Consider the following 122226-nt stretch of genomic DNA (forward strand, 5'->3'; position numbering starts at 1 on the left):
TACAGAGAGAAGGAGATAGAAAGATCTTGTGTCCACTGGTTCACTCCCCAAATAGCCGCAAAGACCAGAGCTGAGCCAATCTGAAGCCAGGAGCCAGGAGATTCTTCTGGGTCTCCCACATGGGCACAGGGTCCCAAGGCTTTGGGCTATCCTCCACTGTTTTCCCAGGCCACAAGCAGGGAAGTAGAAGAGAAGTGGAGCAGCTGGGACATGAACTGGCACCTGTATATGATCCCAGTGGTTACAAGGTAAGAATTTAGCCACAAGGCTGTTGCACTGGGCCCTGCTTTTCAATGTTTAAAAGAAAAAGTTCATGAGAAAGTATATTATGAAAGAAAAAATGCGTGGATTTAAAAACATTTTTTTGCACTCGGATAAACATATCTTTTAGTTCCATTTTGTGCAACTTGTTTGAAATCTACTTGTGCATTCATTTCATAAATTTTACGTTAGTTCAATTCAGTGAGATCTCTCTGTTGCTATAAATAGCATCTTTGCGTGCTTTGTGTTCTATTTTTGGTGACATGGATTGTAAAACATCTCTTGCTGCTATTTAATTTGAAGACATTTTGTTCTTTGGAAGCATAGCAAAATTCTCAAAGCAGTATTTATTATGTCTTGTGCTTGCAGTTGGTGTAAAGTCACAGAAGATAAATGAGTTGCCATAGGCATATCTTTGGATTCCATCACATAATGGCTGTTGGTGTTCTGAAACACACTTGATGAGGTATAATTGCCAGACAAGGAATTGCAGATGTTTGGCGTGAACCCTTTAATATATTTGACCAATGGCTATGTCTACCCAGAAAAACCCCACTTTGAGACACACTCAGGGCTCGCTACCCTTCCTGTTCAGTCTTGGGTGCAAGTTTACCTTATGGGTCCCTGGGGAGGGAGAGTGACTGGAAAGAAGTGGAGGAACAATGCTCTTGGGCAACTGACAAAGTTTATTTCCAGGGTTCTGGTTTATATACATTCAGCAAAGCAACAGTTCAAGCATAGTTCAGCTCAGTTCAAACACGGGTCACAATGATTAGGTTTGATGCATAACTAGTGTCATGTGTAAGCAGGGAGTTCTAGGAAGCTAACGAGACACCAGGATCAAAGGGCCGTTGTTGTGAGATATTGATAAGGAGCACTACTTTGATCTGAGATAATTGGCTAACTATAGCACAGATGTTCACCATATATCAGGGAAGCACGCAGGCACACCAAGGTCTCACTGCGGGTAAGAATGTACTCTGTGGGTCTGGCGCGGTGGCGCAGTGGTGAAGTCCTCGCCTTGCACGCCCGGGATCCCATATGGGCGCTGGTTCTATCCCGGCAGCTCCGCTTCCCTTCCAGCTCCCTGCCTGTGGCCCGGGAAAGCAGTCGAGGATGGCCCAAGGCTTTGGGACCCTGCACCCATGTGGGAGACCCAGAAGAGGCTCCTGGCTTAGGATCAGCATAGCATAGGCCGTTGCGGCCACTTGGGGAGTGAATCATCGGACGGAAGATCTTCCTCTCTGTCTCTCCTCTCTGTATATCCGCCTTTCCAATAAACAAATAATAAAAATAAATCTTAAAAAAAAAAAAAAGAATGCACTCTGTGTGAGAGGCCCTCTGCCTCCTCTTTCCTGAAGCATCTTCTCAACAGAATCCCACAGGCCTCTGCCATCCCTGCTACACTGTTGGACATGATTCTACACTCGGGCCGTCAGTCAGCTATCTGGAGCTACAGCACTGTTCTGCCACCTCCTACTTTTTTTTTTTTTTTTTTTGTATTGGAAACTCAGATATACAGAGAGGACGACAGAGGAAGATCTTCCATCCGTTGATTCACTCCCCAAATGGCCACAATGGCCAGAGCTGTGCCAATCCAAAGCCAGGAGCCCAGAACATCTTCTGGGTTTCCCAAGCTGGTACCCAAGCCATAGACAGTATGCTGGATGGGAAACGGGGCAGCCAGGATTAGAACTGGTGTCCAAATGGGATCCCAGCACATGCAAGGCAAGGACTTTAGCCGCTAGGCACCAGGCCCGCTGCTCAGTACCCTTACACGGGTGCACACCCATAGGACCACCTTCTGGTTCAGATAAGATAGAAGATGCCCTTCTCCCTCCCAGAGCTGTCTTGCTTGCTCAGAGCTCTGTCACCAAAGATTGAGTTTGCCTGCTCTTACACCCCATATAAACGGGAATGCTTAGCAGCTGTGATCTTTCAGCCCTCTGCTGAGGATGCTGGTGTTGTAAGTAGCCGCCTAACCCACTGCCTCCCAATTCTGTCCCCAGCAAATTCACTTTGCATGAATATTTTTCATGTCCCCTCACCCACTGCAGAAACAGAAGAAGAAATTATTGAAAAGAAGCAAATTTGGATTCTCTGGGGCAGAGTCAGCGTTGGAGAAGCACAGGTGTCCAGGGAAGGCCAGGGAGCCCACTGGGCTGGAAAAAAAACAGAGTGCTCAGGCTACTGGAATCTCCCCTGAGTCACATTTTGCCCTCCAGCCATGCCACCATCTCCTCGTCCAAACCCTCACAACATGGGGCCCAGAGCTGAGCACTGTTTCTGCTGCTGGAGACTTCCCTGCAGTCTACCGTCAGCTCCTCCCCTAGGTGCTACAGGGACACACGGAGGGATATCTGTCCATGCCTTTCCCAGGTCCCCATGCAGTCCCTCTACCCTGCATGCCTCCCGGACTCCCACCTCCCAGGGCCCACAGCAAGGTCAGCCCTCAGTTCCCCTAAGCCAGGCCTGCAGCTGCACAGGATGAAGTTGCATCTTCTGGGGGCTTCCCTGTTCCCCCTACTTTGTTTCAGTGTGGATCAATCCATGATCAGGTTGCTCCGAAGAGTTCTGTGGCCTGGCCCCGGTAGGGGGATGAAGCAGGAATGGTGGAAGCTGCAGGGCAGTGAAGTGAGCAGGTGTTTTTCCCACCAACCCCACTTCATCCATGGGGAAACTGAGGCTCAGGCTCAGAGAGGTTAGGGAACTTTCCCTAACCAGTCCACACTTAGTGAACAGGGGACTCCTGCTGGGACTCCAACCCAAAGTCCTCTGTGTCCTTCCAGTCCAACTCACACCTGTCTCCATGGCCAAGGTCATAGGATGGGCCAAATTGTGCATGACTATTGGGACAAGGAGATAGGAAGACACCTGTTCCACCTGGGACTTGTGTTGTGTTCTTTCTTCTCTCTCCCCCTCCTGCCGTTCTCTTTCTTTCTTTCTTTCTTTCTTTCTTTCTTTCTTTCTTTCTTTCTTTCTTTCTTTCTTTCTTTCTTTCTTTCTTTCTTTCTTTCTTTCTTGTGTTGTGTTCTTTCTTCTCTCTCCCCCTCCTGCCGTTCTCTTTCTTTCTTTCTTTCTTTCTTTCTTTCTTTCTTTCTTTCTTTCTTTCTTTCTTTCTTTCTTTCTTTCTTTCTTTCTTTCTTTCTTTCTTTCTTTCTTTCTTCCTTTCCCTCCCTCCCTCCCTTCCTCCCTTCCTTCCTTCCTTCCTTCCTTCCTTCCTTCCTTCCTTCCTTCCTTCCTTCCTTGAAGTGCGATTAGCCACAGTTCCAGCCCTTTGCATTTCTATAGAAAGCATGTCATTCACACTTGCACACACTTCTCAGGTTAGTACTGAAGGACACTGAGGCACAAAGTGGGGCCAGAGCCTGGAGTTTAGTCCCAGCACCTGGGCTTTTTTAGTCCCAGAAGCCTTCAAAGCGAGCAGTGCTGCAGCTCCGAACCTCTTGAAGTCTGTGTCTGCAGCCACAGTGCTCACCCTCCTGCTGCTCTTTGGGAAGCTTATGAGGACCATGGGCCCACCTGGACAACCCAGATCACCCTGCCCAGCTCCAGATCCTTGACTCAGCCCACCTGCAGCTGAGCCAATCCAAAGCCAGGAGCCAGGAGCCAGGAGCCTCTTCCGAGTCTCCCACATGGGTGGTGCAGGTCCCAAAGCTTTGGGCCATCCTTCACTGCTTTCCCAGGCCACAAGCAGGGAGTTGGATGGGAAGCAGGGCTGCTGGAATTAGAACCGGCGCCCATATGGGATCCTGGGCGTGCAAGGCGAGGACCTTATCCACTATGCTATCGCTCCAGGCCCTTTGTTTGTTTTTTTAAGATTTATTTACAGGCCTGGCGTGATGGCCTAGCAGCTAAAGTCCTTGCCTTGAATGCACTGGATCCCATATGGGCGCCAATTCTAATCCCAGCTGCTCCACTTCCCATCCAGCTCTCTGCTTGTGGTCTGGGAAAGCAGTCGAGGATGGCCCAAAGCTTTGGGACCCTGCACCAGCATGGGAGACCTGGAGGAAGTTCTTGGCTCCAGGCTTCGGATCAGCGTAGCACCGGCTGTTGTGGTCACTTGGGGAGTGAATTATCGGATGGAAGATCTTCCTTTCTGTCTCCTCCTCTCTGTATATCTGACTTTGCGATAAAAATAAAGAAATCTTTTTTAAAATTATTTTATTTTATTTTTTATTATTGTTAATAACATTATATTATGTGATACAGTTTTATAGGTGCTTGGATTTCCCCTGCTCCTCGCACAACCCTCCCCCCATGGTGCATAACCACAGTTCAAGTTCAGTTGAGATTCCTTCCATTGCAAGCACATACCCAGCATTGAGTCCAGCATCTTATTGTCCGGATAACTTTAACGGCCTCTTGGGGAGGCCTTCCCTGGTCTGAAGGCAAAGCTAACAGAGTAAAATCCCGGTCAGTTAAAAGCCCCAACAAAACATCAGCAACAATATATAGTGTTATGGAATTGATTGACATAGTATTGAGTAAACAATATGTTAACAATAATGCAAGTTCAATTTTTCGAAACACATGTGTTGAGACAGTATCAATGACAGGATAAAAAAAATACAGATTAAATTAAGGCAAACATGTGGTATCTATGCTTTTGGGATCCGCTCATTTCCCTTAGCATTATAGTTTCCAGTTGTGCCCATTTAGCCACAAAGAACTGCATTTTGTTTTTTTTTTAATAGCTGAGTAGTATTCCATGGAGTAGATGAACCAAAGCTTTCTTATCCAATCTTCTGCTGATGGGCATTTAAGTTGCTTCCATGTTTTTGCAATTACTGATTGTGCTGCTATGAACATAAGGATGTATGTTGGTTTGTTGTGAAACAGGTGTTTTGGATATATTCCTAGGAGTGCTATTGCTGGGTCATATGGCATGCAGATTTTGAGTTGTTTGAGTCTTCTCCATACTGATTTCCATAAAGGCTGTACTAACCTGCAGCCCCACCAGCAGTGGAGTAGGGTTCCCTCTTCCCCACATCCTCGCCAACAAGTGTCGTTGGTGTTCTTGTTTATGTGGGCCAATCTTACTGGTGTTAGGTGGTACCTCATCGATGTCTTAATTTGGATTTCCCTTATTGCCAGGGAACTGGAGCATTTTTTCATATGTTTGTTTGCCATTTGGGCTTGTTCCTTTGTGAAATGTTTGCCCATTTCCCGTGCCCATTTCTTGAGTAGCTTGTTTGTTTTGGTGTTTTGGTTGTTTTGAAGTTCTTTGTATATCCTGGAGATTAGCCCCCTATCACCTATGTAGTGTGCAAAGATCTTCTCTGTGTGAGTTGCTTTTTTACTTTGCTGATTGTTTCCCTTGCTGTACAGAAGCTTCTTAGTTTGATGAGGTCTCATTTGTTTACTCTGTTCTCAACTGCTATTGCTTTTGGTGTCCTTCTTAGAAAGTCAGGGCCTACTCCTAGGTCTTGCAGGGTATTTCCTAAATTTTCTTGCAAGAGTTTGAAGGTTTCTGGATGTAGGTTTAGGTCTTTTATCCATGTAGATTGGATCTTAGTGTATGGTGATAGATGTGGGTCTATCTTTTTGTTTCTACAGACTATCAGCCAGTTGTCCCAACAACATTTACTGAAGAGGCCTTCCCATTTGCTTGGACTGTCGTTGGTCTTTTTGTCAAAGATTAATTGGCTGTATATCCTCTCTGTATATCTGACTTTGCGATAAAAATGAAGAAATATTTTTAAAAAAGATTTACTGGGGCCCGGCGCGGTGGCGCAGTGGTTAAGGTCCTCACCTTGCACGCCCAGGATCCCATATGGGCGCCGGTTCTAATCCCAGCAGCTCCGCTTCCCTTCCAGCTCCCTGCCTGTGGCCCGGGAAAGCAGTCGAGGACGGCCCAAAGCTTTGGGACCCTGCACCCGCGTGGGAGACCCGGAAGAGGTTCCTGGCTTCGGATTGGCATAGCATCGGCCGTTGCGGCTCACTTGGGAAGTGAATCATCAGACGGAAGATCTTCCTCTCTGTCTCTCCTCTCTGTATATCCGCCTTTCCAATGAAAAAAATAATAAAAATAAATCTTAAAAAAAAAAAAAGTTTACTGGGCCCAGTGTGATAGTGTAATGGTTAAGGTCCTTGCTTTGAACGCGCCGGAATTTCATATGGGCGCTGGTTCTGTTTTTCCAATCAAAAAAAAAATTTTATTTACTTATTTGAAAGAGTTTCAGAGAGAGAGATCTTCCATCTAATTTACTTTCCAAATGTTCACTTCAGTTGGGACTCGACCATGTCAAACTAGAAACCAAGAATTTCTCCTGGGTCTCCCATGTGGATTCAGGAGCCATCCTCTGTTGCTTCTCCTGGTTTAGTAGCAGAAAGCTGGGTCAGATGGGACTTGAACCAGCACCCATATGAGATGCTGGTGCTGCAAGCAGAAGCTTATCTCATTACCCCAAAGTGCCAATTCCTCTCCTTGGCACTCATCTGCCATGTTCTAGAACTCTCCCAGCCCCCATACCCTCTGGGCAACCTTGACTTGTAAGCCCTGGGTGCTGGGGCCTCTCTCCCCACTCTCACCTGCTGTACTAGGAGGTCAGGACACAGCCACCAACATCTGAGTCTGAACTAACCTGGCACTTTCCCCCCATTCAGCCAGAGGCCTGGACATGAGGAAGCAGGGGTGAAGAGAGAGGGCTCTGCTGGGCATCCTCCCTTTGCCCTGCCTTCCCTGCCCCCTCTTCAGAATTTGTCTTTAAGTAGTACTTGGTAGGTGAACAGCGCAGAAGTTCTTCATGCTTGACTGTGCCCTCCCCAGGAGACCAGCCAACACCTGTCTGCTCCCTTCTGCCTTGCCCTGCCTCCTGGGTGCCTAGGATGCCGACCAGGAATCTGGGCCTTGGTTCTCTGGTCCCGGCTTCACCCATCAACCCATGCAGGGGCTGGAGAGTTCCCCAAACTCAGAGCAAACACCCACTTCTGCGATACTGTGGAAGGTGAAGCTTGGGCAAGGACTCAGGCTCGGCAGGGGAGTGGAAGAGTGTGTGTGTCCCCTCCCCAGACATACACTGTGTCTGTGCTCTGGACTCACCTGGCTGGTTTCTGTCTTCTCTATGGACCTCATTTTCCCCATCTGTCAGTCCAAAGTGGAAGGCTGACGACCACAGAGCTCACCTGGTATGCATGCTCAACTGTTGCTTTTGTTGTTATTGCTGTTCCATCAATGGAACCATTTTATAAGAGAGATGCTGAGGTCTCCTTCCCTTACTTCAGGAGCAAGCAGCACTTGGCAGGTACAGCCTGGACTGCATAACACACCTTCAGCCCAATCCCAAGTTGTTGACCTGCCTCTGTTCCAGTATCCAGAACTTTCTCACACCCCAGGGTACTAAAAACAACAAAATGCAAATTCTTGTGGAAAGCATGCACCTGTTTACCCTCTGCCTCTTCCCCGCCCTCCTCCTGAGAACCCTAGTCTCTGGACCCCCAGGTCCAGGCAGGCCTCTGCATCTGCTCCTTCCCCCTAATTTCTTCTCTTAAAGGGTTTGATCCCGGCAGAGTTAGCATGCATTCCCCAGCTCCTCGAATCTTCTCTATAGCACTCCTTGGATGGCCCTGCTCTCTGAACGGGAGCCCAAGCCTAGCCTGAGAGCCCTGGCAAAGCACAGGAGCCTGGCCACTGAGCCCTGAGCCCCGAAGTCCAGGTACACACTGCGGGACCCACGGAGATATCCTGGGTAGCAGAGGAAGGAGGCGCCCTTCTGACAGTTGGTGATCAGACAGCAGCCCTGGCTGTTGGGGACCTTGGGCAGGTAGGAGGCGACCACGGCCAGCAGGGGTCAGCAGAAGCCCATTGTTCTCAAGTCTGGCAGCAGGTGCCGCATCAGAAAACATCAAAATCCTGGTAATTCTAGTAATCACAGCCAAGCTAACCAAAGGAAAAAAAAAAAAAAAAAAAGCCCAGAAGAGCTGATATTGAAAAAACAAAACAAAAATCCAAAAAGCCACAGCAAACAGCAGCCCTGCTCCTACCACTGACAGCAATTCCATCTTTGTTTATTTTTTATCTGAAAGGCAGTTAGAGAGAGATAAGAGAAATACATCATTCGTCCACTGGTTCACTCCCCAGATGTCCACAACGTTTAGAGCTGGGCCAGGGTTGAAGCTGGGAGCTGGGAATGTGATATAGGACTCCCGCGTAGGGGGCAAGAAATCAACGATCTGAGCCATCATTACTGCCTCTCCGGGTCTACATTAGCGTGAAGCCAGAGTTGGAGCTGCAAACTGAACCCAGGTACTTTGATGTAGGCCATGGGTATCTTAAATGCCTGCTCTGTACACATATTTTAAATACTAATTTTGTGTGAATATAAGCATGAATTAGGGGCATACAAGTATTAAATATATAATGAATGCTTAATTTTTTTTAAGGATTTATTAATTTTTATTGGAAAGTCAGATTTACAGAGAAAAGGAGAAACAGAAAAAAAGCTCTTCCACCCGCTGGTTCACTCTCCAAATAGCCACAATGGTCAGAGCTAATCTGAAGCCAGGAGTCACAAGCTTCTTCTAGGTTTCCCACATGGGTGCAGGGTCCCAAGGACCTGAGCCATTCTCCTCTGCTTTCCCAGTCCCTAAACAGAAAGCTGGGTCAAAACTGGAGTAGCTGGGACTTGAATCAATGACCATATGAGATCCTGATGTGCTAGCTGAGCCATTCTGCTGGACCTATAAGGATGCTTTTGTTTCTGAATTCTCACAAGAGGCCATTTCAGAGTCCATGAGGGGCAGATATTGTGGTGCACTGGATTAAACTGCTGCTGATGATGGCCACATTCCATATCAGGTGCCAGTTCGAGACCCTAATCTTCCAATCCAGCTCCCTGCCAATGGCTTAGGGAACATAATGAAAAATGGCCCAAGTGATTGGCATCTCATGTAGGATACTGGGATGGAGTCTCTGGACCTGACTCAGCCCCAGCTGATGTGAGCATTCGGTGGGGGGAGGGGTGCTGAACTAGCAGATGAAAGATCTCTTTGTCTCATTCTCCCCTTATCTTTGTCACTTTGCATTTCAAGGGTTTTTTTTAAAAACAGTATTTTTAAGTCCATGGGAAATGGAATTAAAAGGTAGATTTCTTCGGATACACAATTTTGAAATCCATGCATAGTTTTTCATAATTCACATTTTCTGTGAGCTCTCTTAGGAGGGCTCTGCTTAGGAGGAAGCTAGAGCCCATGTGTAAAATTTTTTTTTAAGGTTTATTTATTTATTGGAAAGTCAGATATACAGAGAGGAGAGACAGAGAGGAAGATCTTCCATCCAATGATTCACTCCCCAAGTGAGCCCGCAACGGCCAATGCTGTGCCGATCCGAAGCCAGGAACTTCTTCCAGATCTCCCACACGGGTGCAGGGTCCCAAAGCTTTGGGCTTGTCCTCGACTGCTTTCCCAGGCCACAGGCAGGGAGTTTGATGGGAAGTGGAGCTGCTGGGATTAGAACCGGTGCCCATATGGGATCCCGGGCGTGTTCAAGATGAGGACTTTAGCCACTAGGCCACACCGCTGGGCCCCTCACCTGTAACTTTTAAAAATGAGTTGTAGGGCCTGGTGTGGTAACTTAGTGGCTAAAGTCTTTGCCTTGCATGCTCTGGGATCCTATAAGAGTACCTGTTCACGTCCCGTCCCAGCTCCTCCACTTCCCTTCCAGCTCTCTGCTTGTGGCCTGGGAAAGTAGTGGAAGATGGCCCAAGGTCTTGGGACCCTGCACATTTGTGGGAGACTCCTGGATCCTGGCTTCAGATCAGCTCAGCTCAGGTTGTTGTGGCCACTGGGGAAGTGAACCAGCAGATAGAAGATCTTTCTCTTAGTCTTTCCTCTCTGTAAATCTGACTTACCAATATAAAAAAAAGTGAGTTGTGATGAAGAAAATAGGAAATAATGAACAAAACCTGAGTAGTGCAAATATGGCAAAACCCATGAAGGTGGCTAAGAAAGTGATTGGGGTGGGGTGCTGACCTTGTAGCGTGACGAGCTGCACCAATGCCTATAACACCAGCATCCCATTTGAGTGCTGGTCCAGTGCCAGTTGCTCTGTTGCCAGTCCAGCTTCCTGCTTGCTGCTAAAGCAGCTGGGAAGACTGTGGATCATGGCCCAAATACTCGGATCCCTGCAAACACGTGGAGTTTCAAGCTCCTGACTCCACACCACTGCTGGCATTATAGCCATTAGGGAGCGAACCGGAGGATAGAACTTTTTGTCTCTCCTTCTCTCTCTGTAATTCTGCTTTTCAAACAAATAAATCTTTTTGAAAGAGAGAGAAAGACTGCAAGCAGATGTTTCAATTCTCAAGGTTGAAAAGTGCTGAGTGGTCACAACCACGCCCACGCGGCCTTCTCTTTAGGACAAGGCAAAGTCAGACCTTGAGGGACACGGACACAATGTACCAGAACTGGGGATGTGTGTTCTCAATTTTCCCACAGTTGGGTGTTCATGAACACATTACATTCATATTTGTACCACGGCTTACCTTGCCATGTTGTCCTTCTTAAAATAAATTTGTCTTCAAGTTTTTCAAAATCAATTTTAAAAGCAGAGAAACATAGAGAGATCTCTCATCTCCCGGTTCACTCCCCACATGCCCACAGCAGGCCAGGCCAGGCTGAAACCAGGAGCCCCATGGGTGACATGGACCCAAGTACTCAAGCCATCGCTTGCTGTTTCCCAGAGTGGGTCTTAGCAAGAAGCTGGAATCGGAAGTGGAGCTGAGACTAGAATCCAGGCCTTTGGATGTGGGCAGCAGGTGCCTGTAGCAACCTGCAGGTGTCCCCTGAGCCCAGTACCTGTTACCTTTACTTCTTACTAATCAAACAGCAGATTCTCAAGCTGAGTGTGGTCTCGGTTGTGTCCCCAGTGACACAGCACTGTGGTTGGAGCAGGATAACTCCCAAGGGGTTCCCATGCTGGGCCTGGGTCCCTATCATGGTGAAGTGAGAGGTGGTGAGACTTTTAAGAGATGGGAGACCCATGTGGCATGGTGGTCATTGTGCATGGGACTGCTGAGTGGATGAGTTCCTACAGAAGCCTGCTGTGGAGCCCTCCTGCCTCTCTGGCTTCCTGTTCCCTGATGTGACCTCTCACTCACCCCACTGAAGGCCAGATCCTTGGGCTCCCTTGGCCTTGGATCTTCAGTCTCCAGAGCTGTGAGCTAAGCCAACCTTTCTAAACTAAACCTGCCTCAGACACTTCCTTATAGTCACAGGAAGTGGACTAGGACACACAGAGTCTCCCTTTTTGCTTGGAACTATTGCTCGAAGAGATTGCTTCTCACCCCACTGTGGGTAGGACCCACACCTCTGCATGCACACTCCCAGTCCACCAGCCATTGGGTTGGTAACTATTGGCTGTGCATCTGTTCTATGCCAGGCACTGTTATGGAGTCTGGTGGGAAGAGAAAGCAGAAAAGTCAGAAATCTCCACCTTCATTGAGCACTCACTGGATACTGGAGAGAAATGATAGCTAGAGACATGGGGAGCAGGTGGGGTGCTGGGGAGGGAGCTGGGCTTTCAGATGAAGCTGACAGGGTAGGCTTCCCTGGGAAGGGGAATTTGACCAGGGAAGGAGAAGATCTATAAAGAACATGTATTGGGAATAGCCAGTACCATCCCATGGCAGCGGGCCTTGGGATGTAGCCCCATTTTCATTTCCAGTCAGCAACCTGCTAATGTGCACCTGAGAGGTAGCAGAAGAAAGCTCACGTGCCTGCGCCCCTGCCCACCCTGACAGGAGAACCAGATGAGTTCCTGGTTCCTGGCCCTGGCCTGGCCCAGTCTGCTACAGCTGTTCCAAGAATAGACAATGTGGAGGTCAGAGCGGGGAGGGTGCCTGGTGTGTTTGGAAACCAGCATGGTGGTCAGGGAGGCTGGGAGAGGCCTTGAGTCCTGAGGGGGAGGTGATACCAGATGGATGGGGGAGGGAGAGGACAGATCACAGAGGGCCCAGGGCTTTTGTCAGTGAAAAGCAGTGTTTGAATGGTTACTGCTGGGGTAGCTGTGAGCTCACAGTTCTGACAAGTCCTTCAGGGTCTGATTCCTCGCCTTGGAGGTCCAGGAACCTGGTCTGCCCAGGGTGCCCAACCAGGGTCTGAGGCCCTCCCTGCCCAGTACACATAGTCCCCAGTTCCCAGTCCTCCCACCTCGGCCTTCACTATTTATGCTGACTGTGCTGGTTTTCAGTGTTCTGTGTCCTGGCACCTTCCCAGCATCCCCACCCGTGCCAACCCTGTCGTGCTATCTAATCTCTGTGAGAGAGGACCACCTCCCACCTTCAAGAAGACTTTGTGAAGGGACCCTGGTTACAAGCTCAGGCTCAGAGGTGGCATGGGGGCTGTCGCCCCAGCCTATCCAGCTTGTAAGCAGAAAGGCCAGAGTCAGACTCAGATTTGGGAGTGTTCCCCTGTTCCTGGGATCTCCCCATAGTGGGGATTGACATGCTGGGGGAATAGCTGCTGTGCTACAGGAACTGAGATGGGCTGGGAAGGGGTGGCTCCAACAGGAGCTCTGGCTAGAAGATCAAGGACACAGCTGTTACCAAAAACCAGCAGCTGCCAGGCTGGCAAGGATCAGACCCAGTCTCTCTCTTTAAGGTTTATTTATTTGAAAGGCAGAGTTACAGAGAAAGAGAAAGAGAGGAGAGAGAAAGAGAGAGAGAAAGAGAAAAATAGAAGCAATGGCCAGAGCTGGGTCAGTTTGAAGCCAGGAGCTTCAGACCATGTGGATGCAGAGGCCCAAGTGCCTGGACTATCTTCTGGTGCTTTCCCTGGCCCTAAGCAGAGAACTGGATCACACATGGAATGTCACCCACATGGAATGTCACCCACATGAATGCAGGTGCTGCAGGTGAAGGCTTCACCTACTACTCCATGCTGTTAGCCTCAGATCCAGCCTCTCTGAAAGGTTGCTCTTCTTTGTTCTCTTACTGCTGGCCCACTGCTGGCCCATGTCACCAACGTGGGAGATGTACGGAGGATCCAGATCTCGAAGCTGCCCCTCCTGCTCTCATACTGGCTGTCCACCGTACCTGCAGCAAGATGAGGCAGCCTGGGAAGGTGTGAGGCCCAAGCCCTGAGCTTGCCTCATCACCTGGGGCTTGGCTGGACCCACTGTCCTTTAGGGGACATCTGGCAGGATGCCCACCGATGGCTCCTGCGGACACTTTCTGCTGGCTTGAACTGTGTCCCCTCTTGCTGCCCCCTGCCTCTACCCTCCCCCCAAAAAAAAAAAAAAAAAAAAAAAAAAGAAAAAAAGAAAAGTCTATACAGGGCCTCAGAATGGGAGCTTCTTGGCAGTCTTTGCAGAGGTCAGCAGTTATGAGGACATTGCATGGGGTCACAGGGGGCTCTTATCCAATGTCTGGCAAGAACACAGGTGAGTATTGCAGTATAGCAGGCTAAGCCACTGTTAGGGATGACTGCACCCTCTATGAGTGGCAGAAACAGAGTCTGACATCTGCGTCTGATCCAGCTTCTTATTTTTTTTAATTATATTTTTATAATCTTTACATAGTTAATTAGGGTAAAAAGGTTCAAGGACTATAGGAAAGTGGATAAGACTATTATTTCCATATTGTTTCCTTCATGTTTAAAGGAGGGTAGTAGAGAAGGCCCACCCAGTTTCCCACCCTCCCCAGGTCCTGGTGTAGGGTATGCTCTGAGGTTCTTGCTCAAGTGGTTTTGATAGTTTACCAGTTATGAATCACTGCCAATCTTGCCACTCCAAGCACTATGAGATCTTTGAAGAATCCACTGATTGACATAGTCCATCATAGAGTCTCAGTTTGCCCTGTATTTCACTGCCAGCATATAGCTGAGATGGTTGATTGACTTGTTCTGTCTTTTCTCTTTTCTTGGTTAGGGTTCTGAGTCCAGCATTTCAGTTGGGGAGATCTCCAAAGAAACTTTGAGGTGTTCTCAGACCAGATTCTTGTACGAACTAGCAAGTACAGGGGCCGGCATAGTCCATCGCCCTGATCAGATCCGGCTTCTTATTAATGTGTGTTCTGGGAGGCGACAGAAGACAGCCCAAGAACTTGGGAGTCCCAGTGGAGTCCTGGCTTCTGGCTTTGGCTGGACCCAGCCTGGCTGTTGCCAGCATCTGGGGAGTGGACCAGCAGATGGGACCGTGTTGACAGGTGTCCTGGGGCGGGGGATTCCATGCTCTGGGCACTGCAAAGTGGTGGCCCTCAGGGTAGCCCAAATCTCCTTCCTTCTCCCAGCTTGGGGTTTCACACAGTAGTTGCTTAGGGTTCTACCTGGGATCTCCAACACCCAGCACACATACCCTGCCCACAGCTGGTTCAGCCTGGTGCTCCACAGTGACCTTTTAAAGCCAGGGAGGATGTTCTGGTGGGGAGCACCTAACAGCACCAGTGCCTATTGGCCCAGCCTCCTGGGAGTGTAGAGGCACATTTGCATCAAAAAGAACAGTGGCCTCATTGACATTCTCCTCTTCTCCCCAGGAAACAAAACCACAAAGAAAAGGAAAGTTTTAATTCTGAGCCACTTTGACACTGAGGAACATTTCGGAGCCGCTAAAAATAGAGAGGAAATGGGTCTCTCTAGGTCCAGTCCGTGCCTGCCTTCCTCCATGCCCCCCCTCCCTGTCCCTGCCCCACTCCGCCCCCGGCCCGCCCTCACGGCCCACTCAAGGCCAACCCTGGCCGTGGGAGAGCTGCCTATATTTGGTGGATGTCCCGGCTGATGCCACGCAGTTCTGGAGCTGGCTGTGGCTGCCCTGCTAGGGACCCCAGCATGCCGGACCGCAGGGATGCCCCCCAGGAGAACCGGCTGGATGCCAATGCAGGGACCACCCAGGACAGCCTGGGATCCAGGTAAGGAGGTGGTGGGGCCTGAGGCCCTCTGGGAACTCAACTCTGCTGTGTGAACCTGGGCAAGTTGCTGTCAACATCTGCGAAATGGACAGGGAGGGCTTCAGGAAGAGCCATGGGACAGAATCGGCCCCAGATGGGGGACACTGGTTGGTGCCCTGCAAGGGCACTCATGAGTTGCTGGTCTCCTCTTGGGCAAGGTCAACAGCAGTGCAACCCACTGCAGGCCCAGTGGTTCACATCTCAGAGTGTGGATCTCCTTCTTTGAGAACATACCTGTGTCTCTTTGGGGCTTTTGGCAGGGGGACAATGACAGATAAGGTCAAGGCAGCTGAAGGCTCTGGCACCCACCAGCTGGGTGACCTTGGCAAGTCCCTGTGGCCTCTCTGGACTGCAGCTTCCCATGCACGTCCATGAGCAGTAGCCAGGGTCGCCTTCCGGCTCCTTCACAGTGCAAATGTATAGCCATCCATCAGGCCTGTTTGGGCCCCAGCTTGTCTACCCAAGAAATTGGAGGAGGCAATGGTCTCAAGATGAAAGGGCTGGGAGGCAGATATGCAGGGGGACATGACTTTGAGGAGGCTTGGCTGAGGGCAAGAGGGGAGAAGCTTGTGACCAGAGCACTTGTGTAATTAGGAGGGCCAAGAAGAGGATGGGACCAAGATGGTGGATGTGGGGACACCACAACACTGGGAGCTATGAGCTCTGGGTGGGCACGGGACTGGGTAGGGGAAGGATAGAAGTGGAGATTAGCCGGCAGGTCAGAACCCTTTGTAGTTAGGGTGGATGGAATTGGCCACAGTGTACTTTGGCCACAGTCCCCACTGGGGGCTGGGAGGGAGGGAGATAGAGCAGGGTGGGAGGAAATGTACCATGCACCAGGCACCCCCCCCCCCAACACTTTTCAAAGTGCAGGACGACTGCCTGGCCCCAGACCACCCTGTAGAGGGAAGGAAGTCTTCCCAGGGGGCCAGGGGTGAACAGGGCCAGAACCCAGGCCCAGAGCCGCAGCATTCCTCTCTGGGTAAAGGAAGAGAAGACACCTGCCAGGCTGGTGCCATGGGAGAGTCATGTGCACCTGTGAATACGCTGGCCAAAGCAACCGGATCCCCGACACAGCCCCAGCAGCCCTGACCATGGCAGGACAGGCCCCTGCCACGGCAGGGGAGTGGGGCAGGCTAGTGCTGCTCCTGCCCTGCTCTGCAATGCTGGCTGAGACGTTCTCTTTCTCTGAGCTCTGTTTACCCCATCCACAAAATGGAGGAGGTAAATCTGCTGCGTCATGAGAACTTCTGCTGGTCCTTGGGCTGTGGCCTAAGGAGGGGCCATCTGTCAGGGCCAGAGGAGGAGGCCAAGGAGGAATCCTGGGAGGCAGGGACACAGCAGGTGCTGGGGAGAGCCTGTCTTGGGGGAGGTGGGTCTGGCCGTAGCCAGGGGGAAGCAGACCTTGGGGAGGCTGGAGGCTGGGGAACAGCAGAGAGCCTCCCCCAGGGCCCCATCTGGCCGTTTCTGTAGACTACATTCACCAGAGCTGCCTACTCTTCCAGCATAGCCTGTCTAAAGATCGGATACTGGTGGGACTCCCCTGAAGATCATCACAGGTTGCTCCCAAAGCTTCCAGGGACGGCAGGGAGTGAGCTCCCCACCTTTGGGGTGCAGTCACAATCAATGCAGAGTTACTTGGGTGTCCTGAAGGATCTAGAACATTCCAGGCCTCCTGGTCCCACCCTCCCTGACTTGCCCATGACCCAGAAACATGGTGATTGTTTTTTATCTTCAGGCCCTGGTGTCTCCATTGCTGTTGTGCCTTTACAGACTCAAAATTTCTTCTGGGTAAGCAGCCAGGCATTGTGATAAGCATGTAGATGTAGTACAGGAAAGCAAGTGCTTAAGCAGTCCACCTGCTCCTGAGAACGATGGGCCTTTAGCAGTAAAAATATGAGTCCTTGTTGAGTTGTAATTGTCACAGGCGTCAAAGGCATAAAACACAGAGGGAATGCATCCATGATGTGGATGTTCATGCCTAAATATGGCCAATCACTTATTTTATATTTTATCACAATTACACATGCTTTTGAAATGTTGTACTTTTTAAAGATTTATTTTATTTGTTTCAAAAGCAGAGTTACAAAGAGAAAGATTTAAGGAGGAAACATAATCTTCTATCTGCTGGTTTGTTCTCCCAAACGGCTCTAACAGCCACAGCTTGGGTCAAGTCAAAGCCAGGAGCTGGGAGCTCTATCCGGGTCTCACATGTGGGTTGCAGGGCCCAAGCTCTTAGGTTATCCTCCACTGCTTTCCCATGACCACTCGCAGGGAGCTGGATCAGAAGTGCAGCAGCTGGGACTAGAGCCAGCATCCATATGAGATGCTGGTGTCATAGGCAGCAGCTGCTGTGCCACACTCCTGACTGTGTTGTTGGTAATATTTTTGAATTTTATTTTGAAAGAGTTACAAAGAGAGAGACAGATGGACACACACAGAGAGATCCTCTTTCATTTCTGTTTCATTCTCTCACCGGGTCCTAAGGCCAGGAGCTTCTTCTGGGTCTCCCATGTGGGCCACCCTCTGCTCCTTTCCCAGGCTAGCTCCCCAGGGGGAGCTGGGTCAGAGGAGGAGCATCCAGGATTTGAACCAGCTCCCGTGTGAGGATGTCAGTTCCACAGGTGGCAGCTTTATCTGCTGTGCCATGGTGTCGGCCACAGAGATTTGTTTTTCCTTGGTACACTAAGTCCAACTCATTCTGTTACAACATTCGTACATTATAAATCTAATCTGACTTGGGTATCTCTGGGACAGGGAACTCACTCTTCATTCCTGCCAAAGCAGTTTCATCTTGGGTCAGTGGCTGTGGTACCAAGCGTTCAAGCGTCCTCTTGCACCCTGGATCCTGTAAGACACTCCCGCGCCCTGGCTCTTTGGTGAACCCTGGCTCCCTGCCAGGAATCCGTGAGGAACACTTGAGCTGGGAAAACGTTTTGGAAACTTTCAAGGTTGTGATCATGTGAAGGACAGTGAGGGCTTACTCTGATTCTGGCCCCAAGATGTTGGAGCCGGGGCTGTGGGTAGAGTGTAATGCTGCCACCTGCAACATCAGTGGTGTCCCATATGATCACCAGTTGGATTTATGGCTGCCCTTTTCTGATCCAGCTCCCTGATAATGGCCTGAGAAAGTAGGTGGCTCAAGTACTGGGACCCCTGCACCACATGCAAGAACCAGAAGAAGCTCCTGGCTCCTGTCTTTGGGGAGTGCACCAATAGATGAAATCCTTTCTCTCTGCCTTTTAAAACGAGGCAATCGCAGTCCTGCCTGGGTTTGAATGCCTGTGACAGGTGTTGCTGCCTCCCTCGCTGTATTGCATTGCCCTCTTCCACTCCAGAATACAGCTCATCTACAACTCGATCAACCATTATCCTTCCTGCAAGGCAGTGAAATTCCTGTATACATCTCCTGTCCTTGTTTTCCGGGATACAGCCCTGGGAATCGAAACTGATGAGTCTGAAGGTGTGTGTGTGTGTGTGTGTGTGTGTGAAGAAGCTGCCAGAAGCTTTCTGAGGTAGTTATGGTGGCATTTCCATGTCGGTCCATTCAAGTTCTTGCTGCTTATGCATATTTCAGCCATGCTAGAGGGAGAAGAGAGATGGTTTGGCACAAGTTTTTTTTTTTTATTTATTGCAAAGTCAGATATTACAGAGAGGAGGAGAGACAGAGAGGAATATCTTCTGTCTGATTATTTCATTCCCCAAGCGGTCACAATGGCTAGAGCAGAGCCAATCCGAAGCCAGAAGCCAGGAGTTCTTCCAGGTCTCCCACACAGGTGCAGCATACCAAGGCTCTGGGCCGTCCTGGACTGCTTTCCCAGGTCACAAGCAGAGAGCTGGAAAGGAAGCAGATTAGAACCAGCGCCCATATGGGATTCTGGCGCATGTAAGGCGAGGACTTAAGCTGCTATGGACCCTTGGCAGGATTTCTCTAATGATAAGAATGCCTGGAGTGTTTTGAAGTGATTATTGCTAATTTTAAAAATATCTAGGGCCTGGCACCATGGCCTAGCAGCTAAAGTCCTCACCTTGAACGCGCTGCTTGTGGCCTGGGAAAGCAGTTGAGGACAGCCCAAAGTCTTGGGACCCTGCACCTGTGTGAGACCCGGAAGAACTCCTGGCTCCTGGTTTGGATCAGCGCAGCACTGGCCTTTGCAGTCACTTGGGGAGTGAATCATTGGATGGAAGATCTTCCTCTCTGTCTCTCCTCCTCTCTGTATATCTGACCTTGCAATAAAAATAAATCTTTTTTTTAAAATCTATTTATTTACTTATTTGAGAGGCAGAGAGAGAGAGAGAGAGAGAGAGATCTCATCCATGGTTTACATCCCCAGTGCCCACAACAGTCAGAGCTAAGACAGGCCAAAGCTGGGAGCTGGGAACTCAATCCGGGTATCTCATGTGGGTGGCAGGGAATTAGGTTCCGGAGTTATCCCTGCCACCTCCCCAAGTCTGTGTGAGCAAGGAGCTTCAATCAGGATCCAGAGGTAAGACCAGAACTCAGGTATGCCGGCGTGGAATGTGGACATCTACAGTGGACCCTTTGTTCCAACATGTATTGACTTATTGATTTCATTGATTTCAGAGTCAGGGAACTGGCATCCACAGCTGGGACCAGACAGGAGCTGAGAGCCAGGGACTCAACCCAAGTCTTCCATGTGGATGGCAGAAACGCAATCCCATGAGGCATCACCTGCTGCCTTCCCAGGGTGCACTTCAACAGGAAGCTAGAATCAGGAGCAGAGTGGGGACTTGTGCAGTTCTGGCTCCTGACCCCAGCTTCCTGCTGATACAGACAGCCAGGGGCAGCACGTCCCTATCACCCACGTGGGATGTCTGCAGTGAGCTCCCAGCTGTGGCCTGGCTGTGGTGGGCTTTTGGGGAGGGAGTGAACTAGTAGGTAGAAGAGTTCTTCATCTAGCACTCTGTCTCTTTCTCCCTCTATCTTGCAATTTTTTTTTTTGTAAATTTTACAAATGTTCAGTATATAACTATTTGAGGGAACTTCAAAAACTTCCTGAAAGAATGGAATTAAAAGATAAGTTAGGGCCTGGTGCAGTAACCTATTGGCTAAAGTCCTCGTCTTGCATGCTCAGGACCCCATATCAGTGTTGGTTTGTATCCCAGCTGCTTCACTTCCCATCCAGCTCCCTGCTTGTGGATGGGTGCTTTTCCCTGGGAAAGCAGTCAAGGATGGCTCAAAGCCTTGGGACCCTGTACCCTTGTGGGGGACCCTGTACCCTTGTGGGAGACCCTGAAGAAGTTCCTGGCTTCTGGCTTCAGATCAGCTCAACTATGGCTGTTGCACTACAAGAGGAGTGAATCATTGGATGGAAGATCTTCCTTTCAATGTCTCCTCCTCTCTGAATAACTGATTTTTCAGGAAAAATAAACAAATCTTTTTGAAAAAATTAGTTTAGGAAAGGCCATAGTATCATGATAAAGCAAGCTAAACCACCCCATGTGGGGTTGGCATCCCATATGGGTTCTAGTTAATCCTGGCTGCTCTGTTTCATATCCAGCTCCCTGCTAATGCACCTGGGAAAGCAGCCAAAGATGGTCCAAGTGCTTGGGCCTCTGCACCCATCACGAAACCAGGATGGAGTTCCCGGCTCCTGGCTTCAGCTGGAGACCAGCAGCAAACTTCTTGACTCACCTCTGACCCCTGCAGGAAGACCCGCTAATCAGGGACCAGAGACAGTGGAGCGCTTCAGTGTCCCTGTTTCTAAGTGGCCTCTGTACATCATCTCCAACCTCGTGACCTGCAGGTGTCCCAAGAGAGTCAGGGGCCAATGCTTCCATTTCTGAAGCTTGTATTTGTTTATTTGTTCATTCTCCCTGAAAAGCTTAGAGACAGGGCAGAGGGGCGATTGTCCATCCACGGTTCACTACAAAAGTGTTGAGTGACCTTCTCCTGTCATTTCTAGGTTTTCAATTATGCTTTAAAGGTTGATTTTTTTTAAAACCAAATATGGTTTGAGGAGATTACACATGTTTTTCTATCCCATTGTCTCTTCCTTCTTCTCAAGGACTCAAATGAAATCTACACTAGATCGCTCAAATTGTTACTAGATAAGATATAAAGCAGTTTTACTGAATATAAAATGCACGTAAGGGTTAGTGTAATGGTGTAGCAGATTGAACCACTGTCTGTGACACCAGCATCCCATATGGCCACTGGTTCATGTCCCAGCTGCTCCACTTCCTAATCGGTTCTCTGCTAATGGCCTGGGATAGGTAGCAGAAGATGGCCCAAGTGCTTGGACCCCTGTCACCCACGTGGGAGACCCAGAAGAAGCTACTGGTTTTGGCCTGCCCTAGTTCTATCTGTCACAGCCAACTGAGGAGTTATCAGTGGATAAAAAAAGCTCTCTCTTTCTCTGTAAATCTGCCTTTCAAATAAATAAGAAAATATATTTCTTAAAGATTTATTTATTTCTATTACAACATCAGATATACAGAGAGGAGGAGAGACAGAGAGGAAAATTTCCATCTGATGATTTACTCCCCAAGTGGCCACAAGAGCCAGAGCTGAGCCGGAGCTGAGCCAATCCGAAGCCAGGAGCCAGGAAATTATTTCCGGGTCTCCCATGCAGGTGCAGGATCCCAAAGCCTTGGGTTGCCCTTGACTGCTTACCCAGGCCACAAGCAGGGAGCTGGATGGGAAATGGAGCTGCTAGGATTAGAAGCAGTGCCCATATGGGATCCTGGTACATCCAAGGTGAGGACCCCAGCCACTAGGCCCAATAAACAAATATTGCAAAAATAAAAAAAAAATAAAATGAGGACCTGGAGCAGTAACCTAGCAGTTAAAGTCCTCGCCTTGCACATGCCAGGATCCCATATGGGCACCAGTTATAATCCCAGTGACCTTGTTTCCCATCCAGCTCCCTGCTTGTGGTCTGGGAAAGCAGTCAAGGACAGCCCAAAGTCTTGGGATCCTGCACCCACGTGGGAGACCTGGAAGAAGCTCCTGGCTCCTGGCTTCGGATTGGCTCAGCTCCAGCCGTGGCGGCCGCTTGGGGAGTGAACCATCAGACAGAAGATATTCCTCTCTGTCTTTCCTCTGTGTATATCTGACTTTCCAATAAAAATAAATAAATCTTAAAAAAAAAGAATGGAGAGATAAACTTTTTTTAAAAACTAAAATGAAATGAAAAATACAAAATAAAAATGTAATAGCTTTACTTAGTTTAATTCACCTGTTGTATTAAAGTAAATTATGCCATACTAAAGTGCTTGGGTTTACACCCTGACCCTGCTTCCCATTCTGGTTGATGTTGCTTCTTTTTATTTTTAAAATACTTTTTTTTTAGTGGAAAGGTAGATTTACAGAGAAGAGAGACAGAGAGAGATCTTTCATCTGCTGATTCACTCCTCAAATGGCCTCAACAGCTGGAGCTGGGCACCTCGAAGCCAGAAGCTTCTTCCAGGTTTCCCACATGTGTGCATGGTCCCAAGGGCCAATCTGTACAACTTTCCCAGGCCACGAGCAGGGAGCTAGATGGGAAGTGGAGCAGCTGGGACACAAACCAGGGACACTGATGCTTTTAGTGGAGAGTTAGCCAGTTGAGCCATCACTCCAGCCCTTGATTCCAGCTTCTTGGTAATGTGCATCCTGGTAGTACACCCTGCCACCCACATGGGAGACCCAGATGGGGTCTGCCTGGCTGTTGCAGGCTTTTGGAGTATGAATTGGTTTTTAGAAAATATCTGTCTCTGCCACTGATTCTTGGTCCTAACAAATAACTTGTAAATAATATTTTTTAAAAATGAAGTTTAAAAATTTAGTGGTGTTTGAATTTTTAAACCATGAAAGCCATTTCCCATTTCTCTTCAATTTCCTCAGCTCTAGAAGAGATATTTTTTTTTAAGATTTATTTATTTTTATTGCAAGGTTAGATATTTACATATATATAGAGAGAGAAGGAGAGACAGAGAGAAATAACTTCTCTCCGATGATTCACTCCCCAAGTGACCACAACAGCCAGTGCTGCACCACTCTGAAGCCAGGAGTCAGGAGTTCTTCCGGATCTCCCACACAGGTGCAGGGTCCGAAGGCTTTGGGCCATCCTCGACTGCTTTCCCGGGCCACAAGCAGGGAGCTGGATGGGAAGCTGGGCTGCCGGGATTAGAAACAGTGCCCATATGGGATCCTGGTGTGTTCACAGCGAGGACTTTAGCCACTAGGCCACAGCACCAGGTCCAAAATCTGCTTTTTGACCCTATCTGTCTACTCTGGACATGTCATTTCCGTGGGCAGCCAGGATATCTGACCCACGGCAACTGGCTTCCTCCCCTAGGCTCGTCTTTGAGGTTCGTCTCCCTTGCTGCAACGCCTATCAGTACTGCAACATTTTTATGATCCCGTAGTATTGCGTTAAATGTCACACGCAGTAGACTTATCCATTGTTGGGTTGTTTTCACCTTTGGACTGTTACAGAAAAAGTCACGCACTGAACTGCTGTTTCTGGGGCTTTGTGTGGACACGTGTTTATTTCTCCTGGCTTTCCTGGGGGTAACTGCTGGGTTGCCTTGTAGCTCTACATATAACGTTCTGAGAAACTTCCAGAAAGGTTGCCAAAATAGGGAGCGTGTTCCCTACTCCACCTCACTCCTCAGCAGCATGGAAGCCTCTATCTCCCTGTGCACAGGATTATTGTTTTGGGTACTAAGTGGCTGTCCCACCAGATATGGAATATGACGTCACTGTGGTTTGGATGTGTACTTCCTCATGACTGACTATATTGAGCAACTTCCTTTTTTTTTTAAAGCATTTATTTATTTTTATTGCAAAGTCAGATATACAGAGCGGAGAGACACGGAGGAAGCTCTTCCATCTGATGATTCACTCCCCAAGCAGTTGCAACGACTGGAGCTGAGCCAATCTGATGCCAGGAGCCCGGATCCTCTTCCGGATCTCCCACACAGGTGCAGGGTCCCAAGGCTTTGGGCCGTCCGTAACTGCTTTCCCAGGCCACAGGCAGGGAGCTGGATGGGAAGTGGGGCTACCGGGATTAGAATGCTGCCCATATGGGATCCTGGCACATTCAAGGCGAAGACTTTAGCCACTAAGCCACCACACTGGGCCCTATATTGAGCAACTTCTAATGCACTAAATGTTTGTATCATTTTGTATGCCCACGGAAATTCTCAAGTCCTGTTTTGTTTGGATTAATTGTCCTTTTATTTTGATTGTAGCAGATCCTTGTGAGTTTTGGATATAATTCCCTTACCACTTACCCACTTGGTCCATGTTTTCTGTTACTCTGTGAGCTAACTTTTCATGTATTTGATAGCATCACTTAAAAGACACAAGATTTTAACTTTGGGAGCCTGGTGCGATAGCCTAACAGCTAAATTCCTCTCCTTGCATTTGCTGGAATCCCATTAGGGTGCTGCCAGGAGCCAGGAACATTTTCCAGGTCTGCCACACAGGTGCAGGGTCCCAAGGCTTTGGGACATCCTCTGCTGTGTTCCCCGGTTGTAAGCAGTGAGCTAGGTGGAAAGTGGAGCAGCCAGGACATGAACTGGTGCCCATATGGGATCCCAGCACAACAGTAGGAGACTTAACATGCTATACTGTGGCACTGGCCCAGATTTGCCAACAGTTTAATTGCTTTGCAATTTTAAGTCTTTCATAGAGACTGAGTGTGTGTGTGTGTGTGTGTGTGTGTGTGTGTGTGTGTGTTGTGAGGAAGGGGTCCAACTCCCAGTTTCTTGGTGTATAAATACACAATTGCTCTAGCATCACCAGCATGACAGTTCTTTACCCTTCTAGATTGACTTGGCATCCTGACTGAGAATCAGTTCACTGTAAATTTCTTCTGATTTTTCTGTTTTGTTCCATTCAATATTTGCTAATTGTACTCTGTCATGTCATTGCTTCGATGGATGGAGGTTTGTAGCCTACATCAGAAACTCCATGTCCTCCAACGCTGTTCTTTTTCAAGACTGTTTTGTGGGGCCAACATTTAGCTTACTAGTTAAATGTCAATTATGTGGGCATTGTGGCACAGTGGGTTAAGCCACTACCTGGGACACTGGCATCCCATATCAGAGTGCCAGTTCAAGTACTGCCTGCTCTGCTCCCAGTTTGGTTCTCTGCTAAAGCGGCAAAAGATGGCCCAGGTGCTTGGGCCTCACCAGCCGTGTGGGAGACCTGGATGGAATTCAGGCTCCTGAATCCACCCGGCCCTGCTGTGGCCATTTCAGCCATTTGTGCTGTAAATAAAAGAATTGAACACCTTTCTCTCTCTCTTTCTCAAATATAAATGTTAAGAGAAGAAAAAAAAGGGAGGGCAGCACAGTAGCCTAGTGGTTAAATTCCTTACCTTGAATGTGCCAGGATCCCATATGGGCAGCAGTTCTAATCCTGGCAGCCCCACTTCCTATCCAGCTTCCTGCTTGTGGCCTGGGAAAGCAGTTAAGGACGGCCCAAAGCCTAGGAATCCTGCACCTGCGTGGGAAACCTGGAAGAGGCTCCGGACTCCTGGCTTTGGATTGGCTCTGCTCCAGTCATTGCGACTGCTTGGGGTGTGAATCATCCGATGGAAGATCTTTCTCTGTGTCTCTCCTCCTCTCTGTATATCTGACTTTGCAATAAAAATTTTAAAAAGATCTTTAAAAAATATAGAAAAAGAAAACAGTGCTTTGTAAGGTCACCGCACGTCGGATCCTCTGGTTCAGTCCCCAGCTTCAACTCCCAATCTCGTCTATCCTTTCCTGCACACCCGTGGAGGCCATGGTGACAGCTGCGCGCAGGGGCTCCCTGCCACCCACCTAGGAGACTTGGATGGAGTTATGGCTCCTGGCTTCAGCACAGGCCCAGCTCTGGTCATGTGGGCCATTTGAGGATTCAATCAGCAGATAGAATCTTTCTCTTTCAAATAAACTATTAACTTTAAAAAGGCTGCTTTGGCTCCTCTGAGTCTCTTGAATTTTCACGTGGATTTTAGGAGCAGCTTGTCAGTCTGCAAAGGAGCCAGCTTTTGTTTGGACAGGCCTGCTGTTGACTCACACAACAGCTTGGGGATGTTACCATCCCAACAGTCCCACTCACTTCATTTCTTTGTTATTTCTTTTAAAAATCCTTTTCTTGGATTGGTGACTAGTTCTCCACCTCCAAGTGTTCTAATCCCATATAGGGACTAGTTCGTGTCATGACTGCTCCACTTCCCATCCAGCTCCCTGCTTATGGACTGGGAAAGCAGTAGAGGACGGCCCAAGTCCTTGGGACCCTGCACCCGCGTGGGAGACCTGGAAGAAGCTCCTGGCATCAAATCTGCTGGACTCTGACTGTTGCGACTATTTGGGGAATTAACCAGTAGATGAAAGATCTTTCTCTGTAAATCTGTCTTTCTAATAAAAATAAATATAGATATTTTGTTGTTGTTGTTATTGGAAAGGTAGATTTACAGAGAGAAGGAGAGACCGAGAGAAAGATCATCCATGTGGCTGGTTTGCTCCCCAAATGGCTACAATGGCCAGAGCTGAGCAGATCTGAAGCCAGGAGCCAGGAGCTTCTTCTGGGTCTCCGACAAGTGTATAGGGTCCCAAGGCTTTGGGCCATCCTGTACTACTTTCCCGGGCCAGAAGCAGGGAGCTGGGTAGGAAGTGTAGCAGCCGGGGCACAAACTGGCACCCATATGGAATCCCGGCGGATGCAAGGCAAGGATTTAGCTACCAGGCTACTGTGCTGGGCCCAATAAATCTTTTTTTTTTTAATCCTTTTCTCTCTATACTCTCTTACAGATTTTCTATTGTCTTTGTCCTGAATTTCACTCCTTCTCTGCTGCACTCCTATTGCCTTCTAGCTTGTTGTCTGCTCTTAGGCACATCTAGTGACTTTCCCATTTCGGAGATGGTGCTTGTCTTAAACGTGGCATTGGTCAGTCAAGAGTCCTACCTCTGTGCCCCAGTTATGTCGGTTTGTCCTTTGAATTTTTATGTGTTTCTTAAGAGCTGTTGTGAATCCACAACATCTGTGTCCTATGAGGATTTGTTTGGAATGATTACTTTTTTTTCTTTTGTTCCCATTTGCGACTGGTCCGGGTGTCCGGTCGCTCTGTGTTGTGTGCTGCATAGCACGGACTGAATGGGAATTGACGGGAATCAGCAGTATGTGAAGTTGAAGAGTTGTAAATGCGTATTCATTCAGGGCCGGCACTGAAATGCAGTGAGCCACGCTTCTGCCTGCGACGCTGGCATCCTGTAGTCTGGGTACCTCCCATATGGGCACTGGTTTGTGTCTGGCTGCTCTGATTCCAGTCCAGCTTCCTGCGAAAGCAGCAGAGGGTGCTTCAAGTCTGTAGGCGCTTGCACTCATGTGGGAGACTCAGAGGCAACTCCTGGCTCCTGGCTTCAGATTGGCTCAGCTCTGACTATTGCAGCCCTTTGGCAAGTGAGCCAGCAGACAGAAGACGTCTCTCTCTCTCTCTCTGTCTCTCCTCTCTGTAAATCTGCTTTTCCAAATAAAAACAAAATAATTCTTTTTAAAGAATACATGCACATTTAACTAACATCTTTAAGCCACCGTGCTCTGTCTTTGCCAGTGAGTTGTGGTTGGCAAAATCTTGTGTTAGGGAGGCATGTGGATGGAGCTGGGAGGAGTGTGTGAAGGGGTAAGCGCATGAAATCTGGACCTGGTCCACTGAACTTTGCGTCTTGACTCTCGCTTTCACCAGCGTGTAACCTTCAGCAAGTCCCTCCATCTCTGCCTCCAGCTTCTACTTCCTCATCAGATGGGATTACAATTCAGTGCCTATTTGATAAGATTATTGAGAAGGTTCAGTGAGCTAACATATATAAAATAATTGGAATACTGCCCAGCAGATATGATGTAAATGGTAGCTGTTGGCTAGAAAAATAAATAAATAAATAAAAGCAAGATAAAATTCCTTTAAGGGGTAGGAGATCCTCGGAAATCATTTGGTCTGGTGGCCCTGCCAAGGCAATGGGCAGGTGGGGACTCAAAATTCCAGAAAGCAACAACAGGCTCATCTCGAAGGCTACTGTTATAAATGAGGCTATAAATGTCCAAATGACCCTTGGGAGAAAAAAAGAAGTCCCACCCCTGCAAGAGAGCAGTCTCCTGCTGCTGTATAGCCTGACCCCTGCTCAGGGTCTTCCTGTCTTCATCGTCCTCTTCATCCAGGTTCTTGCCCAATCTCATACCCCTGAAGCCAATCCTGGGCTGGGGGAGAAGTCGGGTGTCCCAGGCTCCAGGGACCCTCCGGGACCAGCAGGCTGTTGGCTGCACGTATTCCATGGCCAGCTCCAGGCAGTGGGCTTCGGCTTCAGCCTCTGGGACACTCCAGGCCCTGGCAATTGGGTTAGAAGCGAACTGGCTGGCTAGACTGCTCCGCCCACCGCGGCAGGGGCCCAAGGAGAAGCTGCCATGGGTCCTGGGAGATGATGAGGCCTCCTAAAAACATGCTACCCTTGGGCCTGTGTCATCTTGGGAACCAGAGTACCTAGCATGAATGCATTCCTCAGGTGGATGCAGGTGGGGGAAGTAAAGGGGTGATGATCTGCTTTCACAGTTTTGAGGAGACCCTGGATCCCCAGCAGGTCACTGTCTCTGCCTGAGGCCCTAGGGCTGTGAGCCCAGGAATCAAGGTTTGGAGTGGCCCACAGCCCGGGTCTGTCGCCAAGGCCTTGCTGTACTAGCTCTTCCAGCCCCTCCCCAACCCCCCAGCTTCTCTATTGCCCAGGGCCCCTGCCCTCTGCCTCACATGGAAGATTCCAGCTCCTGCCCTTGGGCAAGATTCCTCCTCTAGGCTCACAGAGCTCCCTTGCCCCACACTCCACTCCAGTGCCCCACGGTGACCTTGACGGTGTCTTTGTCAGTCTCCCACGCGGGTACAGGGTCCCGAGGCTTTGGGCTGTCCTCGACTGCTTTCCCAGGCCACAAGCAGGGAGCTGGATGGGAAGTGTAGTTGCTGGGATTAGAACCGGCGCCCATATGGGGTCCTGGCACGTTCAAGACGAGGACCTTAACCATTACGCTATCACGCCGGGCCTGTGCCCATCATTCTTAGACCACATCCAGGCTTCTTCCCTCTACCGCCCCCAGCCCAGGCAGGCATGGGCACAGCGCTCCTGGCGCCAGGTTCTGGGAAAGGAGCAATCACAAAAGCGGCCCCCTGGTCCCTTAGTGCTGAGCTCTCTGGGAGGGCATGGGTTGGGGAAGCTCCAAGAGGAAGCTCCCAGAGGGCTTCCTGGAAGAGATGGTTCTGCAGAGAAAAGGAAAGGAAAAACGATACATGCCCAGGCCCACCTGACTCTGGAAAGATCCATGTGCTGGCTTTCTAACTATTGAAATTTTCAAACCACTTTGATTTTTTTTTTAAATATTTGCTTTACTTATTTGAAAGTCAGAATTACAAAGAGAGGGAGAGAGAGAGAGAAAACAATATTCTATCTGCTGTTTTGCCCTCCTAAATAACCACAAAAGCTGGGGGTGAGCCAGGTCAAAGACAGGAATATGGAGCTTCTTCCTGGTCTCCCATGTTGGTGGAGGGACCCAAGGACTCAGGCCATCCTCTACTGCTTTCCTAGGTCAAAAGCAGGGATCTGGATGGGAAGTGGAGCAGCCAAGACACGAACCAGTGCCCATATGGGATATGACACAGTGTTAGTCCCCAAGTGATTTTTTAAACATTTTTGTTTATTTGCAAGTGAGAGAGTGAGAGTGTACACTGGAGGGGGGGGAGGAGAGCTGTCACCCACTGATTTACTCCCCAAATGCCTTCAAGGAACTGTCTGGCCCACACCAAAGCCGATAGCCAGGAACTCAATCCAGACCTCCCGTGTGCATTCAGGGAAGAAGCACTTTACCCTTTACCTGCTGTCTCCCCAGAAGGTGCACCATAACAGGAAATTGGAGTGGAGAGCAGAGCCAGGACTTGAACCCCAGGCACTTGAGGCAGAATGGCAGCATCCTCAGGGTCATCTCTCATTGGCATCATGCCAAACCCCTGCACCAACTTCCTGGGTGAGGAAAGTCCACGAGGGGCAGAGGATGTGGGTACAGGTTTCCAGCTTGTGTGAGGTGAATAAGGCCATCCCTACCACCATCTCCAGCCCCGTGAGGCCCAGTGCCCGTGGCTCAGATGCCAGGAGAACAGGAGCAGAGGAGAGGGATAGGCCCACCTAGGGGGGATTCCTGGGGAACAAGGGGTGTGTTGAGGGTAGAGAGAGTTTCCAGCAGGTGCATAACCCACTGAAGGCTCAGGACCAGCACTCCAGAGGGTGAGGGTGGCTGGGAAAGGCAGCCATGGGGATTGGAATGTGGCGAGGGGCAGATCCATCTGGAACCAGGGCTCTGGCATTGATCTCCATGTGCAATATGGAGATCTGCCTCCCACCCCCCACGAGATTCAAGGCCTTTTAAAAACCCCTGTCCACAGCAACACCTTGCCTTAAAATAGGGACTTCAGAATCCACCCCCTCATCCCCGCCAGGGCTGCCTTGGTTTTTTCATTACATTCGAGTTCCTCCCACCAACCCTGCCCCAAGCTTGCAGGTGGTGATTGGAGAGGAAGCGGTGGGTGCACTTTCCAAAGAGGCCCAGCCGCACACCTCAGGGAACTGAGCGAGGTGGGTGGGAAGGAGACCAATTGCTGCTGACTACCTGCTGGCCAGGCCTGGGAGCAGAGGCGGCAGGGGGAGGGGGCACGGGGGCACGAGAAGGCCAAGTTCCAGGTGTGGGGACATCTGTTTTTGGGGAACAAGGAACCCTCTGGAGGCGGGTACCAGAATGAGGGCTGGCCTTTTTTTTTTTACGATGTTAACAAAGGGTAAAACGCAGCAGGCCAGGGTCCTTCTCCCGGCCTCCCCCACCACATCCGGAAAATGGGTCCTTTCAGGGAGAACAAACAAAAAAACCCTTGCCCAATGGGGGTCTGAAGAAGAGACAAGCTTGACATGGCACACGTGATTAACAAAGTAAAAGTGGTTAAACACACACACACACACACACGTCAGCTTCCCTCCCAGCCCCCGGGGGGACCCCATGCCACAGGGAGGAGCATCTTTTGAGGCTCCTCCCAGGATCGCTGCCAAAACACTGTCTCCCGACCCGCACCGGCAGGTACCTCACCTGCCTCACACCCCTGTTATGTAAGCGTCACGCAGGTGGGCAGCTGGGACCTGTGCCAGGTGGGTCAGAGGTATCTGGGGCCACACCTCACCTGCAGCCCGGGGGCGGGTTGGGGCGGGTCCCCACGCTATGCCCAGCCCCGCTGCCTCATCACCCAGAACCTGGGGCACAGCGGCAGCCGGCTCCCAGACGCACCATGCCTTAGCCGCATAGGAGTGGAGGGGGTGCGTGCCCGGCTACCTGCCAGTGCCCTGCCCAGGAGGAGGTGAGTGGTGTGGCCCCTCTGGGCAAGTCCCCGGGGTTGGCTGGATATCAGGTCAGGAGAGAGAGCTGGCCAGGTCCTGATCTTTGAGGGGTGACTTTAATAAGCGCTGTGTTGTCGCTTTGGGTGGTGGTGAAGGAGACGCTGGCTTCCCCTACTTAGGGTTTTTAAGCCTAGGGGAAAGGTTTAGGTAACTGTGCCTCTTCTCCAAGTTTTTATAAGGCACTTTCTTCTCCCCTCTGTGCCTCCTAGGTTGGGGAGAGGTGCCACCTGCCAGACCCTGGCAGGGGGCATAGAGCTGAGGCCAGAAGCCTCCAGAAAACAGGTATCTGCAAAGATGAGTCCCTGGGGGAACTGAGAGGCCACAGCCGGCCACCTCCTTCAGGGGAAGGAGTGTGCTGTTGTTCACCCTGCTGAATGTCCAACTCTCTGGGGAGTAAATTCCAGCCAGGTGCCTGGCCCCAGGAGTGGGAGAGGCACTCCCAGGAAGGACAACTGCCCCCGTCTGTGACTCACTCTGTGTGTCTCTGTTGCAGGGCGGTTCGGCCGAGCCGGGCCTCTCTCAGGTTCCCGTGCACTCCCGGGCCAGTACGCGGGGTGTGGCCGGCCCCCCACCCCAGCCCCGGGAACCATGCCAGAGGTACTTCTACTCAGGGCTGCTGCCTTCAGCCTAAGGTCCGTGTAAGGAACCAGGGTTCCACCTGCCACGCAGTCCCACCCTGCCCTACCTTGGCCTCCCAGCCTACCTCCCCCAAGGAGTGCCTCCACTCCTAACCACCCCAGATGGGACTTGGGGAGTCTCTCCCCCAACTCCGTCATCCTCTCTGTCTGGCTTCCTGTTACTCACAGGAGACCCTTGAGAGTCCACAGTGAGAGCCAACTCACTCCTAAGCACGTCCACCTCCCCACAAAGCCGAGGTTCAGAAAGGCACAGTGACCAGTCTGGGCCATAAAACTTATCCAATATTTTGAGCCTGGATGGGTGAACTTCAGTTCTACGCAGCTTCATGCCAACACTTCCAGAGTCCAGGCTTCGGGTCTTCCAGGCCTGCAGGCAGTCAGGAGTGACCCCCACACTCTTAAGCAATCTACAGAGCCTTGGCCAGCCTTCCAGGCTCAAACCTAGAGTGTCCCAGGCTACAAGGGCAAGAAGGAGTTGAGGAAAAATTTAGGAGAACTTCCTGAAAGAGGAGGGAAAGGAGCTTTGGCAAGCTCTGGGTTCAGACAGTCCCCATGGGACTCCTCTGGCAGAGGATGATAAACAGAGAGGTCACTCGGGGCTCTCCCAGTCTCCTCTGCCTCCCCCACACGGATTTGCTCAGACCCGCCCTTCTCTGGCCGACTTGTCTGGCTCGCTGGCTGGGTAGAAGCAAAACCAGTTGCTTTTGCTTTCCTCCCTACACTGGAGCCAAGGGTGTCCCAAGACCTCGTCCTCACCAAGCAGAAGGGCCATCCTTCCGGGTCCTCGCCATCTGCCTCAGAATTGCAAATTCCAGATGGACCCCTGGTGCCCACTCCTAACACCAGCTTTGTGCCAGTGCGGAGTGGGGGCCAAGGCAGTGGGTGCTGGTTTAACTAGTTAGGACTCTTGCCTATGTGTGGGGGATCTGAGTTGAGCCCCTGACTCCTGCTTTTGACCAGGACCTGTCTTAGCTGCTGTGGGCATTTGGGGATGAGAGGATGACCCAGTGAATGGCAAACACATGCTCCCTCTTTTACAGTTTCCATCTCTTTAAGTGTGTCTTTTTCTATCTCTCTCTCAAATAAATAAGTAAATTTCAAGGATTTATTTATTCAGAGGTATGAGAGAGAGAGAGATGGAGAAAGAAATATTCCATCCTCTGGTTCGCTCCCCAGATGGCTGCAACAGCCAGGGCTCGGCCAGGCTGAAGCCAGGAGCCTGGAGCACCATCCCATCATGGTCTTCCACGTGGGTGCAGGGATCTCAGGACCTTGGCCATCCTCGGCTACTTTCCCAGGTGCATTAGTGGAGAGCAGGATCACAAGTGGAGTAGCTGGGACTTGAACCTGCACTCCATTACGGGGTGGCAGTGTCACAGTTGTGACACAACTCCACAATGCCAGTCCCAAACAAACAGAACCCTCCCTCCAGTGTAATCCTTTTGTCAAGGCTGGGGACCTGCTCTGCGACTTCTGCCAGCTTTCGAGGACACTGCGTTCCAGCAGGGGAAATCTTCCGGAAAGACCGGAAGAAATCAGTCATCACTATGGGCAGAGGCACCGTCACCCCCCACCACCACCACCTGGGACAGATCCTCACCTAGGGAGGTCACCCGCCGGCCACCTGTCCCTCCCAGAGTAGCCACAAGCTCAGAAACTCTAGCTTTCTTCTGCCCTGCTCCCTGGGAGGCAAGGTGGCCCCAGCACTTGGGTTCCTGCCCCTAGTCTGAGAGACCCGGATGGAGTTGCCAGTTCCTGGCTGTGGTAGGGTATTTGAAGAGTGAAACAGCAGGTGGAAGATCTCTTTCTTGCTCTCCTTCTGGCTCTCGCTCTATCTCTCCCTCAAATCTCCAAGGTCCTAGCAAGGGGGCGGGGGGCGGGGGGGGCAAAGCAAGCTCAGCTCATTTGGAAATGGAGTGTCCACCGTCTCTCCATCTGCGCATCCCACAGAAGCAAGCATGAGCCCGAGGTTCTCCTGGTACCAATAGCAGGACCCAGGGCATCTTGGCACCCAGGGTGTCCTGGCACAGGACCAGGGTCCACTGCTGCTTGAAGAGACGGGAGAGAAACCCAGTGGGGCTGCTGGGCAGGAACGGGTGGAGCCCCGAGAGCTGGGACGCTGGCTGGCACCAGGGCTGCCCGCCCTCGTCCTCCTCCCCTTGTAAACAAGCAGGTCCCAGGCAGGTTTGGCGCGCGGCTGCCCTTGACTTCCCTGTGTCGCCTTTGTTCAGCTCTTGTAAAACCAGAGCCCCGTGACACACAAGTGTCATTAGCGCACTGGTGAAGGTTTTAAACACAGACTCTAGGGCCTCGTGTGGAGGCAGCTGTGATGGGGGCAGATTACAGCCCGGGGTTAATTGGCAGGTGGCCCTGCAGCTGGGATTCCCAAAAGGCTCCCAGCCCCGCTGTCAATCAAGGCCAGGATGGAGCCTGGTGGGTAAAGGTCACGGTGCTGCATGTGGGGATCTGCGCCCTGGGCACATGTTCCCTCAATCTTCCTGTTGGTTGTCTGAGTCTGGAGCTGTGAGTCACACCCCAGCCTTCTTTATCCCCAGATGACTCTAGTTCAGGTCCTGCAGCAACCAGAGAGAGCCCCCTAAATACAGCCTTTTCAGCTTTCCTCCACCTAGAGCAGGTTGCCATAGCGACCTCAAGGTTGTTCGGGCTTCCTTTTCCAAGTTCTGGACCAGGGGCCACCTCAGCACCCCTCCCCACCTCCTCACCTTTTGCCCTCTCCCAGTCCCCCACCCCACCCTTCATAACCACCTGGTGTCTGTCTCAGGTTCTTAAACAGACGGCTGCCAGGTGGGCCCAGGTGTGTTGGCAAACTTAGTTTGAATCTGCAGAACCACCAAGGAGTCAGGCCGAATGTGAGAAGCAGGTAATTGGCCCAGCTTCCTGGGTGCTGACACACACATGGGACTCCCCAGAGCCCCAGCGTGTCCCATCCTTGGGGCTGCTATGACCAGCTGCCCATGCTGTACACTGCACAACTGCAGTGGGCTCTGTGGAGTCAGCCAATGCCTGGGTTTGGGCAATCCAGCAGCGTTGTGCAGGCCTGAGGTGTGTACCCAAATGCATGTGCTTGCTCCCCCAACTTCGCAAGGAGGGTTGCAGCATGGCTGGGTGCACCCCAAAGAGGAACAATACTGAGGGCCGGTGGGGCTGAGCTGAGCTGAGAAGCCTAGAGACCCTTGGGGCTGTGAATGACCAAACCTGGAAGACCAATGGGGGGGGAGGATGGGGAAAGAGGATGAGGATGGGGCATGGAGCCCCAGAGAGCGACGTGACCTTGCCCAGAGTCACACAGCATGGTGGGCCCTGGGTTCTTTCTCCCAGCCATGGAAAGCCTGAGGGAGGGGGTGGGGCTAGGATTGAGGCAGGGTTTGTTAGCCCTGGACTCTGACCATCTAGGCCCCACTGGCCACCTTCCATGGAGGACCCCCCCCCCCAGGGGCTCTGGAAGGCCCCCAGTGGCGCCTGTGGCCACCTCTCCTCAGGGCACCCTGCAGTCCTGACCACTGCTTCCTGTCCCTGCCAGCTCCCCAGCAGACAGGCAGCCACTGTCCAAGGAGTCCCTGAGCCACACTCCAGAACCCTTGGCCCCAGAGAAGGTGAAGGATGACCGCCAGGTGGATGGCCCAGGTGAGTCGGCTAGGGGTGCAGGGTGGGTGGGAAGGGGCCATTTGTCCTGGAGGGGGCTGCTGCCAGGAGTTTGGGCAAGTTTCTCCTTCTGAAGGCTTAGGCCCAGAATAGGGGCCATGGAGGGGAGGCCTTGTCCCAGGCCGGGGAGGCCTGCACGGGTCCTGCTCACTGCCGCGGGGGGCAGTGGGCAGCACGAGGGCAGGTGCAGGCCGGTGCGTTTACTTTGGAGGCTTTGAAGGGTCATGTGCTGCTCTGATGACCTTCCCCCTGGCGTCCTCCCCACCCCCAACTCCTGAGCTGTTTACACCAACTGTTACTTGAGTTACCCACAGGATCACACCAACCCCGGCCAGGTTCAGGTGAGGCAATTCACTGTGCACTGCAGCCACCTCAGGCGCAGGTGGCAGCGGCTTACCAAAACAAACAAGTGACAGCAGGTATGTGGCACCAAAATCACTATCATCTCCCAGTTATCTGTGCTGGCAGGCTGGGGGGTGAGCACTGGCCTGGGTGGCATCTCCCAACTTTCATTAGCCTCCGGGTAGAAGCCGGCTGCGGGTGAGGTGGAGATGGCAGTTGAGGTGGCTGGGTGTGGCCCAGAAGTGTGTTTTAGGGTCACCTGAGGTCTCCTTGCTGTCACATGGGACTTCCAGGTGACAGGTGACAACAGGTGGCATGGGATCTGCATTGCCACTTTTTGGCCAAGGAGAGGGACGCTAGCTTTGACGCACTGATGGAGGCTGGACAGATAATGGCAGATGCAGGGGTTGAGGCCATTGTAGTCTAGCTAAGACATAGGACACAGACAGGCCCAGCCAGGCTGACTGTGCTGGGCTGTTAGGAACGCTGCTCTCAAACAGCTCCCTGTCTGAGGATAGACAGGGGCCTTGGGAAAAGAACACACATAGGCTGAGGAAGCGAGGCCTGCCCACCAGGAATGGAGGTGGGGGGATCAAGGCAGAGGTGGGGTGGGGAAGGAAATCAAGGTGGGTTTCCTGGAGAAAGAGGATCTGAAACCTCGTCTGGTCCTGGCTCCAGGGGTAGGTGATCTGCCTTTGGGAGCTGAGCATCAAATGTTGGCCTGAGGGGGACCCTCGGTGCTCAGAGAGGTGTAACCATGTTCTCTAAGCAGCTGGAAGACAGACTACTCATTTCTGGAACCTGGGAGGCCTCATGCCCAGGCCTGGCCAGGTCCTGCCTCCTTGTGAGGATCAACCAGCACCCTGGCAGCACTCTGGGGATCCTTGGAGCCGTTGGGCGCTTCCAGGTCTCTGTGCCTCCCCAGGGAACCTCTCGGGCCAGGCCCTGCTGATCCTGAACTCCAGCCAGAGAAGGGAAAGACTAGGGGTAGAGGGCTGGCCTGGGGCATTTCCATCTTCACCATTCCCTAGGAAGCCCCACCACCCACACCCCCTGGGGAGCTTTGGGCTGGATGCTAAGAGGCCCCCCTGAGGTGGGGCTGGCACAGCAGCATTCCAGGCTGCACCTGTGAGCTGGGGAGCCAGAAAGAGACCCCCAAAACCCCCAAAACCATGGCAAGGAGGCCTGACCCTGCCCTGCCACCCCAGCCAAGTCTCCCCAGAGGTTGAGGGTAGGTGCAGGTGCCTCTTTGCTTGTGAAATAGGTACAAGCAGTACCCCCCACCCTGCCAGCCCCGGACCTTGGAGGCCCTGGGGGCCCTGGAGGATGTCTTGTGTGCAGGGGTCAGAGCACTGTTCCACTGCCCTGCCCATTGTCCCCTCCCGCTTGTGCACTCTGTCCCAGTACCCATGGTTGGGTCTCCCATACTGCTACTGGGCTAGCCCCCTCCTCTCAAGGCCCAGAAAGTCCATCTCAGTGCTGAACTGGATGGCCCAGGCCTGGGCAGGTGGAAAGGTTTTTTGTTGTTGTTGTTTTAATTAATTAATTAATTAATTTTGGAAAGGCAGATTTATAGAAAGAAGGAGAAACAGATCTTCCACACACTAGTTCACTTCCCACTGGCCCCCACGGTCAGAGCTGAGCTTATCCGAAGCCAGGAGCCAGGAGCTTCTTCCACGCCTCCCTTGCAGGTACAGGGTCCCAAGGCTTAGGGCTGATCTCCTCTGCTTTCCCAGGACCATAAGCAGGAAGCTCAATAGGAAGTGGAACAGCCAGGACACCAAGGACCGCCCATATGATATGCTGATGTTTGCAAGTAGAGGATTAACCAGTTGAGCTATTACACTGGCCCCAGCAGGTAGCATCTTTTTTTTTTTTTTAAAGATTTATTTTATTATTTTTTTTATTGGAAAGGCAGATATACAGAGAGGAGAGACAGAGAGGAGAGACAGAGAGGAAGATCTTCCATCTGATGATTCACTCCCCAAGTGAGCGCAACGGCCGATGCTATGCCAATCCGAAGCCAGGAGCCTCTTCCTGGTCTCCCACGCGGGTGCAGGGTCCCAAAGCTTTGGGCCATCCTTGACTGCTTTCCCGGGCCACAGGCAGGGAGCTGGATGGGAAGCGGGGCTGCTGGGATAGAACCGGCGCCCATCTGGGATCCTGGGGCACTTGCACCACCGCGCTGGGCCCAGCAGGTAGCATCTTAAGGGTAGGACCCAAAGTGGAAAGCAGGGGCCAGGACATACCCACACACATACACACACCTCCCCGTACCTCCATGGTGAGGTAAATAGGGAGGCTAGGGAGTGCGACTGGACATGCCAGCCTGTGCCTGGGGTTTCCATCACAGCATGTGCAGGGTGGGGGGACCCTGAGTCCTTGAACCCTGTCACACAGGGTCCCCTGGAGCACACAGGAATCATAAGATCCTGGTGCCGGGGCCAATATATTCCATGCTTATTTGCCAGGATTCTGTCCTAGGACTAGCTGCTCCTTATCTCTAGCCACCTCGGAGCTGGGCCAGCAGTGCCACACTCACTGCCTCTCCTACTCACCCAGCCCCCACAGCCCCAGGGCCAGCTGCAAGCCAAGAGCCAGGAGCCCAAGCCAGATGCTCCGAAGCCCAGTTTGCCTCTGGCACCGCCTCCTTCTCCCACGGCCTCCTGCTTTGGCCTGACCTTGCCTGTGCTTCTCAACCCCTTTCTCCCCTGCCCCCATTATGCCAGGGTCGCCAGCATGCACAGTGGAGAAAGTCATTCGGACAGCAGCAGGGAGGACAGACATGTTGTGGGAACAGCCTGGGAAGGAAGCATGGGGTACAGAGTTGAGGGTGGGAAGGAAGGGTGGCCCGGTCCTGGGACAAGGCAGCTAGCTCTCAGGCTCCAGGGCACTGAGCTCTTTCCAGTAATCTCGCTGGGGGCCTTGACCCTGTGGGGCTCAGCTTCCGTAGGCCCTCTGTGTGCATGGAGCCCAGCGCTGAGACCGGCTGGCTTGTGCCAGGCTGCCTCCATGTGCCCGGATCTTCTGTTACTTGACAGATCTGGGGACTGGATATCAGTAGAGATGTCAGGTGTCTTGAGAGTGATGGAGACAGAGTCCTGAGACTGGGGCAGAACCGAGGGTTGTAAACCTGTTAGCCTGCAAGGTGGAGAGGTGGGGGATGACTTGATGAACTGGTAACTCAGGCTGGTTGCTCTAACGTCTTCCAGTAAACACGCAGGCTGAGACACCTTCTCGCGTGCCCTGAGCCTCCCACCACACACAAGAGCCCCCACTGCTGTCCCCCGCCGATTGACCTGGTCCCCTAGCACCAGACACTTGCAAGGCAGCTCCAGGACCAAAGGAGCCGCTAACTCAGGACTAAGTTTCCCCAACTCAGGACTCAGTTTCCCCATCTGGGACATCTCTCTGCCCCCTCCAAGGTGGTGCATCAGGCTGAGAACTGCCCACTCTGATTCCCAATGTGGCCCAGAGCTGCAGGAGTCTGGCTAGCAAGGACAGAGAGGGGCATCTAATGTTTGTTCAAGGGGCGCTCATTACTGTAGCTGCAGGCTCTCCAGCTGGGATCACACCCAGGGCCTTCCCTGCACAATCTCAAAAGGCTCTGTCAGAGTGGTTGCCTGGGACCCCAACATGTGACCCCCCTGCCACCAGTTGCCCAGGCTGCGTCTGGCACCACTGCAGAGGCCACCTTCACGGTCACGCTGGCCTACTCCCTTCTCTTACCCCTCACCCAGCTGCCTGCCAGGATAACTGCTGCCCCCTCCTGGGGTGTGCCCTTTATTCATGCAGGTCACCTACAGCCACCCCCACACACACACCCAGTCCCCTTTGTCCTCCCAGCGGCAGAAACTGTCTCTGCTCGGTGCGGACGTGCCTGCTTCAGGCTATTTCCTTTGGGAGAATTCCAGGTAGTGTGGCCGGTGGGCAGGTATATGAGCTCAGGAGATGATGAGGGTCAGTGTGAGGGCAGAAGAAAGGAGGGCCCACTTGGGGACACCCCGCTGGCTCGTGCTCAGGCCCTCCCTGCCCCACAGCAGCCCCCTGCTTCTCTCCAACCCCCACCCCTTCTCAGTCCATCCTGATTTCTGCACCATCTGTAGGACAGCCTCCTGCTTGGTCCATCCTTGGACAGCGTCCTCATGGGACCCTGACCAGGCCAGGGAGCAGCAGGGGTCAACAGCCAAGGCCATAGACCTGTCCCTCCGTTATTCCCAGAGCCTCTAACCCATTGTGGGAATTTCTCTTGTAGCATCTGAGATGGAGGCCAGCACAGGGAGTGATCTGAGAGGCTGCTGAGCTGGGGTGGGCCTCAGGACCTTGACAGTGAGCAGGACAGGGTCTCCTTGGCTCTGCCTGCTGCTCTCAGGAGCACAAGCTGGGCTCCAGCCCAGGCTGTCTCATCTGGACAGGCACTCACTCTGTGGGCCCAGCTCCTCCTCTGCACCTGCACAGCCACAGGCCCCAGCTGGTGTCCTGGTCATTGTCAAGGGCAAGGCCTAGGAGAAGAGAGCCAGTGATGCTCTACAGTCCTGCTGGGACTGAGATGGGACGGAACCCGCTGCTCCTGCTCCGTGTGGCTGCTGCTCAGGACCAGCTTGCTGCTGATCCAAGGTGGGAGGAGAGGTCACTACCCTCAGGAAGCTCTGGCTTGGTGGCAGAGGCAGCCTGATGAGACTCAACCCTCGGTTGGCCATGGAAGACTTTGGAGAGGGGGCGGCACATGGGTGGAGCCCCAGTTTGAACAAAGCCACTAGGCAGGAGGTGCGGGGGAGTTGGGTGCAGCGAGGTGGGCTATAAGGCAGGAAGGAGCTGTGTGTGAACGCTGGGGCAGTTTCATAGGCCCTCTGTGTAGAGCTTGCCAAAGAGGCTGTGATGTGGGCGGCACCCTATGGCTGGTGAGAATCGGTCAGATGTGGGCCAAGGCAGGTTGCTCGGGCCGCCCTGGGATTGTGGAGAAAACTCAAGGCTGCCCAAGGGCCCCTAGCCTGAACCCCAGCCCAGGACTTGGGCAGCAGTGGACCAGAGGAGGGGCTACTGCGGGGGTACCGCAGGCCCCAGGGTAGCAGGGAGAACCTGGGTGTCACAAGCAGCTTTGTGTTTATTTGAGAGGGAGTGGAAGTGGAAAGAGAATTCCCATATGCCCCACATGCCTGCAGTGACCGGGGCTGGGAACTGCATCTGAGTCTCCCCTGTGAGTGACAAGGACCCACTTCCTTGATCCAACAGAGCAACCCCAGGCTGTGTGTTCACAGGAAGTGGGAGGCAGGAGCCAAACCCAGGGACGCCAGGGTGGGATGCAGGCTGCATAAATGGGGCACTAGCCCCAGCACTTGCCTGCTTTTACAATATACTTCTTTATGTATTTGAGAGGCAGACAGACAGAGCGGCCACCCCTTTGGATAACCCCACATCCTGCCATTCCCCTGCAGTCATCCCGAGTCCTCACTCCTTTCTGTCACCTCCTTGAGATTGGAGTCACCGCCCTGGAACAGTCATTTTTTTCTTTCTTCCTTTAAATTTATTTCTTTTGACACCTCTCTTTATGATGCACAGCATGTTTGGAAATGGCAGCTGTTGTAGAATTGCTGGGCTGGATGCAATGGCTCAATTGGTTAATCTTTCCCTTGCAAGTGCTGGCACCCCATATGAGCACCAGTTCATGTCCTGGCTGCTCTACTTTCTATCTCCTTCCCTGTTTGTGGTCTGAAAAGGCAGCAGAGGATGGTCCAAGTCCTTGGGACCCTGCACCTGTGTGGGAAACCTGGAGGAAGTACTTGATACCTGGCTTCAGATTGGTTCATCTCCATCTGTCACGACCATCTGGGGAATAAACCAGCAGATGAAAGATCTTTCTCTCTGTCTCTACTTGTTTCCGTAAATCTGTTTTCCCAATAAAAATAAATAAATCTTTTTTTAAAGGTTTATTTATTTTTATTGCAAAGTCAGATATATAGAGAGGAGGAAAGACAGAGAGGAAGATCTTCCGTTTGATGATTCACTGGAGCTGCGCCAATCCGGAGCCAGAAGCCAGGATCTCTTCCAGGTCTCCCACGTGGGTGCAGGGTCCCAAGGTTTTGGGCCGTCCTCAACTGCTTTCCCAGGCCACAAGCAGGGAGCTGGATGAGAAGCAGGCTGCCGGGATTAGAACTGGTGCCCATATGGCGTCCTGGCACGTTCAAGACAAGGACTTTTAGCCGCTAGGCCATGGCACCGGGGCCCAAATAAATTTTTTAAAAAAGAAAAAAAGAAAGAAGCAAGTATTGGCTTAGCTGTTAGAGCCACAATACTGGCTTAAAAAAAAAAAAAAAGAACAGCTATGTAAGTTGAGCTAGTTAATGTAGGCAGGACTTTGCATGCCTTTTTTTTTTTAAAGATTTATTTTTATTATTTGTTTATTGGAAAGGCGGATATACAGAGAGGAGAGACAGAGAGGAAGATCTTCCGTCCGATGATTCACTCCCCAAGTGAGCGCAACGGCCGATACTATGCCGATCCGAAGCCAGGAGCCTCTTCCGGGTCTCCCACGTGGGTGCAGGGTCCCAAAGCTTTGGGCCGTCCTCAACTGCCTTCCCAGGCCACAGGCAGGGAGCTGGAAGGGAAGCGGGGCTGCCAGGATTAGAACTGGCGCCCATATAGGATCCCGGGCGTTCAAGGCGAGGACCTTAACCACTGCGCCACCGCGCCGGGCCCTTTTTTTTTTTTTTTGAGAGGAAGAAAAAGATCTTCCATCTGCTGGTTCACTCTCCAAAAGGACAACAGCCTGGGACTAGGCCAGGGTGAGGGCAAAAGCTAGGAGCTTCTTCCAGGTCCCCCCCATGGGTACATGGGCCCAAGCACTTGTGTTATCATCTGCTGCTTTCCCAGGAGCATGAGCAGGAGGAAACTGGACTGGAAGCGGAGCAGTGGGCACTCCAGGGGATGTCATAATGGATGCGGGCATGGCAGGTGGCAGCTTAACTCTCTGCACCACTGCTCCGCCCACCTTACCTTCTGTGCCACTTACAATCTCCCTTTAGTGAGCCTGCGGAGCCCAAATGCAGTTGCTTACCACAGTCACCAGGCGGCGCTGCAGCTCCCCTGAGCTTTGCAGGAACAGCAGGCTGTCTGGAATCCAAACCAAAGCCAGGAAACACACGGAGGCTAGAAAATCACACCTGTGCCTTGGTGGAAACCAAGATCCCTCCTGGTTTCCTTGTAGCTGCCACGACCCTTCATCCATTCATCTTTGACTGCTGCATATTAGTGACCATCATGCTGACTCATCCACAACCTTTCAGAATATTCCAGGGCTGGCGGCTAATGCTGCATCTTGAGCCCCACCCTCAACTATTTTTGGTAGCAAAGAAACCCAAAAAACAACCAAAAAAAACTACCCACAAACCCACCTCCTTCCATAACCCGAAGTGTATTTCTTAGACCACGATGCATAGTTTCAGCATGGTTTTGAATTGTTCACTATGTGAGAGATGGAAAGGCCCAGCGCCTGCCAAGGACCCGTGTCCAACTCCACACTGGAGGGAAGGTTCTACAAATAGAGCTCATGATTCAAACCTGCCTCTGCCCTACTTAGCGACCTGGCAGGAGATGGAGGTGCTGTCACCTAAGCTTCTAGGAGTGCCCATGGGAGAAAGCTACCTCTGTGGTCCAGGCCAAGGGAGCAGCCCCTTCCCAGGGAAGGGACCGTCTGCCAGTGGGCACTGTGCAAGGCAGCTCACAGACTTACACCAAGTTAGGGGGTTAATATGTCAATGCACAAACGGAATTCAAAGGTAATCTGATTTTGGTGCCCAAACAACCTCGGAATGTCTGTAAATACAGAGGTTTCTTGAAGCTCATGGAAAGCATATGCTATTTAAAAAAAAGTGGATTTCACTTTTTTATTGTTGTCGTTGTGCACCAAAATAAGCTGACCTGTTGATTCCACCTTTTCTGGAATGTTCGGAATTTGCTTTCTCCTGCTTCTTGTTACTCCAACCACCAGAATGGCCCAGGTGTTGGTTCGTTCCTTCACTCCAGAGAGACCCAGGTTGGCTGTCCGTTGTATGGTCACTACTCCTTGCCCAGAGCCCAGGCAGCCAGGGCTCTGGCTTTGGAGAAAGAGAGTCAGACCACACATGGCTTCTCGCTTTGCCACGCGGGTGCTGCTTTCTGGAAGCCCCGGGTCAGAGCTTGGGTCAAACTCCTCACGCAGATGAACACGTGTTGCTTCTCATTTCATCAGTTATGCTTTTGTTTCTAAAGACACAATTTATTAATATGAACAACGGGGAGGTGAAGGATGGTTCTCCCCATGGGCAGGTTCACTCCCAAACACCCCCAGCAACCAGGACTGGACCGGGCTGATGTCAAGAGACTCTAGCCTGGGTCTTGCACGTGCGTGGGTAGCAGGGACCCAATCGCCACCTGCAGTTAGGCAGGGTCCGCACTGACAGGAAGCTGGAGTCATGAGTGCTCTAAAACCCTGGGACACTCTGATGTGGGACTCGAGCTTCCCAACTGCTGGGCTTAGGGCCGCCTTCCTGGCTCCACCTTTGATATCTATATCCCTTGGTGGGAAGCTGCCATAACCTTTCTCTAGGGTGGTTGCCAAGGGCACCATGATAAACTTGTGGTCACCGGCCACCTCCCTGGAGGCAGGTGTGTGCAGTGGGACGCCACCTCCACATGTGTCCCAAACCTGACCCCACTTAAGTCACAGTCTGGCGGGAAGGGGAAGGGCCGGTCAAGGCCGCCTCACCCAGCAGGGAGTGTCTGGGTCAAGGTTTTGAACCTCCACAGCTCCGCCTCTTTTTAGGTCCCTGGCCTAGGCTGAGGTGCAGGTGCTGTGTCTCCCTGGGGGCTCACCAGCTTGGGGGTGCCAGAGCAGGAAAAGGCTTTGGGGAAGTCTTGAGGAATGAAGGGGGGAGTCTCTGGTCAGTGGACGCCAGGGAGCGTCCATTGCTCTGGCTGAGACAGTTGCTCAAGTGAGCCCTCCCTTGGCCTGCCTGAAAGGCCTGCAAGCTGCCCTGCCTTCTGCCTCAGAGCCCAGGGTTTTGCCCAGTTTGGTAAGTCCCCTGACCTTCCCAACGCGCAGGGAGGAACAAACTCTCCCACCCCTGCCCCAGCGCCTGACTGCCACCAGTGCCCCTCAGAGTCACAGGGCTGGAGCAAGAGGATTACCTGGGCCCAGCCAGCAGGTGGCAGTGCAGCCCCAGAGGCCCTGACCCTTAGCTCTCCTGTCCGTCCTCACAGGACCAGTACCCCGCCCCAGGGAAAAGAGACCTCCAGTGTCCAGCAGGGCCAGCCCCACCTCTTAAATAGCTTCCTTTGTTTAAAATAAAACAAAGCAGGGAACCTGGACAGGGGAAGCCGAGATTAAGTGTGCATTTCTGGAGCACCAGCTGTATGCTGTGACATCCATAATCGTCCCACCCTCGGGGGGGCCATTCCAGCAGGGAGAGACTAGGAGTCTCAATGCATCCAGGGTCCCTCCCCCCTCCCTTCAGCCTCTCTCTCGCCTCTTCTGCTTCTCTGAGCTTCCTTCATCCCGTGAAGCCAAGTCACACTTCCTCCAGGTAATCCTCCAACCTTCTCCAACCCCTGACTGTCTGCCAGCTCCCCACTGCCAGTGCCCGAGACATTGTCAGCATCACAGGACTGGACCAGAGCAGGGTCCACTTCTACCCCCATCTCCTCCAAGGATGGCCTGACTCAGGTCGTGGTCTCTGTTCCACAGAGGAAGCACTGTGGACCACGCGAGCCGATGGGCGGGTGCGCCTGCGCATGGACCCCAGCTGCTCGCAGATCCCCTACACCGTACATCGGATGTTCTACGAGGCCCTGGACAAGTACGGGGACCTCAGCGCCCTGGGATTCAAGCGCCAGGACAAGTGGGAGCACATCACATACTTACAGTACTACCTGATTGCTCGCAAAGCTGCCAAGAGCTTCCTGAAGGTGAGCGGGCGGGTGGGGTGGGGTGGCCTTGGAAGGACCACTGTCAAGGCTGCTCCTGGCCGCGTGCTGGGTCCTGCCCTGAGAAGGGTGGGTCTGTGCAAGGCGCTCCACGCTGGCCTTTGCTGGGGAGTCACTCTAGCGGGGGCAAGGCTGGGGCTGTTGGGTGACTGGTTCCTGAGATGAACCAGCAGGACACTTGGTGGGCAGCATGGGCAGGGCTCCTTCCCTGCCCTGGCTGACTTGACTTGTCTGCTTTGGCCTGAAGCTCGGACTGGAGCGAGCCCATAGCGTAGCCATCTTGGGCTTCAACTCCCCAGAGTGGTTCTTCTCGGCCGTGGGCACGGTGTTTGCAGGGTGAGTGGTGGGGACTCCAGTTGCTGGGAGGTGGGCCCCCACTCCATGCCTTCTCCTCGCAGCTCTCTCCTGGGCCCTGCTCCATGGGACTCTGCCTGGGTCGCAGGGGCCCTCGTGAGGGCTGGGGTAAGAGGGTGGGCCCAGGGTGCCTGCCGAGACCCCTAACCCTCGTGGGTCTCCCCGACAGTGGCATCGTCACTGGCCTCTACACCACCAGTTCCCCCGAGGCCTGTCAGTACATCGCCCGTGACAGCCGCGCCAACGTCATTGTGGTGGACACACAGAAGCAACTGGAGAAAATTCTGAAGGTCTGGGGACAGAACGGACTTGGGTCAGACCTGGGAAGCCCTCGTGGATACTCGCCCCCTGCAGTCCCCAGCCCCCTAGCCAGGGTCTCCCCTCACTCTCCCTTACACTCTGCCCAACACACACAGCCAGCAAGGTGGGCGGCATTGCCTCCCCATCTGACAAGTCAGAAAATTCAAGAAGTGAGTGACAGCCTTGAGCTAGGATTTCTGGTCAGTACTTCCTACCCCCACCATGGTTTTTCCATTAGGACAGGGGGTCTCCCCTAGATTTAGGGGCATGAGAGCTGAGGGTGCAGGGTCCCTTGTAGGTGTCAGAGTGCCATGGAGGCATGAGTGGGACTCTGGCATCTCAGATGGATGTATTAAGGGAGCTCTCTGCAAGCTGGGAAGTGAGTCCGCTCAGAGCAGGTGCCATGGGATCTTGGAGAGACAGCCAAGCATTGGCAAGAGCATGGATGCGTCCTGAGTCCCTCCCAGGCCCAGCACTGGGCTGCTTACCTGGAGCTGCCAACCAGGACGCAGCCTTCCCAGGCGTGCCTGGGGGCGGGAGGAGTCATCACTTCTGGGACTTTGGAACCCAGCTGGGCAGAGGAGCTGGAGCAGGTGCCAGCCATCATCTGTGACAGACACATTGTAAACCCTCCAGGAAGCAAACCTGGGCCATTGATTCCTATCCACACAGCACCGGATGCCCTGAGGCTGGGGTCAGGGCCCTGCCTGGGATACCCATGGCTGCTGACTACAGGGCCTGGGTTCCAATCCAACTTCTGGTTCTGATTCCAGCTTCCTGCAAGTGTGCACCCTGGAAGGTATCAGGTGATGGCTCAAGTTCTTGGGTCCCTGCCACCCACATGGGAGACCCAGACGGAGCTCCTGGCTCCCAGCGCCTGGCTCCTGGCTTCTGCCTGGCCCAGCTCCAGCTGTTGTAAGGAGTTTGGGAAGGATATCAACAGATGGAAGTACTCTCTCTTTCTCTCCCCAAATCTTTCTGCCTCTCAAAACAAATAGATATACATATACTTTTAAAAAATTGATTTATTTTACTTGGAAAATAAGAGTTACAGAGAGAGGAGAGAGAAAGAGAACTTCCATCCACTGGTTACTCCTCAAATGGCTACAATGGTCAGAGCTGTACCACTCCAAAGCTGGGAGCTAGGAGCTTCTTATGGATCTCCCATGTGGATGCAGGGGTCCAAGGATCTGAGTGATCAAATCAGCAGAGTGATCCTCTGCTGTTTTCCCAGTTGCATTGTCAGGGAGCTGGATCAGAAACGGAGCATCTAGAACATGTATTGCTGCCCATGTGGGATGCCAGTGACACAGGCAGAGAAATAGCCTGTTGAGCCACCACACCAGCCCCAAGTAAATAATTTTTTAAAAAACAAGAAATTCCTCCCGGTGGCAGGCGCAGGTCACAGTTAAACTCATTCCCTAAGACAAAATCCCCAGGTGGGAGGAAGCCATAGGAGACCTCCCTCCCTGGGCTGGAGCCGGGAGCAGCGGTGCAGGCCGAGGACAGCAGGGCCACAATTGAAGCCCAGGATGCCATAGGCATGGAGCAGGAAGGAGACTTCTCCGAGGAGCCTCATGAACACCCCAGGTTACTTAAAAGAATGCAGACTCTGCACCTAGTGTCTAGAACATTCTGTGACTCTCAGATCAGGATGGCTACTGCTGGTGATACAGTGTTCCTATGTCGCTGAAGCCCTGTCTGCCCCAGGGGCCTTCTGCCTCCTTGTCCCAGCAATTCTGTGATTTCCTTTTCCTTTCGGCTCTGTGGGTTCCTGCTTCATGTATTCGGAGCCCTGTTTTGGGTCTATACCTGCTTGGGTTATTCTTCTCCATTGAGAGCTTATCAAGAAATGGCCTTTTTGGTTCCCCCTCCTTTTTTTATTTTTATTTTTAATTTAAAAGGCAGAGTTACAGAGAGAAAACAAGAGAGATCTTCCATTCTATGCTTCACTCCTCAAATGGCCGCAATAGCTGGAGCTGAGTGGATCCAGAGCAAGGAGCCAGGAGCTTCTTTTGGGTCTCCATTGCAGATGCAGGGTCCCGAGGCTTTGGGCCATCCTCTGCTACTTTCATAGGCCACAGGCAGGGAGCTGGAAGGGAAGTGGAACAGCTGGGGCACGAACTGGTGCTCATATGGGATGCTGGAGCCACAGGCACAGGATTATCCTCTATGCCACTGTGTGCCCAGAACTGGTCCTCTTTATCCCTGCCCATACCTCTTGTTCCCAGCCTGCTTCCCTCTAGTGAATGCATGCTCTAGATTTATGATTAATATTTGCATGAATGTATTTTGGTGCTCTTTGATCTTTTGAAAAAAAAAAAAAAAAGATGTATTTGAAAGAGTGACAATGAAATCTTCCACCTGTTTCACTCCCCAAATGGCCACAACAGCCAAGCACATCGATCAACAGGGAGCTGGATCGGAAGTGGAGCAGCCAATATTAAAAGCCGGCACTCTGATATGGAATGCTAGCCCCACAAATGGCAGCTTACTCCACAATACCACAATGCCAACTCTGGATTCCCTGCCTTTTATCTCTTTCATTGCACTTCGAGCTTCTTGCAGCCAGCCTGTGGTTGGGTCCTACGCTTCCATCCAAACTGACAGAACGGTCTAGAAATCCACCTTGTGGGTGCTTGCTTGCTGTTTGTCCCATCTGGTTTGACCAAGGTCTCAGTCATCCTCCTCCACTCCCCCAATCTCATCTGACTTACTTTTTTACGTTGGTTTTCTGTTTAGTCCACATCGCTTAGTCAGCCAGCCTGTTAGCATATGGTCTCAACTAATACAGCCATGGCGGTGTGAAACCTGCCCTCCGTCTCCATAGAGACACAGCCGATTACAGATGGAGAACCATTGCTAAAACATGACGCCGGTCCTGAGCAGGCAGCTGTCCTGACTGCCCAGGCAGCAGAGCACAGCAGCTCTTCCCGCTGACACCACAGGAAGGCCTGTGAATCCTTAAGAGTCCCTCTAGGCGTTCTGTGAGCTGTGTGTAAGTTGCGTACAGGACTGGACTGTAGCAACCCCCAGGGGAGCCCAGGACCATCGCCTCCTTCCTGCTGCTGACTCCGTCTCACGTCCGCAAGGGCTGTAGCCCCATACACATTGCTATGTTGCTTAAACAGCCCACAATCACTCAGAGTGCACCGTGTGTGTGTGAAGATTTATTTAGTTCAGAACCTGGCACAATGGCTAAACAGCTAAATCCTCACCTTACGAGTGCCCACATTCCATATGGGCACTAGTTTGTGTCCTGGCTGCTGCACTTCCCATCCAACTCCCTGCTTGTGGCCTCGGAAAGCAGTCGAAGACGGCCCAAAGCCTTGGGACCCTGCACCCACGTGGAGAAATTCCTGGCTCCTGGCTTCAAATCAGCTCAGCTCCAGCTGTTGCGGTCACTTGGGGAGTGAACCAGTAGATAGATCTTTCTCTGTCTCTCCTCTTTGTTAGTCTGATTGCTTTTCCAATAAAAATGAACCTAACTCTTGAAAAAACCTAACTCTTTTTTTGAAAGGCAAAATTACATGAATAGTAAAAGAGAGAGAGAGAACTCTTCCATCTGCTGGTTCACTCCCTAAATGGCTGCAGTGGCTGGAATGGGGCCAGGCTGAAGCCAGGAGCCAAGAGCTTCATCCTGGTCTCCCATGCGGGTGGCAGGGACCATCTTCTGCTGCGTTCCCAGAGGTACTAGCAGGAAGCTGCATCAGAAGCAGAGCAGCCAGAACTTAAACTAGGGACTCTGTCCCCTCAGCTACCCGAGGCTCACGTGTGCTGGGTCCTGGCTGCGCTCACCCAGGCCTGCATCCCTGAGATTAGGCTATGATAGAAGGTCTTCCCTGTCCCTGCCTGTCCCTATCCCCACTGTTCCCAAGTTCTTTCGGTGGGGAACAGGTGGCAACTGTGCTGTGGGTCAAAGTTCAGAGGTAGGGCTTTCCCCTCACCCCAAATCGTTGACCTCTTCCCGCTTGTGCAGCAGGACAGCCCTGGTTGATGGGGGTTCCTTTCAGGGAGTGACCTTGGCCTTGCAATATGCATTTCCTGTCCACACAGATCTGGAAGAACCTGCCACATCTGAAGGCAGTGGTGATATACCGAGAGCTGCCTCCTAAGCCGATGGCCAACGTATACACGGTACTGGAGTGGGCCAGGCTGGGGATGGAGGTGGTGGTGGCAGGTGGGGGGCAGGGTGAAAGCTGTCCAGTTCCTTGTTGTTCATCCTCTCCTCCGTGCTGGCGGCCCACTGCAGATGGAGGAGTTCATGGAGCTGGGGAATGGTGTGCCCGAAGAGGCCCTGGACTCCATCATCGAGGCCCAGCAGCCCAACCAGTGCTGCGTGCTGATCTACACATCAGGCACCACGGGCAACCCCAAGGGCGTGATGCTGAGTCAGGACAATGTAGGACGAATACCCAGCTGGGCAGAGGGCTCACAGTGGGGTCAGGCTGGGTCCAGCGACAGGGATGGGGGTAGGGAGAGGAGAGGCGTGACCCTGGGCCAGAGTTGGGCACAGTTTCTGAACAAGTAGCCCCAAGTCCCCAAGGCAACTGTGAGCTCAGCCCATGCCTCCTGTGTCCCCTGCCCTGCTCCAGATCACGTGGACAGCACGCTATGGCAGCCAGGCGGGTGACATCCAACCGGCAGAGGTACAACAGGAGGTGGTGGTCAGCTACCTGCCCCTCAGCCACATCGCTGCCCAGATCTACGACCTGTGGACAGGCATCCAGTGGGGTGCCCAGGTCTGCTTTGCTGAGCCCGACGCCTTGAAGGTCAGCCTGCTCCCTTGCCAAGTAGGGGTGCGGACCCTGGGTGTGCATGGACTGGGGGCGGTCCTGAGAGAGGGCCATGGGAGGTCATCTGGTGGCCACGCCCCTCCTTGACTCGCAACCTTGCAGATTGCATCTGTCTTGGGACATCTGTCTGATTTCATTTTTAAAAAATGGTTTTTAAAAAAAGAGAGAATCTTGCATCTGCTGGTTTGCTCCCTCAAAGTCTCCCACCTACCCAAGAGCCATGCTAGGCCAGGCTGAGGCCCTAAGCCAGGAACTAACTCCATCCGGGTCTCTCCTGTGGCTGGCAGGGTCTCAACCCCTGCTGGCTCTGAGGGCGCATGCTGGCTGCAGCAGGAAACGGAAGTGATACGGGCTCCTGGGCACTCTCCCACTGCACCAAATGCACCCTCTGCACTCTCCTTTTAGCTTCCCTTGTGCATCTCAGGGACCCCCGAGTTTGGCTCGTTCTGCCGCTAAAGCCCATGCAGCTTGGGGAACCAGAGAGGTTGTGCTCTGTCAGAGAGAAAGCCTCAGCACAGGCAGGACTGAGGAGGGGCTGGGGTGCCCCGGCAAGTCCACGGGGATGATATCGGGGTGGAAAGGGGTGTGCATGGGCTGTACACAGCACACTCTCGGATGCAGCTGGCCCTGACCTTGCCTTGCTTCCCTCCTGGCTCTGAGTAGGGAAGTCTGGTGAACACCCTGCGGGAGGTGGAGCCCACGTCCCACATGGGGGTGCCCCGCGTGTGGGAGAAAATCATGGAGCGCATCCAAGAGGTGGCGGCTCAGTCCGGCTTCATCCGGCGCAAGATGCTGCTGTGGGCCATGTCAGTGACCCTGGAGCAGAACCTCAACTGCCCCCACAGGTGAGAAGGACCCGAGACTTGAGGTCTGGGGCAGCCACCAGGCTTGTTGTTCCCTGGGCCTCTCAGTTCAGGATACCCCATGCAAAGACTCCCATCCACAGACAAGCCTGGGCCTCACCCTCTTCCTGCTGCCCTCGTCCTGGGATGCTGCCTGGGAGGGCTCACTTGCTCCACTTGCTGAGAAGCACTCCTATCAGTTGTAAGTGGCTGGGAAGGGGACCACAGACCTGGGACCTTAGCTTTCCTAGGCACCCCTGAATCCCACAGGATCCATCAGCTGTCACCTGTGATTGCTTTTTGCAGGGTTCTTAAAGTTATTTATTTATTTGAAAGACAGAATTACGGAGAGATCTTCCATCTGCTGGTTCACGCCCCAAATAGCTGCAATAGCCAGGGCTGGGTTAGTCTAGAGAGCCAGGAGCCAGGAGCTTCTTCTGGGTCTCCCGTGCAGGTGCAGTGGCTCAAGCATTTGACCCATCTTCCACTGCTCTCCCAAGTGCATTAGCAGAGAGTTAGATCAGAAGTGGAACAGCTGGAACTCATATGAGTGCTCATATGGGATGCCCATGTTGCACGTGGACGCTTTGACTGATGTGCCACAAGGCCAGTCCCCCACTGATTGCTTTTTCAGACTCCATGTTACCCAGAGCTTGGCCTGGCTTCAGGGTAGAAGGGTTGCATTGTGGTGTGTGGTTCCTTGCACATGTGTGCTCTGCCACATGCAGTTGTCAGGGAAACATGCAGGAACACAGCACTTGCAGGCTTCCGATGGGGTCATCCGTGCATGTCCCTGTGTGCCCTAGTCACCTGCACACACATGTACACATGCCTCCATCAGCATGCATGTTCATGGGCACGACCAACATTGCACACACATAACAAGGGGCTGGGCATTGGTACCAGTGTCAGAGAAGATACCCAGATGGCTGTGTGGGAACCCTCTGCTGCCTTTCTCCCCTGAGCCTGGAACCGTCCCTGCCCCTCTTCTGCTAGCGAGCTGAGGCCTTTCACGAGCAGACTGGCAGATTACCTGGTGCTGGCCAAGGTGCGCCAGGCGCTGGGCTTCGCCAAGTGCCAGAAGAGTTTCTACGGGGCAGCACCCATGACAGCCGAGACACAGCACTTCTTCCTCGGCCTCAACATCCGCTTGTACGCCGGCTACGGCCTCAGCGAGAGCACAGGCCCCCACTTCATGTCCAGCCCTTACAACTACCGGCTCTATAGGTGAGGAAGCCCCAGGCTGCCATCTGCCTAAGGGACCCCCTTGTCTCCCAACCCTCTGTGAGAGCATCTCAAGTGCCTACTCTGCCCTCCTGGCTAAGTCTCTTGCCTATTGCAGGTGAGGCCGGGGGTGAAAGCTGTGGGGGGCAGTTCAGAGAGACCTGCTGAACAGGTGTCTCCTGTTGGAAGGAATTTACTCCATCATTCCCTCCCTTTTGCAAGGGTGCATTGGGATGACTGATGGTTCAGGCTCCAAGTGGACATGGGAATGGAGGGTGGGGGTGGAGGGCATCTCTGTGGCATTTCAATGCCTGCCCCCAATGGGCCTAGCCCAGAGCAGTCTCACCCACTAACTGGCATGGCAAACCTTTCCTCTACGAACTAAGTCTGTTATTCCACTGGGAAACACTGGGAGGGGGCAATAGGGGATGGCTGAGAGATTAGAGAGGCACCTCCCGGGGACCACAGCTCCCTGCCCCTCCCATGCCAGCTCGGGCAAGGTGGTGCCAGGCTGCCAGGTGAAGTTGGTGAGCGAGGATGCCGAGGGCGTGGGCGAGATCTGCCTGTGGGGCCGTACTATCTTCATGGGCTACCTGAACATGGAAGACAAGACGAGTGAGGCCATCGACGCCGAGGGCTGGCTACACACAGGTGACACTGGCCGCCTGGATGCCGACGGCTTCCTATACATCACCGGGCGCCTGAAGGGTGAGTGTCCCTGAGGTCAGCAGCGTAGGGTGGGGGGCCTCTGGGAATTCTTTCCCATCACTATATATTTTGGGTTTTTTTTTTAATCATTTATTTATTTGAAAGGGTAGAGAGAGATGGCTACAACAGCCAGGGTTAGGCCAGACACCTCAGGGAGGAGCAGGAGATATCCCTGCCGCCTTTGGGCCCCGGGCTGTGCACCTGCTTGGGCTGTGCAGGTCAGTGAACCCCCAGGGCCAGCCTGGCTGGTGGCAGTCTGGCTTGGGAGCTACAGGTGGCTGCTGGAGTGAGCCGCGGTCGCCACCTAGTGTTTGCCTTTGTAGTGGCAGGTGAGGACATTTGGCGTCCCTGCGCCGGATTGGTTAATAAGCAGCCAGAAAACCTAATTTGAGCTTTTAGAAACAGCGCAAAGAGAGGCCAGGGTCTTTTCTCTATATACGTGCAGCAGCCAGCCCACTCTCTCCTGACTTTCCTGAAATGCCTCCTTGGAAGTTTGCCAGGTCTGATTGGCTCCATGGGTCTGTGTGCCTGGTCTTCGCTGTTGGGGTTTTATCATGGAGATATCTGACTGTGCAGGAACTATTGATATGAAACGAAGGAAGGGAGAAGAAACGATGCCAGCTGTTCAAGGCGTGGGCTGGGAGGAGCTGGTGCTGGCAGAGGGAACAGTGGATGAGAAGGGTGGGCAGGCAAGAACTCTAGTGAGAGTTCAAGTGGGGGCTGGGTGAGCCTCCATCTCGGGTGGGAATAGGGGGCTGTGACTGTTCCCTGCAGGCATGAGGAGCTGCAGAGGATGCAGGGTAGGGGGATGCTACCACTGTCCATCTTTGAGGCTGTGGCTGTGTCCAGGGGCTGGGGCTCAGCAGCGGCCCCTGGACTATAGCCTGTGCCTGGGGCGTGGCCTCACCTCTCCAGAGCTGATCATCACGGCGGGCGGTGAGAACGTGCCCCCGGTGCCCATTGAGGAGGCGGTGAAAACCGAGGTGCCTATCATCAGCAACGCCATGCTCATCGGCGACCAGAAGAAGTTCCTGTCCATGCTGCTTACCTTGAAGGTGCGCCGGGGTGGGGAGAGGCGGGGTGGGCTCTGGTTGGGATGAGCAGCCGGTGTGTGTGAGTGTGTGTGGGGGGGTGGGCCATGGGCCTGGGTCAGCCGGAGCCATGTTCCACCTTGGCCTTGGGTCACTGCTGCCAGCCAGTGCTGCCTGCACTGCAGGGCGACCACAGCCCACACCACTCCCTCCCTCCCCAGCAGGCCGCAGTGATTACTCTGCTCATATCTCTATCTACCTCCATTCACACCTGCAGCTCGCACTCGCACGAGGCAGATCACACCTGTAGATCACACACTAGTAAGCACCTTCAGTTCACACCTGCACATTACACACTGACTTCTCCGGGACCACTGCGGGGCCATGCAGAGCCCCGTGCTGCTCTTTCTGGAACCATCTCTCTGGAACACTGTTCACATAGCACATACACACATACACGTACGCATGGCTTTGCTGCCGGCTCTCAGGCCACCCCAGCTCAACCTCCCATCCTCCTTTGTAGTGCACTCTGGACCCCGACACCTCGGACCCCACAGACAACCTCAGTGAGCAGGCCGTGGAGTTCTGCCAGCGCGTGGGCAGCAAGGCCACCACGGTGTCAGAGATCGTGGGGCGGAGGGACGAGGCCGTGTACCAGGCCATCGAGGAGGGGATCCGCAGAGTAAACAGCAATGCAGCAGCCCGGCCCTACCACATCCAGAAGTGGGCCATCCTGGAGAAGGACTTCTCCATCTCTGGCGGAGAGCTGGGTAGGTGGGATCTGGGGTGTGCACGGGAAGGCAGTGGTGGGAAAGGAAGGGGCGGCTGGGAGGCAGCAGCTAGGCCAGGCAGCAGGACCTGCTGGGTGCATGAGCTGGTGGCTGTGCGGCCTGCGGATGCTGGAGCCCCCAAATGGGAACCTACGACATTTCACTGTTTTTGCTCTGTGACTCTTCCCCTGCTGGATGATGGCGGATCCCCCAGGCAGACAGCACAACCCTGCCAGAAGGGGTTGGGACTGGGGTCTCCTGGCTCCAGTTGGGACTGGGGTCTCCAGGCTGCTGCGTACCTGCACAGAGCACGGATCTGGAGCAGGCTCTGGCGTGGCCTCAGCTGGCCGAAAGGGGGGCTCTCAGCGGCAGCACCATGGGGTGCTCGTGGCACGGGGTTGGTGGATGTGACTTCTCCAGTGATACCCCATGACCCCTTGAGGGCTGAGCTAACAGGAGCTGACTGCCCTGTGAGGTCACCCAGAGGGGAGATGGTGCACGCAGACCTGATGTACGGCTCTGGTGTTGAAGCTGTTCATTCTATGGTGCAGTGAGCAAGGCACTAAACGTGTGCGCCAACCACTCATGTCCAGAGAGAGGAAATCAAGGCTGAGGAGAGTGACTTGGGGAGGGCTCGTTTCAGCCACGTGGACGCCCCTGCTCCCCAAGCCAGAGGCAGCTTCTAGGGTCATGGGAGTGTCCAAAGGAGCCACATGTCCTGTCATTTGTTATCCCCCACATGGTACAGATTCCCACGGCGAGCAGCTCCATTCCTTTGGGAAGATCGGTCCCTGGAGTCAAAGGTTCCACTTCTGCACCCAGCACACAGAGCTTCTCCCAGGTCTCCCACAGGGGTACAGGCACCCAAGCAATTGGGCCATCTTCCACTAATTTCCCAGGCTCATTAGCAGGGAGTTGGATCAAAAGTGAAACAGCCAAGGACTCGATCCTGTACCCACAGGGGGATGTGGGCTCTACCAGCAGAGGCTTATTGCACTACACCAGTGTCATCAGGTTTGGGTTGCCAAACCCACCACTTCCGCTGCCACTGATGCAGCCCATTGCAGATAAAAAATTCACATATTGTGACAACTATTGATGTGGGACCTGCGTTGTGCTCCAAGGCAGCTGGGAGGATGTGAGGGTTATGTGTGAATACTAACTACAGTATTTCACATAAGGGACCTGAACATCACAGACTGGAGTGGGCGGTGGGGTGGGCCTGGAACCAGCGTCACTGTTCACTCAGGGAGCAGAACAGAACACAGGTGAGTCAGGACAAGGTGGGTGCGGCCAACAGCACTTCACCAGGTACCTATCCTCAAAAGTGACCTCCCAGCACCTGCATGTGCCCTGGCATGCCATAGCAGCAGAAGGTGGTTCCTCCAGGCCCCTTGGTCACATGCTTCCCACGTAGAGTCCGAGCCTCACTTGCTTCTTTCTTCTCCCCTTTTAGGTCCCACGATGAAGTTGAAGAGGCTCACAGTCCTGGAGAAGTACAAAGATGTCATTGATTCCTTTTACCAGGAGCAGAAGCAGTAACCAGGGCTCCTGGCTCCTGCTGCGGACAGACATGCAGGCCATTCTAGCAGTTTCCAGGCTCCATCTATCATCCATCTGGGCTCAGAAAGCTTCTGGCTAGTGTGCCTCATGTCATGGTTGGGGTGCAGTGCTGCTGGGTCGCACACCCACGGGAACTGACCAATCCCAAGCAGTTCTGGCACCGGGATAGTCCTGTGCTGGTACAACTTTTTTGTTCAGGTGACAGATGAGATCCGCTCCTCCTCAAGGAACCGGAGGGCTGGCCACACGGGACTTCGGTTCCAGGTAGACTTAACAAGCTGCTAGCTGCCCTAACAGGTGCATCCTGTGAGCGGCAGGCTGAAGGGAGGCTGGGGTAGAGGGCCACGGGAAGGCAGTCACGGCCCACTCGCCTGGACTCTGCCCATGTTCCAACTTGCTGACCTGGCACCCCTCCACCTTGCCAACTGACTGGATGCTTAACAAAGCTGCTGCTGCTGCTGCTTATGTGATTATATTTAATGTGCCATTTGAATATTAAACCTTTTAACACAACTGCCAAGGAGTCCCAGACTGTGCATGTCCACTGAGCAGGAAGGTGTCTAACCCATGCAACTCTATGGTAAAACGTGTTAGCCACAGGATTACTCTGAACATGGGGAACAGCCGTTCTCCAACCAAGCGACCCAAGGATGTGGGCGGGAAACACAGAGAGCAGACCAAGTGTCAGTCACTTTGGGAATTCTTTATTTTTGCCAACCCAAGAGCCGCTGAGAACCAGCACAAGCCGATACAATGGAAGCAGCCACTTAAACACATGAGCAGTGACACCTGATTAGGCTAACATTAAAACAGACCCAGGGGTGGGAGAAGGTTGTCCCCTGGGGCACAGCAGGGTGGACAAGAGCGGCCTCGGGTGCAGGGCCACAGGGTAACAGTTCATGCTGCGGGGGTCTAAAATAGCCGAGTTCAGCTCCCAGCATGCTGCAGTACTGGGCTTCAGCTCGGGCGGACAGGGCTCTGGCCTCTGCCAGGCCACGAGCGAGGTGCCCTGGTGCAGCCGCAGAGTACACTCTCAGAAGCTGCGCCAGCTCAGCAGGCTCAAGACAATGCCCGGGGGAAGAGGAGGCTCGCCTGGGACTCTAACCAAGACTAGCAAAACCTCCAGGTAACAAATTGGATCTTCCTGACAAAAAAATAAACATAGCCACCCCTGGGCTATCCCCTGGGTCTGCAGCTCTTAATTCCTGCGTGGAAATCCACGCAAAGCTCAATTCTGTATTTCTCTGTGTCACTGAAGCAAGCCAACTGCCTGGGGCGGGAACTTCGGCGGAGAGGCCTCAAGCGGGCCCACTTAGCTTTTTTTTTTTTTTCCTTTTTAAAAAAGAATGTCATTTTGTGCTATTAAGCCAATATTCCCTTTTATTTCCATTCTGGTTTTCACAAATCAAGGAAACCAGGGTTTTTCTTTAATAAAAAAGAGATGTTTGCTCTTGTTCATCCTGGATCCTGGGATGTACGGCTGAGAAGCTGTGCGGACAGAGTGTAAAATGGTCACCGACAGCACACGGTGCAGTCCTCCTAAGAGCTTTTCCCGAAAAATGGTCACCAGATGGACGTTGAATAAATAAGACAAGCGCCTGGAGAAGGGCCCTGGAGGGCGGGCCCAGTGGCATCACCTCCTGCCCGGGGGGTTAAAAGGACTGGGGCTGCACTGTCGCCAGGGAGGCGGACCCCATGCCCAGGGCCGGCGACCACTGCGAGGCCACAGCGGGCTAATCCAGATCCTTCACTCGGCGGCAGATCTCCTCCGTGAAGTCTGAGCATTTGGCGTTCCCGCCCAGGTCTTTTGTTAGGCTCTGAGGGAAGGAAAAAAGTGAAATTACATATGTAAACAAATGGAAAAGTATAAAGTTTTAAATATATATATATATATATATATGCCATTGGGGAAAAAAGAAAATACACACACATGGCAGATGAGGCCAAGGGCATTTTTGGTTAAGGCCTCCTGCAAGACGCCAGGTGACCGTGTGGAGATTAGTTCCTCGCTACAGAGGGAGACCTCACCCTGCCACTTGCCCCAGGAGCACTGGGGTACCCCGGCACACGGTCCCCAGAACTCCTCACAATAAGGCATTCTCACGATGAAGGGGAGTAGAGGGAGTTTCCAGAAGGTTCCCTCTTGCACAGCGCAGGCATTAAGTGTGTATTTACCAGTTATGGACACTGAGGCGAAAGCAAAGCTAGACCATGGCCTCATACAGCCCTCGGGGAACTTCCAAATCTTAGAAAGCTCCAGCTGTGTCCCTGTCTGGTGTTGGAGGCTGAGACATGAGCACTAATGGGAGGAGAATGAAGAAGTGCTAGGGATAGATGGAGCGGCCCAATGGCTGCAGGACACAGAACGTGTGACCTGGTTTACTACCCCAGCAGGGATGGGGGTGCACATCGCACCTTCTGCCCTTACCCCCACAGTCCTTGAAAACATTAAGGACCCAGGCTCGGAGTCAGCTCTCAGAGACCCTTCTCCGGAACCTATACCCCTTGTCTGTCCTCTAACTGAGAAACATACACAGTGCCCGTCAGTCTGTGGGTCCAACTGCTCACGGAAGTGGAGGAGGTGGCTGGGTCAAGCCAGACTCAGGGAGGCCCGGGTTGTGACAGTTGGGAGGTAAGGGACCTGGGACAGGGTCTGTAACTCCTCTCTCTGTGCCTACTGCAGGCTCTACTTGACAGAGCAGCAGGGATCCACCCAGCTCTACAGAAGGAACCTAAGACCATCGAGTAGCCTTCTGGTCTTAGCTGTGAACCTTCTGTAAAACTTCTGTGCTACTTTTGTTATCACAGATGTATATTTAGCACCAACATAGCACAGCGTGGCACACATGACAGGTGTCCGGTCCTGCTGTGAGGGACCCAGGAGCTCACCATCTTCACATCTTAGAACCAGGCGTAGGCATGCTACCAATGGTTATGTCACCAGCTGGGTTGCCAGCTTCCCACAGCAGAATGCCTGGACTGCGTCCTGGCCCCCCTGCTTCCTGCTAACACACACCCTGTTCGGGAGACAGGGTGCCTTCATGAGAGACTCGGATGGAATGCCTGGCTCACACCTTCAAGCCTGGTCCTGCCCTGGCTGACGCAGCCCTCTGGGAAGTGAAGCCTCTCTCTGTGTAACTCTGCCTCTAAATAAGTAAGTTTTGGTAAGACATCGCTGCAATGGCAGGTGCCTGGCGGCCTTGACTCTTGCTCCTACAGCTCTTCTTGCCACACCTGAATGTCAGATAACACACTTGGGTGTTTGCATCCCTGGAGTTCACTGAGGAAGCCCCTTAAGTGTGCCGAACCTCTGTTTGACACCCATCCCTGAAGTGCTGAGCAGCACACCACACCCCCTTCCCACAGATGGCGGATACCTTTCCATCCTTAATTGTGGCAAAGCAGGCGGCCTCAATCCTCGCAGCATGGTCAAAGAGCCCCATGTGGCGCAGCATCATCACGGCGCTCAGCAGCAGGGCCGTGGGGTTGGCCATGTCCTTGCCTGCAATGTCCGGGGCTGTCCCGTGAACCTAGAGCCAGGCAAAGTACATGAGTTGGAGGCAAGAGCAGGTGGCTCCCAACCAAGGGGGCCTGGGGCCAGCAGCATGTCCAGCCATGGCAAACAAGGACAGGGGATAATGCAGACGACCCAGTCAGACTTTAACTCAGAACTTGGCCTTTGGGGTGGGGAAGGGCCTTACCGACTCAAAGATGGCAACCCCATTGGCTCCGATGTTGCCGCTTGGCGTCACGCCAAGTCCGCCGATCAAGCCTGCACACAGGTCGCTGGAGACAGAAAAGCAATGCTCAGAACATTCTGCAAAAGGAGACCTTTCCCCCTGCCCCCCGATCCCTCTCTCCAAGGAACCAGGGCTCCTGGGACAAACAGCTGATCCCAGGTGGAGGTCAGGGAAAAGTGGCCAAGCATCAGCCCACAGCGTCTTCCAGAAGTCAGGTGGGCCTCATGGGAGGAGAAGGCATGGGGACATGGTTTGAGGGGACAGTGGGACATCAGGCAATAAGGGCAGTGATGCAGTCATGGCAGAATAATCAGAAAACCGTGAGCCACCCATGGCAATGCAAAGAAGTAAACACAAACAAGAAGGAAAAACTTCCTAGAGTGGAAAGGCAACTAACACATGCAGAAGGGGTGATGGGCTTAGCGAGCCACTCTGGCTGCCGTGGTAGGGGCTGGAAATCTGGCTGCTCAGTGTAAGAGGCTTCTTTATACAACCCTAAGATCACGTCAACAGTCACTAAGACATTCTAAAAACAACCACCTACCTAGCTGTATTTAACCAAAAATGCTGGACTCAGTCAACCAAATGTCTGGAAACTGGTCACAGTGATTGAATGATCAGGGAGCTACACTCTGAGCCCGTCAGGCATGGGGATAAGACGACAGCCCCCAGTGGCTCTGTCCCCAATGTAAGATAACCAAGAGATGGAGGCCTCTGGGAGATAGGGAACTCACACTTTCTTCAAGGGAGTGGACCTGCAAGAGTGGGCTAACAGAGGGAGCCTGTCCCTTCTCCCCTCTACCTTCCCACCCAGAGCTGAATCCCTCCAAAGCTCCCATGAGAAGCCACGCAGAAGCTGGAGCCGCCACACGCTCGAGCTCCCCCACTGCTAACAAGGAGCCAGGACAAGCTTCTCCTCTTGAGAAGCACACAGCCTGCATGCTCTGTACCACAACAGAACGCAGGCTCAGATGCTGCCTGGCCATCTTAAACCAGATGCTATGGGGCCCAGCACGTTGGCCTAAAGACTAAAGTCCTCGCCTTGCATGCGCTGGGATCCTATATGGTTGCCAGTTCTAATCCCAGTGGCCCCGCTTCCCATCCAGCTCCCTGCTTGTGGCCTGGGAAAGCAGCTGAAGACGACCCAAAGCCTTAAGACCCGCACCCACGCGGGAAACCCGGAAGAGGCTCCGGCCTCCTAGCTTTGGACTGGTGCAGCACCAGCTGAGTGAATCATCGGATAGAAGATCTTCTCTGTCTCTCCTCCTCTCTATATATCTGACTTTGCAATAAAAATAAATAAATATTAAAAAAGAAAAGATACTATGGTTTTATGCTGCCGCAGTGAAAATGTGAGGGCCTCGTTCATCTGACGCCAACTGTAAGTCAACTTGCAGTGAGGCTCACCTAAGGATATCTCCATACAAATTCGGCATGACCAGGACATCAAACTGGGACGGGTCTTGTACCATCTGTGAGAAACACAAGCTGTGCATGTAGTGATCCTGCAGAGGGTGCCCCACTCACCGGGGCGGCAGGTGCGGGTGAGCGAAGATACTCACGTTCAGACACACTGTGTCCAGGTACATCTCATTGAACTTAATGTCTTTACAGTTCTCGGCCACCTCCCTGCATTTTTGCAGGAAAAGGCCATCTGACATCCGCCTGTACGTAATCAGATAAAAACTGTTGAGAACAAAGACTTGTGGACAGAAAAAGATTGAATCAAACAGGCAAGCTCAAGGTAGTACAATGCCAGAAGCCACCATGTCCCATTTCAACTACACTAGCTATTTCCCAGGCAGCTGATAAGATGTAAGTGAGAAAATGTCTGGAGAACCTCCGGGAAGCACAAAAAGGTAAGGCTATGTAGCAGTTTGATGGCAATGGAGAAGGAAGGCTCTGCTTTTACATCGTTATCCAGCAACAAGTAAGAAACACCATAAACAGGATCCAAATGGCTTAAAAGTTATACGCCTCAATCATTCAACCCTATCCTTATTTTGCAGTCAATACCTGTGCTAGGCCAGGAAATGTTTTTCTTTACACAGTGAGAGCTAGCCCTTAATGGACAGGGTGCTGGCATCTCACACCCCTAGACTCAGCCCAAACGATTCCATGCCCCGAGCACACGGCCCGCAGGTGCATCCCCCTCTATTACATCTCCCATGTGGCCACCGCTTCCTTTTCTGGAACTCTTCATCTCTGGAACCTGAACCTCCTCATCTTGAAGACAGAACAGGAAAGCCGGCTGCCCCAGGGTCCTGGGCAGGGAGCTCGGCAGCTGTTCTGCATACTCACATGATGTTGGCCTTGTGCACGGCTGTGACGTTGCTGCGGTGATTATTGCGGGCATACTCAAAGGCGAACTCAGCGATGCGTTTGCTTGCCTCTTCGGTGATGAGTTTGATGCTCTGCACCACTCCATCCACAATCTAGAAGGGACAAGGCCTGCTCACTGGACAGGGCGAGGGGGCAGTATCAGCCCAGCCCTACGTCCTAGGCAGCACAAGGCCCACTGCACGGAGGGGGATAGCTGCCTGACAGCACCCCTGGGAAGTGGGGGGTCCAAAGGCAACATCAGGGTGTAGATGTCTGGCCGAGCCAGGAGGCGCCAGCAGGTCCTATTTCAGAATCCATGACTCCAGCTCTCCACTGGTGCAGGCCCTGGGAGCAGTGGTAAGAGTGCAAGTACGTAGGTTCCTGCCAAGCCCGTGCAAGACCTGGATTGTATTCCCAGCAACCTGCTTTGGCTCCGACCCACTCTTGGCCACTGAGAGTGACACCAATAAATGGATGCTCCCTGCTTCTCTCACTCTCTCAAATAAATAAACACCAACACTCAAAAAAAAAAATTAAATTCAGAGGGCAGCTCCCCTGGCACAGGACAACTCCTGCCAATGCTCACACAGCAGGAAAGACCTACAACCTGTAACGCAGACACCTGTCCCAGTCGCACAGGGAGTGACGCCACAAGGGCTCAAGGAGCACGGGAGGGGCCGTACCACATGCTCGATACCGCTATACTCTCCCTCGGTGTTCTCACGGATGGTGACAATGTTCACGTCGGTGTAAGGGGTCTTGTAGCCTTCGATGGAGACGCACGGCCGCACGTTGGCGTAAAGATCAAATGTCTTCCGGAGCAGCAGATTCATGGAGGGGTGACCAGCTGCTATTGGAGTCTTCAGAGGACCTGGAACAGGGGAGAGGACGCAGGTGGCCCTGGGACACACCTTCCTAGCCTACGTTCTGCCCGCTACCTTCTCCCAGCCCGTCAGCGTGCCAGCAGGGAGGAATGAGGCCTCAGCGTTACCTGATGCTCAAGCGCTGGGCACGACTTCCTCCTCACCATATGAGGTGGCAGCTCCATTCCCATCATTTAAAAATGAAGGGAAAAATTGGAAAGCAGAGGGTGAGAAAAAGAGCCAAGCCTCCAGCCAGTCAGGCCCAGGGAGCAGAGGCACAAAGTGGGCCCAGTCGACTTTTTTTTTAAAAGATGTATTTATTTTTATTAAAAAGCCAGCACCCTAATTAGTCACAGAATCACAAATGTCAATATGAAGTAAAATGATAAAAATGGATAAAACATACATGAGAGATACATCTAGGTGAAGATAAACAAATAACCACTACGTACTAGTCAGCAAGGCCTAAGGTTCATCACAACCACACCCAGCCCCATCTAAAACACCTGTCACGGGAATAACCACCACCTCAAGCCTTACCTCCTCAGCCCCACCATACACCTACCCCAGCACCACTGTCGCCCCCACCCCACAGCCCTACCATACACCTGTCACAGGAGGCATCTAGCACCCGCCCCCCACCATCCTCCCGTCACAGGAGGCACCCAGCACCCGCCCCTCGCTACCTTTCAAGCCCATCTTGTTCTTATCCATGGACTCCTTGGCCTCCGGAGGGATCATCCACTTTCCTCCTGGTCCTTGGATGGCAGTGACATTCCGCTCCTCCCACTGAATCGGGGCCTGGATGCCACACAGAGGACAAGGAACTGGAGACTGAACCAAGAGCAGTGCGCTACAAGGATGGGCAAACTACTTCACTAGAGATGCGATCATTGAGAGCAGGGATGACAGGGGTCCAGGAACGTCAGCCTGCAGTACCCAGCGGAGAGCATCCCCCTCGATGCCCTCATTCTGGGCCACTTCTGGCTGCTACTTGGTTGCCCTAGCCTTCTGCTCATGGACCCTTAGGGTGGCTTTCTTGGAACACCGTGAAAGGTGGTGACATGGGCTGACTGACACACTGCATGGCCCTGACAGGCAGCCCTGATACATGGCTAACTTTGAAAACACCATGTTGAGCCAAGGAAGCCAATTCCAAGAAAATGGACATGAAAGGTCCAGAATAGGGCCATCTATGGAGGCTAAAAGTGGATAGGTAGGAGCCGAGGGCTGGGGTTGGGAGAAAAGGGGAGATACAGAGTGACTGATGGGTACAGAATCTTTTGGGGTAAAGAAAACATTTTTAACTTGGTTGTGATGAGGGCTACAGAACTTTGGGAACATAATGAAAATCACTGGATCGTAAACTTTCAACAGGTGCATTGGGGCAGGCATCTGGCACAGCAGTTAAGACATCTGTGGAATGCTCACATCCCATATTGGGACTCTGAGTCTCGCCCGGGTTCTCCAGCTGGCTTCCTGTGAACACGCACAGGCAGACAGAAGTGATGGCTCAAGCTGCCAAGTTCCTGCCACGCACTTGGCGGCAAACCTGGATTGAATCCCTGGCTCCTGGCTTCTCTGGGGTGAACCACTGTGAACAAGCTCACAATCTCTCTCTCTTCCATAAGTGTATATATGTAATAAATATATATTTCTTTCTCTTCCCGTAAACATATAATACTTTTTAGAATTCACTTAAAGTCTCCTGTAAAGATTTCTCTTCTCTTTTGGCAAGAAGGCAGGTAAGGCAGACAGGTGACTTAGCAGGGCTTAGAGACCTTAAGCCCAGGCAAGGCTCCAAGTCGCCTCAATCCTACAGTGCCACTCTGATTACTTAATACCCAACAGATGGCACAGTGGTCTCCTGCATCAACACGGGCAGAAGCTGGCACCCATGAGGCATGAGCTGCGGAAGCGACCACCTCGGGAGAGAGCGGAAGACACCATCTTCATGGAAATGAGCACAGCTCACAGTGTGCAACAGCTGGGAACGTCTGTCTGCAAGTTTCAGACAGACTTTTTTTTTTTGGAAGCCCACTTACTTTGGCCGCGTCGAAAATCTTCATCACCGCGGCTGAGATTTCGGGGCCAATGCCATCTCCTGGAATTAGAGTCACTGTCTGAACCTGAAGGTGGGAGAGCATGAGGGAAGGAGGTAAGAAGTGGTTTCTGAGGATTGAAAACAGAGCTTTTAGAGAAAGGCCCTTGATGGGGCACTCTAGGATGACTCAAATGACTTAAAGGAAACAGGCACAGTGGAAGCAGAAATCAGACCTACAGTCCACGTGCTCTCTGAGCCTAGCACCATGGCTCAACAGGCTAATCCTATCCCTCCAAACACTGACATCCAATGGGATACCGGTTCATGTCCCGGCAGCTCCACTTCCCATCCTGCTCCCTGCTTGTGGCCTAAGAAAGCAGTAGAGGATGGCACAAAGCCTTGGGAACCTGCACCTCCATGGGAGACCTGGAAGCTCCTAGCTCCTGGCTTAGGATCGGTTTAGCTCCAGCCATTGCAGCCACTAGGGGAGTAAACCAGCAGACAGATCTTTCTCTGTCTTTCCTTCTCTTTGTAAATCTGCCTTTCCAGTAAAAAACAAATCTTTGAAAGAGTTCAGAGAATCTTCTGGATGTAAAGAGGGTCAACTGGACACTCCCACCCGGTACTCCTATTTCCTCTTAGAAGTGTTACAAAAGGCCCGGTGCAGTGGCCTAGAGGCTAAAGTTCTCGCCTTGAATGCGCCAGGATCCCATATGGGTGCTGGTTCTAATCCTGGCAGCTCTGTCTCTCCTCCTCTCTGTATATCTGACTTCATAATAAATAAATTAATTAATTTAAAAAACAAGAAGCCTTACAAAGATACCAATTAATTCAGCTCTGTAACACCAAAGACAGCTGTGTGGGCACGCACACTCCCCTTCTCACTGAGACCCTGGAAACATCACACAGCCTCAGCCTTCCAAACTCTTCCAGACTAACAGGGGGCTGCTTCAGCACTCGGATAAAACTGGACTGAAGTGCCCTGAGAGGGTCCCAGCTCCAGCTTCCTGCTAACGTACACTCTGGGGCAGCTGGTGACGGCTCAACTAACTGATTCCCTGCCACCCCAGTAGGAGGCCCAGACTGGGTTCCAGGTTCCTGATGTTGGCCTGGCCCAGCCCCAGGCACTTGGGAAGAAAACCAAGATCTATAGTTCTATCTCTTGGTCTTTCAAATACAAGGAAAAGAGAGGCATCTGTTTTCTACAGTCGGCCCTGCAGCTGGCTCCTTGGTGGTGAACGTAGCCTCCAGAAGGCTCCCAGAGCTGGGCAGTGAGCAGCAAGGACAGCACGTGTGGCCGCACCTGCCGAGGCTGAGGTGCACAGACAAGGGCGAAGGACAGAGCGAAGGCAGCATTTCTAACTTAGAAGCAACAACACGGAAGAGGCCGAGACCAGCGACTTAATATGCAGCCCCTCTCTCCAACAGGGACCTGCACACTTGACAAGTGGAACTTCACCCAGAGAGGAGTTTGGCTCCAGGCCTTTTTCCGCTTCAGCTGCCCGAGCGACAGCTCCTCCACAGTCAGGAATTCACGTTTGCCCCCTGAGCCTTGGCCTGGAAGGGCTCCTTGGGATTTTTCACACACAAGTGAAGAAATTGTTTCAAAAATTCGTAACTCCTCTTACTTCTTTCAAAAGCAATCTCCCCCATCAGGCTAGTATTTTAAAAACAAAACAGAACAAAATGAATACAGCGTGAAAAGCAGTAGCAACAGAGAGCTGGGGCCATCCCGGCGGCTTCCAGAACACGTCTCAAATGCTGTCTTAGCTGCCTTGACTGTGCAGGGCGAGCCGCGTCCTGCATTTCCGGCATAAGTAGAGCCAACAGATCCTTCTGGCCTCATCCTCTTGTCCTTCCAATGGGCAATGACAAATGCCAGCAGGGCCACCGGCAGAGCTACTTTCCCCCGGCAGGACAGGAGGCGAGTGAGGGGGAAAAAAATGCACCATGGTCACGTAAATCCCAAAAGGTTATACAGGACTACAGGACATCCGAATCAGCTTTTGTAAAACAAATGGGGTAACATAAAAGTGAACAGGAAGCCACTGAGCCCACAGTCTGAGTGTTCCAAACCTGTGGCATCAGCCAGAAAAGCGCAGGCACTAATGCTGAGGGCTGGGAAGGCAGGTAAGGAGCAGAGGGTGACACCGCCCCCCCCACTCCAGTGACAGGTGCAAGGAAGGCGCGGCCTACAGGGTTCGCACAGGGTCGAGACATTCATGACGGGCAATCTAGTCTGTAGAGGAACTCCCCAACTGAAAAAGCAAAGCAGCTTCTGAAGCTTCTCAACAATTTTCCTCTCTACTTGCACTGGTTTTAAAAGGAACCATCTTGCTGAAAGGAGTTCAGGAGCGAAGGTAACGGGTTCCAGGGTGGTGATTTCTGTCTATTTTTAACAAGGCTCCTTCATGCTAGGACTGTGATTGGTGTCTGAGGCCAGCTGTAATAGAATATTCCTTCTGATGTGCAAATGGCCTCGGAGTTTTGCAAGCAACAGTAACTGATAATTTCAATATATGTTATAAATATACGTGGCCAATTTCCCCTAACATGGAGACAAAATGCTATACAATATACATGTCAGAGCATCTTTCTTGAGAAACTTCTAGAACAGAAGGGAAAAAAAAAATAAGACATAGTTATACTCACACCACCAGCAAAACCTCGGGTCACCTGTTTTGGGTTGTGGAACGCCCCCAGCAGCCGAGAGACCTATGTCAATATCAACAGAGACATGTCATGCGCAGAAGGAAGGATATAGTCGCCTGGCGGGGGACAATGCCACCTGCTCGCGCAGAGGCGATCTTCCTACAAACACTCCACACGCATCAGAAAAGGGAGGGATATGAGCACAGAGGCGGAAACCCGAATGTCGTGCCACATTTCCAAGACTGACCCTGAGGATAATATCGAACTGCTGTGGCTCACACACCGTGTTGTCTGGAGATCTAGAAGGTTTGATGTCACTATTCCTGCCTACCAGCTCAATCCGGGGGTGACACACACTCTGAAACAATCACCACCAGCCTTATAGCCAGGGTGTCTCTAGGACACCAGAGTGCAGCTCGCTGACTGCACCGGCAGTGACACTGAGACCAAAGAGATGGTGTACCAGCTTCCCATGCGGGTGCTGGTTCATGTCCCGGCTGCTCTACTTCCCATCCAGCTTCCTGTCTGTGGCCTGGGACAGCAGCAGAGGACAACCTAATACCTTGGGACCCTGCATCTGCAGGGGAGACCTGGAAGAGGTTCCAGGCTCCTGGCTTCGGATCAGTGCAACTCTGGCTGTTGTGGCCACTTGGGGAGTGAATCAGTGGACAGAAGATCTTCCTCTCTGTCTCTCCTTCTCTACTCACCTTCCTCTCTCTGTATATATGACTTTCCAATAAATAATAATAATAATAATAATAATAAATCTTTAAAACAAACAAACTACCAGTGCAGTGTGGGGCACATGGCAGGACAATCAACATTGGTGCTAGAACAACTTCCACAAAGCCAGGGTTTGCTCTGGGTGAAAAGCTTTAACAGCTTCAGCCACTTTATTCCAACTCAAATCTCACATGTATACTGGCATCGGGCGGGGCAGCACCATGACCCTGCGGCCCCTTCAGGTGAAATCCTTAAAGACAGCAACAGATGCAGAAGTCACCTGCCTCAGCCGAGAGGTCCCAGGAGGCATCCCTGGGGAGAACTCCGGGTTGGGAGGGTTTGCCATGTGGACCACACCAGACACGGCGCCAGAGTCCCTCGTTCTGCTGGCTCCAGCCATGCCCCACGGATGGACTAGGCCAGAAGTGTAAGCTCCTGGGTGAAGGCATCAATCTGTTTGCACCCTGCTCTGCTCGGCCGTAAGCCGTGGCCATGGGTCTAAGGGAGGGAACTTTATTTATTTACTGAAGCGCAAAACCACAGTCCGCTGAGTGGCCTGGATGAGCCACGTCGAGGCTCCTGCTGCACGTGTCAGGTACTTTCTCCTACATGATCTAACCTCAAGCAACTCTGGGGTGCAAGGACAGGACTCAAGGCTCGGGGACTGGAGTGACTGGCTGAGTCGCACCCAGCACTCCTAGGGGAAGGTTTTCTGTTTGCTTATTTGCTACTGAACAACAGTGCAGAGGGCAAGCTTTAGGCCTGGCACTTCAAAGTGCCAGGAAGATATCCATGTCTCTTGGAGTACCTGGGTTCCACACCCAGCCCCCGGCCCGGGGAAAGCAGCAATGGCAGTTAAGCTTCTTGCGACCCTACTTCCCATTTGGAGAGGGAACCAGTGGGGTTCTTTCTCTGTCTCTTAAATAAATACAACTTTTAAAGTAAATAAGTAAACAACAGTACCTTTCTCTGGACCAATCTTTGAAAGCAAAATAAAGGAAAAATAGTATGGGGACTGTGGTGTAGCCAGTTAAGCTTCCATCTATGGTGCCAGCATCCCCTGTGGGTGCTGGTTCAGGGCCTGGTCACTCCACTTCTGATCCAGCTCCCTGCTATGGCTCTGGGAAAACAGAGGACAGTTCAAGTTTTGAGGTCCTTGCCCTCATGTGGGAAGACCCAAAAGAGACTTTTGGATCCTGGCTTCAGATCAGCTCAGCTCCCGCCACTGCAGCCATCTGGGAAGTGAACCAGTCAGTGGAAGACCTGGCTCTCTGTCTCTCCTCTCTGTAAACTCTGTTTTTCCAATAAAAACTAAAATTGAATCTTCTTTTTAAGTTTTTGTTTTTAAGTAGTAGGTTTCAAAGTTTATAGGCAAAAAAATTAATTGCTTATGGTAAATTTCGGGAGAACCACTCACTCATGGTTACTGGAACCGTGAGGCCTACTTTTTCCTTGGACCTGACCTTGGCCAGAGCAGACCCAGCCACTGGGGTCCTAGTCTCAGCTCCTACACGGGCTCCGTGCGACCTTGAGCAAGGCATCTGCACCCAGAACCCCAGCAATCCCACACGCGGCGGGACACCTGTTCAGCTCCTGCCCCCCAGGCTGTCATGGGAAGCTCAGGCTCTCCGGGGCACACCCGGGAGAGGTCCCAGGAAGGCGCCTCCGTCTGCCTGTCCCAGGGGTCACATGGTCATTCCAAGGCTTAGGATGCCCCGTGTCCTCTGAAAGGGACACGGCCACAGGCGCGCCAGAGGTCACACCGGGACACGCTCCAAGACAGGGGGAAAAAAGCCTGGCAGCGAGAACGGCGCCGGGATTCCCTCACCTGGAAAAGCCTCCCCAGACCGAAGGCAGAGACGCGGCCGAGCGCTCCCGGAGGGGCGGCCAGCGCCGGGCCATAGGCGCCCACGTCGGCGCGGTCAGCTCCGCAGCAGGGGCGCGGTCAGCACCGCCCTTAGCTCGGGGCCCCGATCCCGCGAGGAGCCGGGACCTCCCGGCCTGACCTTGACGCCGTCCCCCACAAGAGGCTCGGCCGCCCGGCGCGAGGCTTCCCGCACACGGCGTGCCGGACACGGGGCGCGGCGCCCGGCCTGCCGGCCCAGCGGCCGTCCACGCACCGCCGCCGCCGTGCCCCCCGTCGGAGCCCCGCCAACACGCGGCCGCCCACCAGTCCGTTCGTGAAGTCGGCCGCCCGTGCTCACCTTGGAGATCCACGCGGGCCCCGCCATCGCGTCCCCTCCGCTCACCGCAGCGACAGCAGCGACAGCAGGGCGCATGCGCGCCGCCCGCGCCCGAGGCCCCGCCTCCTGGACGCCCCGCCCCCACGGCCAGTCAAGCCCCGCCCCGGGACCAGTGACTGCCCCCAAGGGCCAATCGTCGGGCTCGTCTCGCGGTGACGCGCCGCGCCGGGCGGCGACCCGGAAGCGGCCTGATAGGGATCTCCGGGCGATCTCCTCCTTCTTCCTCTTCATTCATTCTTTGCTTAGGTGACCCGTTTGTCCTGAAGCTGTGAGATGTGGGAGCCTGTATCGCGTCTTATAGTCCCACTGAGGAAGACATATCATGTATTGACGTGTACATCATTAAGTTCGCTCGCGGTTCGTGCAGGTGAATTAAAGGTAAAAACTAGCGCAGCATCACTAATGTCTATTTTTTTTAAATACAGGAGTGTCCCTCATCCTATTTGCAGTTAGTCCTTGATCCCATCCTTCGGCCCTGCTACTCTAAGTTACAGAGAGGAGAGACAGAGGGAGCGAGATCTTCCATCCATTGGTTCGCTCCCCAGATGGCCTTGATGACCAGAGCTAAGCAGTAACCAGGAGCCAACAGCTTCTTCCGTTTCTCCCACATGTGTGCAAAAAGCCTATGAACTTGAGCCATCCTCTGCTGCTTTCCCAAGCAGAGAGTTGGTTGGGAAGTGGAGCATCCAGGACACCAACCAACACCTGGATGGGATGCTAGCACCACAGGCAGGTGCTATGTCATGGTTCCTTAATGCTGGAGTTTAGAGTCTGCCAAATCAAGTGTTACACAGATATGCCATTGAAACCATGGTAAGAGGCAAGAAGCAAAAGTACAAGGAGCTTGGTAAGGCAAACTCAGACCCGTACTTGGAGACCCAGGACAGTTTCCCTGAGTCGACCAATTCCACCAAATAAAGTTGGCTTTGTTTTGCAAAGCACAGAGCAAGTCGGCATGAGTAACTGTCACTCAACTCTCAGGGCTCCTGAGGAGCTATGGTGGTGGGAGAGCTTGTGTGGGGCTCTGTGGTTTGCCCACAGTGCCCCTGACCTTCCTGGTGAACTGGTCAGGGGCAGGAGGCCAGTGTGTTTCTGAGTGCTGCGATGGCCAGCAAGGTGGGCTTCTGCTTGCCTGCAGGCTATAGGTGCAGCAGTTTTAATCTGATCAGTGTCAGAGGTCCTGTGACGTGTCTCAAAATGGGAGCTAGGGGCTGCCAGTGTGCGTAGCCGGCCAGCATCCTAAATGGGAGCAGGTTTGAGTTCCTAACTGCTCCATTTCTGGATCTAGCTACCTCCTAATGCACCTGAAAAAGCAATGGAGGATGTCCCAAGTCTTTGTGCCACTGCACCCACATGGGAGATCTGGAAGAAACTATTGGCTCTGGCCCAGCTACAGCCATTGCAGCCTTTGGGGGAACCAGCAGATGGAAGACTCTCTCTCTGTTCCTATTTCTCCCTCTCTGTAACTGCCTTTTGAATAAATAAATCTTTTGGTCTTTTTTGAAGACATATTTATTTTTATTGGAAAGTCAGATTTACAGAAAGGAGAGACTGAGGAAAGATATTCTGTCTCCTGACTCACTCCCCAAGTGGCCATAATGGCTGGAGTTGAGCTGATACAAAGCCTGGATCCAGGAGCCTCTTCCGGCTCTCCCATGTGGGTGCAGGGTCCCAAGGCTTTGGGCCGTCCTCTGCTGCTTTCCCAGGCCACAAGCAGGAAGCTGGATAGGAAGTAACCTTGGAAGGCATGTAAAGCTAGGACTTTAGCCACTAGACTATTGCACAGGTCCAATAATTTTTTTTTTTAAACGAGAGTCTGACATTAGACTCTTAACTATAGAGGAGATCATTACATTCATAGTTTTGTGGAGCCGGCCCAACCTGGACACTACTGTCTCAATTCAGTTAATCTCCAGTAAGGCAAGGAAGGAGTTGATTTTCACCCGTCCAAGTGGAGGGAGAGGAACTTCAAGCTGCAGGAGAAAGCCTCACCGAAAGTTCCCCACCCACCCAGAAAGGGGATGTGACACCAGAAAGCTTTCAGGAGCTAAGGGAAATGGCAGCTGAGACAGGGGCTTTATCAGCAAGGAGGGCTCTCCTGCACCCTGCCCTGCAGGGCACCTTCCTCTTCCACAAGCGCTGCCCTCTGTCCCCGCTGGCACCTCTGCCTGCCTTCGTGTCCCTCCATCTCATGCTCAGTATGTTACAAAAGTCTCCTCACCCCCTGATCTGCCCCTTCCAGCTCACATTGTCTCTAAAATCTCCTGACATGGCCTCCCTTGTGTGTTCCCATCATCTGTCTTTTGTCAGCTTTATCCCCAAGGATTAGAGTGCTGGCCAAGTAGAACTGCTGGCCAGCTCCCAAATGTTTCCCATAGCTCACCCCTCTGCACTTCAGTGCCTGCCATTCTCTCTGCCCAGATGCCCTTTTGCCTCATTTCCACCTGCTGAAATCCCAGCCATTTGTCAAGACCCGAGTCAGATGTTGATTCCTTTGAGAAGTCCTCACCGCCCCTGCCCTCCTGTCCCCTGTGTCCACTCCTTGGCTCCCTCCTCACTGGGAAGCTTAGCACATCTTCTGCTGCCAGCACCACTGAGAAAACATTGCTCAAACCCAGTAGCCACCACTATGTCTTTGTTTCTGGAACATTCATTAAACATTGCTCTAGGCCCATAACAACTTGTCCAATCTCTGTTTGATTTTTTTCAGTAATCTTGTGGGGAAGCTGAGGAAGGATTGGCAAGCCGGGATGGTGCTAGCAGGTTCAGCAGAAACACCCAGTGCTAAGACAGTTAGTTCACTTCTCTAGACTGGCCAGGTCAGGTCAGCAAAGCTTTCTCACGCTGAGTCCCTACCAGCGCAATATGAGCACCAGGAGGTGAGTGAGACCCACGCCCAGGGCTCCATCCTGCTCTCTGTTTCCATGGGCAACTGAAGGGCTCTGGAGAGCAGACACTGACCTCAGGGTGGGAGGCTGAGATGTGCCCCTTGAAGCAGCTCACAGGCACCAGATGCCCCAGCCATAATCCTCCAGAAGTCAGTTCACTCTTCCCCAGGATGTCCTGTAGGCAGTGACAAACTACCATCAGCAAAACATGTTTGGACCCGATCGGAGGAAGAAGATCTAGAAGATGGACTGTTACCCATGACTATTGCAGTACCCCATCCAGATGTGCTTTACTCTAAGAAGAAAAAAAAAAATTTAAGCCAAGATCACAATTTGTAAGGAAGGAGAACAGAAGAACAGATCAAAGTAGAATGGGATTATCTGCACACCAGATGCTTCTTTGTATTTATTAGTATTTATTTATTTATTTATTTTACAGAAGGCACACAAGTTTCCAAAGAGTTTTCCCAATTTATTTGAAGTATTTTTATTCAGAAATTGGCATTGTAGTACAGAGAAATAAGCCACCATCTGTGATGCCACCATTTTATATCAGAGTGCAGGTTTAAGTCCCAGCTGCTCCACTTCCAACCTAGCTCCCTGCTAATGCACCTTGAAAGACAGCAGACGGTGTCCCAGTTCCTTGGGTCCCTGCACACACATGGGAGACCTGGATAGGGTTCTTGACCCCTGACTTTGGCCAGCCCAGCCCTGGCTGTTGTGGCCATTTAGAAAGTGAGGCTGCAGATGGAAGATCTCTCTCTCCCTCCCTCTCTCACTCAACTTCTCAAATAAGTAAATAAATATTTTAAAGAGGAATCAATAAAAATTTTTAAATTATTTTATTTCTATTTTAAATATAGTTATCTAAGTGTTTAGCCCTTTATCTGTTTTAGGAAAAGATCCAACAAATTTATAAAGAAGATATATAGGATTTTTAAATAAATGAGCAAAGGACATGAACAACCAATTCATAGCCCAAGACATATGAAGAACCTTCAAATATATTCAAATTGCCTTTTGCGCCATTGTGCCCAGGTGTTGCTGACCGTGGGCCCATGGCAGCCTGGGGGTGCGGGCTTGCAGGGGACCTAGGGGATGGCATTGGCAGGGATATTTAGGGACCTGGAGGCTCACATCCAGGCAGGCAGAGCAAGCCTGGGGATTTCTCCTCATGCTTGGTCCCAGGCGGGGTTGGGGAGGGCAGGAAGAGCCCTAGCTTATCACGCTGGCCTGGTGTGCTGGTGAACCGTATCTGGGAAACTTTGAATGGGCCTGGGTCTTGGGTGTTTGGAGGAGTAAAGTGTCACACCAGCATGTGTGTCAGAGGCTTGGGACCTTAGTGGGTGGCAGAGCTCCAGGCCAGCATACCACCTCACCAGAAGACTGGGCTCTATAAGGCTGGGCTGGGAAACCCATGTGCTTCTGGGTACAGGGACTGGGGATTGATCAGGGAAAAGGGGCAAGGGAATGTAGGGGAGGGAGGACCAATGAGGAAGAGTGTAACAGGTGAGGAATGACTTCTGAGGGACACCATCAACAAGGCCACTGTACTAGCAGGTAAGTGAGGAGGCTGAGACTGAGCAGTTTGGAGGGGGAAAGCTGGAGGACTTTTATAGGTCAGACCAATGCACCAGCCCACGTGACAGACCGCTAACACTCACCAGTACATGCTAAAGCTAGGGTTGGGGATCTACCTGGCAGGGCTGAATCACAGTACCTGCCAGTGAGAGTTGGAACAGGAAATAGGAGATGTTAGGTTGGACCACAACACTAACCAGCACGTAAGAGAACCAGGTCCAGAGGCAAATTCTATGGAGATATGTGGCCCTACCTCTGTGGAACTGCAGTTCTCCCTGGTTTACTTAAGAGCTGGGGGTAGTGACAGGCTGAGCTAGGCATGACCATGGAAGCCTCTAACACAGGTACTGAGGTTGAAAACAGTCTAGACTGATCCAGGCTGCAGTACCCAGAGATGTACCCAAGAAGAGGTTGTGGGGAGGACCAGGCTGCAACATTCACCAGCTCATACAAAGGCTGGGACAGATGGGAACATGCAAGATCTGGGTCTGGGAGTGAGCCTGGTGGGGGAACTTGGGGAAACTCCCCTCGTAGGCTATAGCTCCTGCTGGTGAGCATGTGACTCAGGCCTGAATGTTGATCAGGCCAGGCAAGGTAGCGCCACCCATTGGTAAATGTGTGAATTGGTTCTGGAGGGAGTGGACCAGGCAAAGCCAAGCCAACCTTTGTCCACTGGCATGTGAAAGAACCAGGCTGGAGTGTGGGTCATGCCAGGCTAGACTGTCACACCTACCAGTTTGCATGAGCTGGAGTGGGGGGTGGTGACCTGGGCTGAATATGACTGCAGTGTCCCTCAGCATGGATTTGGACTGGGTCTGGGGTGTGACAGACAGGGCTGGACTCCAGTACCCAGTGGTGCTTATGAGAGCCAGGGTAGGTATAGGATGGGCTGGGCTAAGTCTTGGCACCTGCTGAACCATGTGAGAACTGTGTCTGGGTGTGGACCAGGTGTGGCTGGGCTAAGGCACGCAATAGTAAGAACCAAAATGGGCGTGGGCTGGTTGAAATAGGCCACTGTTCCTGCTAGGATAGGAGATGAACTAAATCAGCCTGGGCCAAGGACCCACCAGTGCATGTGAGATCTGCCACTGGGAGGAGACCTGCGGGAGCTTGGGGAATCTTCTGTTAGGATGCAATACCTGCAGGTGAGTACAAGAACCAAGGCTGGGAGCAGCCTAGACCAGGCCAGGTTAGAGTACCCACCAGCATATGTGGAGGTCAGATCTGGGGTTAGACCAGGTTGGGCCAGTTTATGATAATCACTAGCATATCAAAGAACCAGGACAGGGTGCAGGATAGCCCAGCTTAGGCCACAATACCAACCAATTCACATTAGGGCTGGGACTCGGGGCTGGCTGGGCTAGGTTGCAGCACCCACTAGCATGAGCTACAAGTGGGAGCAAACTGGGCTGTGTCAGGCTACAACACCTACCAACAAATGCTGAGGTGAGGCGGGCCTTGCCAGGCTGGGCTTCAGTACCCACCATCATACGTGAGATGCTGGGGGAGGGTACAAGCCCGGTAGGGGGGCTGCAGGGAGGTCCTCTGCTGGGCCTCCAACTGGTGAGAGTGAGAACTGGAACCAGGGGCAGAACAGGCTAGGCAGGACTGTAACACCTGTCAGCCTGCAAGTGAACTGGGTTAGGGGGAGAGCCAGGCTGGGCTAACTGGCTATCCACTGGTGCATGCATAAGCCAGAATAAATGCAGGCTGGTTGGGCTTTGCCGCAGCATTAGCTGGAAAGTGCTGTGACGGGGTAGGGGTGGGGGGAATCCTGTCAAACTAGACTGCCGAGCCACCTAGTGAGAGCAAGATCCAGGACTGGGAGTGGACCCAGTAGGGGAACTGTGGGTACCTAATGGGCTACAACTCTCACTGGTGAGTATGAGAACCAGGGCTGGGGGCAGGCCTGGCTAGATAGGCGGTGGTACCTGCCAGCATGAATATGGTCTCGATAGTTGGATCTGTTGAGTTGAGCTAGGCTTCAATGCCCATGGACATGTATGAGAGCTGAATGGGATGTAGGACAAAATGGTCCAGGCTGCCACATATACTGGCAAACATAGGAACCAGGGCTGGGGGCAAGCCTGGAGGTTATTTGGATCACTCTGACTAGGTTGCAGCTCCTGCTGGTATACATGAGGCCTGAGTGAGTGGTGGGCAGGGTTGGGCTAGGCTGCAGCATCCATTGGTTTAGGTAAGAAATGGGACTGGAGACAGAACTGAACCAGCAATTCCAACTACCAGTGTGTACATATGCTGATGTGGGTGATGGGCTAAGCTGGACTCCATACTACAAGTATACACAAGAGTCAAGTCTGGGTTAACCTCAGACAGGGTTTCTTTGGGAATCCCCCAACTGAACCACTGTGCTCCAAATTCCAAAAATGAGGAGAATTGCAGGATCTGTGGTCTGACCATGGACTGCATGTGTCAGAACTAGGCCACCTCAGTGGCTTAGACAGAGCAGTGGATGGCATACTCAGATGCACAAAGAGAATATGGCGATCCATTGAGGCCTGCAGAGGCCATCTGGTACCATAGCAGAGGAAGAAGGGCAGAGCAGATTGGTCAACTACCCCAGCCGAGTGTTGACAACAAATATCTGGGTGAATGGAGACTCTAAGGTCAACTATGTCAGCCAATGAATCTTGGAAGGGTTTCCTCATCCTTGGAGTGGCGAGATCAACAGCATTTCAGAACTATCGAAACCACTTGAGCAGAACCCTCTGAGCATGCTCCACACTGGGGACCCCGGGGTGATATCAGGCGACCATTCCTCATCTCCAGACACTGAGGTGGTTGGGAGGCTGAGTGTGGTTTCTCCCTTTATCTCCCCTTCCTCCAGATACAGGAAAAAGAAAAAGAAAATTTAGAAACAAGATTCTCACCCACTTAATCCTTGACCTTTCCTATCCTAATCAACTACATAAACATCATCAAAAATATTTTTTTAAATGTCTAACCTTTGCCATAATAAAATGTGTGCAAATCTTTTCAATGTACTTTTAAAAAATGTATTTTTAAAAGATATGTATTTATTTATTATTGGAAAATCAGATAAATAGGAGGAGAGACAGAGAGGATCTTATGTCCGATCATTCACTCCCCAAGTGGCCGCAACAGCCGGAGCTGAGCTGAGCTGATCTGAAGCCAGGGGCCAGGAGCTTCTACCAGATCTTCCATGTGGGTGCAGGATTCCAAGGCTTTGGGTCGTCCTCGACTGCTTTCCCAAGGTGCAATCAGGGAGCTGGAAGGGAAGAGGGGCTATCAGGATAAAATTCGGCGCCCATATGACATCCCAGTGAGTGCAAGGTGAGGACCTTAGCTGCTAGGCTACCATGCCAGGCGCTAAAATGTCTTTTTTTTTTTTAAAGATTTATTTTTATTATTATTATTTTTTTATTGGAAAGGCGGATATACAGAGAGGAGAGACAGAGAGGAAGATCTTCCGTCCAATGATTCACTCCCCAAGTGAGCGCAACGGCCGATGCTATGCCGATCCGAAGCCAGGAGCCTCTTCCGGGTCTCCCACGCGGGTGCAGGTTCCCAAAGCTTTGGGCTGTCCTCGACTGCTTTCCCGGGCCACAGGCAGGGAGCTGGAAGGGAAGCGGGGCTGCCGGGATTAGAACCGGCGCCCATCTGGGATCCCGGGCGTGCAAGGCGAGGACTTTAACCACTTGCGCCACCGCGCTGGGCCCTAAAATGTCTTTTTTTTTTTTTTTTAAGTAAATAAAGTTTTGATGTCCTGCACTGTTTGATTTATGGTGAAACTGAAACTGTTACCCGCTGAATTTTTTATTTTAAAGATCTATTTATTTTTCTTGGAAAGGCAGATTTACAGAGAAAAAGATCTTCCATCCGCTGGTTAACTCTGCAAGTGGCTGCTACAGGCAAAGCCAAGCTGATCCAAACCCAGGAAATTCTTCCAGATCTCCTACACAGCTGCAGGGTCCTAAGGCTTTGGGCCATCTTCTGCTTTCCTAGTCCACAAGCAAAGAGCTGGATGGGAAGTGGGGCACCCAAGACACAAACTGGTGCTCATAGGTGATCCCAGCATATGCAAAATTAGGATTTAGCCACTGAGCCATCATGCTGGGCCCTACTCTCTAAATTTGACCTTCAAACCACCACAGTTGTTTTGGAAAAAGAGTTCAGCAATATGTCCCAAGAGCCATAGTCTTCCTCTTTCACCCAGTAAAGCCTTTCCCAGGAATTCCTCTCTTGGAAAAAAAAAAAAATCAGCACACGCAAAGCCATAATGAGATCATGTATCATTTTTTATAAGGATCTATTTTACTTAAAAAGACAAAGTTACAGAGAGAAGGAGAGACTGAGAGATCTTCCATCTGCTGGTTCATTCTCCAAATGACCACAATGGCTGGAGCTGAGTTGATCTGAAACCAGGAGCTTCTTCCAGGTCTCCCGCATAGGTGCAGGGGCCCAAGGACCTGAGCCATCCTCCGCTGCCTTCCCAGGTTGTAAGCAGAGCTGGATCGGAAGTGGAGCAGCAGGAACTTGAACAGGTGTCCATGTAGAATGCCAGTGCCTTAGGTGAAAGCTTAGGATACTATACAGGCACTGGTCCCCTTGGAAAGAAATGCAAACAAGATCTTGCTGACTCATAAAGGAGTGAACACTATGTACCCACAGTAGTGGTCGTTGCGAAGACTCCTCAGGATCTTGGCAAATGTTTATAGCTACATGTTTGGGAATGAGGGGACAATAAAATGTAGAAGGTCACCCATGCCCTGCTGTAACTTCTTTCTATGTGTGAGCCAGCACTAAAGCAACCAACCTCCTCCCACAACCCCACCCATATACCCCCTCCCAGGCAAATCCAAATCTTGCCTCCCAGGGCAACAGTATGACACAGAGCTGAGTGGGACACTTATGGTTCAGGTCGGGGTCATCACTGGCCTGTATCTACAACAGCTTCTCCCCTCACCCCGTTCATCTTCCGTCTCTCATTGGAAGAATTCTGCTGCAACCTAAGTCAGATCCGCCAGCCTCTGCCCATGACTGGCTGGCTTGTAGCCTGTCTCTTTCGAGGTAAAGGCTGATGCGAAGCCAGTGAACCACAGGTCCCTGCTTGCTGTGGTCCCACCATGCCTCCTCTCACTGTCACTTCCCCCTTCAAGGCACACCTGTTCTTTGAAGCGGCCACACCTTCTCCCACCTTGGCACTTGCTGTTCCAGATGCCTGAAAGGCCTTCCTTGTAGCTCGCTCTCCAGCCGCTGCTACCTCCGCCCACGGACTCTGTGTCTACATATTTGCCCCCAGGCAGTCAATAAGAAGGGAACCATACAGCTCATGGGGTTCCTGGGGCTTTTTTCCCTGACACGGTAGGCATGTATTGTCAAGTTGTATTAATTCTGCTGCATGCCAAAATGACAGTGTGTTGATACCATCCATCTGTTGATTAACACCTTTCAGCAGCTATGAGCCATGCTGCTTTCCTTTCTCCTTGCTGAATGTTCCTTGTACAATAAAAATTAATGTGTCCCCAAAACATCCTTGTACTTTGACCTTGTAGAAGTGTCTGTGTCCTAAGGTCGGCATAAGGTCTGCTTATGAACACCTTCATTCACACACACACACCATTCAGCATCAAAGGCTGGGATTGCACCCTTCCCTGGAGCAGTGTGACAAGCCTTCAGTCCAACTCTCTCTTCCTTTATCACACCTCCCTGGCAGTAAATAGGAGGCCACCTGGGACCTTGCCATGTGGGAAGGATCTGGGCGCCAGGGACACTTGTCTCCTCGCCCATCTTACTGCACTGGCCTCATGTCATTGGTTTTTAGGTGGTACCATCCAGATCTTGGGCCCAGGGCACCATGTCTCTACCATCCAGGTCACACTAAGAGAACAACTGGCGTTTGATGACATTGCATCACAGAGGCCAGGAGCTGGTTAAGGAGAAGCCCCATGGAGCGAAGGATGCACTTGGATTTGGCATGCTTCCTCCAACCAATGGTGTTTCCTTCCTGTCTGATTCACTCACTGGGTGCTTGGCTGCATTTACTCCTGTCTTCCTGCCAGTTTTTGAAATCACTTCCCAGGTGTGAGTCAGAAATAAAAACATGAGTCTGGTGCAATAGCTCAATGGTTAAATTCTCACCTTGCAAGCACCAGTATCCTGTAAGGGTGCTGGTTCATATCCCGGCTGCCCACTTCCCATCCAGCTTGTGGCCTGGGAGAGCAGTAAAAGATGGCCGGCCTTGGGACCCTGCACCCACATGGAAGACCCAGAAGAGGCTCTGGGCTCCTGGCTTTGGATTAGCTCAGCACTGGTTTGTGTCATGGCAGCTCTGTTTCATATCCAACTCCCTGTTTGTGACCTGGGAAGGCAGGAGAGGATGGCCCCAAAAGTATTGGGACCTTACACCTGTGTGGGAGACACAGAAGCTCCTGGTTCCTGGCTTTGGCTCAGCTCCAGCCACTGTGGACTTTTGGAGAGTAGATCAGCACATGGAAGATTTCTGTCTCTCCTCTCTGGAAATCTGCCATTTCAATGAAAATAAATTAATTTGGAGGGCCTTAATGAGGGCAGTAACAACTGGCATCGAACAGGACTTTGTTGTAAACAAGTAGACTTGTCTTTATTGGTTTGAGGGACAAGCAGAGCTCCCTTCTGCTGGTTCACTCCCAAGATGTTGGCACTGGATGAGGACTTGGGGTTGAGGGGGCAGAGCCAGCAGCTGGGAACCCAATCCTTGTCTCTCCCCTATGGACAGCAGGGACCCAACTACTCGAGCAATACCTGCTGCCTCCCAGGACACACATCCACAGAAAGCTGGCACTGGGAAAGCTACGAGTTGAATCCAAGCATTCCAATGTGGAATCTGGGCATCTTAACCACTAGGTCAAATGCCCATCTCCCACCCCCACCCAGAGGATTTTCTTTTAAATTTTATTTTTGGGGGCTCAGAGCAGTGACCTAACAGCTAAAGTTCTTATCTTGAACGCTCTGAGATCCCAAATGGGCACCGGTTCTAATCCTGGCAGCCCCACTTCCCGTCCACAAGCTCCCTGCTTGTGGCCTGGGAAAGCAGTCGAGGTTGGCCCAAAGCCTTGGAATCCTGGACCTGTGTGGGAGACCCAAAGGGAATTCCTGGCTCCTGGCTTCAGATTGACACAGCACCGGCCACTGCAGCCACTTGGGGAGTGAATCATAGGATGGAAGATCTTCCTCTCTATCTCTCCTCTCTGTATATCTGACTTTGCAACAAAAATAAATAAATCTTTAAAAAAATATTTTGATGATGTTTTACATAGTTGATCAACTTAGAAGATTTTTTAAAAAATTATTTATTTATTTATTTTATTGGAAAGGAAGATTTACAGTGAGACAGAGATCTTCCATCTGCTGGTTCACTCTCTAAATGCTACACTACAATAGCTGGAGCTAAGCCAATCCTAAGCCAGGAGCCAAAAGCTTCCTCGGGGTCTCCCATATAGGCACAGGGTCCTAAGTACTTGGGCCTTCTCCACTGTTTCCCAAGCCATAAGCAGGGAGCTGGATCGGAAGTGGAGCAGCCAGGCTTGAACCAGATGGAATGTCGACGCTTGCGGATGGATAATTAATCAGTTAAGCCATCACACTGGCTCCTCCAAAGATATTTTAAAGGAAACTTTCTAGCTAACTAAGTGGCTTTCATGTATCTCCTTTTACAGATGGGGTTCCCTTACCCTGAAAACACAGCCTCTTTATAGAGATTCTGGCTTTCCACTTACCACACTTGGGTATGCAGATGAGCAGCAGGTGAACACTTGAGTAAGAATGTGCCAGAACAGGATCTGAGTACTCAGGATCTGAGAAGGGAACAGGGATGCCTTTGTGGGGTCCAGGAAGGGCTCTGGGCTCCCCAGCACCAATGTGAGAGAGCAGGGAGGCACAGCTGGAGCTTTCTGAAGGCCTTGCAAACTCTCTCATATCCTTGGCATTTCTGGGAATATGGGGCCTTGCAGCATGCATCCACTGTGAATGAACAAGGCTGAGGTGGCCTCGGAAGGCTGCTGGACAACTCCCAGGGTCACTTAATTGCTTCCTGCCCATGGGACAGCAACTGAATGTCTCCGAGGACCCCTGTGACTTAAACATCATGGCCTATGTAGCTGGAGGCTGCTGTTCTCAGTTCCAGCCAACAGTTCCAGGAAGGAGAGAAAACGACTTAATCCCAAGGCACCCCACAAAAGTCAGCTTGAAGATTTTCAACGGTGTAATGGTGGGAGGTAGGAAATTTGTTAGAAATGTAGATTTTTCAAGCCCCAACCTTCACTCACTCACTCACTCAGAGCCTCAGAGCCTCCTCTGGGGTTCCAGACATTCTAGTCTAATGAAGGACAAAAAAAAAAAAAAAAACAAAAAACAAAAACCACCGTATTTGTCAAAAATATTTATTCTCTAGTTGAGACAGAGATCTCCCATGTGCTGGTCCACTGAGTAAATCCACTGCCCAAATGCCCACAACGGCCTGGGCTGGGCCAGGCCAAAGCCCAGGAGGTGGCAGGGGCACAGACTTGCACTATCACCTGCTGTTTCCCAAGAGCAGGAAGCTGGATCAGAAGCAGAGGCAAGCGCTGAACCCAGGCATTCGCATTTGGAAATAGGAGCATCTGGAGCAACAAGTAAACCACTAGGCCAGATAGATGGCGTATTCCGGACAAGGCACGTGCCCCCAGCGGGCACCCTGGCCCTTGTCACACTTCTCTGGACATGCCAAATCCTAGTCCTGGACCACGGTCAGGATGGTCAGGATCCGCTGCCTCAGTCACTCTGGCTTTGGGCCCTGGTGGCCAATTCCCTCCTTTTCAGCAGGAGGAACTGGGCCAGGAGAATGAGCTTGTCCAAGGTCACGAAATGAGAGGAGGACATGCCAGCTTTTGACCCCCACGGTCCCGGGGCCAGGGGGAGCAGGCTCGCCCCGTGGCACACCAGCAGGGGACGGTCCCAGCGCCACGCCCTGATCCTTCCCCGGTGCCGATCGAAAGCGCTGAGCGGGTCCTTCCCTGCGCGGGGCGCCCCGCGGCAGCCGCGCGCGCTGGGAGTGCCTCCCCGCCAGCGCACCCCGCGGCGGGGCCCCAGGCGCGCGACGGGCGCGCGACCCAGGGCGCACGGGAGGCGGAGTCTCCGCGGCGCCCGACTACCCCGCGCGCCACCGGCCGGCGGGCCGCGCGCGGGCCGAGGCGGGGCAAGGCGGCGGGTCCCGGCGCCGGGCGACGCGCTGCCCGCCGCGGGGCCGGCGAGGGCAGCGGGGGTCCGGCGGGCGCGGATGGGAGGCGGCGCCCGGGCGGGCGCGCGAGGACGGAGCCACCATGGGGAACAAGCAGACCATCTTCACCGAGGAGCAGTTGGACAACTACCAGGTGAGCCAGCCCGCCGCGCCCGCAGGACGCCCAGGCCTCCCAGCACCGGTGCAAGTCCTCCCTGGGCGTTCAGCGTGACCTTGGCCCCGGGATCTCCTCCCCCCACGTTGCCGAGTTTGTTTCCCTTTTGGGAGATTCTCCAAGGTGCGCCTTGGTCTGACTTCCTGTCCCTGGGATGTACCCGATTCTCACTGGTCCCGCCTGGTCGGCACCTGCCCCATTCCCAGAAATGGGCTGAAATCCTTCCTGGACTGCGAGGATCAGGATCGCTGTAGCCCTCAGATGCATGTACAGAGCTGGAGCGGGACGCCCAGGAGCTTCCCTGCCCTGGCCCTGCCACCCACCCCGACCTCCCCCTTTTCAGGGCTTCCTGGCAAATTACTCAAACCTGAAACCTCCTACCTCCCCCCCCCCCCCATTGCCTCCCATCCTTGCAAAATATTCTCTGTGGTAGCAGGATGAAGTCCAGGGGACTCCAGGCTGGCCCTGAGCCCTGTATCGAGCCCGCTGGGAACAGTTGGCAACACTGACCTCTGAACTCACCAAGCTCTGCCACGCTTCTTTCCCTTCTCCTGTGTGCCTCCAGGCACAGGGGGACGGGACTGTGATGGGTCCCTTGGGCACCTGGGTGAAAGGTCCCCCACCAGGGTCTCCATAGTGGCCTATTGCCTTCATGAGTGCTTACCCTTGCAAAGGAAAGTGGGCAGGGTGAGGCCTCTAATGTGAGCGAAGCTAAATTGCCCCTCTGCAAAGCCTTGGCTGTTGATCATTTCCTAGTTCTCCCCACCACCACCCAGGAAGAGGAAGAACAGGGTCCTGTTTAGGGAGCACCTGCTGTGTGTGGTGGATGCCCTCTCTGCATCCTATCATTGCATCAGCTTGGGGAGGGCGATTATTAAACTCTGTTTTACAGAGGAGTGAACTGAGGCTGGGGAGTCAGGCAGAGCCTTGCCCAATCAGAGGCTCTCGTAGGAAACGGAGGTGCTGGCTTGGCTGGAGGTAGGTGATGAGTACCACAGCTCAAGGAGACAGGTGCTGACATCCGCAGTATGGAGCAGGTGTTAGAGCGTGTCCCAGTCGCAGCCATCAGTAGGCAGGAGCAGAGGCCAGCGGATGAGGGGCTTCTGCTTTGCCTGCAAGGGTCAGAACCAGGACAACCCCAGGCTAGGCTCCAGGAAAATGGGTGGGCTGTTGTCCACTTGGGACCCTTAGGGAGGTATTGAAGGTCCTGAGGGGTGGAGACAGCTTGAAGAAAGCTTGGAGGTAGGCCCAGGCAGGCTGTGGGGGAGGGGAACCTGAGTTCCTACTCAGACTGGCCTGGCATTGGGTTACCCGTTGGAGCTGATGCCAGTGTTGGGTTCTCATCCTTCACCAGGCTGGTGGGGGCAGGGGAGGGAGAAATGAGAGCCGTGAAACCTAAGACCACTCCCCTCCTCCACTGCCTCCCCAGCCAGCCAGCCCTTGGCCAGCAGTAGGGAATGGGTGACCCTGCACACGCTTTCTGGAGTGACCTCCAGCAGGACAGGGCAGCTCCTTTTCTAACTGAGCACATGCTGCCTTGGCCAGTTCTCTTGCTGTCTTTCCTTCCCCTCCTCATCTGCTTCCACCCAGGCCCAGTCTCCCCTCGCTGACCCACCAGCGTTCATCTGGGAGGTACCCATGTGCCTGTGGTGCATTCATAATCCCAGGAAGTGTGATGGGCTCAGAGTGGTTAGGGCTTTCTTTCTTGCTCCCTCCTTGGGTGGCCTCTGCCCAGGCTTTGGAGGATGTTGTTGAATGAAAGAATGAGTGAGTAAGTTCTGTTTTCTGTAGGATTGCAGGGAACTCCAGATTGCACTCCTGAAATTCAGGTGGCAGCAGGGCATTTGAGGCTATGTGTGACCCACCTTCTAGGTCTTTCTAGGTCTCACCTTTATACAGGGAGTGACCACCAACCCAGCCATCCTGTGTGTCTGGGCTGTGGAGTGGAGCCCCCGAGACTCCTGTGGACTTCACTTGTCACTGTGTCACTGGCAGTGACCAAGGCAGGGCTGCTGTGCTGGGCAGCCAGCTGCTTCCTCTCTAGCAGCTAAGGGCTACAGCTTGGCTCCCGGGGAGTGTGGGATGCAGAAGCAGGGAGCCCCCTGCAAGAACTTTGGAGAAAGGTAAGGATTTGGTAAGCCTCCAGGGCAGGGGAGAGAGCGCATGCAGGCTTGGAGCAGGGCTCAAGTCCTACCTGGGGAGCTTTCTAGGGTTCTCCACTGGGCAAACACGGCCTGTCCTGTTTCCAGCTGCCTGGGTCCTAGGGTCCACCAGGTCCCTGCCACGTCTCACCACCCTGCCTGGAGCTGGCACTTGTGTCTGAGGCTCTGATCCTCTGCTCTCTGAGGAGTCTGAGGGTACATGGAAATGCAGTTAAAAGATTAAGTCGATTTTTCTTTGAGAGATAGCCAGCTCACTCCCCAAATGTCTAGAGCAACCCAGGCTGGGGCAGGCCAACACTGGAAGCTAGGAGCTCCATCCAGGTCTCCCCTGAGGGTGTCAGGGATTTGAGTGCTGGAGCCATCACTGCTGCCTCCCAGGGTGCTCCTTGAAGGAAACTAGAACCAGGATGGAGGGGATCTGGAACCCCAACACAAGGTCTTCGGTGTGTTGTGCAGACTTTCCAAACAGTGTCTTAACCACTACACTGAATGCCTACCCTAGAAGTTAATTTGGATGCCAAAAACAAAAGGATTGAAATTCATGCATACAAGAGATTTTCAGAAAGAAAGTAGAAGATATGTATGATGAAAAAATTAGGCATGGTGGCTGGCACTTTGGGACAACTGGCTAACCCTCCACGTGTAAGTGCCAGCATCTCCTATGGGCATTGGTTTATGTCCTGGCTGCTCCACTTCCCATCCAACTCTCTGCTTGTTGCCTGGAAAGCAGTTGAGGACGGCCCAAAGGCTTGGGACCCTGCACCCATGTGGGAGATCCGGAAGAGGCTCCAAGCTACTGGCTTCAGATTGGTGCAGCTTCAGCTGTTGTGGCCACTTGGGGAGTGAACCATCAGATGGAAGATCTTCCCTTCTGTCTTTCCTCCTGTCTGTATATCTGACTTTGCAATAATAAATAATTAAAACTTTAAAAAAATTTTAAATCAAACTGATTTTTATTTCTGTTTTCTGAAAACTTTTTAAAAAAATATTTATTTGAAGAGAGGAAGAGGCAGTGAAAAATAAATCTTCCACTGCTGGTTCACTTCCAAGATGGCCACAGTGGCCAGGCCATAGCTGGGAACCTGGAGCTTCATCCGGGTCTCCCACATAGGTGGCAGGGGCCAAACACTTGGGCTGTCCTCTACTGGTTTTTCAGATCGTAAGCAGGGAGCTGGATGGGAAGTAGAGTAGCCAGGACACAAATCAGTGCCCATACACAATCCCAGCACGTGCAGGGTGGAGGATCAGCTTGGTACACCACTGCACTGGCCCCCACTATTCCATTTTACAGATGGGAGGCTCAGGAAGGAGGATGGCTTCTTCCTATAAGTTTAAATAAGACTGTGTGTGGCCAGCAGGATTTCTTCCTCTGTGCTGCTGGCAAGCTATGTCATCTTTATTTATTTATTTTTTAAAGATTTATTTTATTTTTATTGGACAGTCAGATATACAGAGAGGAGGAGAGACAGAGAGGAAGATCTTCTGTCCGATGATTCACTCCCCAAATGACTGCAACGGTTGGTGCTGTGCCTATCCGAAGCCAGAAGCCAGGAGCCAAGAACTTCCTCCAGGTCTCCCATGCTGGTGCAGGGTCCCAAAGCTTTGGGCCATCCTCTACTGCTTTCCCAGGCCACCAGCAGGGAGCTGGGTGGGAAGTAGAGCTGCTGGGATTAGAACTGGTGCCCATATGGGATCTCGGCGCGTTCAAGGTGAGGACTTTATCTGCTAGGCCACCACGCCAGGCCCATCTTTATATATTTTATTGATTTGAAAGAGGACAGGGAGAGACAGAGATCTTCCATTTGCTGATTCACTCCCAAAATGCCCCGCAACAGCTGGGACTGGACCAGGTGCGTGCACATCTCCCACATGGGCAGCAGGACTTGAGCTGTCACCTGTTCCCTCCCTGGGTGAGCAGCAGCAGGAAGCTGGAGTGAGGAGCGGAGCCAGTTGGGGGCTGTGATCAGGAAGGGCTCAGGCGTGACCTTCAGTCCCAGGGCACGGCTGTTCTACTTCACCAAGCCTCAGTTGGCCTGTCTCAGGAGTGGGGAGATGTCAGCTTCCCCTGTGGGCTGGTGATGGGCTTATTCAGAAGCCTGTGTGCCAGGTGAATGGTCACGCATCACCTGATGTGGTGTGCAGCTTAGGCCACATGCAAGGTGGCTGTCAAGATCACTGATGCCTGAATGAGAGCCTGCTGAGGGTCAGGTGTATGGCACGTTTCCTGAATAGCTCTCCCCAGGTGGCTGCCCCAGACCAGACGACCTCACACTTTGGCAGAGGTTAGCATCTTTGGAAGGTTCCTTTAAAATGCAGATTTTTTTATGTGTGGTAGGATCCAAGAACAACCCTGACACCCTCTTAAAAGGAGGTTGTGTGTACAGAGCAGGAGGGGATCTCAGGGTGGAACAGGAGGACAAGAGGAGGTCTGTATCCTAGTCCCGGAGACCCCCGGAGGCCTCCCCAGTGCATTCGCCACAGAAGTATGGATACTTCATGGAGGATTGTCAGTATGGACACCGGGAACTGTATCCTGACTGCCTAGGAGATCACAGGGAATATGAATGCCCTCGGAGGCTGAGAACTCTGAGGTCACTCTTTTCCTATTGGATTTCCCACAGGGGATGACAGCAGCCCCAAACTCTCTCATAGGGTCTGGTGACATCGGAACTACAGCCAGGAGCCCCGGGTGGCACTCAGAGATAAAAGGGTTTACAAATCTCATTTTGGACTCAGGAGAGGAGCTTTCTCTGGTCCTTATCTAGTTCTAGCCTTGGGCCCCAGGCCTCTCTTACACCGACCATCAGGGTTGCTTGTGAATCCCAAAATTAGTTCAGATAGACAGAGACTAATAAAGGTCAGCTAGTTGATAATCACGCAGCTTGTACTGATCAAGCTTCCCATCTGGCTTTTCAGATAGACAGAGAGAGACATAGATATAGGAAGAGAAAGGCTGGAACAGCCAGGGAAAAGGCCAATTAGCCTATAATCGCTCAGCCTGTGCTTACTGGTCAGGCTCCCTATTTGCTTCTCCTGGACTTTACTAGGTGGGATGTAGAGTTAAATTCTTCCTCACTCACTGGGTTGTTGGGAATTTCCCTGCTCACCTGCCTAAAACTTTTCTATTCTTCAATTGTGAAAATGCAAAGTTCTATAAAACCATGCTTAATCACTATATACTGCAAAGTTTAAATAGTGGCTTAATTTCCTTGCCCCCCAAAAACTTTATCAATTTATGACTGTTAATGCTAAACAAGATGTAACAGTATAGAAACTTTGATGTTGGGCCCGGCGTGATAGCGTAGTGGTTAAAGTCCTTGCACGCACCAGGATCCCATATGGGCACTGGTTCTAATCCCTGTGGCCCCGCTTCCCATCTAGCTCCCTACTTGTGGCCTGAGAAAGCAGTTGAGGACGGCCCAAAGCCTTGGGACCCTGCACCCATGTGAGAGACCCGGAAGAGCTCCTGGCTTCTGGCTTCGGATAGGCTCAACTCCAGCCATTGCAGCCGCCTAGGGAGTGAACCTTTGGATGGAAGATCTTCCTCTCTGTCTCTCCTCCTCTCTGTATATCTGGCTTTCCAATAAAAATAAATAAATCTTAAAAAAAAGAAAGAAATTTTGATGTTAAGTTTGTACTTAGCTGTTATACATATGATGGATGTTAAAAAAAGATGCAGATATCTGGGGCTGGTGCCATGGCGTAGTAGATTAAACTTCCACTTGTAACATAGGCATCCCATATGGGTACCAGTTCTAGTCTCTGCTTCCCATCCAGCTCCCTGTTTATGGCCTGGGAAAGCAGCAGAGGATGATCCAGGTGCTTGGGTTCCTGTACCCATAAGGGAGACCCAGAAGAAATTCCTGGTTTCTGGCTTTTGGATAGGCCTCGCACCAGCTGTTGTGATCATTTGGGGAGTGAGCCAGTGAATGGAAAATGTCTCTGTGCTTCTGCTTCTCTCTGTAACTCTTCTTTCAAATATATTTTTTTTAAATGTAGATTTCTTGTGTCCTCCCCAGAGTTTCTCAGGACAGAGCCTGAGAATTAGCATTCCTGCTTGGCCCTCCCTCTGCCTGGGGAAGCTGGTGCCTTTGGCCCAGGCACCTGCTGTGAGGGGCGTGTCTGAGATCAGGGTCAAGGTGAGGGAAGTCTGCCGCTGGAAGGCTTGGCCAGACTGCCTGTACCTGATAGAGGGTTTTAAGATTTATGTATTTATTAAAGATTCATTTGTTTATTGGAAAGACTGAGGCAGAGAGAGAAAGAGAGGAAGATCTATCTTCGGGTTCACTCCCCAAGTGACTGCAATGGCCGGAGCTGAGCTGATCTGAAGCCAAGAACTTCTTCAGGGTTTCCCATGTGGGTGCAGGGTCCCAAGGCTTTGGGCCATCCTCTGTTGCTTTCCCAGGCCACAAGCAGGGAGCTGGATGGGAAGTGGAGCAGCCAGAATGGCCATGTGAAAATGCGGCATTGCTGGGGGCAGCTTGACCGGCTCTGCCACAGCACTGGCCCTTAGTATTTAAATTTTTGAAATTATTGTCATTTATTATGAAAGGCAGAGTGATACATACAGAGACATATCATCTTTCTGCTGAGCTTGTCTCACCAAATGGCTGCAGCAGCTAGGGTTGGGCCAGGCTAGAGCCAGGAGCCAGGAATTCTTTTGGGGTCTCCCAGGTGAGCACCAAGAGTCCAGGCGCTTGTGGCATCTTCTGCTGCCTTCCCAGGCGCCTGAGCAGGCAGCTGAAATCGGAAGAGAAGTAGCCAGGACTTGAACGGGCTCTCCATGTGGGACACCAGTAATACAAGTAGAGACTGAATCTAACTCTGTGACACTACACCTGCCCTCTTCAGCAGGTGATTGAGGTCTGTGGAGAAATCAGCCGCCCGGGGCACTAACCTGAGTCTTACCCTACTAGGCCTGCGCTGTGTGTGTGTGTGTGTGTGTGTGTGTGCGTGTGTGTGCGTGTACGTGTATAGCGGGAATCCTGCTAAATCTTTCCTGGGCCCTACAGAATTGCTAGCCATAGCCAAAGGCAAAGCCAGCCATTCTCCCTGCCCTGGCCCCAGCCTACAAGAAGTCCCTGTGTTTCCAAGGACAAGGTACCATGGGAAGCAGCAGGTGGCTCAGGACACACCAATGGGGCCCAGAAATCCCCCCAGCTGCTGTGGCATTCCAGCTGTTGTGTGCCTCTGGGGAGGGGGGGGATCCTCCCCAAAGTACAGCGTCACTCTCCTGGTGCCCAATGGCGGCGTGGGGAGGCTGGGGGGGAGGAGCGGCTGATCCAGGGCCGGCTTGACTGCCTGCACTTCTGCTCTGCCCTTGGCAGAGCTGGCCCTGCATATGGCCCCCGGAAGACCCCATGGGCTCTGGGTACTGCAGTGTGCCTCTGAGGCCGCCTTCTCAGTACCATGGTGGGCAAAAGTGGGAAAGTGGGAATGATTTTCACGTTTGGGCAGTTCACACGGCACTTCCCTCGAGGCTTGGCTGTGTGGCCGGTGGTGGCGGCTTCACAGACCCGCAGCGCAGCGGCTGACTCCTTGAACAGGCTGTTTTGAGTTGTGAGCAGGGGTCAGCCTGCTGGACACACCAGGATGGCGGTACTCAGATGATATGATCATTGTCACCTTCTCTCCCCATCACCGGGAGCCCAGTGAAAATCTACTCACCAGCAGCCCTGGCCTCAGCCCATGTACTGCATTCCCCTGGCCCAGCTCAGGGGGCTCAGAAGCTTCCAGAGATGTTCTCCAAGCCTTCTAGAATTCCTTGTCTTTGGGTTCCTCCCAGCTGCCTGGGAGGCCCCAGGGCATGGAGGCTTGTCGGAGGGTGGGACAAGGGCCATGCGACCGCTGTGTATGTGTGTATGTTTCCCTCTGCAGGATTGCACCTTCTTCAACAAAAAGGATATCCTCAAGTAAGTGCTGCGTCCTGCTCACTCCTTTGAGGGGAGAAGGAGGGATTGGGGGCGGGGCATGGTGGGGAATGGGCAAGGAAGAACTCCACTTCCTGGGCTGCTGTGTGCACCTGACACCTCCACTGGCTCCCCCTCCTGCTAGCAAGCTGAGCAGGAGGTCTTGCTGCGTGCTGGGCCCCTGTCTGGGCTATCGAGTGGCACTCTAAGCCAGGCAGCCCCTGATCACCTGCCCTGGATGTAGGTGGGTGAGCAGGGGCTGCGGCTGGGGCTGCTTTCCCAGGGACTTACGCTCACCACTCTGCCCAGGGCCCGGGCTGCACTGCCACTCAGCGAGGCCAGACAAGGGCTCAAGCCTCCGGGCTGGTGTCTCTGAGCTGGGCTTTAGTTTCGTGCTATAGCTCTACCCTCCCTCCTTTCTGAGACCACAAGAATCACAACACGAGATGCAGTGCTGGGAAAAGACAACGTGGGCTGGGGGTTCCCTTATGGACAGGCAGGCAGGTGGGGGTCCTCAGAATGTCACTCCTGGGGATTCAGATGCTTCTTCTAACCTCGTGGAGTCCTAGTCCGGAGTCCTCAGCCAGGCTGTATCTGTCCTCTGTTAGGGCCCCCTCCCCACCACTTCCTTTCTGGCGCATGCTCCTCCATCCCTCTCCCATGGTGCCCATTTGCATCCCCCAGCTTGGTCCCTCCCAGCCCGATTCTACCACGTCTCCTTTGGACATTCACTCCCACACTCTCACAGCTTCCTGGGGCCTCGAGGGCTTGTGGACCTAGCTTCCCCCAACTCCAATGCACTTGCCGTCAGACAAGGATGGAGCCTTCCCATGTAGCTGTCATTAGACTTGGCACCTGTAAGGCACTGGCAAGCTGCACAGAGCAGGTGGATGAAGGAGGGCAGGGTGAGCAGCTGTGCCAGCCTCAGGGAGACCCTTGGGGAAGCAGGATTGTGTCCTTGTGCCATGCTCCGCAGGTTGGCACACCAGTGAGGGGAGTGGCTCAGTGGTCAGGCCAGGAGTCTGATCCAGTATAAGAGGCCTTGGAGTGTATCTGAGGGGCTCTCCTACGGCCCTGACCTGCTGGACTTTGTCCCTTCAGCACCGCCCGCACCCATGCTCTGAGCTCAATACTGGAACCGAGGCCAAACCTGAGGTCTTGCAAAGGGGGGGACTGGGCTCCTGAAGGCAGGTGGACACTGCTTCTTGAAGCCCTATCCTGGCCCACACTGGTTCATGCAGGCTCCACCTCTGGATTGGCAATCATAGAAATCCCAGGGACCAGACCTTTGCTGTGCAGAGAAGAGCTCTGGACCCAGTCCCTGCCACGTGGCACCCTCAGCGCTTCCAGTGGCCACACTGGCAGCCAGAGTAACCCAGAGTGGAAGAACAGCACCCGTGGAGGAGCCAGGTGTGGCCATCATAGCTCATCCCACACTCAGCCCCGTGGCCTTCTCTGGCCTGCTGATCAAGCTTCAGTGGGTAGTGGCCTGGATGACTGCACATCACCTCCCTCCAAGGGGGCCCCTGGCCCCAGCCCTGGCTCAGGGACAGGGAGCAGAGTTTGGGGTCTAAAGCCCAGAGAGACCAAGACACAAAGACCTGCCAGAGGCAGCAGCTGGGCCTCTCCCTCCCCACTGGAGCTGCCTGCACCTGCAGCTGGTCAGGAGGAAACTTGAGCGGGACAATGATACCAGTCACAGGTAACCCAGGGACCGTCCCTCATTCCTCCTCCCGGCAGATCTAGTTACTTCCCTGGGCGCAGTTTTTGCACCCCCTACATTGAGCCTGTGTGGGCCGGTACATCCACCTGCTCTCTGTAGGCGGGAGCTCAGTGCGTCCACTCAGCCCCTTCCCCTCGTGTCCACTCAGCACCTTCCCCACCCCTGACCCCCTGCCTACCAGTATAAGATTTTGTTCTCCAGCCAGAATGCAGCCTTTGTCCTCCGGAATGAGAGGCCCAGCTAGCCAGTGTCCCAAGTGTTTGCCTGTTGGTTAACCTTATTGTTTATTTTCTCGTTGTTTTTTTTTTTTTTTTAACTTTTTGCTATATTTTAAAAAGAAACTAATTTTTATTGGAAAGGCAGATTTATGGAGAGGAGAGACAGAAAGATTTTCCATCCACTGGTTCATTCCTCAAATGGCTGCCATGGCTGAGGCTGAGCTGATCCAAAGGCAGGAGCCAGGAGTTTCCTCTAGGTCTCCCACACACAAGGGTGCAGGGTCGCAAGGACTTGGGCCATACTTGACTGCTTTCCCAGGCCCAAATCAGGGATCTGTATTGGAAGTAGAGCCTCTGGGACACTAGTCAGTGTCCATATGGGATGCAAGTGCTTGCAGGTGGAGTATTAGCCTCTTTAGCCATATTACCTGCCCCCATTATGGAATCACTTTTAATTACACCTGTAATACATGATGTTTGTACAAAAATTTAAAAATAAAGCCAGCTAAAGGAAAAACACCACCACTACCACACACACACACACACACACACACACCGCAATTAGGGCCTATAATCCTGCCACCTAGATATAATGCCTGCTAAGCTTTTGGTAATTTTTGTGCTGGTATCTTGCTTAAGCATTTTTACTTATTTTATTTTAAAGTTTACTTACTTGAAAGAGACAGGGAAAAAAGAGTTTACATCCACTGGTTTATTCCCCCAAATGCCCACAACAGCAAGGTCTGGATGAGGCCAAAGCCAGAAGGTGGGGACTCCATCCGGGTCTCCCTGGAGGCAACAGAAGACTCCACTGCTTGAGCCATCACTGCTGCCCCCCAGGGCACACACTAACAGGAAGCTGGAGTCAGGAGCAGAGCTGGGACTTGAACCCAGGCACTGTGTGGGCATTCCAAGCAGTGACTGAACTGCTGGGCCACATGCCTGCCCCAGCATTTTTTTCATGTATGGGTTTATCAAAAAGTCAGAACGTGTTGAATTGTCATACACTTGAAGTTGCTTTTTCTTAGTAAGGACAAACTGTAAAAATAAGTAGGAGCGGGCCCGGCATCGTGGCTTAGCAGTTAAACTCGCCTTGAACGTGCCAGGATCCCATATGGGCGCTGGTTCGTATCCTGGCGGCCCCACTTCCCATCCAGCTCCCTACTTGTGGTCTGGGAAAGCAGTCGAGGACGGCCCAAAGCCTTGGGACCCTGCACCCACGTGGGAGACCCAGAAGAAGCTCCTGGCTCCTGGCTTCAGATTGACTCGACTCCAGGCGTTGCTGCCGCCTAGGGAGTGAAACATGGGACAGAAGATCTTCCTCTCTGTCTCTCCTCCTCTCTGTATATCTGACTTTACAATAAAAAATAAATCTTTTTTTTTTAAAAAATAAGTAGGAGAGCTATAAAAAATGTAGTGGAGTCTAAAAGAAATTAAACAGAGGGTGTCAGTTTCCTGGTATTGTAGGTTAACCTTCTGCCCGCAGTGCTAGCAGTCTATATAGGCCCAGGTTCAAGTTCCAGCTGCTCCACTTCTGATTCAACTCCCTGCTAATGCATCTAAGAAAATAGCAGAGGATGGCCCAAGTGCTCGGGACCCTCAACCCGCATGGGAAACCTGGAAGAAGCTCCTGGCTTCATTTTGGCTCAGTTCTGGCCGTTGTAGCTATTTGGGGAATGAACCAGCAGATGAAAGATCTTTTTCTCTGTGTCTCTCCTCTCTGTAATTATCTTTCAAATAAAGATTAAAAAAAATCTTCTGTGAAAATTGAAAATGGAATCGTCATCTGAGCCAATGATTCTGGCTGGGGATAGAATTCCAGGCGGACTGGACAGCAGAGACATGGTGCGCCTCTGCTCACAGGCAGCTGCTCAGAGCCGCTGAGGTGGGAGCTGTCCCTGTTGGCCGCAGTGTAGGGACAGTGAGCTAGACGTGGCCTGTCCATCTGGCCGAGTGGCATGCTGCCTGCAAGACTTGGGACCCGTGTTCGTGTACAGGGTTAAGCAGAACATTCCTTTGTTTCTGTTCTACTAAGACTTTCACGTTTTAATTTTAAAAACCAAGTTACGTTTGTTTGAAACTCAGTGATCTTTTTGAATCGTTTTAAACAATTCAGAAACAAAGTAATAAGTAAAAGTTAGTCCCTAATTTGTCATCCCTCTCTTCTCCCCCTTCCCAGGGACCACCTGCATTAACAGATGATGCATAACTTTAAAAAAAAATAATAAGTACTTACTTATTTATTTGAAAGGTAGAACGAGAGAGAAGGAAAGGTCCTCCATCTGCTGTTGCGGCCGCAAATGGTCTCATTCAGTCATGGCTGGACCAGACTGAAACCAGGAGTCAAAAGCTTCTTCCAGGACTCTCCTGTGGGTGCAGGGGCCCAAGTACTTAGGCCATCCCTTGTTGCTTTCCTAGTCATGTTAGCAGAGAGCCGGATCAGCAGCAGAGTAGCCAGGACTTAAACTGACATTCTGATATGGTGTGTGGGAGTAGAAACTAGAGACAGTTTCTAGGTTAGGGTCTGTTGCCAGGACAGTGGGCACTTGAGTGAGGAGAAGCAGGGACTTTCAAGGGAGCCAGTGTTAGGTTCCAGGCCCCCAAAGGAGCAGGTGTCTCCCTCACCTGGGCCATACCCCCTACCAGCGCTTTTTTTCCCCTTTTCTTTCTAACCCTCCCCCTCCAGGTTGCACGCACGGTTCTACGAGCTGGCCCCCAACCTGGTGCCCATGGACTACAGGAAGAGCCCCATCGTGCACGTGCCCATGAGCCTCATCATCCAGATGCCGGAGCTGCGGGTATGAGCCAGGCTGGGCACCTGCAAGTGCTCACCTGCATGTGGGTGGGTGCCCTGTGACCTCAGTTCCCGGAGTCACGGAGCACCCGGGCTCAGTTCTGGACCCTCCGGGCTCAGCCCTTTACAGGCCCCTGCTTGCCTGGTTAGGAGAGGGCGTGGAGGCCAGGCTCAAGAGGGCCACCAGAGGCCGTGAGGCCCTCGTGAGCAGGAATCTTGGGCTTTGTCCCCGAGCTGGACCGAGAGCCATGATGTGGGAGGAAGAAGCTGGTGGATGCCTGCCTGGCACCTGCCCTGCCCTGTGGCCCTTGCTGCATGTCTTGGTCAACTTACTGGGCCCCTAGGGACGCGCCTTCTGCCTGTGGTTCTGTCCAGACATGGCCTGAACTGACAGCTGCCTGGGCCTGGGGCTGTCACCTCCCTTCCTGGGGACAGAGTCCTGCGCATGGGAACCCCTGTGTGTGCTGCTCTGGGCCATGGGACTAACCCTTCCACCTCTGGCACCTCATGACTCAAATGAGGCAGTACCTGCAGAGTCCCTTGGGGGTGAGGGGCTCTACACAACCTGCATATCTGGGTGGTATCACATGATGTGCTGTGGCGTGACCTGGTATAATATGACATGATGTGACATGGTATGATAAAGCAATGTGATGTGACATGATGTGATGTGATGCAACATGGTGTGGTATGACATGATGTGATAACAATGGCTACACTAGCGTCATACCCCCACCTTCGTACTCAAGCTCCCTGACCCCTCTAAGAGCCGCCCCCAACCCCAGTTAGTTGGTGTGTGACGGCCATGCCCATTTTCCAGGCAGGGAAGTGGAGGCTCAGAATGGCCTGGACCTCTGGCCCAGGGCTGTGCTGGCTTGCGGCACTGGGCGATGGTCATGGCCGTTTCCCCGCAGGAGAATCCCTTTAAGGAGAGGATTGTGGAAGCCTTCTCTGAGGATGGCGATGGCAACCTCACCTTCAACGACTTCGTGGACATGTTTTCCGTGCTGTGTGAGTCGGCGCCCCGGGAGCTGAAAGCCAACTATGCCTTCAAGATCTACGGTAACGAGTCCCCAGAGCTTGCTGGTGGGAATGGACATCCCGGTTACTCTCCTCCCCATCCCCCAGTCAACCCTCAGGCTGTCGTCTCACCAGCCACCAGAGGGCGCCAGGTACCACGTGTCTTCCACAGCCGAAGGGTGCGTCAGCCACTGAAAGCCTGTCCAGCCTGTGGGGACGCCGAGGCCACCATTGTGGGCTAGAGGAGCTGGGGTGCAAAGCTGTCCTGGGCACCTCCAGCTGCCAGGGCACCCCCAGCTCTGTCTTTCCATTTTCTTATCTCAGACCATTTGGCTGAGACTCAGGTGTGCATGCCGCTGCGCTGGTACTCCTGGGAGGGGCTGTCACCTGCTGGAGATGGGGAGCCCAGAGCATACGGTCAGGATAAGAGCATAGGAAGGAGATCCCCAATTCCCCCTGCCCCATGCTTCCAGCTTGCTGCCCCAGACTGGGGGGTTGGGATAGGGAAAAGGCAGTTGGGGTCTTGGGAACCTGGTGGCCAGCAGGTGTTTCTGAGGCCTCTGGCCAGGGCAGAGACCCATCATGAGAGGTGGGCACTTGAGCCTGCAGCAGTAATACTGAGGAGGGCTCGGGCTGGGTGTGCGGTCTCAGGCAACCTTTCCAACTACCCCTCTTCTCTGTCCATGTGGTGGGGGTTGTGGATGTTCCGCCTGATGACTTTGGCTTTGAGAGTGACCACTCACATGGCCCAGTACCGTTGCACAGCTTGCCCGGTGAGCCAGCAGAGGCGGGGTGGGGAATCTATATCCAGGAGGTTCCCAGCCCTGGGAGCTGGTGTTGCAGCTCAGGGCTGACTCTCAACAGGAGCTGGCTGTGAAGGATGCCCCAGGCAGATGGCAGAGCCTGTGCCAAGGGAGGCCGGGTAGCTAGGCTGAGTGCTGGGGTGGCTGTGACAGTACCCATGGGTCTGCACCTCCATGCTGTGCCCTGCAGAAGGTGGCTGCACCTCTGGCTGGATGTGGAACATGGCTGGCTCTGCAGTGTCCCCCAAACCCCGGCCTTCCTGGGGCATTGCTCTCCTTTGTTCTGGAAGTACCCAAGGACAAAAGGATTCTGTGGCCTGAACTCACAGTTCCCAGGGAGCCCCAGCTTTGAGGCCTGTTTTGGGGGTGTGGCTGTACATCCAGTGCATTGCGAGGTATGGGGGTGCTGTGAACATGCAGAGTCCCCCCCTTTCCTGCCTGTTATCTGGGGATGAGGAGCCAGTGCCCCCCCTTGCTGCAGACTGTGCCTGGAGTTACTCTGGGGGACTCCAGAGGCTGGCAGGAGTCAGGGAGCTGGAGGGGGTGGGGAAGAAGTAAGCAGAGGGCAAGAATTCCCAGGGGGGTCGTGGGGGAGACCCCATGCCCCGCTTCAGTGTATCTGTCTCTCTCTCTCTCTCTCTCTCTGGCGGCCTGGCAGATTTCAACACAGACAACTTCATCTGCAAGGAGGACCTGGAGCTGACACTGGCACGGCTCACCAAGTCAGAGCTGGATGAGGACGAGGTGGTGCTGGTGTGTGACAAGGTCATCGAGGAGGCCGACCTGGATGGTGATGGCAAGCTGGGCTTCGCCGACTTTGAGGACATGATCGCCAAGGCCCCCGACTTCCTCAGGTCCTGCCTCCCCCGCCCCCCGCCCAGGCACTGCAGGTGGGGCCATGGCCAGGCAGCCTCCCCCGCCCCCCTGCCTGTTGTGAGCAGTGGCGTGTACGACAGGAAGCATGGGTTGTCACGTGCCAGGCCCAGCTTCCTGACAATCCTAAGGGCTTCCCGGTGTGATGATGATGGGGGGGGAGGATGGAGAGCTGAACCCCTGGACGGTCCGTTCTCCCTCCCCCCTTGAAACTGCTGGTGTGTGCTCTTCCCTACCAGGCTATGGCGCCTGGGTCCCTGCTCAGCTCTCAACCAGGAGCCTTGACCTGTACAGCCCAGGCCTGCTCACTTGCTCTCTCTCTCTCTTTCCAGCACCTTCCACATCCGCATCTGAGGACTCAGCTGGCTGACACAGGTGGCCCAGGGTGTGTACCAGCCCTGCTATGTGCACGAGAGGATGGCTCCCAGCTCCATGGAAAAGCAGCCTGGGCCTCTGGGGAGTCTACACCTATGAACATTTCCTGTGGCCCTTTCAGCAAAAACAAAGCAAAAATCCCCCTCAAAAAAAAACCTAACCAGGGAAGAGGGGACTGGAGAAGTACCTTCCCAGGGACTCTCCTAACCACCTTTGTACTCCAATCCACTCCCCACCCAGAAATGTCACCCCTGGGAGGGTGACAGCTAACAGAGGTGACAGACTGTGCTATGCTGGCCAGATGACCCCCAGCTGCCGCCCAGGACAAGGTGCAAAAAAAAAAAAAAAAAAAATAGTCGGGGTCTCACCAAGCTATGCAATCTGCATTCAAAACCCGAGGCTGGGCTGCAGCCCAACCCTGCCTGTTCCCCGCCCCAACCCCTTCCCAGCGTGCAGCTGTGTAAGTGCAGCTGTGTGGATTGCTCCGGACACATACTGGTCCCAGGCATGGGAACTCGGGTAGTAAAATGCTAGCATGTCCCACACTTGCTCTCTGCGTCTGTCCTGTGTGCCAGGAGACCTCCAGCTACACCTTAGGAAGCTGTGTGGTTCACTGACAGAGTGCTGCCAATCCCCATGGCACTGGAGCCGAGAAGGCAGACCAGGACAGCCAGTTAGGGAGCTGACAGTCCCTGCGTGGGTCCTGTCCTGTGCTTGGATGAGGGTCAGTGGTGGCAGGTCTGGGTTGGTTAGTGCCGGGGCCTCAGCATGCCTAAGAGATGGGACTGCTGCCCACTACCTCTGGCCAGGCCCCACTCTGTCCAGCTTGGGTGTTTTCCTTTGTGTGGGAGACACAGGGAAAGCAGGACACGGGATGCTGGAAGGCCCCCTTCAGCATCAGGTCTTGATTTGTATGTCTGAGCTGGTTCCTTAGTGGATGAGGTGGCAGGGACATCCTGCAGGTGAGCTGTGGGCACTGCTCTGCATTTGTGCTTCTTATCGGCCAAGAAGAACCTTCAGAACTTGTCAGGCTGCCGGGGGGAGGGGGTGCTGCTGGGCCTGGGGAGCCGTGGACCCAGAGGCCACGACCCTGGCTCAGAGAACAGTGTGGGTGGCTGTTCCTGCAGACCTCCCAGGTGCCCAAGGGGACCGCCTTCAGCTCTGTGGGTTTGGGTGAGGATTCACCCTCCTTTGGCTAACAAGACACAGGAAATAAAGGCTGAGCCCTTCCTCTTATTTCTCAGGAATGTCTCTCCAACCTTCAGAGTTCTCTAGCTCAGCTGGAAGTGGGGGTGCTTCAATGCCCTCATGACATGGGCTAGGGGTTGTGCCCAGGGTGAGAGGGCAGCCAGCAGGGCTGAGCAGTGGTGGAATGTGGCTTTCGAGGTGTTCAGTTTGAGCCCACAGGGAAGGGAAGGGGCTGCCCAGCACCATTGTCCCTAGCGACGGGCAGAGTGTGCTGAGAGTCCAACATCCCTCTGCCTTCCTCACCCCTAAGCATGTCCACTCTCCCTCTTTGTTCCCACCCTCTGGTCTGATAGGGAACTTGCAGTAGTGTTCACCTGCTGCCCTGTAGGTGGCCCTGTGGTCCCATGAGCAGCTGCCTCCAGCCCTATCAGAGCATCAGCCCATCCGACAGGTGTGGAGAGGGAGGCCTGGTGTCGGGTTGCCATGGCAGCATACCAGATGCCTGGTTTGGTGGGAAGGTCAGGTAGATGCTGAGCAGGTATCTGCTGTCCATCTGAACCTCAGGGGCAGTGACACGCGTGAGGGCTCGCTATTCTAAGCCCCAAGGTCAGGGAGTGGTCATGCCCCTTCTCTACCCCTAAGCCAGCAGCTGCCATTCCTGCATCCCCCAGGGTCGTGCCTCATGGCCCAGGCCCCACTCCTGCCGGGTGCTACCTAAGAGAGGGCAGCTGCACACACCTTGCCCCATTGCCAGCTCACCTTCTTGCTCCATCTGGTCTCCCTGCTCTTGGGAGTTGGGATTTGCTTGTAGGTGTTGCCAGGCTCTGGAGTGACCCTTGGGGTCGTCTCATAGCCACAGTTCTTGGACCCCAACTGCTTGCTGTAGGATGTGGAGGCCTGGTGGACACCACATCCAGCATATTAGCATCTGCTCACCCTCTGGGCTGGGTGTGCCCTTGGCCACCTGCGGGAGTCTCAACCTTCCTAAGGTGAACTTGTAGGTCTCTACAAGGCAAGTGCTGGCACAGGGTGGAGCCTTGGAATCGTGGAATGGGAGGAGGAGCCGCTGCCGGGAAGTGGGAGATACCGCCGCAGCAGGGTCCTGATCCAAGGTCACCCCAGAGCCATCAGACACATGTTGGTCCAAGTTGGGGCATCTCCTTGGGAGATTCCTGCCTGGGGAGCAGAGCTGGCTGCCAGTTGGCAGGGGCCCCTGTCTATGGAGTGTGTCTGTGGCCAGACCCTGGCTGCACCTGCTCTTTCTTCTTCAGGTCCTCGTAGGTGATGCCACTGGGACCTCCCAGGGTCTGAGCCAGGAGGGAGGTCCCCTTCTCAGGGACAGAGGGCACTGTGGTGGGGTCCTGGGGAGAAAGGGAGGGAGAGTATGGTGTGTCAGGTAACTGAACTCAGACAAGCTAACCCCTATCTCAGCCTTTGTTTGCCTGATGCATATGGGACATTACACCCTGCCTGCTCTCACACTCTGAGTATAGCCTTGACCTTGGCATTCAAGGCCTCTGCCTCCTTCCCAAGCTCACTTTTGCCTTGCTCCTCCTCCCAGCTCCAGTGTGGTCCCTCAGAGTCCCACCCTGAGACCACCCACTCGCTGCTCTGCCACTTCCAGAATGGCCCACCCCAAGTCCACCTTGCACCCATCCACTATCATGTGAATGCAGCTGTGTGCTAGGTCCTACGTGTGTCGGGGATCTGGCCATGAATAAGAGCAACTCGTGGGAGCTCGGATTCTGATCCGGGGGAATGGGCGACACATTGCCCTGTCTCTCCTGGTGGTCTCTGCACTATGCTAATGTATCTTGTGGAAGTACCAGTCAGTTCACAGTTCCTACTATGGAAAGCATAGTCCTTAGCCTGCTATTCAGTAAGAAAACAGCATGCTGTGACCTGCTATACAGTAAGAAAAATCTGCCTGAGCCCTCCCATGGGGTGCCGTGAGGAAGAATAAAGGTTTGACCCCCCAGGTGCTCCTAACTACAGTGTGCTAGATTTTCAGGCTGTTCATGGCGGTTCTGCCATGCAAGCCAAGCAGCAGCCTCAGAAGTGGTAAACTGAGGCCTAAAAGAGACTGCATCGCTTGGCCAAAGTAACAAAGCTTAGAAAATGGCCAGGCTCAAGGCTTATACCAAGTCTGGCTGACCAGAGGCAGGGTCATGGTGTAGTGAATCCATTGGGGGCTTCGCAGGTCAGGCTGCCCCTCTCGTGACCTGGCCGTGGGGCAGAGCACCTACCTCCCCGGTAGCCCAGGCTCCCCATCTCACCTCTGTGCTTTCCTCCTTGGAGAAGATCTGGTGACTCCTTTCCATGCTCCTCTTTGAAAAAATAGAGGAGGCTTGAGGCTCTGGGGTGGGGCAGGGCCTGGCAGCCTTGTTTGGGACCATGGTGGGGGCCACTGTGGCAGGTGCAGTTTCCAGGCCCAGACGGATCTGCTGGAGGCCCAGAGCGATGGCATCGTATAAATCATTGTCCTCTGCCTGAAGGGGGTGGTTGATGATGAAATCCTGGCAGCGGTCTTTGCCCCTGCAACAAGTGCCTTTGTTTAGTGGTCTGAGCTATGAGACATGTTGGGAGCTCTGTACCTGCGACAGCCCTGCCTGACCTGGGGCAGCCCCACCCCACTTGACACCAAGGCGAGTTCTGCCCAGATGAAGCCTGCTCAGGTGCAAGGAACAGGGACTAGCACTCAAGCAGGTGCAACACGCACCTTGCCTGTAAAAGGACACCTATAAACTCAGAGATGCAAGTATGAAGAACGTAGTATTAAAAAAAAAATTGTAATGAACAAGTCAGCAGATTGAAATAAGGATCAGATCCCAGCCTTTTACTGCTCTGATTCCCAGAGTCCCTACCCTGCTGAAACGAAGGAACTCAGTCCCACCTCCATCATGCCCCCGTTTCATTTCCTGTTTAGGGAAAAATATTTATTGTGTTTAAAAGGTAGCCAGATCTCTCCTATGGTGGTTCACTCCCTACAACAACCAGGGCTGGGCTGGGCCATAGTCACAAGCCCAGATTCCATCTGCATCTCCCAGGAAGCAAAGACCCAGTCCTGTGCATGACCCCATGTGCCACTTCACAAGTCCTCACCTGGTCACTCTGCCATTAAGGTCAGAGTCAAGAACTTTCCAGGGGCCAGCACTGTGGCCTAGTGGGCCTAAGTGCCATCCCCTCCCCCCAGCATCCCTTTGGGTGCCAGTTGTAGTCCCAATTGCTCTGCTTCTGATTCAATGCCCTGCTAATCTCCTGGGAAAGCAGTGAAAGGTGGCCCAAGTACTTGGGCCCCTGCATCTGCATAGAAGATCCAGAAGAGGCTCTTGGCTCCTGATGTCAGCCTGGGCCAGCTCTGGCTGTTATGGCCATTTGGGGAATAAACCAACAAATGGAAGACGCCCCCCCGCCCCATTCTCTCTCTGTGTGTCACTCTGCCTTTCCAATAAGTAAATAAATAACTCTTTAAAATAGTCTTTGTTTTCCCCATAAGATCTAGGGTGAACCTAGAATTCTGTGCCTGCAGTGAGTCAGTGGTTAGCTTTGTTCTATTGGGAAATCCAGTTACTCATGCACCAACTGCTGGACGGAAGGGCCTTGCCCCGCTTGCGCCCTGCCCCCAAACTGCAGGGGTGTCCCTGTTGTCCGTGAGAAAACAGACATGGAGGACTGATGGATGCTCTGTTCTTCTCCATTTATCTTGGACCACTTCTATCTCTTTTACAAGTGATCCCTCCAGCTAAGATCTCCTTTGGAGAAACAGAAAGCAACATGAGGCTGAAGAGATTACCTGGAGACTGCCGAAGTAGTGCTTGTTGAAGTCTGTCCATTGTGCCTGGTATATAGGGTAGAAATCATTGCTCTGATGATGATTAAGATTTATTTAGTCCTTGTCATGACTCATGCATCTTGCCATGTACTTTTTAAATGTTTGCTTTCATCTACTAGAAAAGTAGAGTAACAAAGAGTGAGAGAGACAAAAAAAGAAAGAGATTCTCCATCCACTGGTTCTCTCCCCAAATGCTTGCAATAACCAGGACTAGACTAGGCTTAAGCCAGGAACCCTAGGACTCCATCCTGGTCTTCCATGTGGGTAGGAACCCAAACACTACAGTTGTATTCTGCTGTCTCCTACGTGCATTAGCAGGAAGCTGATTAGAAAACAGAGAGCAGCCAGGACTTGAACCTGCACTCTGAAATGGGCATTCCAAGTAGTGGCTCGACCCACTGCAAAACAAGGCTGGCCCATCATGTGCTATTAACTGGAGCATCGGACCTGATCTTATCAGGCAGGTGCTATAATTCTCTTGCTTTACAGGCAAGGAAGCAGAGGTGCAGAGAGGCCAAGCAACTCATGCAAGGTCAAGGTTTGTACTGGGGAAGCCCAAGTAGGGGACAAATCGGTGCCAGAATCTGAAGGGGACCATTTCCTTTCCTCTGTCTTCTGCATCCCAACCTGCACTCAGGACATCCTCCTGGCCACCTAGTGCCCTCCTCTCCCTCCCACTGCCCTCCCTCCTGCAGCCCCCTGGTCTCCAGCATCTCATCCCCAGCCCTGACTACAGCTCTGCCAAGCCCTTCCTCCCGAGGGACCCCTGGCCCACGTGGGTCACCCCCAGCACCTCGGCCATGCACAGCCTGCCTCAGGTGGCCAAGGCTGTCCTGAAATGCCCCTCCCACCTCCCCAGCCCACCACGGGAAATTGACATCCTGCTGCACCCAATGATTTTGATGTGTGTGGTGACTGGAAATGCTTCCTCCTGCCATCCTGAACCTCAACCACGAGCCTGACAAAGGACAAGTTTTCTGGTGCACTGGGCTCAAAGGGGTCATGGCTAGAAGGGTTTGCTCCTACACCACCCAACCCCTCTGCAGGCTTGCAGTCTCCTCAGCACAGAATCACCGCTGCTGCAGTGCGGGGAGGGTCTGCTGAGCGTGTTCCAGACCAGGCAGGGAGGGGAAACAGACAGCAGGTGCAGGAGACACTCTAAGCTAATCTACAAGGTTGGGTTATAGAGCCTGAGCCCTCTTCTTACCTGTAGGATAAGACGTACCTGTGGCCTGCTCGCTGAGGCGGATGAGGAAGCATCCGGGAGCTTTGTCTTTGAGCACCTGCTGTCTGCCTGGACAGAGGATGACAGGCCATGAGCTGGGTCTGTGCAGTGACACAGCTGGCCTTTGCTGCTCCCCCGCCCTCCATCCCCGGCCACACCCCAGGATCCCTGCAGCGCTCGAAGCTCCAGACCCTTTTATGGGAGAACTCATCCTTCAGAATGTGCATTGGGACTGGGGTCTGTGCAGGTACAATTGGAAACTTCAAGACTCAGCTGGGGCTGGCTCAGGATCCTGAGGCTGCAAGCACCCTTCGCTGCACTCTGTGACAGTCACTCCCCTTTGTGACTCTCCTCCCAACTTTATTGCTCCGTGTCCCAATTTAGGTGGTTTCAAAAGATAAGGTTGCCACGTTAATCATCAGGTTGCACAGAGTAGATCTGAATAATCCAATCTGCTCCTGTCCAGCTCTCCTGTTCTTCTCACACCTAGTTGCCCAAACACCCCACATCTGTGCTCAGAGAGGAGACCAATGCCGTGCCTTCTGCCTCCAGAAGCCAGCAGTCTGTGTCCCCTAACCCACTTTGCTGTAACTTCCCAAGGTCCCTTCTCAGCCCAGAGAGATGGCAGCAGCCAGCTCAGCCCAGGTTAGGGGTGGACCACAGCCTTGTTCTACCACCCAGGACCCGATCGCCTTACTTGCGGGAGATGAAGCCATGGGACCACAATGGCAAGGCTCCATTCTGCAGGATGACGGGAGCCTGTGTTTCCATGACCCACTTCAAGGCCAGCTCTTGCAGTTCAGCCAGGCCCTGGCTGTCCCCCAGTCCCTCAGGCTCCATTGACGGGCTAGGCTGTTGCAGACTGCCCTCCATGCTCAGTGAGTTGAATCCTGATGTGGGAGCAGAGCTCAGGAGCCACACATGTCTACCTGTGTGGGCTGCGACTCATTTGCCTGGGTACACGGCCTCCCCAACCACCTGCTGGCGACACAGGAACCTTCATGTCCCCTCTGGGCTGGTGGCTGATTCTTCCTAGGCTCTCAGGGCAGGGGCCCTAGGTAGCTGGGGACATTGCCAGGATGCTGGTATGCAGGCCAGCAGATGAGCTGCCAAGCCGGGTTTGGCTTCTGCCCCCACTCCTTCCAGGAGCCTCCGGTCTTTGTCACAGCTGAGGCCTGGCCCTGGCTGGAGTCCACAGCACCACCTCTGCTTGCCAACGGGGTATCGGCATTCTGAGTGGCCTTCCTTCATGCGAGGTTACTTTGCTTTGGTGGAGAGACTCTGCTGGTTCATTGCTTGTCCATACAAGATTTATTGAATGCCTAGTATACTTCATGTGAATCTGGACCCTGTGGGGGAAAAGAAAGGCAGGGGACAAAAGAGCAGGGTGTCCTCCTGACACACACAAGAGGACTTCTAAAACTTCATGGAGGGGTGGACATTGTGGCAGAGTGGATTACACTGCCGTGTGGGATGTCCTCATCCCATATCAGAGTGCCTGGGATGGAGTTCTCCCTCTGCTTCTGATCCAGCTCCCTGCTGCTGCACACCCTGGGAGGCAGCAAGCGATGGCTCAAATACCTGGGGCTCTGCTACCCACATGGGAGACCCAGATGGAGTTTGTGGCTCCTGCTTTTTGTTTGGTTCAAATGCAGCTGTTGGGGGCATTTGAAAAGTGAACCAGCGGGTAGAAGATCCCATAGTTCATTGAAAATGGAATTAAAATATATTTATTTTGATGCAAAAAATCTTAAAATGTGTTGTCATAGTTGGCACTGTGGTACAGTGGCTTAAGCCACCATCTACAGCTACACTAGCATCCCACGTAAGTGCCAGTTTGGATTCTGACTGCTCGCTTCCAATTCACCTCCCTGCTAATGTGCCTGGGAGAGCAGCAGAAGATGGCATGAGCATCCGGGTCTCTGAGCCCAAGTGGGAGACCCAAAAGAAGACCCTGGTTCCCGGCTCTATTGTGACTGTCACTGGAGTGAACCAACAGATGGAAAACCTCTCCCTCTATCTTTCCTCTGTGTGTGTGCGTGTCTTTCTCTCTCTGTATAAAACTCTGCCTTTCAAATAAATACATAAAAGCTTCAAAAATGTTTAATTTGAGGGACAGAAAAAGGGACAGAGAAAGTGAGCATTCTTGTTACCAATTTGCTCTTCATATGCTGAAGCCAGGAGCCAGGAACTTAATCCAGCTCACCCACCTGGGTGGCACGGGCCCAGCTTAGAAAAAATGTAAGGCTGGTACAACAGAATATGTTTAGGTTCAAATGCATGTTTTTAAAAATATTTCTCTATTTTTATTTGAAAGGCAGATTTACAGAGAGAAGGTGAGACAAAGAGAGAGAGGTCTTCCATCTGCTGGTTCACTCCCCAAATGGCCACAACGGCCAGAGCTGAATCAATTCAAAACCAGGAGCCAGGAGCTTCTCCCATGTAGGCACAGCACGGCCTCTCAAGGCTTTGGACTATCCCCCACTGTCTTCCCAGATCGTAAGCAGAGAGCTGGATCACAAGTGGAACATCTGAGCATTAACCAGTGCCTGTACGGGATGTTGGCACCATAGGGTAGAGGGTTAGCCACGGTATCAGCTCCAAAATTTCAGCTTTTTAGCTATGCGGTATGAATCAAACACTCTAGCTCTTCTGGCCTCAATGTTTTTATTCTTGAAATAGAGATAATAATACACAAACCTGCTTTCCAGAAGACTAAACAGGAGTTGGTTTGGTTTTTAGAAGAGTTTGGAAAAACATAAAGAAGATTCACTGTTCCTGGTGATGAAGGTGAGGAAGAGGAGGAGGACTCACACAGACCTGTCTGCTGCCCCTGTACAGCTCATTCCTCACCTCCCACTGTCCCACGTGGACGGGGTGAAAGCCTGCAGGTGACAACACCAGGGGGTACACGGGGAGTGCCGTGTGAGGGGCTGCTCCCGGGAGTGCCGCCAGGACCAGCTGGTCGTTTCCAGAGCGGCCCCTGAGCCCTGCACCTGCTGAGAGATCTCCTCGCAGCAGGCTTCAGCCAGGAGCAGCCAGGGACTCAGAGCAGGAATCTGTGGCCTGAGTCAGCGAGGACGGCAGTTCTCTAGAATGGGGAAGGAAAGACGAAAGAGATGACAACGTTTTTTTTTCTCAAACCTCTCCCTGAAATCCAGCACTTCCTTCGATGGAATACTAGCAGTGCACCCCTCAGTGCTGAAAGCACCTGTCACTGGCAGGAATCACGGGTATTTTCCCATCACACCGCAGCTGTGTGTTGCCAATCACTGCCTCAGAATTACAGTAATTGGGACCAGTGCTGTTTCTTATTAATTAACATGTCAATAAATAGATACAGATGCTGGCATCCCGTATGGGAGTGCTGGTCTGAACCCTGCTGCTTTGCTTCTAACTCAGCTTCCTGTGCTATATTACTTCATAGGAATATATATATATTTTACTTTATAAATATAAGATATATATATATACATCTTAAAGAAAGGAAATAGTACTACTACACAGCAAACATTGGGATAAATCTTGTCTCCATTTAAGTTATTTCCACTGTGCATGTCTGTGTTTTATTTTGTGTATCAAAGGCCATCTGCTCTGAGAAGCCCATGGAGGACCCAGAAGTGTGGAGAGTGTTGGGGCTCCTCCATGGTCCTGGAACAATTCAAACCCAGGGAAATGTGCTCCTGTAGTGTTCCAGCAGGTGGTCCAGTCAGCCACACCTGCCTCCCAGGCTGAACGACTCCCTGTCATTTGCTTAAGAAGACAAAGGCCTGGTGAGCAACAACCATGGGACCAGGCAAATGAGCAGCAGTCTACTTTTATGCCCATTGGTAGTGTGTGGCTGAGGGAGGGGGTGGGAGGAAGAGGAGGCCAGGCCCAGGGAAGGAGCTCCAGTGAGCTCTGTGAAGGACTGGGCAGTCTCTGTCATCCATGGTCAATTTCATGGGTGCTGTGTCATGGGCACAGAGAGGACACAGAGAACAGCCCTGCTCTCCTCCACCATGGTGCCCTGGAGGAGGCCAGGAGGGAGACTGTGGGTCCAGCTCTGACAGCAGGACAAAGTGGTTTACGACTACCAGCTCCTGCATCTGCTGGCTCTGGGTTAGCCCCATCCGCATGGGGTTGGTGAGTCAGTGCAGCCCAGTGGCTAGGCCTGTGGCCCACATGCACCTCTACCAGATGATGCTTATGAGCATAGCCACTGTGAGTCATGCCCCAGCTCCAAGTCACCACCCTTCAGAGCTGGGAAATCCCCAGAATGTGAAGTCCTGGTTTCTCCCCTCTCAGGGTCTTGCTTTTTCTAAGCCTTTAGTTATGCTGTCTGCAGGCATGAATTTGTTCCATATTCCCGGGGAGTGGAGAATGATGACTCTGTTACTTTCTTCTCAATTCTTCATGCTACCCTGTGTCTAGAAATGTGTCTGGCACAGGGCCTGTGTCTAGAAATGTGTCTGGCACAGGGAAGCATTCAGTAGGTATATTCCAAATTATTATTCCCATAGAAGATACAGCTACATGGTTTTTTCTTTTTTAAAATTTACTTTTTTTTTTTTTTATTGGAAAGTCAGGTTTACAGAGAGAAGGAGAGAGAGAGAGAAAGATCTTCCATCTACTGGTTCATTCCCCCAAGTAGCTGCAAGGGCCAGAGCTGAACCGATTCAAAGCCAGCAACCAGGAGCTTCTCCTGGGTCTTCAACACAGGTGTAGGGTCCCAACACTTTGGGCCATCCTCCACTGCTTTCTCAGGTCACAGTGAGCTGGATGGGAAGTAGAGCTGCTGGAATACGAACCAGTGCCCATATGGGATCCCTGCACATGTAAGGTGAGGACTTTAGCCACTAGGCTACTGTACCAGACCAAGCTACATGATTTTAAAATGCAGGACAGTAATTGTGACACATTGGGTTAAGCAGCTAGCTCTCTGTGATGTGGGAAATTCCATATGGGCTTGTTGGTTTGAGTTTCAGTTACTTTAATTCTGATCCAGCTCCCTGCTGATATATCTAGGAAAGCAGCAGATGATGGCCCAAGGGCTTGAGGCCCTGCACCCATGTGGGAGACTCTGATGAAATTCCAGTCTCCTAGCTCCTGGTGGTTCTTGACTTCAGCCTGGCCTTGCCCTAGCCATTGTGGCCATTTGGGGAGTGAACCAGAGGATAAAGGATCTCTTGTAATGCTTCCTTTCAAATAAATTAGAGGGGACAAACAGAGGTAGAGATCTTCAATCTTCTGATTCGCTCTAGAAATGACTGCCATGGCTGGAGCTGGGCCAGTCTGAAGCCAGGAGCCAGGCATCTTACCCTAGTCTCCCATGTGACTGGCAGGAATCCAAGGACTTGGGCCATCTTCCACTGCTTTCCCAGGTGCATTAGCAGGGAGCTGGATCAGAAGTAGAACAGTTGGGGCTCAACTAGGTCCCCAAATAGGATACTGGTGCTGCAGGTGGTAGCTTTAGGTGTTATGCCAGCACATGGACCCCATGCCTTCTCATCCTCTAGTCACGGCTGCTGAAGGGGTTGGGGGCGAGGTGTGGGGGACAGCAACATCTAGGCCAGGCTCTACACAAGACAGTTGTGCTGTACTCACAGGACAGTAGGCAGAGTCCGGTAACTTCCCAGGGGCCAAGATAATGGGGGAACAAAAATAATAATAGGATTACTTGGCTCCAGAATCCAAAAGGAATCATGGTTACTGTCTAGATAAATATCCATAAGTCTAACATGGCACCGGCCCCATCTGAGTGTAGAAGCCTTTCATCACATCTGAATGAGAGCTGCAAGACAGACGGTCTTTCCTCCCAGACATCCCTGTGTGTGTGCGAAGATGGTCAAGGATGTGAGCTCCTCCAAGCCAAGTCATCCCAGGTACAAGGTCAGGAAAAAAAAAATGTCCAAAGGCTTAAAAACTCTGTGTCTGTGTGTATGTATGTCCCTATGTGTAAGTAACACAAAATGTTCCATGCCACTTTTATATAGCTATAAATGCTATATATACACACATCTATCCATCTATCCATCATATGTATACACGCTCTGTACTTGTGGATTCGACGGTCACAGATCAATAAACCCCAGATCAAAAATATTCAGGAAAAATTTAGTAAATAAAATGCCTGATGCTGTGGCATAGTAAGATAAGCCAAGTCACTGTTCACAGCAACAGCATCCCAAATGGGCACTGGTTCAAGTGCTCACTGCTCCACTTCTGATCCCTCTCCCTGGGAAAGCAGCAGAAGACAGCCATAGTGCCCGGGTCCCTGCTACCCACATTGGAGACACAGATGAAATTACTGGCTCCTGGCTTTAAGCAAAGTCCAGCTCTGGCTGTTGTAGCCATCTGGGGAGTGAACCAATGAATGGAAAATCTCTCTCTCTCCTTGTCTCCTATATCTTTCAGATAAATAAGTAAATCATTTAAAAAAGATTTTTAAATTAATTTTTATTGCAAAGTCAAATATAGAGAGAGAGAGGAGGAGAGAGAGAGGAAGATCTTCCGTCCGATGATTCATTCCTCAAGAGATTGCAATGGTTGGAGCTGTGCCAATCTGGAGCCGGGAGCCAGAAGCCTCTTTCAGATCTCCCACGTGGGTGCAGGGTCCCAAGGCTTTGAGCCTTCCTCGACTGCCTTCCCAGGCCACAGGCAGGGAGCTGGATGGGAATTGGGGCTTCCAGGATTAGAACTGGCGCCCACATGGGATCCAGCGTGTCCAAGACAAGGACTTTAGCTGCTAGGCCTCTGTGTAGGGCCCAAATAAACAAATCCTGAGAACAATTCTTTATCATTAAAAACAGAAAAGAAAAATCTGTGTTACTGGGGCAGGTGTTGTGGAGCAGACTAAGCTGCCGTTTCCAGTGCTTACATCCCCTATCTGAATGCCCAGCTACTCCATGCTTCTGATCCAGCTTCCTGCTAATGCACCGGAAGGCAGAGAATGATACTCTACTGGTTGGGCCCCAGGCAGCCACATGGTAGACCTAGATAGAGTTCCTGGCTCCTGGCTTCAGTCTGGCCCAGCCCCAGCTGCTGCAACCAGTTAGGGGATGAACCAGCAGATGGAAGAGCTTTCTCTTCCTTTCTCACTCTATTGCTCTTTCAAGTAAATAAATAAATAATAGAAACAAAGAAATAAACAAGCCATTGCTGGGCTTGTACAGTGGCCTAGTTGCTAAAGTTCTCACCTTGAATGTGCTGGGATTCCATATGGGCAACAGTTCGTATCCGAATGGCCCCACTTCCATCCAGCTCCCTGCTGGTGGCCTGGGAAAGCAGTGGAGGATGGCCCAAGGCCTTGGGACCCTGCACCCATGTGGGAGACCTGGAAGAGCTCCTGGCTCCTGGCTTTGGATCGGCTCAGCTCTGGCCGTTGCAGTCACTTGGGGAGTGAATCATCGGATGGAAGATCCTCCTCTCTGTCTCTCCTCCTGTCTCTCTATATATGACTTTCCAATAAAAATAAACAAATCTTAAAAAAAAAAAGCCATTGCTAACCCTAAAGCAGCTTTGACTCTGACCACCTAGTGGGCATGGAAGACATGACACCTATCAGTTTTTGCAGCAAGAGCAAAACACAAAAGGACTTATCCATGGAAAACCAGCCTCTGCAGCTGCTGGTTCTGAGATTCCCCCATCAAGATGAAAGTCTACAGAACCATGAGCCATCTTCTGATAATGGTGTACAAGGCACGAACATCTGGGGCTGGGGATTTTGCCTTGGGAATTCTTTCCCTACAGTCTTGTGGAGGTCATATGGCCACCAGGGGGTGCCGCTGGGAACACAGGTGTACCAGTAGGTCTGCATAGCTGGGACGCCTACCTCAGGCCTTTTCTTAGTCCTGTAATTTCCATATGGGCAAACAGAGAACTCTGCTAGAGTAATTTTTGAACCTCTATTGTTGCTAAGAGTTTAAAATAGGAGAGTATCTCAGACAGTGAGTGAAAAACAGAACTGAAACTGAAATGTGTTTTGGTGCAAAAAAGGTGAAATCCACACATGAAAGGGGTAATCAAAAAATTCATGGAGGGCCAAATGCAGTAGCCTAGTGACTAAAGTCCTCACCTGGCATGCTCCGGAATTCCATACGGGTGCTGGTTCGTGTCCCAGCTGCTCCACTTCCCATCCAGCTCTCTGCTTGTGACCTGGGAAAGCAGTGGAGCACAGCCCAAAGCCTTGGGACCCTGCACCCATGTGAGAGACCCAGAAGTTGCTCCTGGCTCTTGGCTTTGGATCACCTCAGCTCCAGCCATTGTGGCCACTTGGGGAGTGAACCAGTGTATCTTTCTGTTTCTCCTTCTCTCTGTAAATCTGACTTTCCAATAAAATAAATAAATTTTTTTAAAGATTTATTATTATTATTTTTTTTTATTGGAAAGGTGGATATACAGAGAGGAGAGACAGAGAGGAAGATCCTCCATCCGATGATTCACTCCCTAAGTGAGCACAACGGCCGATGCTATGCCGATCCGAAGCCAGGAGCCTCTTCCGGGTCTCCCACGCGGGTGCAGACCCGGAAAATGGGCCTGGGGACATATTAGAGTGGAAATCGATGAGGGCATGCTTGACAGGGGAGGAATAACTTCTGGGGTCTTCCATGAGCTGGGCCACTACAGAGTGGTTAGGAGGGAAAAACCAGAGAGCATGTCTGAGTCAACCCAAGGCACCTGCCCAAGTAGGAGACCTGGGCTGGGCTAGATAGCATTACCTGCTACCCACTGGTGCACGCAAAGTTGGAGTTGGGGGCATACCTGGGCTGGGCTAGGCTGCAACACCCACCTGAGAGTGTCAGATTAGGGAGTGAGCCACATCAGGGTGGGTTGCAGCATCCATCAGAACGTGAGAGAACCAGATCTTGGAAAAGATTCTGTAAGGGACTTGCGGGCTCATCTCTCTGGGACTACAGCACCAGTTGGTTTACGTGGAGAGCTGTGGGCATTTACGAGTCGAGCCAAGCTGGATCACGGAACTCACCTGACACTCGCAGGAGGTAGGGCTGCGAGGAGGCCAGGCTGGGCCAGGCTGCAGTATCTGCTGGCATATGCAGAAGTCAGCACTGAAGGCCAATCATGCCAAGCAGGGCTGCAGCACTTGCTAGCATGTGTGAGAGCCAGGACAAGATGTGGGTTGTGCCCAGCTGGGCTAGGCTGCAATACCTCTAGTGAGAGATGAGACTGTGGGTAAGTCTTTCTAGGCTGGGTTGAAGCACCCATCGACACATATAAGATCTGAGGCTGGGAACAGGCCTGGTAGGGGAACTATGGGAACTTTCCTGCTGAGTTGTAGCTCACACTGGTGAGTGTGAGAGCAGGCTGGGAAAGGCTGCAGCACCCATCAATATGTGTGGAGGCTGGATCTAGGGACAGGCCAGACTGGGCTAGGGTCCAGCACTCCTGGTGCTCACAAGAGCTGGAATATGTGTGGGACAGGCAGGCTAGGCCATGGTATCCACTGGTTCACATGAGAGCCAGTTGGACCAGACCAGGCTAGGCTGTAGCACATAGTAAAAGCCAGAATGGGTGTAAGGCAGTTGGGCTAGGCCACAGTACCTGCCTGTGAATGCCAGGACTGGGAGCTGGCCTTGTCAGGCTGTGCTACAGCACCCACGGCACATATAAGATCTGGTGTTGGGGACAGACCTGGTAGGGAAACTTGGGGAACTTCCCTGCTAGGCTGCAACTCTCCTTGCTAAGCATGAGAGCTGGGGCAGGCCTGGCTGGGCCAGTCCATAGCCCACTGACATGAGTGAGAAGCCAGGTTGGAAAACAACAAGCACGAATTCACATGAAGGTTCGGGATGGGCCAGGCTGGACTAGGTTGCTGCATCCACTGAAGCACATGAGAGCCAGAATGGGTTCAGGCCAGCCAGGCTAACCTGTAGCAGAAGGTGGCAAGTGCTGGGACTGGGCAAGTCATGCTAGACTGGACCAGGGTACCCCCTAGCACGGTAAGATCTGGGGCCGAGAGCGGGCCTGGTAGGGAAAATGTGGCTACTTTTCTGTTGGGCTGCAGCTCCCACTAGTGAGAATGAGAGCCAGGGCTGGTCAAAGTTGCAGCACCCTTTGGCATGTTGGGGCCAGGTCTGGGGACAGGGTGGGCTAAACTAACCTGCAGTACCCATGAGCATGCAGGAGAGTGAGGAGGAATGCTAGGCTGCAGCACATGCCGGCACATAAGAAAAAGCTGGGTCTGGGAACAGGTCTGGAGGGGATTCCTGGGGTTGCCTCAACTAGGCCGTGACACCCTCTGGTGTGTGTAAAGACTGGGCTGAGCTAGGCTGCAGCACTCATCAGTTTGCGTGAGAGATGGGGCTTGGGAAAAAGTGAACAGACAGCTGTTTCCAGACACTCTGATACAGGAGGTGGACTGGCATTCCAAGCAATGTTCAACACACATTCAGGATCCCAAAGTCTCTCCACACCAAAATACATTTGGCTTTTAATCCATTCTGTGGTAGCTTTGAGGCACACTCTGGTACGGCCACCTACAGTTGCATCTCTACAGTAGGGGCACGAGGCAGAATTACCCTCTCCATCTGTCCCCGTCCTAAAGACAGGGAAATTTAGACTTGGGGCTGGGAATGGCTTGTCCAAGACAATGGCTTGGAGGTAGAGACCAGAACCTGGGGACCTATCCTGCCTCCTTCTCCTCCATACTGCACCTGCCTCCCATCCCTTTAGCTCTTGCTGATCTCCTGTTCCCCAGCTTGTGAAAGGACTTTAAAATACAGTCATACAAAACTAATAAATACTTAGCTAATCTACTCAAAACAACAACAATAACAAAATAAAATCATTCCCTTTGCCAGCCCAGGGTCCGCTTCTCCCAGGCTCTGTCCTGGTTTGTCTTCACCACATTCTGGCTGTCTCCAGGAGTTTGCCCTTCCAGAACTTCAAAGCCTGTGCTGCTGCCACTAGCATCTTGCCAGGTTTTCAGATAAAACAAAAAACAAAAAACCTTGTTCACCTAGTCACAGGTTGTGACAGCCCTATCACCTGCCCCAGGATTCAGTCTGTGCTTGCTCCCTGAGCCCGGTGGTGCTCACCTAGCTGATGCCGGCCTCTGCCAATTCTCCAGCTTCCATCAGCTCCCAGGAACAGCCAGGTCACTGCCCGTGTGGGCGAGGGCTAGGTCCCATGGTCCCAGAGGCAGGGAGCTCCGCCAGCATCTCAGGTGCCTGCCCTGTGGGAAGTGGATCTGAGTTGTGCAGATCTGCCAGGGAAATGGAGCCTTTTGGATGCTGGGAGCTGGCAGTGCAGACGGTCTGCAGCTCCCTGCACACCTTGGGGGTTGTGCCCTACACTCTGTATTAAGCCTCTCCCCTGTTGGAGGCGGGTACTACTATTTTATCCCATTCTGTAGACAGGAAGATTGAGGCCTGGGTAGGTTGGGAGACCAGCCCAGGGGCACACAGCTCCTCTTATTTTAGAGCCACCCATTGTCTCTTCTCATCCCCTGTCCGGCCTTCCTGTTCCTTCCCAGCCCTCTTCCTACCAAGTCACCTCCCCACTCCAGTGTGCTCTGGGTCTATACCAAAACATTAGCAAGATACTGCACTGGGCATCCCGGGGCAGACCTGTCCTGACTCAGAGTGGGTAGAAAAGCCAGCCCTGACCACAGAACATTGTGAGGAACCTACCAGGAAGCCTCCCCGGGATACGGCAATGTCCATGAGCCCTTTGCTCTGGTCTGGCTATTTGCCTCTGCTGTGCCATAGGACTTATATGTGGTAAAGGACATTGCCTTTGGGAAGGCAGTGACGAGCCACTGGGGTGGGCAGGAAGTGTGTGCCTGAGGGGGTGTTGGTGGCTGCGGGGCAAATGCAAATGCTAACCATGATGGTGGCCACTGCTCAGTTCCAGGGAAGGTGGCTGGCGATGGCAGGGAAGAAATGACAGGAGGTCTTGGAGCATGGGCACTGGAATGAGCAGAGCCAGGGGGCTGTGGAGACAGTGAGGACAGACCCCACCCTTCTCCCACAAGCTCCTGGAGACTGTCCACGTGGGCAGAGTTAGGGCTGTGGGGGATTGCTCAGGACTTCCATGTCCTCCTCGCCCAGCCCCAAACCAGCGGACAGGCAAGGGCTCACAGCCTGCACACAGGTGGGCAGCTGCCTCCCTCTCTAGACCTCCGGTAGTGTCTTGGGCAGTCTGGACTTCCTGGAACCCTCACAGACTTCGAGGCAGCAGTGTTCCTGGGTACAATTCACTCTCTTCTGGGGAAACTGGGCAGGGACGAGTCACTGTTTCTGTGTTCCGTGGGGGTTTGCCCAGAGGGCATGTGGGAGCAAGTTCATTGCCCATATTTCCTCTTTTGCAGTCAACAGCTGCCACTTCCTCCGAGGTTGCTGGCCACTTCCTCTGGTCACTGGGTTCCTGGGGGACTTGAGAGGAGCAGGAACTCCTGTAGGGGAACGGGGTAGACCCTCCAACACCCAGCACACCCATCCTAGATGTGCAAAGGGCGTGTCCTGGACACGGGACTCTGGTGTGGAACCCATAGTGAGCCTTTTGCCCTGCTCTGGGTATTTATCCAAAACTCGTGCTGAGCTGTAAAGGGCAATCACATGGTAAACGCCCCCGGGAGGTGGGCCTCTGGAAGATAATTGAGTGCAATGAGGTCAGAGGTTGGGGATGGTGGCTGCACAAGGAGAGGGGAAGATCTGAGCCAGGACATGGTCTTACCCTGGGTATCCCTCCCACCCTGGGACCCTGCAGAGTCCCCATATGCAAGAAGGTCCTCCCTAGGACCCGGCACAGTAGCCTAGTGGCTAACGTTCTCACCTTGAATGCTCCGGAATCCCATATGGGCGCTGGTTTGTGTCCCGGCTGCTCTACTTCCTATCCAGCTCCTTGCCTGTGGCCTGGGAAAGCAATCGAGGACAGCCCAAAGCCTTGGGACCCTGCACACGCGTAGGAGACCTGAAAGAGGCTCCTGGCTTCTGGCTTTGGATCGGCTCAGCTCTGGCTTTTGCAGTCACTTGGGGAGTGAATCATTGGAGGGAAGATCTTCTCTGTCTTTCCTTCTCTCTCTGACTTTCCAATAAAAATAAATACATCTTCAAAAAAAAAAAAAAAAAAGAAGGCCCTCTTTAGAGGTGGCTGCAGACATTGTAACTGTCAGCCTATGGAACCGGTATTCTAAACACTCCTTGGTTGTTTAGTATACCGCCTGTGAGGTGCTGTGGCATAGTGGGCTAAGCTTCTCTGCATGTGGCACTTGAATCCCATATGGTTGCCAGTTGGAGTCCTGGCTGCACCACTTCTAATCCAGCTCCTCGCTTAAAGCCTGGGAAAGCATGGCTCAAATCCTTGGAATCCTCTCTGCACCCTTGTAGGAAACCCAGAAGAAGCTCCTGGCTTCTGGCTTCAGCTCAGCTCAGCTCTGGTTGGACAGTGAACGAACTGATGGAAGATCTTTCTCTCTATCTTTCCTTCTCTCTCTGTAAAATCTGCCTTTCAAATACAAAAATAAAATAAAAAATTTTAAGAAAGTATTCAGTTCCATGATAGCAACTGGCAATGGACCAAGAAGGACCGGGATTGTGGCACAGCTGGCTAAGCTGATCCTTGTAATGCCAATGGTCTGCATAGAGCACTGGCTCCAGTCTTAGCTGCCTGCCCTGCTTACATCCAGCTCCTTGCTGATGGGCCTGGGAAAGCAGCAGAAGATGGCCCAAGTGCTTGGGCCAGTGCACTCGCATGGGAGACCTGGATGGAAATTCCAGCTCCTGGCTTTGATTTGGACCAGCCCTGGCCATTGTGGACATTTGGGAAAGTGTACCAGCTGATGGCAAGTTCTGTCTACTCTTTCTCTTTCTCTGTCACCCCACCTTTCATATAAAGAAACAAAATCTTACTAGAGGGAGTAAGCCATGCACTGAGGAAGGGTTCCCAGGACTGAGATAGCTCAGGAATTTCC

At 52.6% G+C, this 122226-nt stretch overlaps 3 protein-coding genes across 7 annotated transcripts; 2 read left to right on the forward strand and 1 right to left on the reverse strand.

The window, feature by feature from the left end:
- Nucleotides 1–14973: 14973 nt before the first annotated feature.
- Nucleotides 14974–58253, forward strand: ACSBG1 (acyl-CoA synthetase bubblegum family member 1). Of its 3 annotated transcripts, XM_040968910.1 has the most exons (15): nt 32054–32185; nt 34974–35072; nt 35733–35836; nt 45918–46138; nt 46404–46492; nt 46680–46800; nt 50867–50947; nt 51063–51212; nt 51406–51582; nt 52270–52451; nt 53445–53675; nt 54163–54380; nt 55296–55435; nt 55935–56181; nt 57638–58253. In XM_040968910.1, the coding sequence occupies exons 1-15, from the start codon at nt 32142–32144 to the stop codon at nt 57721–57723; spliced, it is 2190 nt and encodes a 729-aa protein (XP_040824844.1). In that variant the 5' UTR covers nt 32054–32141; the 3' UTR covers nt 57724–58253. The 3 variants fall into 3 exon arrangements, with proteins under 3 accessions (XP_040824845.1, XP_040824846.1, XP_040824844.1); XM_040968911.1 differs by lacking the exons at nt 32054–32185; nt 34974–35072 and adding an exon at nt 14974–15104; XM_040968912.1 differs by lacking the exons at nt 32054–32185; nt 34974–35072 and adding an exon at nt 14974–15104 and having other exon boundaries at nt 46416–46492.
- A 329-nt stretch (nt 58254–58582) lies between these two features.
- On the reverse strand, nt 58583–72350 carry IDH3A (isocitrate dehydrogenase (NAD(+)) 3 catalytic subunit alpha). 2 transcript variants are annotated; one of them, XM_040969352.1, is made up of 11 exons: nt 72293–72350; nt 69390–69428; nt 66715–66798; nt 65356–65470; nt 64490–64677; nt 63786–63919; nt 63047–63149; nt 62892–62956; nt 61446–61530; nt 61122–61274; nt 58583–59561 (listed from the first exon to the last, which is right to left on the reverse strand). In XM_040969352.1, the coding sequence occupies exons 1-11, from the start codon at nt 72317–72319 to the stop codon at nt 59478–59480; spliced, it is 1077 nt and encodes a 358-aa protein (XP_040825286.1). In that variant the 5' UTR covers nt 72320–72350; the 3' UTR covers nt 58583–59477. The 2 variants fall into 2 exon arrangements, with proteins under 2 accessions (XP_040825286.1, XP_040825285.1); XM_040969351.1 differs by having other exon boundaries at nt 69366–69428.
- Nucleotides 72351–86090: 13740 nt separating this feature from the next.
- CIB2 (calcium and integrin binding family member 2) lies at nt 86091–102212 on the forward strand. Of its 2 annotated transcripts, XM_040968966.1 has the most exons (6): nt 86091–86171; nt 94232–94266; nt 98891–99002; nt 99913–100060; nt 101480–101675; nt 102027–102212. In XM_040968966.1, the coding sequence occupies exons 1-6, from the start codon at nt 86121–86123 to the stop codon at nt 102046–102048; spliced, it is 564 nt and encodes a 187-aa protein (XP_040824900.1). In that variant the 5' UTR covers nt 86091–86120; the 3' UTR covers nt 102049–102212. The 2 variants fall into 2 exon arrangements, with proteins under 2 accessions (XP_040824900.1, XP_040824901.1); XM_040968967.1 differs by lacking the exons at nt 94232–94266; nt 98891–99002 and having other exon boundaries at nt 86121–86171.
- Nucleotides 102213–122226: the final 20014 nt, after the last annotated feature.

Source organism: Ochotona curzoniae, unplaced genomic scaffold (assembly GCF_017591425.1).
Source record: "Ochotona curzoniae isolate NIBS_2020 unplaced genomic scaffold, NIBS_Ocur_1.0 scaffold_4701, whole genome shotgun sequence".
Taxonomy (NCBI): domain Eukaryota; kingdom Metazoa; phylum Chordata; class Mammalia; order Lagomorpha; family Ochotonidae; genus Ochotona; species Ochotona curzoniae.

Coding starts and splice junctions, on each gene's coding strand:
- ACSBG1 (XM_040968910.1), top strand. CDS start 32,142: ATGCCAGAGGTACTTCTACTCAGGGCTGCTGCCTTCAGCCTAAG. Junction 35,837..45,917: donor CCGCCAGGTGGATGGCCCAG/GTGAGTCGGCTA, acceptor TCTGTTCCACAG/AGGAAGCACTGTGGACCACG. Junction 46,493..46,679: donor GTGGGCACGGTGTTTGCAGG/GTGAGTGGTGGG, acceptor TCTCCCCGACAG/TGGCATCGTCACTGGCCTCT.
- IDH3A (XM_040969351.1), bottom strand. CDS start 72,319: ATGGCGGGGCCCGCGTGGATCTCCAAG. Junction 64,678..65,355: donor GAACAAGATGGGCTTGAAAG/GTAGCGAGGGGC, acceptor CCCCTGTTCCAG/GTCCTCTGAAGACTCCAATA. Junction 59,562..61,121: donor CCACAATTAAGGATGGAAAG/GTATCCGCCATC, acceptor TCCTTCCCTCAG/AGCCTAACAAAAGACCTGGG.
- CIB2 (XM_040968966.1), top strand. CDS start 86,121: ATGGGGAACAAGCAGACCATCTTCACCGAGGAGCAGTTGGACAACTAC. Junction 94,267..98,890: donor AACAAAAAGGATATCCTCAA/GTAAGTGCTGCG, acceptor CTCCCCCTCCAG/GTTGCACGCACGGTTCTACG. Junction 100,061..101,479: donor CTATGCCTTCAAGATCTACG/GTAACGAGTCCC, acceptor GCGGCCTGGCAG/ATTTCAACACAGACAACTTC.